The following is a 144179-nucleotide window of genomic DNA, read 5'->3' on the forward strand; positions in this document are numbered from 1 at the left end:
TTTTTATTTGATTATAGTTGACGCACAATGTTGCATTAGCTTCAGGTGTACAACTTAATGACTTGACAAGTTTATGTATTATGCTGTGTTCAACACAGGTATAGCTACCATCTGTCTCATTACACTATTACAATATAATTGACCCTGTTCCTTATGCTTTGCTTTTTTTTTTTAATTTTTTTTAACATTTATTTATTTTTGAGACAGAGAGAGACAGCATGAACGGGGGGAGGGCCAGAGAGAGAGGGAGACACAGAATCTGAAACAGGCTCCAGGCTCTGAGCGGTCAGCACAGAGCCTGATGCGGGGCTCGAACTCACGGACCGTGAGATCGTGACCTGAGCGAAGTCGGACGCTCAACCGACTGAGCCACCCAGGCGCTCCTATGCTTTGCTTTTTATTCCTGTCACTTACTCATTCCATAACTGGAGGTCTGTGTCTCCCTCTCGCCTTCACCCTTGCCCTGCATCCATACCCTTACCCTTGGGCAACCATCCATTTTCTGTCTATATTTATAGTTCTGATTCAGTTTTTTGTTCATTTTTTTAGCTTCCATTTATGAATGGAATCCTATGGTATTTGACTTTCTCAGTCTGACTTCTTTCACTTAGCATTATACCCTCTAGGTCCATCCTTGTTGTCTCAACTGGCATGATCTCCTTCTTTTTTTGTAGTTGTGTAATATCACATAGTATGTGTATGTGTGTGTATACGTATATACATACATGTATGGATACACACACATATACAGACACACCGTTTTCCTTATCTATTTGTCTATTAGTGGACACTTAGTTTGCTTCTATGTCTTGGCTATGGTAAATAACAGAAGTGCATATATCTTTCCACGTTAGCATTTTTGTTTTCCCTGGGTATATTCCCAATAATGGAATTATTGGATCATATGATATTTCTATTTTTAATTTTTTTTTGAGGAAACTTGATACTGTATTCCACAGTAGCTGTACCAATTTACATTCCCACCAACAGTGCACAAGAGGTCCTTTTTCTCTATATCCCCCACCAACACTTGTTGTTTCCTGTATTTTTTATTCTAGCCATTCTAATAGGTGTGAGGCGATATCTCATTGGGGTTTTGATTTGCATTTCTCTGATACTGATGTTGAGCATCTTTTCATGTATCTATTGGCCATCTGTATATATCTACTTTGGAAAAATGTCTATTCAGGTCCTCTGCCCAATATTTAATCAGATTGCTCTGTGTGTGTGTGTGTGTGTGTGTGTGTGTGTGTGTGTGTATTGAGTTGTATAAGTTCTTTATATATTTTCTATACTAACCCCTTAGCAGAAATGTCATTTGCAAATGTCTTCTCTCATTCAGTAGGTTGTCTCTTTGTTTTGTTGAGGGTTTCCTTTACCGTGCAAAAACTTTTTATTTTGATGTGGTCCAGTAGTTTAGTTTTGCTTTCGTTTCCCTTGTCTCAGGAGACCTATCTAGAAAAATGTTGCTGTGGCTAATGTCAGGGAAATTACTACCTGTGTTTGCTTCTAGAATTTTTATGGTTTCAGATCTTTTACTATGCAAAAAATTTTATCTTGATGTGGTCCCAATAGTTTAGTTTTGCTTTTGTTTCTCTTGTCTTGGGAGACCTATCTAGAAAAATGTTGCTGTAGCTGAAGTCAGGGAAATTACTACCTGTGTTTGCTTCTAGAATTTTTATGGTTTCAGATGTTATGTTAAGGTCTTTAATCCATTTTGAGTTTATTTTTGTGTACAGTGTTAGAAAGTAGTCCGGTTTCATTTTTGTACATCCAGTTTTCACAGCACCGTTTAGTATATTCTTGCCTCTTTTGTCATAGATTAATTGACCATATGAATATGGATTTATTTCTGGGCCCTCTATTCTGTTCTGTTGATCTATGTGTCTATTTTTGTTCCATTTGTTTTGATTACTACAACTTTGTAGTATATCTTGAAATCTGGAATTTGTAGTATATCTTGAAATCTGCAATCTCCAGCTTGGCTCTTGTTTCTCAGGATTGCTTTGGTCTATTCAGGGTCTACTGTGGTTGCATACACATTGTAGTATTATTCTAGTTTTGTGAAAAACTGCTGTTGGTATTTTGATAGGGATTGCACTGAATCTGTAGATTGATTTGGGTAATATGGACATTTTGACAATATTAATTTTTCTAATTTGTGAGCATGGAATATCTTTCCATTTGTGTCATCTTCAATTTCCTTCATCAGTGTCTTATATTTTTCAGAGTACAGGTCTTTCACCTCTTTGGTTAAGTTTATTCCTAGGTATTTTATTCTTTTTGGTGCAATTATAAATGTGTTTTTTAAAATTTCTTTTTCTGCAACTTTGTTGTTAAGATATAAAAATGCTGCAAATTTCTGGGTATTAATTTTGTATCCTGCCATTCTACTGAGTTTGTTTATTACTCTAGTAGTTTTTTGGTAGAATATTTAGAATTTTCTATGTATACTATCCTGTTTTCTGCAAATAGTAACAGTTTAACTTCTTTACCAATATGGGTGCTTCTTATTTCTTTTTCTTTTCGGATTGCTGTGGCTATCACTTCTTCTATGTTGAATAAAAATGGTGAGAGTGGGCATACTTGCCTTATTCCTTACCTTAGAGGGAAAGCTGTCAGTTTTTCACCATTAAGGATGATGTTAGTTGTGGTTTTTCATATATGGCCTTCATTATTTTCAGGTATATTCCCTCTAATTCCATTTCATTGACAGTTTTTATCCTGAATGGATATTGAATCTTCTAAAATGCTTCTTCTGCATCTTTTGAGATATCATATAATGTTTATACTTTGTTTTGTGGTTGTGGTTTATCACCTGATTGATATATGAATAGGGAACCATCCTGGCATCCCAGGAGTAAATACCGCCTGATGGTGGTGAATTATCTTTTTAAGGTATTGTTGTATGCAGTTTGCTAATATTTTGTTAAGGATTTTTGCATCTGTGTTCACCAGGGATATTGGCCTGTAGTTTTCTTTTTTTGTGGTGTCTTTGTCTGGTTCTGGTATCAGGATAATGCTGGCCTCATAGAATGTATTTGGAAATTTTCCTTCCACTTCTACTTTCTGGAATAGTTTGAAGATAATAGGTTTTAATTCTTCTTTAAATGTCTGATAGATTTCACTTGTGAACCCATCTGGTCCTGGACTTTTATTTTTTGGTAGGTCTTTGATTACCATTTAAATTTTGTTACTTGCAATCATTCTGTTCAGATTTTATATTTCTTTCTGATTCAGTTTTGGAATATTGTATGCTTCTAGGAATTAATCCAAACTTCTAGGTTGTCCAGTTTGTTGGCATACACTTTTTCATAGTATTATAATCCTTTGCATTTCTGTGGTATCAGTTTTTACTTCTCTGTCATTTCAGATTTTACTTATTTGTATCCTTTCTCTTTTTTTTTTGATTAGTCTGGCTAAAGGCTTGTCAATTTTATCTTATCAAAGAACCAGCTCTTGGTTTCACTGATTTTTTTTTCTATTGTGTTTTTAGTGTCTATGTCATTTATTTCTGCTTTGATCTTCATTATTTCATTTCTTCTACTCACCTTGGGCTTTGTTCTTCTTTTCCTAGTTCTTTTAGAAGATTAGATTGAATTTTTCTGATTTCTTGAGGTAGGCCTGCATTGCTACTGTGTCCCAGAGATCTTGAATCACTGAGTTTTCATTCTCATTTGTCCCTATGTGTTTTAAAAATTTCTTCTTTGATTGTTTCCTTGACCCATTGGTTGTTTAGTATCATGTTGTTTAGTCTCTGCATGTTTGTGTTTTTTCTAGTTATTTTTTTTCTCATGATTTGTTTCTAGTTTCATACCGTCATGGTCAGAAAAGATGCATGGTATGATCTCAATCTTCTAAATTTATTGGGGTATTTTTTATGGCATCATATGTGATCTATTCTGGAAAACATTTCATGTGCACTTGAAAAGAATGTGCATTCTGTTGGTTTTGGATAGAATGTTCTGTATATATCTGTTATGTCCATCTGGTCCATTGTATCAATCAAAGACATTGTTTCCTTCTTGATTTTCTGTCTGGATGATGTATCCATTGATGTAAGAGGAGTGGTAAAGTCCCCTACTGATATTGTATTACCATCAGTTTCTCTCTTCATGTCTGTTAATATTTGCTTTAAGTGCTTTGTATTTAGGTGCTTCAGTGTTGGGTGCATAGATATTTACAATTGTTTTATCCTATTGTTGGATTTACCCCTGTATCATGATGTAATGCCTTTCTTTGATTCTTATTACAGTGTTTTAAAGTCTATTTTGTTTAATATAAGTATTGCTACCCTGGATTTTTTCTCACATACCTTTGCATGATGAATGTTTTTCTGTTCATTCACTTTCAGTCTGTATATTCATCTTTAGGTCTGAGGTGAGTCTCTTGTAGGCAACATATATATGGGTCTTGTTTTCTTATCCATTCTGCTACTCTGTCTTTTGATTGGATCATTTAGGCAATTTAAATTTAAAGTAATTATTGATAGGTATATACTTATTGGCATTAAAAATTTTTTTTCTGATTGTTTTTATAATTCTTTGTTCCTTTCTTCTTGCTGTCTTTCTCTGTGATAGATGAGTATCTAGTGTTTTGTTTGGGTTTCTTTATTCTTTGTGCATCTATCATGGGTTTTGGGTTTGTGTTTACCATGAGGTTTATAAATGGCATCCTAAGTAAATAATAGTCCATATTAATTTGATGGTCATTTAAATTCAAACACATTCAAAAAAGAAAAAAAAAAGAATGGTTATTCTAGTTCTCTTCCCTTTCTACTCCCTTCACATTTTATGTGTATGTTATCATTTTACATCCTTTTTTCATATTTTTCTTCTGTGTCATGATCATTTTTTAATGTTTTTTTAATTTATTTTTGAGAGAGAGACAGGGTGTGAGTGGGGGAGGGGCAGAGAGAGAGGGAGACACAGAAGACCTCCTTGGGTTCGTCTTACTTGGAACTCTGAGATTCTTGGGTTTGGAGGTCTATTTCCTTCCCTAGGTTAGGGAAGTTTTCAGTTATGGTTTCTTCAAATAAGTTTTCTACACCTTTCTCTCTCTCTTCTTTTTCTAGGACCCCTGTGATGTATTCACTTGATGTTGTCTAAGAGATCTCTTAATCTGCCTTCATTTTTTAACATTCCTCTTTTTTTCTCTTCTTGTTGCCACTCAGCTTGTGTGCTTTCCAATTCCCTGTCTTCCAGATCACTGATACATTCTTCTGCATCCTCTAATCTGTTGGTTCTTTCTAGTGTGTTTTTTAATTTCAGTTACTGCATTCAATTCTGATTCTTTTAAATATTTTCTATCTTTTTATTGAAGGTTTCACTGAGTTCTCCCATTCTTTTCTCTAGTGCAGTATCTTTACAGTTATTAAATTGTTTATCAGGCATATTGGTTATCTCTGTTTCATTTAGTTCTTTTTCTGAGCTTTTTTTTTCTTGTTCTTTCTGTTGAAATATATATCTCTTCCTCCCCATTTTGCTTGTCTTTCTGTGTTTGGTTCTATGGATTAGACAAAATGGCTTCTCCACCTAAAGTTGAAGGACTGGTCTTGTGGATGATGTCCCTCCTGCAGACTGTGTGCTTTGTGACTGCTGGCTGGCTGGAGCTGTGGCTGTGTGTACTAGTTACTCTTTTAAACTGTGACTTTTTACAGGGAGAATTAAAAAATAAAAGAAAAGAAAAACAGAACAAGAAAGAACAACCCCTCCCCCCCCAAAAAAAAACCCAAAATAAAAAAAAAACTTTTTAAAAGTAAAATAAAGTAAAAATGTAAACCCCCCACAAGATCACCACTTGTTTTTGTGCCCTCGCACTACAGGGTGGCTGGTGTGGGCTTGTCTGAGGTTGCAAGCTCACAGCTCACCCTGTGCTGGACCCTGCTCTGGTCTGGCCCTTTAAGGCGCAAGAGGCGAGAACAGTCCCGGGGTTCTTCGCCCCTTTTAAACTGTGGCTTCCCACCTCCGCGGTTCTCCAGCGCTGGCGCACGCGCGACTGGGGCTGGTGTAGGCTTGAGGGCCCTGTTCTTGCCGAGGTGGCAAGCTCCCTGTGAGGGTTAAAAAGTGCAGGTTAGAAGGGTTAGAAAGCCCCATGGCAGCCAGACCCGGCTCCAGTTGGGACTTTTAAGGGGGAGGGGGAGAGAGCGTTGTAGCAATTCCTTGGCCCTTTGAAACCTTGGCCTTTTCCGGTGTCCCAGTACAACCTGGGCTGGTGTGGGCCTGCAATGCCTGGGCTTGCGGAGGTTTGCAAGCTTTTTGTGAGATCTGACCCATCAGTTACGGTGTTGAGACCCCCTCCTTATTGCATCAGTTTGGGCTTTTAAAGCGACAGGGGAGAGAGTGTTCCTACAGCTCCCGAGCTCTTTTAACCCCACCACCTGCTTTTTCTGTGCCCTATTGTAGAGGTGGGCTGATGTGGGGTTATGGACCCTGGGCTTGCTACGGTTGCAAGCTCACCGAGAGGACCGGACCCACCCCTTGGGGGGTCCCCACCGTGCTCTGGTCTAGGCTTGTAAGGTAAGGGGGGACCATGAAGGGTGTACCTGGAGAGCTTTCCCATCACTCCCCTACCGCTTGGCCGAGTTCTAGCACTCTTTTCTGTGCTAGTTCCTCTTTTAAACCCCACTTTTTTCCTGTGCCCAGAAGGACCTGTTTCTGACCCCTCCCTTACTTTCCTTCCTTCCCCACTGCCCTTCGCAGTGTCAGGGGGCGGGGCTGAGGTGGGGCTTCCGGTAAGGTAAGTTACTTACCACGTCTCTGTGTCTCCTGCTGTTCTTTCCCTGGTTGTTCGGCAGCTGTGCAGTCAGTGCTCGGTTTGCTTCCGGACCAGTCATTCTGTTAATAGGTGTGATTCGGTGTGTTCCGTGGAGGGGAGTTCAGAGTCTTCCCAGCCACCATCTTGAACTGGAACCTAGAAGTAGATTCCTGCTTACTAGATTTTTTTTTTTTAATATTTATTTATTTTTGAGAGAGCCCACATGTGAGTCGGCAAGGGGAGGGGATGGAGATAGAGGGAGACAGAGGACCTGAAGAAAGGTCAGGGCAGAGCCTAGTGCGGGACTTGAACTCAGGAACTCAGAGATCATGACCTGAAGTCAGTTTCTTAAGGGCCCAGGCACCCCCCTGCACTGAGAGATTTTAAAAGGTGCAAAGCAGCAAGCCGTCCAGTGACTCATCACCAGAAAATGAAAACTGCTGGGGGTAGTTATGGACAATATGGGGCAGCTGGTCTTAATTCCATTCCTGGCATAGACCTGAGCACCCACGTTCGTTTTGTGAGTTGTTACACGGGAGAACTCCTGTGCTCTCCAAACACTTTAAGCTGGAAAAAAAAAAAAAAAATGAGATTCTTTCGTCAGATTGATTTTGTTAAATGTTTTAAAAATTTGGTAAGCTTATTTTTAACTTGACGATTTGGTTGGCTTTCGGAAAGTTAGGTATTTCTTTCAGGAAGAAGCCCTGCATTGGAATCGTTTTCTTTTTAAACAGTCCACTGTTTAACGGTGGAGCTTACAAAGGATCATAGATAATTTCTTTTTTTCCCCTCACAGAAATACATGCTCAAAAGTGAGGGTTTTAAAGGCAAATGAAGGGGCGCCTGGGTGGCGCAGTCGGTTAAGCGTCCGACTTCAGCCAGGTCACGATCTCGCGGTCCGTGAGTTCGAGCCCCGCGTCAGGCTCTGGGCTGATGGCTGAGAGCCTGGAGCCTGTTTCCGATTCTGTGTCTCCCTCTCTCTCTGCCCCTCCCCCGTTCATGCTCTGTCTCTCTCAGTCCCAAAAATAAATTGAAAAAAAAATTTAAAAAAAAAAGGCAAATGAAGGCAAATCGAGGAACCTTTTCAGTACATGTATTGCCATGTCATTGTGCCATCTTCTGGAGCAGAGGCTACAGGGAGACTGGTGCCGCTGCAACTCACATGTCCCAGCAAGCTGCTGCTTACGACTCCTTTGCTTCGCCTCCCAGAGCTGCGTGCATGCACTCAGGACCTCTCTTGTGCCCAAAGAACTCTGTTGCAGCCAAGCTGTAGGAATTGTCCAGTCATCAGAGGGAAGACGTCTCCGTTTCTACATAAATGCTATGTGAGTGATCCCCACTGTATTATGAACTGGTTAGACCTTTTAATTACTACGAGTTAGAAACCATAATGGTGCCGAAATAGAACGGAAATTGTGCCTCCGTATTGGGGCCGCAGAAACAGATGAGAGAGGAATATTTGAAAGGGAACGTTGTGAATTAGGAAAGATCAGAGATCAAAATTTAAATACAGTATTTATATTCCGGTCTGTTTTGAATATGGGATGTGGAGACACAAAGATAAGTGGTAATTTCTGTCGTCAGGATACAGTTTCTTCCTCATGGTATCGTGGAAGTGATGGGAATCTTGTGAGGAAGTAGTTGTGGCATTTTAGGATTTCTGCTAGCCAAACAGAAAGCTTGGAATGCTAACACAAGTACTCAACACTTAGAGAAGGCAGATTTCAATGAATTCAAGACAAGATGGTTATCATTCTATTACTGAAGGGGGAATTCAAAGGGATAAGTAAGCTTTCAAAATTATAGTCTGTCTTTGCAATTACACGTTATCCATGCTGAAGACCAAAAGTGAGGGCATCTAGAGCCAACATGGAAGCACTCTCTCTGAGAAACTCAGATTTAAAAAGGGCACGTGCCAAAAAGTGGAAAGACCTGTCACCAAAAATTATGTGAAAGAGAGGCAATGGCCAGTAACAGGGAACAGAAGGACCAAAGGCCAGAGTGTGCTGAGGCTTTTGAGAAAGAAAAAAAAAAAGTTAAGGGCAGGATAATGGAGGACTTACAACTTCAGAGCGAGAACAAAAAGGAAGAGGCAGGCCGTGTTGCTTGCGGCCAATGGTGTGATGTTGATGGATAACGTGAAGAAAGCAGAACTTGTTTCCTGCTGTTTTTCCTGTCTTCTCTGTCAAGGAGAGCTGTCTTTGGACTAAACAGGGTAGAATGAATGTTGTTAAGAGTTGGAAGCCCAAGATGGGTGAAGAGATTCTGTGCGAGCCATGCGTTGTTTGTAAATGAGCCCAAGGTGCTGGCTCTGAATGAATTTCAGTGCAGGGCTCTGAGAAAATGTGCCGGTGAGTTTACCCACCCACGCAGGGAGAGCTTTGAGGGTGGAGGAAGGGAGAAAAGCAGGCTGGCTGAAGACAGGTAAATTCCACCACCTGGGAACTGTGGAATCCAGACTTGGAAAGGACCTTAGATACCCAGTTCATTCCCTATCTGATACATTATTACATGTACGAGTAGGTGTTCTATGGATATTCAAGGGCTCATTTGATAGGCCCAGCTTATCTGTCTAGTATTTGATCCCTTTCCTTAGCAGCACAAAAAGCCCTTAATGTGGACATTGTTTCCCAGTTGTCAAATAATCCATTCCTTTCTCCCTTTCTTTACGTTCTCTTTCCATAAACATTTGTCGACTGTATGTTGTATTGTCTAGGAAGATAAATAGGACATAGTTCTTGCCCTATAGTTCTTTAAAAATATATGAATTTACTTATTTGTTTATCCAACAAAGATTGACTGCCCCAATGTGTGCTGAGCACTCTTCCAGGTACTGGAAATAGGATTTTAAATAAAACCACAGACCTGCCCTCATGAAGCTTATATTAGAGGACAGATAGAGGACTAGCAATAAACATAATATCTAAATTCTATAGTCTACTTGAAGGTGTATATGCCATAAGAGACGTGTCAACAGATGAGTCTGGTGACGGCTCTTTGGGGACAGCAGGTGCACAGAGGAAAGAATAGTAAATTCTTCTGAGATGCTTGAGGACCTGATCAGTGAACTGAATCTTGAAAGATGAATAGTTTTGAAAATAGCTGGTTGCTTTAGGGGAGGAGCGGAGCTGAGATTCCAGGAAGTAGGAGATATTTGATCAAAGAAGAGTGAATGGAAACAGTAGAATGTGTTAGAAGACGTCTGAGTAATCAGCATCATATCATTTGATATCGACAAATAGAGGTAGAGATTTTTTTTCTCCTTTTCCTCTTTCTCCTCCCTCTTTCATCCTCCTGCTCTCTCTTCTTCTTCTTGTAATGATTAATACTGTTGACTCCTTTTGAGTTTACCATCAGCTAAAATCCTGAATGTTTCCACTCACATTATGCCTGAGCCATATCACCCTAGTCTTTCTGTGTGGGAATACTTTGTATTCTCAATAATCTTTTATGAGTTTATGTTGTGTGTATTTTACATTTTGAAAAAGAGCTGAAGTAACTAAAGTAACTAGACCAGAGAAGAGAAAACTCCAGAAACGGATAAAAGTCGTCTCCTCACAGTTGAAGATCCATCATGGGGAAGAGAGCTCTATTTTCTCTTTTTGTGGCTGATCTTACTAGGGGTTGGACTTCAGGGATGTAGAGTTCAACTCCATGCCAAGAAAAGCCTCTGGAAGTTGATTTGAGAAAAGGCCAGCTGCATTTTTCAAAGCTGCATTTGGATCTCCAGGAATCTGTTGGAGAGATGGGGAAGTCTTGGGCAAAATACAGACTCCAGGGCCCCATCATGGACTTTGTGAGTAGGGGCAGGCATCTGTATTATAATAGGCTCCCAAAGAAATCCTATGCATACTGAGAATTTTAGGGAAAAGAGTTAATCATCTCTTCTTTGAGAGTCCTTTGCATCTTGGGAGCCTTTGTCCCTAGAAGTGGGAGTCAGAGAACATTCATTTTCTTTAAAGTGTGAGGAACCTGATGACTGTGGGTGTCATCATAGGGTGATCATAGTATTTACCACTCAAATCAGAACACTTTTGAGAAGGAAGAAAGTGCTGAAAGTAACCATGTGTTTTTTGAAATATTTATTTAATGACTGATAGTTTCATTATGTTGATGAACCCATAAAAGTTATATTCAAGAATTGTTTAAAAATAGTTTTTCCCAAAACGTGTAATAACATAACTGCGCACAGTAAACTTTAATACGACTTTATATTGAAAAGTAAACGTTAAAAAATATCAGAATCCTTATTCACCTCTTTAATCAGTTCCTTAAAACACATATATCTTGCATACCACGGTACTGTATTTGTTCTGAAGCAAGTGGGATTTTTTTTATTATATGATCTTGTTATGTTGAACCAAAAGTTACCTGAATTTTTCTTCAAAATTACATTTTATGGCTAATAAATTTGAGATGAACCTTCAATTAACCTTTCTGTAGACCATATTGTGTTGGACACTGTACTTTCTCTAGCATACTAATAGGATCGGAACACATTCTAAGTGGATGATATTCTCAATTCTAATGCAGTTTCAAGGGTATTCTTGCTTCCATTCCTTTCCTCAAAAAGTATTTTTACAAGGCAAAGCTTGTCAAATTAGTTGTCTCTATTGTGCCATGTTTATATTTTGCAAAAACTTGTTCCTCAGCTTTACCCTAGTCTGGTACAATGGAAGATAGGAAGGAACTCTATAAAAAAAATTCTCTCTGCAAACGGAGATATTCCAAAATGTAGTTCTAGAACTGCATATTTAAATCTTACACATCATTTGAGCTGCCATTATTTAATTTGTTCAGTTCTTCCCTTGCCCTTGTGGGTACAAATTTTAGCGTCTTGCTGTTTTTAAACCTCCTTACCAATAATCCCAATTTGCTGAAATTCTAGAAAACTGAAGTTTGATCATCTGCTCACTGAAAATGTTGATAACAACTTCTCCAAAACGGATTTAGAAGGATATGGCCCAAATCTAGAAGGCTTATTTATAAAGAGTTCAGCCCCATCATAGGACACTTAGATTGATTTACAAATTATTTTCTCAAAGGCTCATATTTTTCTAAAATCCTACTTATGGCAGCCAGGAAAAAGAGAAACCACGCATTGCTTGGTATTCAAAATCAGACTTTTCACAAAAAGTGTGTGGTTCAGTTATTCCAAGTACTATATACGTTATGCTATTTATAAACTCCTCAGCCATTGCTTATTTTGACAACTTGAGTACCATGTTGCACCACACTTAATTCCAAGCACATTTCTACTCCATCAGTGTTTTTCGCAAAAATGGGGTTTTACCATGGTACTGTGCTCCATCAAAATTTGTACTTATATCAGTATGCAAGGATAACTTTTATCTGTCGTTTGAACTCTCTGGGAACTGAATTTACAGCAGCAGTGACTCATTTAATGGAGTTTATCATGGCATCTCACCCTGGTAATGTCAGGTGTTTACCTTCAACAGAATGAAATCCCAAATGCTTTACTGGTACCATGAATTAAAAAAAAAAAAGAATTGGGGTGCCTGGGTCGGTTGAGCAAGTGACTTCGGCTCAGGTCATGATCTCACGGTTTGTGAGTTCGAGCCCCCGCGTCGGGCTCTGTGCTGACAGCTCAGGGCCTGGAGCCTGCTTCCGATTCTGTGTCTCCCTCTCTCTGCCCCTCTCCCACTCATGCTCTGTCTGTCTCTATGTCAGAAATAAATAAACTTTAAAAAAAAAAAGGAATCATTATGGAAAACGACTGTTTTCCAGTTTGTAGCTTCTGATTACATTTCTGTAAAAGTGACGTCATTTAATTAACTTGAAACGCTCTTCTACCGGGGAGCCAGCACATGAACAGCTGTCTTCACTTTTTCTATGTGCCCAAGAACAATAGAATGAAATTGATACAGTAAGTTGATTAATAAATAGAATACAGAGACATTAATAAATTAATAATAAATAATTACTAGAATAAAACTGTAGAGCAACGTTTAATTGATCTAGATGAAAGTCTTGCTTTCCTGCATATTTTCCACAGCTGAGCGTGTCAGGTCATTGTGTTCCGGCACAGTCTTTGGGAGCTGACACCGACACTTGAGCAGATGTGCGTCTTCTGGTTTTTGTGGGATCAGCGATAGCATGTGACTCCTCTAGTAGAGGGTAAGTGTCGATCAACCTTTTGGAATTTATAGGTTTGTCACGGACTTTCTCATGAATAGAGTATTTGGTTTTCCATCAAACAGTCCTTTTCCTCTTTTTAACCCATTAATGCCCAAACGTTCGTTGCCAGTTTTTAAAGTGCCACTGTGTAACCACACAATTTAATAGTTGTAGATTCATCCTGCATGCCGTTAATGTTAAAACCACTGTAGGAAGAGTATTTGGATTTGTTTCCATATGCTATGTGATGGGACTGCTCAGTGCCCATTACCCATGTTTCATATACACCTAGACTGAGATTCCCCTGGTTTTCCACTGCACCCAATGGTGACCTGCTGACTTCGGGTAGCTCTCAAGTTAAGACGGCAGAGGCAGCTGCACCAAATCTCCTCTCATCATTATCCCAGATGGATGAGAGCTCTTCCCAGCTGCTGGTGTTCTGTCACTTTCTTTGGTAAGTGAGCACCCCACAAGCCGTCCCGGAAGGGGAGGTGTTACATTGGGTTGCGGGTTGAATTATTCAGAAGAAGATGCCGAGAGGAAGTTTGGGGTCTATTTTGGGGATCAAGAGGGAAGGGGAAGAGCGGGATTGGGTAGAGGAAGATGTCCAGATGTCATACAGGCTTGACAAAGCCTAGGCTAAACTAGCTGGGAACTCTGGAGTAAGGGTAACCCCTCGGAGGTGTTCGCGTTCGGCCAGAGAGCTGGACTTACACACACCCGCTTCTTGGTCACCAGGTGTGTGGGCTGTCCTGGAAGGTGTGTGAACTTCGATGGGGCCACTCTCTGAAGCTGAGGCTGACCCTGAAGAGGCTGACAGAGGCTGTCTGTTCACTGTGCTGCCCACACCTGGCCAGCAAGTTCCACCTTGAAGAAGCATCTCGACATCAGATAGCCTGCCATACGTCGTGTCTAGACAAGATTGGAAAAAATGAGATCGGTTACCTCCGGGCATCCTCTGATCTCACCAGAGTAAGAACTCCGTTCACTACATAAGTGTCTCATGTGCGACCAGACGTGTAGAAAGCCGAAAGCACCAAGTGGCACCGGTCATTGCCGTGAGCTGCTTGGAAAGTCAACTCTGAGATGGAGATGAGCATCCAGGAGTTTGTTGGGGCGTGTTCTTGGGACCACCCACTCTGGGAGGGGAGCGAGGGAGGTGGCCTGGGCAGAAGGAGAAGCTGGCCTGTGAGGAGGGCCTCAACACAAGCCAACCCAAGCTCCCGTGGGGAGCCTCGAAGCCGGGCCAGGTCTTTCTACCTCTCCGTAAACAAGTCATTGAACCTGGGCACCCTGGGAAGAGGACGTGGCCATGTTGAGATGCCACTTTTCATCTGAAGCAAGTCTGAGGAGGGCTGATGGCTGGGGCTTTCTCCGGAAGCCCTCCTGGAAGCTTCAGGAATAATCCTGATGGGTCTCTGAGGCGTACCTCACAGCATCCCCACTGGAAGCGGACTGAGCCTGTCCCGGCTAACTTAGGCCACTGGTACCGTTGCCGCTGCTGCTGCCACCCCTGCTGTTACTTAAAGAATCCTGAACAAATGCTGAAAAGAGGTCACGCCTGAGACAGCAGCTATACACGCGGCTGTCCCTGAGCAAATCAGGAGGCAGCCACCTTGTCTGTAGCAGAGTTCAAGGCATGATTTCCAGGAGAAAGGACAACTTACGTTTACCAGCCTTGAAAGGTAAGGTGCCGGTTCAGAAATCTTGAATTTGCACTTGTGTTTCACTTAAATGCAAAAGGATTTAAGTCGATTATTTCATGTTTGTCTAGAGCGTGACGGTGCTTTTTTTATTTTGCAGTATTTGCTTCCATTTTCAGCAGCCCCCTTTCTGATCCTTGTGTCTGCTGCCCTGTCCTGATCACTCAGTAGAACCCGCCACTGGCCAGGGCTGTGTGGCTGCAGGTTCCAGCATGCCCAGTGCCTGCACTGTTGGCCCCCGCTCTGCCCGTGGCCTTGCTCTCCCTTAGGCTGTGAGCAGAGCATTTTTTCACAGCGGCCATACGATGTAGACGCTCATCCCCACTGATCCTTTCAAAGAGCCCAGGGACCCCAGGCCGCTCCAAGTGAGATGCTTCTGCCAAAAGAATGCAGGGAGAGTGGCTCTGGCTACCAGAGGGAGGCTGGAGCATTTCCTTTCGTGATGAGCGCAAAGCAGGGTCGAGAGGAGGTTAAAGTACCTTTTGTTAGCTCTCAGTCATTGTCATGGCTGCCACACAGTGTTGTGGAATCATGAGGGAGGAAGACAGAGCAGAAGGAGTTTGGGACTCAGATGTCAGCAGGCGTGGGTCCCAGCCCCTCTCAGCCCCTGATACTCTGGTTCTCCCTGGACGGTTAAGGTCTTATTCACCCTACACGCGTTGCCTAGGAAAGTGTCAGGTTCACGGTGGGCGCTCTTAAGCGTGTGCCTTTGTTTTCAGGGTTTTCCACCCCCGGACACAGCTCGTGTAAAGAAAGAGTAGGTGCGGGAAAAAAAGCTAAGGAGTTCTGGATTTCCATTCATGATGCACATTCTCTACCCCCACCCAAAGCACAATACCTTCCCTTGACATTGCATCTTGCAGCCCGCTGAAAAGATGTCTCCCAACCTCATACATCTGCCCGAGGGAAATGCTTATTTGGAATTGCTGGACACGCATGTGTTCCCCCTCAGAGCACACTTTATGTCCGGGAGAATAGAGTTCTGTGATTATTCAGACCGAAATACTGCTTCTTCACCGTTCTCTCTTCTTGTTATCCTACTAGATACATGCCTACTAGATACATGCCCAGCCTTTCTTTCTGTTCTACATGTATTTGTGCTGCATTTTGTGTAATTTCTTCAAATATATTTGGAGTTTACTAATTTTCTCTCGAGCTGGTTCTCATCTACTATAACATATTCATTGAGGTTTTTTTTTAAATTTTTTTTTAATGTTTATTTATTTTTGACACAGAGAGAGAGCATGAACGGGGGAGGGTCAGAGAGAGAGGGAGACACAGAATCGGAAGCAGGCTCCAGGCTCTGAGCTGTCAGCACAGAGCCCGACGTGTGGCTCGAACTCCCGGACCGCGAGATCATGACCTGAGCCGAAGTTGGACACTTAACCGACTAAGTCACCCAGGCGCCCCTTCATTGAGTTTTTAAATTGTAATGAACACTTTTCTGAAATACAACAGCTTATTAAAATAGACTTGTCCCTAATACCTTTTATTGTGGTTAAAAAACACATGCCATGAATTCTATACTCTTAGCAAATTTTTAAGTGCATAGCACTATGTTGTCAGCTGTATGCACAGTGTTGTACAGAAAATATCCAAGAACTTTTTCGTCTTGCGTGATTGAGACTCTATAGCCATTGAACAGCAGTTCCTCATTTCTCCCTCTTCCAACCACTGGCAGCCATCATTCTACTCTGCTTGCATGAGTTTGACTACTCTTGATACTTCCGGTAAATGGAATCATGTGGTATTTGTCCTTCTTTGCCAGGCTTATCTCACATTATGAGATAATTATGTCCTCAAAGTTGATCCATGCTGTAGCATATGACAGGATTTCTTTCTTTTTAAAAGCTGAATAATACTCCATTGTTTGTATATACCACATTTTCTTTATCCATTCATCTGTTTATGGACACCAAGGTTGTTTCCATTTCTGGTGAGTAATGCTTTATGAACATGGAAGTGCGTGTATCTCTTTGAGATCCTCATTTCAATTCTTTTGGATAAATATCCTGAACTGGGATTGCTAGGTCATACAGTAGTTCTATATTTAGTATTTTGCGGACCCTCCATACTGTTTTCTGTAGCAGCTGCACTATTTTATATTCCCTCTAACAGCACGTAGGGGTTCCAATTTCTCCACATCCTCACCAGGGCTTGTTATTTTTTGTTGTTTTGTTTTTTGAGAATCGCCATCTTAATAGGCGTGAGGTGCTCGCTCATTGTGGTTTTGACTTGTGCTTCCCTGATGAATCGTGATGTTGAGAATCTTTTCATATATATGTTGACCCTCTGTATGTCTTTTGTAGAAAAAAGCCTATTCAGATACTTTGCCCATTTTTATAATTGGGTTATTGTCTTTTTTGCTAGAGTTGTAGGAGTTCCTTATGTATTTTGGATATTAACCCCTTATCGTATATATGGTTTGTAAATATTTTCTTCCATTCCACGGGTTGCCTTTTTACTCTGTTGGCAGTTTCCTTTGCTTGTTTGTGTAGTTTCACTTGTCTGTTTTTCCCTTTGTTGCCTTATCTAAGAAATCATTGCGGATCCCATGTTACAAAGCTTTCCTCTATGTTTTCACCCAGGAGTTTTATAGTTTCAGGTCTTACAGTTCAGTCTAATCCATTTTGAGTTGATTTTTGTGTATGGTGTGGGGTAGGAATCCAACTTTGCTCTTTTGTATATGGATATCCAGTTTTCCCAGCACCATTGGTTGAAGAGACTCTCCTTCCCCATCATATAGTAGCGACACCCTGTCAAAGATCATTTGGCCATATATGTGTGGGTTTATTTCTGGGCTCTTCTGCCCCCTTCGTCTCTATGTCTGTCTGGATGCCAGTACCACTCTGTTTCGATTTCCATAGCTTTGTAATATGTTTTGAAGTCAGGAAGTATGAGGCCTCTAGCTCTGTTTTGTAGATTGTTCTGGAATAACTATTTTTTTTAAGGTTTAAAGATAATATGTGTTTTTGTCTTTAACTTGTCTCCTTTTTTCCTAGTTCTTGGCTCTTCCGTTTTAGTTTTAGTTCTTATTATATAATCTTTTTCATATTGTCTTGTCAACTACCCTAGAACATGTGGTGTTAAATCCAATGGTCGTGTCTGCTATTCTCTTTCCAGTAATTTCATTTCTTGTGTGTTTTGTAATTTTTTATTGCAAATTCCTTTTAAAGTGGGGTTGTTTTTCCCATGTAAGGGACATACTCCCTTGTGGCTCAATTTTGCATTTACTTTTCTTGGACTTCAGGGGGTCCCTTGTACTAGAGTAGGTTTTGTAACATTCTCTTGGTTTGCATTTATTATATTCTTTGGGAATTATAATTTCTGATACCATGTCTGGTGTGGGGTTTTAATTTCATGGAAGATTTTATTTGTTTTCTACTTAGATTCCCAGCAATTTGTAAGGTTTTTTCTTTCCCTTTCCTGAGCTGATGGGTAGGGTTTTTCTAAGCCTCTTTCTGAAGAGAAGGAAGTCCTTTCCAGAACTTTACTCTGTGCAGGATTCTTATTTTTTCAGCTTCTTGCCTCACACTGCCCCCGGGGCATTATCTCCTTTTCTCAGTGCAAGGTAAAGCCTCTGCCTGTAGCTTCCTGGTGGACTGTGGAGACCCGTGCTCCTGTGGGCTCTTCTTTCATCAGTTGTCAGAATTACCAGTCTGGTTTCGGGTTCTTTTTCCTGGGTTTCCCTCTCCTCCTTGCTCTCTCCTTTCCTGTTCTCCCCACTTCCCTTCTTCATCTGAGTTGATAATGTATTCTATACAATTGCTCAATGCTTTTACGTAGCATTGCTGTGTTTTCTTTTTTTTTTTTTTTTTCAACGTTTATTTATTTTTGGGACAGAGAGAGACAGAGCATGAACGGGGGAGGGGCAGAGAGAGAGGGAGACACAGAATCGGAAACAGGCTCCAGGCTCTGAGCCATCAGCCCAGAGCCCGACGCGGGGCTCCAACTCCCGGACCGCGAGATCGTGACCTGGCTGAAGTCGGACGCTTAACCGACTGCGCCACCCAGGCGCCCCCATTGCTGTGTTTTCAACAGCATCAGTAGTATCTGTTTGTGGTGGTAATGACGATGGAAGGATGCAAATGACTTCAGTTTATGTTGCCCAAGGATCTTGGGTGATGTTTTGAAAATGAAATAAATCTTGTCTCTCTCCAGATTAAAGTCTGCTGATGACTTGCTATTGCATTTAGATAAATAAACTCCAAACTCCTGATTTTGGCTGAAAATATCCCATAGGAATCGATTCCTATTTTTCTTTTGCAACCAGAGCTCATGGTACATTCCTGCCTCCGCCCCCAAACCCCGACTCCCCTTAATCAAAGCAGCCTTCCTTCTTGCCTTAGTGTCATTGTTCCTTCTACCTGGAATGGCTGGTCCCTAGGTCTTTGGATGGACATCTCCATCTCGACATCCAGATGGAAGAATTGCCACCTTCCTAAAAAGGTTTTCCTTGTTGCCTGTCAAAAGTAGGCTCTCACTCCCTCCTCTCATGTCCACTTATTTCATAGTCTTAATGACAGTTATCACTTTGTTAATCCGTATCAGTTTATGTTTTTTGCTTAGTTACTGTTTATTTTGGAGGCCGGCTGTCAGGGATTGCTGATGGAGGAGGAAAGAAATAATCGAGGATGAATCCTGGATCTGGGGCTTGAGCAAGTGAGCAGACTTCTGTAAGAGAAATAGTGTGAAATGGAAATCAAGAGTTCTCTTTTCATGTTTGTGATTCCTTATATTTGTGATTCCTAGTCTTCATCCCTAATGGACAAATCATGTGGGAAGTTAGATATAAAAGTCTGGAACTCAAGCAGAAGTCATAGATGAAGGTAAGCATTTGGGCATCATCAGGATATAGATAATATTTAAAGCCATATGGCTAAATGGTAGTACCCAGGGTAGGAGTGAAGTGTCCTCAGAAAAGAGAAGGTGGTCCGGTCAAAGCTTCAAGGTTATACCATTGAACCAATAAATGCAAACAAGGGAGGGTCTTTTGATAAAGAAAGTAAACAGCATGGTCAAAACTTTGTCTAATTAGCTTAACTCAGAAGTTTGATGCATGGAACCACCAATGATGGCCACTATAGATTTTCAGAGGAGGAGAAATAAACTTCATGGAGTCCCCGTCCAATGTGACTTAACCTCCTCAAACAAGTGTGCATAAGGATTTCACGAATATGTTCTTTCACCCTTTTTCATAAGGATTGGTGTGGGGGGGGGGGGAGTCTGACAGAGATGACACGTGGATATTGTCCAAAACAAAGTCGTGTTAGAAATCTCTGGGCAGCTTCATCTTCGCAGTATCCCCAAAGGCTACTGAGAATGGACCAGAAGAGCATTTTCTTCCCTCATTTTGGGGAGACTAAGTTACGCATTTGAGCAACTTATTTGTACTTTAGAGGAACAGGATGATATTGCTGAATTCCTTCAGACAATTTGGTCCAAGGTGGGAATAATGCTCTGATGCTTTGAGATGTGTGATAAGGTTGAAGAATTGTCAACCATAGTCCTGGTAATAGAATGAACAGTCTCTCTGTCTGTTCCGACTTCCTTGAGCTACAGATCACCGTCTCGCTTTTAAATCTAAGTTACTTACTGCTCTTATTGTCTTCTGGACTTATTTAGGCTATAAAAGGTTTGCCTAGAGATATGGATGGTTTATGCAGATGGTGTGGTTACCGCTGTGCCATATATCCATGCCTTTGCTTTACGATTTCAGTCAAAACAAAATTAAAGGCTCATAATCACCCTTGTTCAGGAAGCACTGAGGAATATTTTAAAGTTCACATTTTCATTGATCTTTCATCAAGAATAGGAATAAAGTTCCAAATGAGATGCATTTTCTATAATGCATGTGGCGCCCTGTCCTGAAATAGCTATTGTTTTTGTCATTGTGATTTGCTGGCCAGACAGTTGGATATTAAACAATAAAAAATAAGTTTTTGTACGTGACATTTCACTTTTGGGTAACTAGCAACCTCAACTCCCAGGCATTAAGATTAGTATATTCATCTCCACAGGTGTCCAGAAATGAAATGAAAGGTCACCTAAAGCAGTAGACACACTTCATTGCTATTACACCCCAAACTTCCTCCAGTAAAATATTTTATTAAAATTAAATGAAAAACCAAAACCTGCACAGTGGTTGTTCAGACAGCTTTAATGGGCTTCAGGAGGGAGTGCACTCCCAACCATTCTGTGGTGGATATTTTATTATGTGCAAGAATATTATACTGTTCTTTCCTCATCTTTTTGGCTGTGTGTTGAATCAATTAAATTGCAGCTTATAAATTTCGGCTTAAAATCTCTGAGAAAATAGCTTTTGTTTCTATTTATAGATGCAGTATGTACTTCCTGAAGATGGTTTCTCTCGCGCTGAATCATTCTGTCCTTTCTCCTCATTTGGTTGTTCATTTAGCAAATATTCACTTATGTGCTGAGTTACTGTGTGTGTTCTGAAGGTGACAGTTGTGAGCAAGGTAATCAAAGTCCCTAGGCCCTTAGGGAGTTTATAATTTAGCCAAGTAGACAGGTGTAACACCAAAAACAATGGTAACAGCTATAACTTGTTCTGCTTATTAAATGTTTACTATTTGCCAGATCCTGTTCTAGGTGAGTTCATGTATTACCTCACTTAGTTATGACAATACAATGTGGGAAGACCTATGAGCTAGGTTCCATTATTATGCCCATTGTATGGAAGAGGAAGCAGAGACACGGGGAAGTGTTAAGTAACTTGCCCAAGGCCGCACAGCTCAAAGTGGCACTGACAATACAAGGTGACCAGTGTTGTGATGGGGGTACGTTCAGAATATTGTGAAAGCCTGGATTAGAGGCTCCTGACCTGATGTCTTAGACTTCTTCTTGGGCTGCCATAACTAAAGTACCATAGACTAGGTGGCTTAAACAACAGACCTCTATTTTCTCATAGTTCTGGAGTCTGGCAAGTCCAAGATCAGAGTTAGTCTGGGTTCCATTTCCAGCGAGGGCTTTCTTTCTGGCTTGCAGACGGCTGCTTTCTTATTGTGTCCTCACATAGCAGAGAGGAAAGAGGTCAGCTCCCTGGCGTCTCATAAAGACACTGGTCCTATAATGAGGGCCCCCTCCTCATGACCTCATCTAAACCCAGTTACCTCCCAAAGGCTCTATCTCCAAATACAATCACATTGAAGTTTAAGGCTTCAACAGTAGAATTTTGAGGGTGGACATAATTTAGTCGACAGCAGCTGGTTTTAGAAGTTTTTCAGGTCAAGGATTATAGATTCCTTTCCAGATCAGAAATAATATTTAATAGCTATTAATGAGACAACTTAATATATATATCTGCTAGATCCCAGTGGCATCATAATGGGTTACTATATGACCTTTAGCTTTTTAACGCCATTAAGCCTTGGTTTTCCCATCTGAAAGTTGGGAGGAGAGTTATGTTGCTGTCACACTTATGTATATACAGCACTTATGTATATATGGTGTGCATTTCTGTATGGCGTTGTTTATGTGAACGGTGAGGTGTGCACGTATGTGTGTGGCTGGGGCCAAGCGATCTTTTTTTTTGGCACTTTCAAATGTACAGCACTTTTAAAAATAAAGTAGGTGTATATTATCTCATGAGATCATCACAGGTGAGCTGTTACTTTTATTCTCATTTTTCCATGTGTAGAAAGTGAGGCCAAGAGGTCCAGTTTCTTTTCCAAGGTCATGCAGTGTGTATGAACCAAGGTAAGGTGTCAACAATAGACCTCCGATGCCTGGGTCAGTGCTACCCCTCTGCCTCACGGCTTCCTGGTGCTGATGCACGTTCTGACTGCCACTTGCTTTGAAACAGATGTTCGTTCTCTCCTGTATGCTCAGCGGACATTTCCTTTTGGTTCCTTGCCATCCATGACTGTGTCACAGTGGTGAGTGTTTCAGTGGATTTTTGAAGCATTGATTTCCAGCCAGCCCCCATCCCAAACACCTGACCACACACCCACTTCTGTTTGCTTCACTTCAGTTCACTGCGAGCTGCTACGGGAGCTCCTTGTTTGTTCTCGCCCAGTTTACATGCAGCTTTCAGAGTTTTATGGTGGCCATGAGGCCCCAGTGCGAGGACAACAGCTTCAGAAACGTGAGCAGGTCGTGCTGTTTCATTTATATCATTTCATATAAATCTATGCATTGGATCATAGCATCATGCCTTTTTTTAAGCGAAATATTTTTCTTTATCTGCCCTTTCCTACTCTTTCCCAACCCATATCAGCCTCTACACCCAGCTAGTCCATGTTTATAATCTAGCTTGTGCTCAAATAATTCTCAGTGCTCATCTTATGAAGTCACATGTAAACGTACATCTATGTGTGTTTATATATACACACATATGTTTATATACATGTATGTGTTTACATATGTGTTTGTTTATATATGTTTGTATTTATATAACATATATATGTATATATATATTACAGAACAGGTCATCGTTTTGTAAATAACCCCAAAATGGGTTCTTTATTATGATTGTTATGTGTACTTTACTTCATCTCGCTCTTTTCACTCAACAAGAAAGCATGAAAATTGCTCCAGGTCAACTGTCAGAGTTCTAATCTGTTCTTTTGTTCTTTATTTTAAAGATGGATTCTTTATTGTAAAGAATAAAAGATGGAGAAAATAACATGATGAATCCCCACTGCCCATCACCTGGCTTCAACAATTATTGGTGCTTTATTTTATTTCATATATTCCACCTAACTTTAAAATATTTTCATTTTTTCCTGGAATATTTTTAAGCAAACCTAGGCTTTATGTTATTTTTATCAGATAAATACTTTAATATGAATCACTAATGGAGGTGTTTAAAAAAACATAACCATAATAACCATTATCACTTAAAGCCAAATTTATAATAGTTCTTTATGGTTAAATCCCCCTGATTTCCTCAAAAATGTCTTTTTTTTTTTTTTATGGTCAGTTTGAGGATTCAGAGCCAGACATTGTGTTTTCATGATATGGCTTATAAATCTCTTTTAAATTTACAACTTTCCCTTCCTCTCTCCCTTTAATGCCTGTATTATTGAGGAAACCAGGTTAATTCCCTTGTAGAATTTCCCATCTTCTAGATTTGGCTTCCTGTACCCTTATAATGTGATTTAACACCTTTTTCTACCCTGTGTTTCCTTTAGGTGCTTGAATATAAAGCATTGACTAGATTCACGTTTTCCATTTTTTTGGCAAGAACACGGAATAGCAGATGTTGCATACTGCCTGCTGCATCACATTAGGAAAAACAGAAAGTGGGTGGGCCTAGTTTAAGTGAGGCTGAAATTGATCAGCTGTTTCAGGTGTGGTCAGCTTTATTTCTCCCATACAAACTTCCCGAGAACCCAATTTTGTGAGGACTAAAGGAAAATGACACTTCTTCAGGTGGATAGACATTTTCTCCTCTGCTTCCTGGAGCTGATTTTTAACCAGCTGCGAGGCTGATACCCTTCCCTCCTGGCCTCTCGTGGTTGGAGAAGAGGCCGATCATCAGACAGTGGGCAATGGAGGAAACAAAATTTATTGAGAGCTCTCGGCTCTGTGACTAGCAATAACCATTCCTGGCTGGTTACAAAGTTCCCCAGATACGCTGTGCTATATAACCCTGATTTTCTAGTTCATTGTAAATTCACAACACTACCCTAACTCTGCCAACTGGCCCTCTTTTCAGTATCTACATAAAAAAAGAAAGCTCCTGGTAACACTCTTAATGCTTTTGATAATACTTATTGACTTTACAGAAAAACTTTTATTATAGCATAATATACATTACAGAAAAGTACATATAAGTGTACAGCTTGATGAATTTCTACACACCGAACACACTCATATAACCAGCATTTGGATCAATAAATAGTACATCATAGGCACCCCAGAAGCCTCTTTATGCTCCTTGGAGTATCTCCCCTTTTACCTGCAAGGATAACTATTATCCTGCTCCCTAAAAGCATAGATTAATTTTGCCTGGCTTTGCACTTACATAAATGGAATTGTAGAGTGTATATACTTTTGCATCTGGCTTATTTCTGTCAACATTTGTGGCATTCAGCCGTTTGAATATATGCAATTGTAGATTGTTCATTCTCATTGTCATATGGGATTCTGTTGTGTGTTTCTACCTACCAGAGAGATTTTTGGTCATGGTGTATGCGGTATGTTCTTTATTAGATAACGCCAAGTAGTTGTCCAAAGCAGTGGTACCAAATCACACACCCACCGGCAGATCGGCCACATTTGATATTTTCTATCTTTTTTCATTTATAAGGACATAATTTTCAGTTGAAAGAAGATTCCCAGAGTAGAAAAGACTTTCTAATACCAGCCTCCAGGTTCTGTTTGAGTGTAGCGATACAAATGGGGCAGGTTAGACTGGGCCTCTAACAACATCCGCCTTTATTTCACTGATGATAGAGGATGAATGGGTCAGATGGATACACGTAGCCTTGCTTATCAGCAAGGAGAAGAAGCTTATGGGCTTAGTGATTTAAGAGCAGCCAACTTTATTATCATATAAGTTTTATGACAAAAATAAAGACAGTAAAAAAAATTCAACATTATGGAACTATAACACAGTAATATTTTTTGAGTTCCCTCATCCACAAACATATATGAATTTTATATGGTTACAGTCATAATCTAGATATAATTTTATATTATGCTTTTTTGAAAAGATACTATATTTGAATCACATTCTCCTGTTGTTTCAGTGTTTATTCATTATATGTTTAGACCATTTCTGAAGTTTTGCTATTCTCTACAGATCTGAAGAACATACCTTTATGAGCTTACCTCTTCTTTTTTTTTTAATCAATTATTTTTTTAACTTTATTTATTTTGAGAGAGAGAGAGAGAATATCTTAAGCAGGCTCTGTGCTGTCAGTGTGGAACCTGATACAGGGCTAGAACTCAGAAACTATGAGATCATGACCTGAGCCAAAATCAAGAATTGGATGCTTAACCTGCTAAGCCACTCAGGCACCCATAGGCTAAGTTCTTAAGAGTAGGATTACTAAGTATAAAATTGTGTTTTTTTTGACTCTTGATTTATCATGCATTTTTCTTTACAAGGCTTTCCACCGTCTATACCAGTGGAATCCAGCCTTCTTGGAAACCACAAAAGCTTAGTTTTATTTATAAGCAACAAAAACTTTGTTAGTTTCATAAATGAATAAAATATATAGCATATTGTAAAAAGGAAATTACTTGTATTTTGAAGATTTAAAACTCTTTTTATTTATGCCAAATGAATAAGCAACCCAACTTTCTACTATTAGGCCAATAGATAAACAAATGTGGTACATCCATATAATGGAATACTATTTAACAATTAAAAGGAAGGAATCACCGATACGTGTGGCAGGATGGATGAATCACAAATAATTATGCTGAGTGAGAGAAGCCATACAAAAAAAGAGTACATACTTCATGAGTCTGTTATATAGAACTCTATAAAATGCAAACTAATGATAGTGACAAAAAGCGGATCAGTGGTTGCCTGGGGACGTGAGGTAGGGGTGGAGAAGGGCAAGAAGAAAAGGTTACAGAGGAGTACATGGGAACTTTTGAGGGTGATGGGGTATGTATATTATCTTGATTGTGGTTATAGTTTCATGGGAATATACATAAGTCAAAACTTATTAAATTTGTACACTGTAAATATGTGTGGTTTATCACATATCAATTATACCTCAGTTAAACTGTTTCTTGCCCAAATTTCTTGCCCAACATTTCCAGCTGTTTGAAGCTCAAAAGCTTGATTTATCCACGTTGCCATGAGGAGCATCAGTTGCAGTTAATTCGTTATTATTATGCAGTAGTGTGGGTTTAAGGGACACAAACCCATTACACTACATGATGATGATAATTAATAGCGATTCATGCCCCTGATTTTGGGTCCCCCCCCCCACAAAAGATATGTTCAGTCCTAACCCCCAGTACTTATGAATGTGATGTTATTTGGAAACAGGAACTTTGCTGATGTGGCTGAGTTTAGATGAGGTCCTACTGGACGAGGGTGAGCCCTAAATCTAATGATTGGTATTTTTATCAGAGGAGAGGTTACACAAACAGATACACAGAATACGATGTGTAGATGGAAACGGACAGAGATTAGAGTGCTATAGCTCTGAGCCAAGCCCCCCTTGTTTCTGTCTGCTCTGTCCCGAAGGCAATTATGCTGCTGTCGTGTCTTTATATTAACATATGCACTCAGTGGACATCAGAGTATTGTCCATGGGTGCTTGGTTAATCCCGAGTCTCTTCCGTGGGGTCTGGGAGGTCAAACCGACCTTCAGTTTTGCTTCTTCCGCTGTGCTGACATTCGCAGTGATAGTACAAAAGCACGGGTAGGTGAAACTGCTGACGTCTTAGCACGGATCAAGGCCGTGCTGCACCAGGAGACGCTGTGTTCTTCATCCACTTGCACTGGCAGAAAACAACAACAAAAGAGTTTCATTTAAGAATGACCTTGGTGAAGCAGCCAAATTATTTATTTTGTTAAATCTTAATTCTTCACTACATGTCTTTTCCCTGCATTGTTCGTGATGACATGGGAGCACAAAAAAGTCCTCCTGTTACATACAAAAGTACAAAAAACAAACCAACAACAAAACCAAAAAGCACTTTGCGTAGTTGAGTTGTGAGCCGAACCAGCAGCTTTTCCCAAGAACATCATTTTTATTTGATAGACGCTGGTTATTCAGAATGTCCAGATTGGATTTTTGGCAGAAATGCCCTTCCATGCTCAGAGATTCTTCCATCAGAGACAACAGTCTTAGAGATAATGCTTTCTTTACTGAGAATGACATTTCCTGTAAAAGCCTAAGCACAGGTAAGGCCCAGGAAATGCTATGGATTTGCTTAAGGACACGTAGCAAAAAGTAGCAGCGGGCTTAGAAACCAGCCTCCCTGACTTCCAGCCCACTTCCCTCCCCATTCCACTAAACGAGACAGGTGGCTTTCCATATTTCATGCACCCTCACCTTGAGACAGAGTTAACGCTGCAAAAGAAAGAAATGCCAGGTGGAAAAACTGACAAGTCAGATATTACACAGCCACTTAATTTTTATTTTGTAATCTTCACAATCGGAGCAACCAAGTAGAATACATAAAGAAGACACTAAAACGTGGCATAATAAAATTCATTTGACCAGGAATATGGGCTTCCATGTTTTTGTCTCCACCTCATTTTTTTTTCCTCATTTTTAATGTCCGCTGTGTTTTGGGTCCAGTGCTCACTTTGGCAAAGGCTACATTTAGCTGCAAATTGAGACATGGTGTGTAGCTGCTATGATTAAGGAATTCAGAATCTTTATCCAATATTAGGCCTTGAGGGTAGAGAGAAATGCTGAGGAAAAAAAAAAAGATTTCAACCTTGCCATGAACAGATGAATGCCTGAAATAAATATTAACTGTTATTTCTGCAAACTTTCCCACTGTTTTATATACTTCATTTCCCCCCATTTGTGAGTCTACAACGTATTCTGGCAACATTATGGGTTTCTACTCATGATGAGTCTTCTCAGCATGGGCTGGGTCAGTGTTTGTAGCTCAGCTGGCCGGTGCCAGAGTGGAGAGCTTGTCTGATTTGATTCCACCCCAGGCACTGAAGGATTTTCAAGATTTTCCTCTTAATATTTGGCTTTACTTGATAATCCTAGGGCATGCTGGGAAGTCTCAGCAAGAGGAAAAAATTAGTAACCACAGGGAGGCCTGTTTGGAGGGTTGTGGGTAAGTATGAAAGCCTATGAGTGTGACTACTAATGACTCTTGAATGTTCTGCTTTTCACAAGATTTTCCTTCAACAAAAAGCTTGTAGGCTTGTGAGGACAGAGGGCTTTTAGAAAACTCAGCCATCCCCAGAACGACAAATGTATGATTGAGTCATTTCCCAAGAGAGAAGCCACTAGTCGGTAAGGTATGTGGAGCCATATGGTTTAGCATGCAATTTAGAATTTCAAAAGCAGGAGTTGGCAAAAGGTTGCACGAGATGTTAGCCTCACGTTTTTATCATTATTTTTCTTTCTTTTTTGTTGAGTGCTGACATTGCCGTTGGCATATGCAGGATAGAAGGCATGCTATCTGCCTCTGATCAACATTGGAGAAAGTGCCCAGTTCAGAAACAGGCTTTGCAGCTGAGAACGTGATCCCAAAGTCTTAAAGGTTGTATGGGGGGTGGGGGGGGGTGGGAGTGGGGGTGCACAAACCAGTTTCTCATGTGTTTTCTTTAGTTTCTGTTTTTTCCTGTTTTTTTTGTTTGTTTGTTTTGTATTGTTTTTGTTTTTATACAGCCACTAAGAATTTCTGTCTTGGAAATGCTTGATAGGCTAGAATCTCCTTTTGTCTGGACGCTCCAGATGTCAGGTGGCCCTATGGAGGAAGTGTGGTAGGGCTGACGGTTTTGCACTGTGCAGTGGAGGAGGGAATATTACTGACTGGATGACAAGGCTCTGAGGGAGTCTGTATTTAGAACTAGATTTTTCTGATCAGACAGCAGTTGTGCGAGGCATCTGACAGTGGCTGATCTTGACACGGAGGGGACCCAATCAGAGGTGGTCTGTGCACAGCATGTCCCCTAGAAATACAAGCAGCCTTTCCCCATGACCTTGTACACACAGAGATAACATAGCACGCCAGCCAGGATGACTCGGTGGCGCTCTATCTGCTGAAAATAACTTCACCTTAATTTAATCGAGTTCGGTTCACTTTATAAGGTTCCTACTAAAACACATGCACGAGGCTTGGACGTAATTAATTCTTGTGACTTAGATATAATTAGCCTCATTTTAAGTTGTAGGAAACTGAGGATTAGAGAGGATAAGTGTCTTATCCAAGTTCATACAACTGGTTCTCACCACATATCTTCATTTTGATAAGACACACGGCTTTCCTTTCTGTGACAAAAATTCAGTCTCATGCCCTGATTAGTGAGTCTATGACTTCTTTTTTTTAAAGACTTAATTTTTTCAGAGCACTTCTAAGTGCACAGCAAAATTGAGAAGAAAGTATAGAGATTTCCCATATATACCCTTCCTCCTATGCATGGTCTCCCCCATTGTCAACACCCCCATCCAGAGTGGCACATTTGTTACCATCAGTGAAAGTATACGGATACATCATAATCACTTCAAGTCCATAGTTCACATTGGAGTTCACTCTTGGTGTTGTGCATTCTGTGGGTTTGGACAAGTATATAATGATAAGTATCCATCATTATAGTATCATATAGAGTATATTTCATATAGAGTATTGCCCTAAAAATCCTCTGTACTCTGCCCATTCATCTCTGTCTACTCCTACCTCTGGCAACCACTGATCATTTTACTGTCTCCATAGTAAGACTTTCCCAGAATGTCATATAGTTGAAATCACACAGTATGTAGCCTTTTCAGATTGGCTACATTTGATTAGTAATCTGCATTTGAGACCCCTCCACATCTTTTTTATGTCAATGAACAAATATGTCTATAATTAAATATTAATACAATAATTTCATAGAGTCTTACATTGCATGAATGTTTCAAGGGTGAGTATCCCCAAATGGAGAGTCTGTTAGAAGCTGTATTGCTTTTTCTTTTTTTAAAGTTTGTGTTTAAATTCCAGTTAGTTAATATACAGTGTAATATTAGTTTCATGTGTGGAATGTAGTGATTCAACACTTCCATGTAACACGTGGTGCATATCACAACAAGTTTACTTCTTTTTTTCTTTTTAAAAATAATTTATTTTTTAATTTACATCCTTCATTGTATGTATGTGTGTATATGTATGTGTATACATACATACATACATATACATATACACACACACACCATATCTTCCTTATCCATTCATCCATTGATGGACATTTGGGCTCTTTCCATACTTTAGCTGTTGTTGATAGTGCTGCTATAAACATTGGGGTACATGTGCCCCAGGTACATGTACCCCAGGATACAGTATACCTGTATCCCTTAGATAAATACTTAGTAGTGCAATTTCTGGGTCATAGGGTAGTTTTATTTTTAATTTTTTGAGGAACCTCCATACTGTTTTCCAGAGTGGCTTCACCAGTTTGCATTCCCACCCAAAGTGCCAAAGAGAACCTCTTTTTCTGCATCGTCGCCAACATCTGTCATTGCCTGAGAATGCTAGCCATTCTTACAGGTGTGAGGTGGTATCTCGTTATGGTTTTGATTTGTATTTCCCTGATGATGAGTGATGTTGAGCATTTTCTCATGTGTTGGTTGGCCATCTGGATGACTTCTTTGGAGAAGTGTCTGTTCATGTCTTTTGCCCATTTCTTCCCTGGATTATTTGTTTTTTTGGTGTTGAGTTTGATAAGTTATTTATAGATTTTGGATACTAACCCTTTATCTCATACGTTGTTGGCAAATATCTTCTCCCATTCCATCAGTTGCCTTTTAGTTTTGCTGATTGTTTCCTTCACTGTGCAGAGCTTTATTTTTTTGATGAGGTCCCAGTAGTTGATTTTTGCTTTTGTTTCCCTTGCCTCTGGAGACGTGTTGAGTACGAAGTTGCTGAGGGCAAGATCAAAGAGGTTTTTGCCTGCTTTCTCCTCGACGATTTTGATGGCTTCCTGTCTTACATTTAGGTCTTTCATCCATTTTGAGTTTATTTTTGTGTATGGTGTAAGAAAGTGGCCCAGGTTCATTTTTCTGCATGTTGCTGTCCAGTTTTCCCAGCACCACTTGCTGAAGAGACTGTCTTTATTCCATTGGATATTCTTTCCTGCTTTGTCAAAGATGAGTTGGCCATACGTTTGTGGGTCCATTTCTGGGTTCTCTATTCTGTTCCATTGATCTGAGTGTCTGTTTTTGTGCCAGTACAATACTGTCTTGGTGATTACAGCTTTGTAATACAGTTTGAAGTCCGGGATTGTGACACCTCCAGCTTTGGTTTTCTTTTTCAAGATCTCTTTGGCTATTCAGGGTCTTTTCTGGTTCCATACAAATTTTAGGATTGTTTGTACTAGCTCTGTGAAGAATGCTGCTGTTATTTTGATAGGGATTGCATTGAATATGTAGATTGCTTTGGGTAGTATTGACATTTTAACAATATTTGTTCTTCCTATCCAGGAGCATGGAATATTTTTCCATTTTTTTGTCTTCTTCAATTTCTTTCATAAGCTTTCTACGGTTTTCAGTGTATAGATTTTTCACCTCTTTGATTAGATTTATTCCTAGGTATTTTGTGACTTTTGCTGCAATTGTAAATGAGATTTATTCCTTGATTTCTTTTTCTATTGCTTCATTATTGGTGTGTAGGAATACAACCAATTTCTGTGCATTGATTTTATATCCTGCAACTTTGCTGAATTCATGGATCAGTTCTAGCAGTTTTTTTGTGAAATCTTTTGGGTTTTCCATATTAAGTATCATGTCATCTGCGAAGAGTGCAAGTTTGACCTCCTTCTGGCTGATTTGGATACCTTTTATTTCTTTATGTTGTCTGATTGCTGAGGCTAAGGCTTCCAATACTGTGTTGAATAACAGTGGCGAGAGTGGGCATCCCTGTCTTGTTCCTGACCTTAGGGGGAAAGCTCTCAGTTTTTCCCCATTGAGGATGGTATTAGCAGTGGGTCTTCCATGTTTGGCTTTTATGATCTTGAGGTATGATCCTTCTATCCCTACTTTCTTGAGGATTTGTATCAAGAAAGGATGCTGTATTTTGTCAAATGCTTTTTCTGCATCTATTGAGAGGATCATGTGGTTCTTGTCCTTTCTTTCATTGATGTGATGTATCACATTGATTGTTTTGCAGATATTTAACCTCCCTGCATCTCAGGTATAAATTCCACTTGGTCATGGTGAATAACTTTTTTAATGTATTGTTGGATCCGGTTGGCTAGTATCTTGTTGAGGAGTTTTGCATCTGTGTTCATCAGGAAAATTGGTCTATAGTTCTCTTTTTTAGTGGGGTCTTTGTCTGGTTTTGGAATCAAGATAATGCTTCATAGAAAGAGTTTGGAAGTTTTTCTTCCATTTCTATTTTTTGGAACAGCTTCAAGAGAATAGGCATTAACTCTTCTTTAAATGGTTGGTAAAATTCCTGTGGAAAGACATCTGTCCCTGAACTCTTGTTTTTTGAGAGATTTTTGATTACTAATTCGATTTCCTTACTGGTTATAGGTCTGTTCAAATTTTCTATTTCTTCCTGTTTTAGTTTTGGTAGTGTATATGTTTCTAGGAATTTGTCCATTTCTTCCATATTGCCCATTTTATTGGTGTATAATTGCTTGTAATATTCTCTTGTTATTGTTGTATTTCTGCTGTGTTGGTTGTGATCTCTCCTCTTTAAATCTTGCTTTTTATTTATTAGGGTCCTTTCCTTTTCTTTTTGATCAAATTGGCTAGGGGTTTATCAATTTTGTTCATTCTCTCAAAGAACCAGCTTCTGATTTCTTGATTTCTTCTACTGTTTTTTTGTTTTGTTTTGTTTTGTTTTGGTTTGGTTTCGATACATTGATTTCTGCTTTAATCTTTATTATTTCCTGTCTTCTGCTGGTTTTGGGTTTGTTTGCTGTTCTTTTTCCAGCTCTTTAAGGTATAAGGTTAGGTTGTGTATCTGAGACCTTTCTTCCTTCTTTAGGAAGGCCCAGATTGCTATATACTTCCCTCTTATGACCACCTTTACTGCGTCCCAGAGGTTTTGGGCTATGGTCTTACCATTTTCATTGGCTTCCATGTGCTTTTTAATTTCATTTTTAACTTCTTGGTTAGACCACTCATTCTTTAGTAGGATGGTCTTTAGTCTTGTGGTTGATTTCGAATTTCATAGCATTGTGGTCTGGAAATGTGCATGGTATGATCTTGATCTTTTTGTACTCGCTGAGGGCTGCTTTGTGTCCCAGTATGTGATCTATTCTGGAGAATGTTCTAAAGGCACTGGAGAAGAATGTGTATTCTGCTGCTTTAGTTGAAATGTTCTGAATATATCTGTTAAGTCCATCCTGTCCAGTGTGTCATTCAAAGCCACTGTTTCTGTTTAGGTGATCTGTTCATTGCTGTAAGTGGGGTGTCGAAGTCCCCTACTATGATGGTATTATTAATGAGAAGTCCCCTACTATGATGGTATTATTAATGAGTTTCTTTATGTTTGTGATTAATTAATTAATTTGGGACTGCCACATTTGGAGCATAAATGTTTACAATTGTTAGGTCTTCTTGGTGGATAGACCCCTTAATTATGATATAATGCCCTTCTTTATCTCTTGTTACAGTCTTTACTTGAAAGTCTAGATTGTCTGATACAAGTATGGCTACTCCAGCTTCCTTTTGGTGACCATTAGCGTGATAGATGGTTCTCCATCCCTTTACTTTCAATCTGAAGGTGTCTTTAGGTCTAAAGTGGGTCTCAACAGCATATAGATGGATCTTGTTTTCTTATCCAGTCTGTTTCCATACGTTTTTTGATTGGATCCTTTAGTTCATTGATGTTTAGGGAGAGTACTTAAAGATATGAATTTATTGCCATTATGTTTCCTGTCGAGTTCGGAGTTTCTGGTGGTATTCTCTGGTCCTTTCTAGTCTTTGTAGGTTTTGGTCTTTTTTGTGTGTGTGTGTGTGTGTGTTTTCTCCCCTCAGAGAGTCCCCCTTAAAATTTTTTGCAGGGCTAGTGGTTTAGTGGTCACGAACTCCTTTAATTTTTGTTTGGGAAACTTTAAATCTCTCCTTCTATTTTGAATGACAGCCTTGCTGGGTAAAGAATTCTTGGCTGCATATTTTTCTGATTCAGCACATTGAATATATCCTGCCACTCCTTTCTGGCCTGCCAGGCTTCTGTGGCTAGGCCTGCTCTGAACCTTATCTGTCTTCCCTTGTAGGTTAAGGACTGTTTTTCCCTTGCTGCTTTCATGATTCTTTCCTTGACTGAGTATTTTGTGAATTTGCCAATGATATGCCTTGTTGATGTTTGGCTTTTATTGAATCTAATGGGAGTCCCTGTGCTTCCTGGATTTTGATGTCCGTGTCTTTCCCCAGGTTAGGAAAGTTTTCCTCTATGATTTTTCCTCATAACCCTTTTACCCCTTTTTCTCTCTCTTCATATCCTGGGGCCCTTTTGATTCTGATGTTGTTCCTTTTTAACGTCACTGATTTCTCTAATTCTTAAATCATGCTGTTTTGCCTTAGTCTCCCTCTTTTTTTCTGCTTTATTGTTCTCCATGAGTTTGTCCTCTATATCACTGATTCGCTGCTCTGCCCTATCCATCCTTGCCACTGCAGCATCCATGGAGATTGCAGCTCAGTTATAGCATGTTTTATTTCATCTTGATTAGCTTTTACTTCTTTTATCTCCACAGAAAGGGATTCTAATCTGTTTTCAACCCCAGCTAGTATTCTTATTATTGTGATTCCAAATTCTGGTTCAGACATCTTGCTTGTATTTGTCTTAAGTCCCTGGCTGTCATTTCTTCCTGTTCTTTCTTTTGGGGTCAATTCCTTCATTTCATATTTTTGAAGGAAGAAAAGGGATTAATAAGGTAAAAAAAATTAAAATTAAAAAATTAAAAACAACAAAAAAATCAAATAAATGATGCTAGATCCTAGGTGCATTTTAGTTTGGTGGTTGAAAGGAGCTTGATAGATTGGAGAAAAAAGGGAAAGATATGAGAAGAAAAAAAATGAGAAAAAGAAACAAAAGAGAAAAAGGAAAATGTTTGAAAATTTGAAAAAATGTATACAATAAAATAGAATAAAATGAAATGATGAAAGTAAAATAGAAGTAAAAAAATTACAAAAGTGTGAAGATATAGTAGAAAATTATTAAAAATCTTTTTAATAAAAATGGGAAATAAAAATAATTTTTTCTCTTTCTATATTTAAGAATAAGAAAAGAAAAAGAAAAAAAATTGAATAGATGAACTAGCGAACAGACTGAAATACGATTGAAATTACATCAATTTCCCCCAGACGTCTGTGAAGCATTTTATAGTCTGTAAACTAAGCAGGCAGAGAGACGTGTGGTGTTCCTGTAGAGCGAGGTTGCCCCAGATGGGTGGGGCTTAGTGTAACAGCTCCCTTCTGCACTAGGTGGCCCTGCTTAGCTTACTGAGGTGGATTGTTGTGGTGCGTGTAGGTGTGGATGTGCATGCATGGGAGGGATGAAAATGGTGTCACCCAGCTACCCAGTCTCTAGTTTGGGAACTCTGTTCTCCCCAACCAGCAATCGCACACCCCTCCTTTGTCTCTGGCTTCCATTCACTTCCCGCTTTTACATTGTCTGTGACCAAGCCATCAGGTTGCAAGATGGCACCTCCCTCCTGAATTTTATCTCAGATGTGGCTGGGATTTTTTTCCTAGTCACTCACTTCTGAGGGACTGAGGCTTTGACCCACTCAGACCCTCTGGGGAGAGTCTCACTGAGCGATGGTCAGGTGCCGGCCGAACCCAGGAACATTCGTAGGACTGTGCTACTGACGATGCTCAGAGACTGTGGCTGGGTGCCAGCCTGCCCCAGAAAAATTTCCGCTCTCATGTAGCAGCATCGTTTCAGGGATTATGGTAAATCACAACATACATCTGACACCAGGCTTCCTGCTTAATGTCCTTTTTCCAGTACCAGCGAATGTGGTTGTTCTCCAGGGTCTGCTGGGACCTTTGCCTGTGGGGTGGCTGCACAGCCTCTACCAAATATCCTCCCAGCAAGGGAACTGCCTCTCCCCCTGTAGCCTGAGGACCCCTTGGTCCTCACTCTCTGCTCCTGGGGATTTGCCATTCCCACCAGAGCTCTGCCCAGTATCAAGCTGCAGAGTTTCAGACTCTGTGATCCCCCTGTTTATAGAGTCTTTTTTTAAAAAATTTTTTTGATGTTTATTTTTGAGAGAGAGTGACAGAGTGTGAGTAGGGAAGGAACAGAGACAGAGGCAGACACAGAATTCAAAGCAGGCTCCAGGCTCTGAGCTGTCAGCACAGATCCCCACGCGGGGCTCGAACCCACGAACCGTGAGATCATGACCTGGGCTCAAGTTGGACGCCCAACCAACTGAGCCACCCAGGCGCCCCTGTTTATAGAGTCTTAATGGAATTTAAACCCTCTGCTTTCTCCTTTCTCCCTTTTAGGTTCAGTCCCTTGTATATTCTTTCTTTTCTCTCCAGCTTTCAGGCAGGGGGGAAGCTTTCCTGTACTCTCCCCCCATCTCCATCCTCTCTCTGCAAGCAAAAACAGCTCCCTCTCTCTGCTGCTTCTCTTTCCCCCAGTTCACTTCTCCACACTGAGTACCTGCTGAGTTCTCTGGTTCAGGTTGTGCCGATTGTTGTGTTAATCCTCAAATCAGTTATTTAGGTGTGCAGGATGGTTTAGTGTTGATCTGGCTGTATTTCATGGATGAGAGATGCAAAAAAAAACCTTCCATTCTGTTCCACCACCTTGGCTCCCACTCAACAAGTACACTTCTTAGTCCTCATCACCTATTTAACCCATCCCCTCACCCACTTCCCTTCTGGTAACCACCAGTTTGTTCTCTATAGTTAAGAGTCTGTTTCTTGGTTTGCCTCTCTCTCTCTTTTATTTTACCCTTTGCTCATTTGTTTTGTTTTTTAAATCCACATATAAGTAAAATCATATGTATTTGTCTTTCTCTGACTGGTTTCCCTCTGCATTATACTCTCTAGCTCCATCCATGTCATTGCAAATGGCAAAATTTCATTCTCTTTTATGTATTAGTAGTATTCCACTGTATACATATATCACATCTTCTTATCCATTCATCAATTGATGGACTCTTGGGCTGTTTCCATAATGTGGCTATTATAGATAATGCTGCTACAAACATTGAGGTGCAGCATGGAGGTTTCTCAAAAGGTTAAAAATAGAACTACCCCATGATCCATCCATTGTACTACTAGGTGTTTACCCAAAGAATGCAGAAATCCTCCATGTCTTTTAATGGCTTGATAACTCGTTTCTTTCTAGCACTGAATAGTATTCCATTGCCTGGATGAACCACAGTTTACTTATCCATTCACCTACTGAAGAACATCTTGGTTGATTCCAAGTTTGGGCAACTATGAATAAAGCTGCTATAAATATCTGTGTGCAGGTTTTTGTATGGGCGTAAGTTTTCAACTTCTTTGGGGAAATACCAAGGAATGCAATTGCTGTGTTTTATGGTAAGAGTATGTTTAGTTTAGCAAGAAACTGCAAACTGTCTTCTAAGGTGGCTGTACCATTTTGTATTCCTATATACACATATGTGTGTGTGTGTATATATATGTATATACATACATGTAGGTATGTATATGTGTGTGTACACACATACATGTAATATGTATATATATTCATATAATATATATGACATAATATACATTTATAGACATTTATATGTGTTATACAGAATATATATATATACATATACATATATATATATATATATACAATATATATACACACACACACACACACACACACACACACATAAAGGTATGTATATCTTTTTTTGGTAGAAATTGGCTCATGTGATTGTCAGAGGCTGGCAAATCCAAAACTTGTAGGGCAGGCCAGCAGGCTGGAATCTCAGAAGCTAATATTGTACTCTTGGGTATGAAGTCTTTAGGGCAGTCTTGGCATGCTGGAAACTTAGGCAGGATACACCTGTTACAGTGTTGAGGCACACTTCTCTGGAAAACCTCAGTTTCTGCTCTGAAGGCCTTCAACTGATTGAGTGAGTCTCACCCATATTATTGAGGGTAATCTCCTTTACTTAAAGTTAGCAGATTATAGATGTTAATCGTGTATACAAAACAACTTCACAGCAATATCTCAACCACTGTTTGACCAGTCAACTGGTCACCAGACCCTAGCCAAGTTGACACATAAAACTTAACCATCACGCCTGTGTGTGTGTGTGTGTGTGTGTGTGTGTGTGTGTGTGTGTGTGTTTAATTGTAACAGAGATAACCATTAACTTGGTGGACCACATGTGCAAGATTTCTCTAGAAGTCTCTTGGAGTCTCAGCCTAAAACCAGTTCGACACTCCTTCTAACAAATTTGTAAGGACCTAATCCTTTTTCTGCTTAAAAGAATTAGAGTGGTTTCTGTTATTTGCAACGGAACCTCACTGCTATTCTAGCAAAGTCTTGATGAGAGTATGAGAAAGAAACTCTATAGGCTAAGTATATTCATGAGGATAGATGCAAAAGTAGCATCTAAAATGTTAGCACTTGAGGGGCACCTGGGTGGCTCAGTCAGTAAAGCATCCGACTACAGCTCAGGTCATGATCTCACGGTCCTTGAGTTTGAGCCCCACTTTGGGCTTTGTACTGACAGCTCAGAGCCTGGAGCCTACTTCGGATTCTGTGTCTCCCTCTCTCTGTCTCTTCCCCGCTTATGCTCTCTTTTTCTCTCTCAAAAATAAATAAACATTAAGAAAAAAAATTAAAATGTTAGCAGTTGAATTCAGGAATCCATCAAAAAGCTAATGTATGATCAAGCTGGGTTTACAGCAGAAAAGCAAAGTTCAGCATTAGAGAAATAGTTTATTTTACTAAATTAACAGATGTAGTATTAAAGATATAAAATCACTTGATAAAATGCTATTAAGGGATCTAGAGATAGACATGAATTTCTTTAACCTGATAAAGTATATCTGAAATACCAAACATCAGACATGAAACAACAGTAAATTCAATGCTAAGCACAAAACCTTTCCTTTAAAAAGAGTAGCAGGACAAGGATACCCACTATGACCGTGTAGGTGCAATGTTGTAGTAAACATTTCAGAAATAGTACTCATAAGGAAGAAGAAATAATAATTGTAAAGATTGTGAAGGCAGGAACAAAATTTTGTTATTTGTGGTTGAAATTATCATAGAAAACTCAATAAAATATAGAGACAAATATCAGAATTAGTAAGAGTTCAACAGGTTGCTGGATGAAGTTCAGTATATAAAAGTCTATTTCTTTAGTAGCACCAGCAACAGACCTTAACATTTAAAAAATACACAACATAATGTGTAGGGTTAAGGAAAAAAAATAAAGACCATTAAGGAGAAATTTACAACAATTTTATTGAAAAAGCCTAAAGATTGTGATAAATGAAGCTGTATACCATATTTTAGCATAAGAAGGTTCAATATTATAAAGGTATTAGTTCTCACCAAGTTGATCTACATTTTTTTTTATTTAAAAAAAAATTTTTTTTTAACATTTATTTTTGAGACAGAGAGAGACAGAGCATGAACGGGGGAGGGTCAGAGAGAGAGAGAGACACAGAATCTGAAACAGGCTCCGGGCTCTGAGCTGTCAGCACAGAGCCTGACGCGGGGCTCGAACTCACAGACCGCGAGATCATGACCTGAGCTGAAGTCGGCTGCTTAACCGACTGAGCCACCCAGGCGCTCCTGGTCTACATTTTTAAAAGAAATTCCAGTCAAAATCCCAACAAGACTTTTTATGGAACTTTTGAAGTGTATTTTAAAATTTATACGAACGGAGGTAAAAATAGCCCAGATGCTCAGATGTTCCTGAAGAAGGAGGTGGTGGGTGGTGTGGGGGGTGAAGTGGGGTGAGGAAGGAGGCCAGACAACTTGCAAACATTAAAAACTGTGGTAATTATATCAGCGGATATTAGTATATATTGATAAATAGATACAGAATCAATGAAGCAACAGCTCAGAAACAGACATATATTGAAATCTGATACATGGCAGAAAGCACAGTGGATATGGAAAAATAGAAAATTGATTCCTACATCACAGGATATACAAAATCAATTCTAAATATAATAAATATGTACATATGATAGACAAAACTTCCAAATATTTTCTAAGGAAATACAGAACAGGCTTATACCTTCAGCTGAAAAATATTTGTTGAACAAAACATAAAAGGAAGAAACTGATTTAGGAATTAGTTGCTTATTAAATATTTGGTAGAACTTGCATATAAAACTGTCTGTCCTTGGAGTTTCCTTTATGAAAAAAGTTCAGATGGACCCATGCCTTTATTGGTTATGGGTATATTCAAGTTTTTTATTTTTTTTTCTTGAGTAAGTTTTGACGACTTAACTGTCTCAGGGAATTTGTTGATTTTTCCTATATTTTCGAATTTATTGACAAAAAAACTATAATCTTAAAGAAATCTTGTTAGTCTCTGCTGAATTTGTAATTATGACTTAATTTTATTCCTCATCATGTACCTTTTCTATTTTTTCTTGATCAATATTGCTAAAATTGGTCAAATTTACTACTCAGTTAAAAGAATTCTTTTGTTCAGTTAATCCTCTCTATTAATATCTTCATTTCCTATTTTATTCCTGTTTCATCTTATCTTTACTATTTTTCCTTTTTTCTTTGTTTTTAGTATTTTTAAAAAATACTAAAAATTTTTTTTTAATTCCTTAGGTTGGACTCTTTATTTATATTCACCCTTTTTCTCTAATAAAAGCATTCATGGCTGTGTTACTTCGATTTTTTTTTTTTTAATTCCTGGGGCGCCTGGGTGGCGCAGTCGGTTAAGCGTCCGACTTCAGCCAGGTCACGATCTTGCGGTCCGTGGGTTCGAGCCCCGCGTCAGGCTCTGGGCGGATGGCTCAGAGCCTGGAGCCTGTTTCCGATTCTGTGTCTCCCTCTCTCTCTGCCCCTCCCCCGTTCATGCTCTGTCTCTTTCTGTCCCAAAAATAAATAAACGTTGAAAAAAAAATTTAAAAATTCTGTATGTTGGACTCTTTATTTATATTCACCCTTTCTTTTTCTCTAATAAAAGCATTTATGGCTGTGTTACTTTGATTACCTTTTTTTCATTTTGTTCTTGGTTTTGTTTGTTTATTGTACTTCAGGTATAGTTAACATACAGTCTTGTATCAATTTTAGGTGTTCAATGCAGTAATTCAATAATTCTATACATTACGCAGTGCTCATCACGATAAGTGTGCTCTTAATCCCCTTCACCTATTTCACCCATTCCCCCACCCATCTCTTCTCTGGCAACCACCAGTTCATTTTCTATAGTTAGGATTTTGTCCTTTGGTTTGTCTCTTTTTTTCTTTGTTTGCTTGTTTTGTTTCTTAAAGTCCATATATGAGTGAAATCTTACAGCATTTGTCTTTCTCTGACTGACTTATTTCGCTTAGCATTATATTCTCTAGCTCCATCCATCCATGTCATCGCAAATGGCACGATTTCGTTTTTTTTTAGGGCTAAGTAATGTTCCATTGTATGTGTGTGTGTGTGTGTGTGTGTGTGCATGTGTGTGTGTACTTATGTGTATATATATATACATATACGTATATATATATATGTATATACATGTATACATATATGTATATATATATAGGTACACACACACGTGCACACAAATATATATTGTTTGTTACAATAAAAGTGGTTAAACCCAGGGTCATTTTTTATATTAGTCATGGTATTGAACTTATGATAAAATGAAAGTTTTTACAAAACCACAATTTGGAACAGAAATATATATATACATATACATACACACGTACACACACACTCACATACCACATCTTCTTTATCCATTCATCTATCAGTGGACACTTGGGCTGCTTCCATAATTGGGCTATTGTAAATAATACTGATATAAACATAGGGGTGCATATATCTTTTCAAATTAGTGTTTCTGTATTCTTTGGGCAAATACCCATTAGTGGAATTACTGGATCATAAAGTAATTCTATTTTTAATTTTTGGAGGAACCTCCGTACTGTTTTCCACAGTGGCTGTACCAATTTGCATTCCCGCCAAAAGTGCATGAGAGTTCCTTTACAGCCACATCTTTGCCAACACTTGTTTCCTGTGTTGTTGGTTTTAGCCACTCCGACAGGTGTGAGGTGATGTCACATTGTGGTTTTGATTTGCATTTCCCTGATGATGAGTGATATTGAGAATCTTTTCATGTGTTTGTTAGCCATCTGTATGTCTTTGGAGAAATGTGTGTTCATATCTTCTGCCCATTTTAAATTTGTTCACTTGTTTTTTTGTGTGCTGAATTGTATAAGCTTTTTATATATTTTTGATACTAAGCCTTTACTGAATATGTCGTTTGCAAGTATCTTCTCCCATTTAGTAGGTTGACTTTTTGTTTTGTTGACGGTTTCCTTTGCTCTGCAAAAGCTTTTTTTTAATTTTAATTTTTTTTACTTTTTTTTTATTTTGGTGTAGTCCCAGTAGTTTATTTTTGTTTTTATTTCCCTTGCCTTAAGAGATCTATCTAGAAAAAATGTTACTATGGCTGATGTCAGAGGAATTATTGCCTGTGTCTCTCTTCTAGGATTTTTAAGGTTTTAGTTCTCACATTTAGGTCCTTAATCCATTTTTTTTTGTTTATTTTGTGTATGGTGTAAGCCAGGGTCCAGTTTCATCTTTTGCATGTAGCTGTCCAGTTTTCCCAACAGCGTGTATTGAAGACACTGTCTTTTTCCCATTGCATATCCTCGCCTCCTTTGTTGAAGATTAATTGGCCATATAATTGTGGGTTTATTTCTGGGCTCTCTATTCTGTTCTCTTGTTCTATGTGTCTGTTTTTGTGCCAGCACCCTACTGTTTTGATTACTGCAGCTTTGTAGTATATCTTGAAATCTGGGGTTGCAATACTGATGGTGTTAGTCTTTTTCAAGATTCCTTGGCTATTCGAGGTCTTTTATGGTTCCATACAAATTTTAGGATTATTTGTTTTAACTTCAATTACCTTTTTAAATGCATTCCTCAAATTTTGCGATGTAGTGTTTCTGTTATTTTTCCAAATGTTTTGTGTGATTTCTCCATTGAGCCATGAATTATTTAGTAGTGTATTTTTAACTTTCTAGGGGTGCCAGGGTGGCTTAGTTGGTTAAGCATCCAATTTTGCCTCAGGTCATGATCTTGCTGTTTGTGAGTTTGAGCCCCACATCGGGCTCTGTGCTGACAGCTCAAAACCTGGAGCCTGCTTTGGATTCTGTGTCTCCATTTCTCTCTGCCCCTTCTTCACTCATGCTCTGTCTCTCTCTCTCTCTCTCTCTCTCTCTTTCAAAAATGAATAAATATTAAAAACATTTTTCTAAAGTAGCATATTTTTAACTTTCTAAATATATGGGCCTGAAAAAATCCTCCTCCCACTGATTTGTAATTTAGTATTATTGAGATCAGAGAATGCAGATTACTATAGGATTCTCTGAAATTTATTGAGACTCCTTATGAGGGTCAGTTTTTATAGACAGTCCATGTATACTTGAATAGAATGTTTATTCTCTAATTATATTCTATGTACATTAATGTTAATGTATGGAATATTAATTGTGTTCTTCAAATATTCTATTTTATGATTCTTTGTTTACTTGGTCTTTAAATTACTGAGAGAAGTGTGTTAAAACCTTTCACTATGATGATGGTTGCTTTATCAATTTTTCCTTTTCATTCTATAGCTTTTTGTTGTATATATCTGAAGGTATTTTATTGTGGTTTATAGAATTTTAGTATTTTTACATGTTTCTACATTTTTTAAATATGTAGAAGCCCTCTCCACTAGTGCAATAATCTTTTCCTCTTAAAGATGATCTTTTGTCTGATATTATTGTAACTATACCAGAATTCTTTGGGTTGTGTTAACCAGTACGTGCTTAATACATAATTTTTCTACATTTTTAATTTTTCTGTGGTTTGTGTTTAGATGTTCCTTTTGCAGATTTCATTTTAGATGTGACTATTTAAAAAATATATAGTTCAACATTCTTTGTCTTTTAGTTGGGCAGTTGAGTCCATTTACATACATGTGGATCCATCTCTTCTAACTTCTTTTGTGAGTTTTGTTGGTCAGACTTCTTTCGTGCAGTAAGAAGTTTGAGCTTTCCCCCTTATGTAATTGGAAATTGTCAAGTGTTTATTGAGCGCAGTTTAATACACATACACAGACACACACCCCGTAGGAAGCAGGTTACTTTTACCTTCATTTTACACCCGAGCCAGATGAGTTAATTATGTGGCTTTAGGTTACAAAACTATTAGGAGATTAAATTTGAACCACGATCTGAAATTGGACCCCAAATCCACTATCCTTTCATGCTTCCATCTTGTCTCCAGGATAGAGAGGTTCTGTCATCTACAGTGGAGCTACAGATGGCAGAAAAGATCAAAGGACGATGAGGACTCTCAGGAGAAGCTGATAAGGTATGTTGAGCTCAGAACTTTTATTGTCCCTAATTTTTAAAAGGAGGTTGAATAGAATTTGGAAAGTGAATGACATTTTGCTTTGTTCTTGTTTCTTTGATGAGATTTACTCATCAGAAAGTGATGATGTTTGCTACAATAAAAGTGATATTTAAACTCAGTGTCATTTTTTTTAATTAGTCATGGTATTTCACTTACAAAATGAAAGTTTTATAAGATTATAATTTGTAACAGAAGTACATGGTGATTTTGTCCATTTTCTTGATAAGTGGAGAGAATGAAGATTATTATTGAACAAGTCTGACAATGAGAAGACCTAACCCCAAGTCCATTTCAATGATTCAAAAAGAGATCAAAAGGAATTTCTCTCTTTTAAATTATTGTTTTACTGTTGAATAATTTACTTGGAAAAAATTTCTTGAGAAGTTTCTTAGGGTCACTGAAGCTAGTTTTGATAATAAATTTAGGATTTGAGAGGAAGCAATGGCCTGGGAAAATAAAACTTTGGTCAGTAATTGTCTAAAATCATAGAGATTGGGGGCGCCTGGGTGGCTCAGTCGGTTAAGCGGCCGACTTCGGCTCAGGTCATGATCTCGCGGTCCGTGAGTTCAAGCTCCGCATCGGGCTCTGTGCTGACCCCTCGGAGCCTGGAGCCTGTTTCGGATTCTTTGTCTCCCTCTCTCTGACCCTCCCCCGTTCGTGCTTTGTCTCTCTGTCTCAAAAATAAATAAAACGTTAAAAAAAAATTAAAATCATAGAGATTGTATGATTAGGGTGTTAGGAAGAAATTGGAGCTATTTTGGGGGAATTAAAGAATCTATAAAATGCAAACAGCCTGATTTTCTTTATAGATTCTATGAAATTTCAAGGTAATTATTTTTTCTATATTAGGTCATAGCACAGCTTTCTAGACCCAGTTCCAGGTCCCCTTGTCCAAATTGTAACCCCCCTCCCCCCACAGTGGTGTGGAGTTGTGATAAGAGCTCTAAGTAGCTTGAAAATACTGTGGGAATCACATTGAAGCTGGCTTCAGGATCCTAGTTTTGCAGGACTAGGTCACTAATAAGCTGCAAAATCCATTTTCAAACGAAATATACTTATTCTAAAAGAAAAGGCCTTTCAAATGAGCAAAATGCAATTCTAGGTCTTAAATTGGGGCATTAACAAAGGCTGAACTTCACTTTGATTTACTTAAAAAACAAGTCACCAAAACAGGGTGCTGGCTGGTTTTACCCCTTTTCCTCTGTGGTAGGATCACTTCTACTTTGTTTTAGTATGGGACATGCGGGTGGTCTATGAGATGTACCGATAGTTAAAAGATAATTCTTTAGGCTTTTCACTGGTTTCCTCACTTCTGTTCTTGTCCTATACAATTTATGCACAAATTGCTATTGAAATACTTTTTTACAGCCAGTTGAAATTTATGGATGAAGTACTACCTTTACAGCTTGGGTTAAAAGCCATTCCTTGTCTAATCCCAACCCGCCATTCTGATCTCACCTTCAATCCTTTATCACCACCTCTAGATGTGTGCACATGCCCGTGCACGCACGCTCTCACGCGCGTGCGCGCGTGCACACACACACACACACACACACACACACACACAGTTTTAACCACAACGTGGTACTTGCCCTTTTCTTTGCACATGCTGTTCACACTGCCTGAAATACTCATGACCCTCCTGCCATTGTAATCCCAGATTAAATATCACTTCCTCTTTGAAGCTATACTGAACATAGTCGCTCCCTACTCCGAGCTCCCAAAGCATACTATAAACTCATCATTTTATGGAATTCGCCAATCATAGTCTAGTAATCCATAAGCTACAAGACATTGCCCACAAACAATAGCTGCATAGGGATTGGCTTTGCTCTTCCAGTTTGGTACCATTGCTCTTGTAACTTCTTACCTTGCTCCTCTTATATGCTCTGGGTTGAATAAAGAATAGACTTGCTGGCAGTACCTCTTGGACTTAAGTAAATAACGGAAAATGTAGAAGAGGCTGGTACTAAGAAATGACAGCAAGGAAGCAGGGGGATTTCTGTCACCCCAGGGTGGTCTATCCAGACCGACTATGCTCAAGTGGCCATCCCTATCTGGAGGATGCATGCAAAATAGGCATAAGCCAATCAAAGATTACCAGTAGAAGGAACACATTCTGCTTAAATCTAAGAAAAACTAGGATTAGATTAAGGATGTGGAAAAAATAATAACCCTCCCCAAGTGTTGAAATTTCTGTAAAACTCAACATTAGTCATATATTCTGTTTTAATATAATGATTAGAAATATAAATACATGTTTATGCTGAGGTATTAACAAACACTAGTTCAGCTTTTACTTATAATCTGGGAAAGTGTAATAAGCTGCTAACCACAGTGTTAGAAAGATGGGCTTATTCAAAGCTATAGACTAGGTTGGTTATACTAGTTACGAGTTGCCATTTATTCATTGCCTGTTAAATCTCAAGCCCCATGAGGGAGGCGTCATGACTATATTTTACTTTGACATATTTTATTTGACTTAATCCACACAAGATACTTGTAGGCTAGGTACAATCATCCCAACTTTATAGAGTAGACAACCGATGTCCCAAGAGGTCGAATAATTTGCTCAATGTCACCCACTTTGTGAGTGGAGTCCGAATTTGAATTCCAGTCTTTCTGCCTCCAAAGCACATGCTCTTTCTGTCATACAAGGCTGCCTCACAAGTAAGTTTCGAAGAAAGAAACGTCTACGAAGAAAGACGGAGCTTCTCAAAAACTGTACCTGCAAACTCACATCTGTACTCAATAGCAAACAATTCCATTAGTTAAGAGAAATGTATTTCGGAAAGCAGTTTGGCATATGAAAAACGTGCCTACCATACACAATGACTACAAAAATACTTGAAATAAATGATCAGATGTAGTTATCTCTTGAGGCTTTTCCATCACTGTCCAGCCCAACCTCGTGAGATCAAGCTGAGGACACCATGTAAAAGTTGTGACCCATGGCCCTGTTGGTCCGTGGCCCTGGCTCCCACTCATTCTTCTCTCTGCTTCTCTAGACTTCCTGTTTTCCGACCCTGCATCTGGTCACAGCATTCCATGCTGTCTTCCTCACTTTATTCTCTGTCTTACACAGGGTTCTATCTCTTCTGGGCACAGCCGCGGTGATTCCCTTGGCAAAGCTCTGGTTCTGGTTTGGTAGTGCAGACCCAGATGGATACTTTGTCAGATGCCCCTATGGTGGTGTTTATCCAGGAGTGGTTTGAAGATCACTTCTATACAGATTACATTGCAGGAGGCTTGGAGAATATCCGAGTTGACTGAATCAGGACCTCTGGGGAGTAGGTCCTACAATCTGCACTTTAATAGGCTTTCTCGTTGATTCTCTTTTTTTAATGCTTTATATTGAGACAGAGGGCACACCACGTGGGGTAGGGGCAGAGAGAGAGAGAGACAGAGACAGAGAGACAGAGAAAGAAAATCCCAAGCAGGCTCCTCACTGTTGCACTGTTGGTGCAGAGCCTGATGCAGGGCTCGAACTTATGGCCATGCATTCATGACCTGAGCCGAAATCAAGAGTCGGACGCTTAACCAACGGAGCCACCCAGGCGCCCCTCATTCATTCCTTTGTGACCAATATTTTACAAGTACTGCACTCCATTTCATGTGATCCCTGGGCATCCCTACCCTTTCTGTCATCTTTTGCAGGGACTCCCACATGTGAGAGTTCACCGGTCTGACCTGAATATACTATTGTTTTGTTCCATTAGTGTGTTTAACTGAGGGTGATCTATATTGCTTGGGCCTTTTAGAAAATCACATACTGGGAGTGACTGTCTGCCCTTTGCAATCACAAATGTAATTTTCTCTCTACTTCACATATAACCTGACTTTCCCCAAAGCCTCATCTGTTTGTGGGTACAAATAAAGCCACTTAATGGTTATAACCCAAATTTCACTGATAATACAAAACCGCAGTTCCCTGCATAATTCTCCTCTGGTATTTCTGGGAGGTCTTGGAAGGTGCCTCGCAGGTGCTCTCAGTCCTGCTTCTCTGCACTGTGCTGCTGGTTGATGTGTGTTGCTTTTGGAGTCATTTAGACTGTGCCTCCCCATGGCTCCAAGGCTGGTGGCCTCCCTGAAGATGCTGATGTGCATGACCAGGACCAGGTGCGCTCTCTCTCTCTCTCTCTCTCTCTCTCTCTCTCCCTCCCTCCCCCCCCCCCCTGTTCTCTTATAGCCACAAGCCCTCAGGTTGCTGAGAGCCGTGCTGTGTTCCCAGGCCTCCTGATGGGGATGAACCCATTCTGTGCTGGACACAGAAGTGAGGAGGATACTGTTTGCTCTGATTCTGTGTTTTTTTTCCCCCAACACTATTACTTTTCTGGATCCCCAGGGTCCCTTATGGAACTATTTCATTTAATTTGTGCGTGCAGCTTCCCCTCGCCGCCCCCCCTCCAACATCCCAGATAAACACTAGCATGTATATCCATCCACTTGTCCTGGATGCCCACAAGAAAACCACATACCCCCAACAAAACCTCTGTGAAAAATCTACTCCTTACAGACACTTCCACCAGTTGATCACATGCGCTCCGCCATGTCTGGATCTCGGAAGCTCCTTTCAACTTAGGTTGGGACTCGTCCTCTCCTGACCCATGGCCACATGTGACACGTTCCTGAATCCAGTGAACCTGGCTTGAGAGCTACTAAAGGGCCTCCCTGGGGAAGATGTTTTAAAATTTCGAATGTAGGAGAGGCTGTCAGAGTGAGAGAGCCCAGACAGTACTGATCCTGAAAGTGTACTTATTTTTCCTTTAAAAGAGGACATCTGATCTCTAATTGAAGAAGATGAAAGCAAAAAGAGAAGCAGAGAATTGAACCACATGCAGGATTCAGCATTCTAAATGGTACACATTCTCCCCTACCTTCCTCCTCCTTTACCATAGAGTGCCAGCTGTCACCAGAAGCTGTTTCCAAACCAATTACCATTCCTTTATCAGAAAGGAGGATAAAATCTTCACAAAGGAACAGATGACTGGATGCCATTGGTTCTTCTGACTCTGGAACTGCTTTAGAAAGGAAGTTGCATCTTTGCAGAATTATTATTATCAATCAGCCTTTATTGCTTCAGCTTTCTTTATTGCATTCTAACACACAAAGTAATGAAAACATATAATAAAGAGAATAAAACACGTAATGCATCACTGTGCAGATATTGCAATCATAGCAAATCCAATGTAAATGCCCTACAGGGAATACTTGAGCCTTCCAATACATTGCTAACAGTTTGCATGATACTACATCACATTATTTATCTACTAAACCTGTCATGCTCTGCTAAATATTGTGCCAGCATCAACCCCAAATAGTACTACTCCTTCCCATCCTCCAAACGGAAGGCATATTTCTTTGCTGTCACTGGTTTTAATGTTTGCAAAGAGTAGCTCCAGCTCCTGAATAATTAATGCATAACGATTACTAAGCCACGGGTAGTTTACTATTCTAGCCCCTCTGGTCTTTGCAATGTTGCTTGCTTTAATATGCACTTCGAATTGGAACCAAGAGGTAGTAAAAGTCATTAAGACGGCATGAAGCTAAGTCAATAATGATTTACAGAGTTTGGATGCATTCCTGGGTTTTTCATTCTTGGCTCTCAAGCCCCATCTGCTGCTCATGTTCTGACTTGGTCTCCCTTTTGCAAATGCTTCTCTGATGACAGGGTTTCCGCTCTGTTTATACTTACTTAAAAGAGTCAGCTCTCAAGAGTTCAGGTCAAGTACACACTTCCTTTGTGGTAGTTTCAACTTTGGAAGAATAGTAGCGGTGACTAAATACATTTGGAATACTTCTGCCAGATAGATGCATGTCAAGAAACGTCATGATCTCAAATGGTATGGGCGCCTAGTAAATGATGATAATACTTGCAAGGGTGATTCACTCTAAAGAAGGGTGTTAAAAGCTAAGTAGGAGGACTTTAAAAAGGAGGACGAACTTTTTCATGGTGTGATGGCAGAGTACTAATGTGAAGATTAAGTCTTCTATGTGCTGCTTGTGGTTTCTACTCAAAAGATGTTGCTATATATCAACTGAGACTTTAATAATTCCTGTGTGGAGTAAGCTGTTTCCTCCCACAGGGCAAAGATTGGTCGCTTTAGTGGACTTGCCTTTGAGCAGGAAGGATCCAGTGCTTCAGGAGTATCTAATGAGAAGATGTGACTATGGCAGGGTAAATGCCTCTTGGGTAGACATTGGAAAGAGAACTTGTTGCTTCTAGAAGGCCAGTGACTCAAAGCTTGTTCTCCTTCATGCTCGGTCTGTGGCTAAACATATATACTATAGAAATTTGGACAAAATATTTGTGAGATAGTGGTGAAGAAAAGAATGTTGTAAACACTGCCATATTAACCAAATGGAGGGCCGCTTACAGCTTGTTTGCTCAGTGTTTTCCTTTTATAGCATATTAATGCCATTTCTTTTTCTTTTAGAGTTCCTCAAATCTCCCCAGCAAATGAAAAATGTTTAGAAATAAATATATACATGCTTTGAGTCTGGTTCTGTAGATTACAAAAAATCTCTGAATTCTGTTATGATAGGATGTATTGTTAATTCTTTGAGGTGGTTTGGAAAATGTCTTTGACTTTTAAATGGACCCTGGTGATCTACATGTTAGCTTAAGTCTGAAAGGTCAAGCTTGCTATTTCCTCCTCACCCAGCCGACCAAGCCTTCTGTACTATAATTGGTGCTTTGCCCTTTCGAGTTCTTAAATTGTTGCTAGGTCTAGCACTAGGTTAAATGGATGGGACCCTTATTATTGGTAGAGCAAAGAGAAGTGAGGCTAAGTGTATAAATTGCTCCATGAATGCAACTGGTTTGCCAACAAACCACTTGTCAGAGAAGAATGAGGTAGAAGAGAGAGATCTGCAGGATGACCTAAAAGACCCCACAGTAGGGTGTATGAATAAATAACAGATTGAATACCAAAATCTCTCAGTACTTTGGAGAAATAGAAGACACTACTACAAATTAGCATCGCTTTCCGTAACAGATTCCCAGCAGAAGAACGCCATTGAGTCAGGTTTCTCCACCCCTGATAATGTGCAATAGGACCATTGAATGCATTCGTGGTCTAATTGGTTGGTTGCTGATTGCCTTAGTGAAAGGGGTGGGAGTGACAGGACTCAGGGAATCCCAGGGGAGACTGGAAAATGCTTTGATTTGGTCCTAGGGACTCTCCTTACCCCATCGCCCTATCCTTCCAGATGTCAGGGCCCCATCTTCCTTTCCATGTGTTTGTGGTTACTTGTGTGAGTGACCCAAGCCATCGAAATTGGGGGGCGGTGACTGTCCCTATCAGGTGGGTTGAATGGAAGTGTACAAAGGTCAAATGAACATCAGTCTCGCTTATCATTTGGTGGGGAACACCCAGACTGTTGGGGTCTGAACCCTGGCTGTGCTGCCATGAAGCTCTTGGACGGCAGATCGGAGTAGCTTCTCAGTGGTCCTCTATTCCTGTCCATGAGATCTCTCCTCCTGCCATCTCACCAGCCATGAAATTATTTTCTGCACTGAATGACATGGGGGTACCAAAGGTCCTATTGTTCCAAATTTGTACCATCTTTTACCTGCACTTCAGTTTGTCAAACATAAGTAATATATTTGACTCCATTGTTCTCTCTCCTCTGCTTTCCTATTCCTAAGGTCGTGAGTAATTCATAATGTATCACTGGAGTTGGGGTAAACACCTTGTGGAACATATGAAGGAATTCCAAAGAGGGAGAAGGTTGGGAGGAGGAGGTTGAATCTGATTAAAAGTTACAAAAATATTATCCTGCCATATTTATGCTTAGATATGCAAATCATTTAAAGTGTATGGGATCTCAAGTAAGTAATTTAACCTCTGTGTGCCTCCATTTTTCCATTTTTCACAGATATAACGATTGCATGTAATTCCTAATGTTGAGAATATTGGAAGATATAATGCATATAAAGTACTTTATGTAAGTACTGGGCATGTCACATAAAGATATGTCCAATGTGAAGGAGTAAGCCATCTTTACCACTCTGGAAAGTTGAAAAGCTAATATAGCTTCCTAAAGCTCCTCGCCATAGCCAGGGATTGGGTCGTGTTCTCAGCATCCCTGGCCATGTGAAATAGGGAAATGGATTTGGGATTTAACATCAGAGGACCTGAGAATAAACTGAGGGTTGATGGGGGGTGGGAGGGAGGGGAAAGTGGGTGATGGGTATTGAGGAGGGCACCTGTTGGGACGAACACTGGGTGTTGTATGGAAACCAATTTGACAATAAATTTCATATAAAAAAAAATAAAATCACAGGACCTGGATTTGAATGCTGGGTGAACCTCTTACTGTTTGACTTTAGGCCTGTTCCTCAATGCAGTAGTTTCCTGTGCAAAACAAATCGCCACACACCCTGTGACTTAAGATAACAGAACTTTAGTCTTCTGTAGTTCTGGAAGCTAGAAATCCAAAATCAGTTCAACTGGCCCCAGATCAGGGTGTCCGCCGGGCTGTACTCCTCTGAAGGCTCCGGGGGACAGTCCATTCCTTGTCTCTTCTAGCTTCCGGGGGCTGCTAGTACTTCTCAGTTTGTGGCTGCGTCACACCAATCTCTGCCTCCGTGGTCATGTTGCTTCCTCATGTGTGTTTGTGAAATCTCCCTCTGCTTCCATTTTATAAGGACCCTTTGATTGCGTTTAGGGCTCACTTGATAATCCAGGATAATCTCTCCATCTCAGAATCTTTAGTGTAATCCCATCTGCGAAGATCCTTTCTCCTTATAAGGTAGCTTTTATAGGTGCCAGCAATTAGGGCATGATATTCTTGAAAGGTCATTATTCTGCCTGTTACCCCTGACTTCTCTTAGTCTTAGGTTTTTTGTTTTTTGTTTTTTTGTTTTTTTCACCTCTAAAATGGGAATAATAGTACCAAACTCACAGGTCATTGTGAGGATTAATCCAGTAACCCATGAAAATGCCTTATTAATGCTAAAGCCTTAGACAATAGTTGCTGAGAGATCTTCAAATATCCATTTGAACTTTCCCAGCTGCAATATGCATCCTGCATTCCTATGGCAAGATACAGCATGCAGCCTGTGTTTTCTGAAATGGTGTTAGGATTGTACGAAGTGGAAAACCATAGGAAGTTGCCAGTTTTTGCTCAGTTCAAACATTATAGGCCTGCTCTTTGCTGGACGCTCTTCTGAAGATGAGAATGACAGGGATGAAAAGCCATGATCTTGAAGAATTCTGTTCCTGATCTATTCCATTTGGGGTGCACAGACACACAAATTTGGGGGCACAATGGTGGGTGGCCTGGCAGCATGATGTTGGAGTGCTGGGGTATGGGTGGGCATGGAGGCGGGGGGCTGCTCATCTTCATGGGGGTGTAGCACTGGAAGAAGCTCCCCTGGTCTGCAGGTCCGACCTGCCTCAGTGGCTTTGTAGTTGCAAGTAGAACAGATCGTCCCTATACGCTTTGGCTCCTGAATTTGGGGATGAAATAAACAACAATATTGTAGAATGAGATAAAAACACAGACTTTGCTGTTTGTTCTCCAAAACTCGAAAGTCATGAAGACCTGTATCGGGGGGATGCTATCGATTTAGCACAAAGAGCCCAGGAAGGCTCTTAGTCCTTTTCTCCCGCTTCCCAATTTAAACATGCCTGAATCTTTAATAATCAAACCAAATAAATTATGAAATACCCAGTGACAGCTGGTTGGTTTGATGGAGCTGGCCCTGGAAATAGATTTGTAATTCTGTCGTGTTGATGGGAGAGAAGATGTTGATCAGCATGTTCCTAATTCATTACCATACTAGCGAGGCCTGCTGCCTCGAGATTTCCTATCAGTTTCCTTGTTGAGCCTGCAGTGGAGGTGGATGTGGGAATGTGTCATTCATACCTATTGGGAGTAAATGTTGTTTTCTCTTCTAAATGTATTGTTTTAGCACTCTAAGTAATTATTATATGAGAGGTAACAATTGTACTTCCAGTTTCAGAGGACTGATAATTTATGGGGATCCTTTTTGGAGAGACAGGGCATATTTATCAAAAGATAACAATTCCCGGTGGCATATTCCAAAGTAACAAATGAATGGCTCAGACAAGGAGTTTTAAAGACATTTGGAAGAGCGTGGTGTTTGGGCAAGACTCCACTGAAGAGGTGGGCCCAGAGCTGAGCTTTCGAGTGTTGGCAGTTATGAAGGAGGCATTTAGGAAAGGAGTCTGGAGACATAGGAAGGGTGGCACCAGAAAGAGACATAGGCAGGAATGTGCTGATGTGCTCTGGGGAACATAATTTATATCCTTGTTGATGAAGTAGTATGATTAGAGCCATATAAATATAAAATAAATTTGAATAGAGAATTCAGTCCACATTCATTTGTTGATTTATTCATTCATTCGTTGATTTATTCATTCATCGGTATATTGAGAGTACACCATGTGCTGGCCTTGACCCTGAGGTAAAGAAACTTGTATTTTATCATGTTGGCAAAGAGAAACTAAGAAGACTTTTTTTTTTTTTTTTTTTTTTTGAGCGTTGGAGGAAAGGAAAATCATGTAAGATCATGAAGTAAACTACAAATCATGATTTGAGAAAGTTCATTTGGCTGCCTTGCGTAGAGTGAATTGGACTGGAGAGATCTTGAGAATGGAGAGATAAGCTAGGGAACCATTGCAGCCAAGGGACTTGGATAAGAGAGGTAGCAGAAGGAATGGATGCAGGAGATACTATTGGAGGAAAAGTGGCTGTTCTTCTGTTTCCGTAACACTTTGTAGGATGTGTTGTTTGCTTACCTGTCCGGTTCCCCACCAGACTGTGAGCACTTCAAAGACAAAGACCACACCCAATGTCTTGTGTCTCCACAGCCCCAGGCTCTGGGCCCCGCACCCTGTAAGTCCTCACCAGGGGTCTGTTGACTTTCTAGTTATCAAAAATGGATTGGATGTGAGAGGTGAGGAGAAAGAAGAGTCAGAGAAGGCTCAAGATCTCAAACCCGGGAACAGGGGAGGGTTGGTTACTCATTATCAACAGGATAAGAGATGGTCACCGCAAAATTGCTACTTAGACATGTTCTGCTGCTCTCACTGGTCAGGCATTTGTGACACTGAAGTGACAGACACTAGGACTGGCTTCAGTTTCTAGGTTACATTTTTATTTTTATCTTATTTTATTTTATCTTAGTTTATCTTATTTTTTAAGTTTAATTATTTTTGAGACAGAGAGACAGAGAGAGAATGAGTGGGAGAGGGCCAGGGAGAGGAAGACACAGAATCCAAAGCAGACTCCAGCTCTGAACTGTCAGCACAGAGCCCGATGAGGGGCTGGAACTCCTGAAACCATGAGATCATGACCTGAGCTAAAGTTGGACACTTAACCAACTTAGCCACCCAAGTGCCCCTCTAGGTTGCATTTTAGAAGAGAAACAAAGGGGCAAGGTTCTAAGAGTTATTTTGAAATCTTAGGTAGGAGGGGGACAGGGAGGAAGTACAGTTTGTAAAAGCACATTCTTTCCTTTCTGATTTTCTACTCGGGGACAATATAAGATATAGAAAGGGTCTTAAATATTTGCTTATAAATGGAGAAATGAATTTCTAGTGATTCATATGCTTTGATAAGAAGTCCAGTCAGACTCTTTTCCTAACACCCTTAAAATCATACCTCACAGATCTGGACCATCCTCTTGGAAAGTGGCTTGGCAGACAGGCATAGGAGCAATCTTTTACCCCAGTTTTAAGTTTTTACACACACAAAAAATGAATAGCTTGGTGCCCATTGTGAATAATTCAGTCAAGTAATTCAAACAACAAAGACATATATGGAACAGAAAGTTAAAGTCTCCTTCACAGCCCTCCATCTAATCTTTTCATTAGAACTAGCTATTGATAAAAGTCTGGTTTGGTTTTTTTCTCACATGTTTTAATCGTCCACACAGGCCTGGAGAGATTTTATAATACATAAGTGAGGTCAGACTATACATATTTGTTTTAGGATATCTTTTTTCTTTTAACATCTATGATCTCTGATATCCATGCATGTAAATCAGCCTTGTGCCTTTAACAGTTGTATAGTATCCCATTGTGAAAATGACAGTTGACATTATTTAGGCATTTGTTGTAAGTCAGCATCTGTGCTAAGCATTTAATATGATAATCCCATTTATCATTATGCCAGTCCTAAAGGGTAGATATTTTTATTATCTTCATTTTGGAGATGAGGAAAATAAGAGATTGGGTAGGTTTCCCAAGACCACAGAGTTAGCGAGTATCAGAGATAAAACTTTATTTCAGGTAATCTGATTTCAGCATTTTTATTCTATCCTGCCCTTTTATGGATCTACCATAATTTATTTAAATAATCACCATTAATGGGCACTTACTATGTTTCCATTTTTTTCAATTCATTCATTTATTCATTGAACAAATATTTTTTGAGTGCCCACGACCTACCACACATTAGTTTAGGCACTAGGGATTCAATAGTGAACAAACTAAACAAAAATTCCTGCCCTTGTGGAGTCTACTGGAGAAGATAGACAAGCTAAGTAGGTAAATATATATAATATAATGAAGAAAGAAAACAATATAGCAGTGAGGAGAGATATGAACTGTTGTGGGTAGAGAGTTGGAATTTTAGAGAGTGTTCAGTTAAGGCCTTTTTGAGAAGATAATATTTGAGCAAAGACCTAAAGGAAGCAGGAGCTCCAGTCTTGTCTCTGTCTGGGGGAAGAACATTCAAGGCAGAGGGAACAGGAACAGGAACAGGATGAACAAAGGCTCTGAGAAACAGCAAGGAAGCCAGTGTGGCTGGAGTGGAGTGAACAAGGGGAATAGCGGTAGAAGACAATGTTAAGGAGGAAAAGGTGGCAGATTACCTAGTTCTTCTAGGTCTTCTGGTACAGAGTTTGGCTTTAACACTGGGTGAGTTGGAAAGGTATTGAAATTTTGAGCAGAGAAGGGACAGAATTTCACATTTTAACATCCTCAAACTATTGAGTATAGACTGAGGGAGATAAAGGCAGACACAGGGGTTCTTGCCGTTATCTAGGCAAGAGAAAATGGTGGCTTGGATGATGCTGGCAGGGATGAAGTGGTTGAATTCTGGGAGCATTTTGAAAGTAGAGCCAATGGGATCAGATGTAGCATGTGAGCATAAAAGAATCAAGGATGACTCCATCGTTCTGTTCTTGAGCAATGGATATATTAAATGTGAAAAATCTGTTAAAAGTCCACGAGGAGATAGTAAGTAGAGAGTTGCATATGGGGTTCTGGAATTCATAGGAGAAGTCCAGACTGGGTTATAAATTTAGAGGTTGTCAACATTTACAGATGATGTTTAAGGATAGGTGCCCAAGTCAAATCACTTAGGGAGTAAGAGAAGATAGAGATGTGGGGCAAGAATGAAATCCTGGGTCATGCCAACCTTCTAAAAAGGCTGAAATCAACATTCTTATATGTATTCTTTGCATCTACGTGACGTTATTTCTTCCAAGATTTTTCTGTTGATGGATCAAAGGACATTTTTTTCTTTTTTAAATTTGGTGGTTGCGCATAAACTGGCCTCTGTATCAATCTGTATTCTCAGTTGGAAGCAACAGAAGACCAGACAGCCTTCAGCAAATAGTTTTCTAATACATTTCCTTCCACTAAGGAAGTGTTGGGGTCAGTACTGACTAGAGGCTGGCATAGTGGGCTTCAAAAATGAATGAAAACCAAAGAAATTCTATGGGCTGGGCAGCAAGAGAGATTTCATCAAGATGGTGCCAGAGCCTCTGTCGACCCTGCAGACAGATGTGCCGAAGGTGGCTTTGACCGTCGCACCATTGGCACTGCTGCTGCCATCACTGAATGAAATTGAACCTGGCCACTGTAAATCGGAAGTCAGCAACTCCGGTCCCTTGGTCAAATCCAGCTGTCTGCGTGTTTTCATAAGTAAGGTTTTACTGTAATAAACACCGTCTACTTATTTACATATTGCTTATGGCTGCTTTCATCTTACAGTGGCAGAGTTGAGTCATAGCAATTGAAAATCTGTGGAACACTAAGCCAAAATTACTTACTATCTGGCCCTTGGCAGAAGGTTGCTGACCTGTGCGGTAAATGAAGTTCATCAGTCTGTATTAGTTTGCTGTGGCTGCCATAACAAGGTATCACAGACTCGGTGGCTTAGCAAATTTATTTTCTCACAGTTCTGGGGGTTAGAAGTCCAAGATCTAGGTGTCAACAAGAGTGTGTTTTTCTGAGGCTTCTCTCTTTGACTTGTAGATGGCTGCCGTCTCACTATGTACTCACATGATCCTTCCTCTACGTATGTCTGCGTCCTAATTTTCTTTTCTTAGAAGGACACTATTTTTTTTTTCAACGTTTATTTTTTTGGGACAGAGAGAGACAGAGCATGAATGGGGGAGGGGCAGAGATAGAGGGAGACACAGAATCCGAAGCAGGCTCCAGGCTCTGAGCCATCAGCCCAGAGCCTGACGCGGGTCTCGAACTCACGGACCGCGAGATCATGACCTGGCTGAAGTCGGACGCTTAACCGACTGTGCCACCCAGGCGCCCCAGAAGGACACTATTTATATTCGATTATGAACCACTTCCAATGACCTCTTTTTAACTTAACTACCTCTTTAAGGACCCTACCTCCCAATGTAGTTACATTCTGAGGTACTATTGTGGCAAGCACTTTGTTTCAAAACTTTTTGGCTACTTCTTGATTCCCCACTCAAATGAATATTCGGGCATTCATATTAAATTCTGTTTGTAATACTGTCTGAGGTTTTTATTAGGATTGCATTGAATATACAGAATAATTTGGGAGGAATAGGTGCCGTCATCATGTTGAATTGTCTCTGTGAGGAGCACTGTATGTCTCTTAATCAAGAATTCTTTTATATCTTTTAGTAAGGTTTTATCTTTTTTAATATGGGTTTATATACTTTTTGTATATGTTCATTTCTGAGTATTTTACAGTACCTGTGGCTATTATGTGTGTGGTATTTCCATTTCATTTTCTAATTAGTTGTTGCTTCTATACGGGAAAACTACTGATTTTTGTAGGTTTATCTTTCATTTGGATACTCTGCTGACTTTCTGACTTCTAATTAAGCTGTCGGTTTTCTAGTTGAAAATAATATTAACTGCAAATAAGACAGTTTAGTCTCTTCATTACACACACATACTCACGTACTTATATATTACATGTACGTAAATATGAAGATGAGAGGTACAAAAGGAAAGAAAGAACTTATTTCTTTTTATCTTTTTGCATTGACTTGGGCTGTGTAATACTAATTTTTTCCATTGTGGAAAAATACATGTTGTCTCCAAATAGTCTTGTATCTTTCTTCCCTTTCATACTTCAGAGAAATAAAGACAGGGAGGAACAAATATAAGAACATGAAATGCCTACCTTTGAGCATGTTGCTATTTGCAGTTCTGGAAAGCAATAAAAATTGACACAGAAAACCAGGCAACGAATGCCCCATCTAGATGTGTGATAGGTTAGTGTTTATTATGGTCTAGATCAGGACTGTCTAGTAGGCATTTAAGATACATTCACATAAAATAGTCCATCCTTTGCTAGAACACACAAAATGAGTGGATACACTTCAAATGAATTGTTGCTGATTGAAGGAGGAAGCGCAATGGGAATGAGGAATGAGCATTCAGGGGGAATAAATAAATAAGAAAAATTTTGAAAGACTGCAAAAAAGAAAGAATAGGAGTAGTCTCCCAACAGCTGTGCCAACTCCTGCAGATGTTTAGTTAACATAATCCTTCACAAGCTTGGGATGTACAAATGCAAAGCTAAGTTTCCCGAATACCTGTCAAAACTGAATTGTTCCTTAGTTAATTGAAGTCATCAGGGAATTATTGCTTTGTGTTTTCGGTAACTTCTTCGGGGCGGGGGGTGGGTAGCTGAATTATAAATATCAGAGAGCAATAGAATAAGGAGTCAAGGGATGTCTTCACTCCCAAGATAATGCGGCTGATACCTCTTTGCCCATATGTTCTCTCCACCAGCCATTTCTTTCTGACATCCGTGAGCCACAATGGCTCTCTGTTTTGAGAAAGATGATATACTATTGGCAAAATCTTTCCTAGAGTATCTTCTAGGTCGGGTTTACAATTTAAATGGAAGTGGAGGAAAGAGCTCTGTGTTGCGTGTTCGCCATGAGGAAGCCAAGAGGTTTTTTGTTGTTTTTTTCATTGTTGTATTCCTTTCAACAACCTGCACTGTTTTTAATCATTCCTCATAGTGTTCTAGGCAGGTGTAACTGTCAGATAGCAAAAGATGAACTCAACAGGGTACAATCATAAAATAACTTTATGTTTCCTCCCATGGCCCTTTCAAACCAATTCAGTGTGCTTATTTAAGTCCCAGAGATTTTCTGGGAATTCTTAGATTATAACAAGTCCCCAGTCGCTTCAAGTCACAAGAATAGTCTCAGTTCAGCAATTTAAGGATGCAGCCCAGTTTAATAATAAAAATCTGAACTTCAATTGAAGTTTGATATTCTCCTGTCCCCCAGCTTTATACTGCTTCTTTGAGCTGGGAATCTAAGACTAGGAGAGGTGAACAATATCAATTTCTATCCATTCCAGTTATATGTGCCTTATCTTCATGCACACCCTTCACTCTACCCCACTTAGCTGACTGCCTCCACCACGGTTGAAGTTGGGGGCAGGAGAAAGAAGTGAAGGAAAGAAAAGTTCTTCCTTCATTGAAAAAGATGTTACCTGGTATGGCAGATAATTTCTCTGCAATTTCTCCTTTTACAGATCATAGGGAAATAAATTCTTCCAGAGATTTTTTTTTATGAAGTGAACATAACATTGTCTCCAAATACTGAAAAAGTTTACCAAAAAATAAAGTTACAAATTTTCCTTTCAATAGTAAGACAATTATCCTAAATAAAAAAAAAAAAATGAAGCAGCATTCAATAGCTTTAGAAGATACTACAGCATGACCACGTGAAATGTATTTGAGTGATATGCAGCTGGTTTGGCATAAGAACATGCATCATAATGTATCAAAGTACATAGATGTACGTTGGTGAAATACTATAATAATATAGATAACCAAACAGGCAGTTGATAAAATTTGGCTGGCTGGCTTGCTTGCTTGCTTGCTTGCTTTCTTTCTTTCTATCTATCTATCTATCTATCTATCTGTATTCAAATTAGTTAACATACAGTGTCGTCTTGGCTTCAGGAGTAGAACCCAGTGATTCATCTCTTACATATGACACCCAGTGTTCCTCCCCAAAAGTGCCCTCCTTAATGCCTATCACCATTTAACCCATCCCCACCCACCCACCTCCCCTCTGGCAATCCTCTGTTTGTTCTCTGTATTTAAGAGTCTCTTATGGTTTGCTTCCCTCTCTGTTTTTATCGTATTTTTTCTTCCCTTCCCCTATGTTCATCTGTTGTGTTTCTCGAATTACACATACGAGTAAAGTTATATGGTATCTTGATTTAAAAATTCAATTAAGAATATGTAGATCCCTCTTTAGGGATTGTAAAAAATGATTGTAAAAAATACCCATCTCCATCAACAAAATAGCTTCATACCTAGTGGAAAAACTCTAGAAACATTTCCACTGAAGTCATAAATAAGAAAAGAATGTCAATTAACACCGCTCTTATTTAACATTGTTTAGACTGAGGTACTAGATGTTGTAAACAGGCAAGAGAAATGCACATTTGAAGTGAAGAAGTAAAATCTTTGCATATGATGTGAGTTATAAACCTCTGAAACCAAAAATCAAATGAAAAACTAAACAATAAAGTTAAATTGAGGGAGATGACCACTACAAAATATAAATAAACAACTTCTGTATGATCAACCACCAATTAGATAATAATGGAAGACCCCATCTCAAATCACAGTACCACACGGTGCAGAGCCAGACCCCAAAGCCAAGGAGCACATGCTCAGTGTTTCATCACATCTGTGAATTGCAACAAACACGTGGCATGCCTTAAAGTGTAAAATAAATAAATAAAACAAAATTGCAATAAAAATATGCATTTCCTAGAATGAATGCAAGAAGAAATGTACAATGTCTATGCAAAGAAAACTTCTTAAGACCCTGAAGAGCCATGAAAATGATCACTTTAACAAATGAAAAGGTATACAATATCCTTGGAGAGGAAAATGCTATCTCATAAACATAATTTGTCAAGTGAAATGATGCATGTAGTGCAATTCCAATGAAATTCTGTTAGGGAATCATTGATGGACAAGCTTATGTTTCTCTACATGAATGTTATTCTTTAATATTTAATTTTAATGTTTAATCTCTCATGTTAGACATTTCTTTGGTATTTTACATGGTTAATGATTGTTTAAATTCAGTCGTGTGCTTAGGAATTTTTTTGCCAATATTTCTTTGGTATAATAAAATTTTCATCTAGGATCATGTTCTTTCTTCCTAAGTATAATCTTCAGAATTTCCTTTATTGAGAGTTTGTTGGTAGAAAATTCCCTCCCTGTCTCTTTCTCTCTCTCCCTTTCTCTTTCTTTCAATTTTGGGGTCCTGGAAATGATCTATTTTGGTTCTTTTAATGTTTGCTTAGCTAGGTACAGTATTTGGCTACTGGATTTTTTTCTTGGTTCTTTGATGGTATTACCTGATTGTCTTCTGATTTCCATTTTGCTGTTGAGAATTCACTGGTCAGACTAATTGTTGCTCTTATATAGATGATTTGTATTTTCTGTGATTACTTTTTCAAATGTTCCCTTTGTCTTTAACAATCTGTACTTTTACTCTGATAAGTCTAACTATAGATATCTTTTTTCCTGTCTTGTGTAGGACTAGTTATCTTTCCTGAATTTAAGGATCCATATCTTTCATTAGTTCTAGAAAGTTCCCATCCATCATTTCTTCAACTATTGCCTCTTTCAAAGTCTTTTTGCTTCTTTTCAAATGTCAATTATATCTTTTGTAGACATTTTTTCAATCTTCCATGTCGCTAATGTTTTTTCTCTTCCCTATTTCTCTCTTTTTCTCAATGTGCTACACTCTAAAAAATTTTTCAATTCTATATCAAGGACCTTATTTACCTCTAATAAGCTGTGTCTGCTCTACTCTTTGGGCTGCTATTGGCTTTTTAAATTTCAGTGATTATAATTCTGGGTGGAGATATATTTGGCTATTTTTCAAATCTTTCTTTTCAATAACATGTAATTATTAGCTCATGTTTTTATTTAGTTTAAATCTCCTTAAATATTTTAAACACATGTATTATATATTCTTTATACATTCTTCATTATTCTATTATATGAAACAGGCAGAGGTCTAACAGAACTATTATTTATGCTTACCCTTATTTGTGGTGGCTTATTTCCTCATATTTAGTAGATCTTAGTCTGTGAAAATCCAAAGAGGTCCAGTTTGAGGGAACTTCGGCATTGCCTACCTGTGACCATTTAAAATTGTCTCCATGCTTCTTTCTTCCTTCTCCCCATTCAGTTATCCTCCAATTTGCTAATTCTTTCTCAGAATGTGTAATCTTCAGTTAAACCTATGCTGAGTTAATTTCAGCTGTTACATTTTTTGGATTCTAGAATTCTCATTTTTAAAAATATTTCAGTTCTTTGCTGAAATTCTCAATCTTATTTTTATTTTCTTGAACACATTAGGTACAATTATTTTAAAGTATCTGTCTGGTAACTATTTTATTATTCCCTATAGATCTGTTTATATTACATATTATTTCCCTTTAACTTTGTTCACATTATCTTTGTGTGTGACTGATAATTTTTGATGGAGTCCTAATCTTACTTACGAAAAAATATAGAAATAATGTGAGGCCCAGAATAATTTTATCTTCCTCCAGAGAGGATCCACATTAGTTTCTGATAAGAGACCAAGGGCTCTAGCCATCCACACTACCTTGATTCAATTTCAGGGATTGAGGTGGCTCAACATTGGGCATCAGTCCCTGTAAGGTCCAGTGTATTCATAAGTCACCTTTACTCTTAGGGTACATTCCTTTTGTGACCATACAAGTCCTTCGTCTTTGTTAATCCCTGGACTCTAATGATTGTCTCTTTACTCCATGAGGCTGTTGGAAACTGGTTATCTTCTCAGCTACATCTTTCAATAGTAACAGATACCCCCAGAAGGAAAGCAACTTCAGAGGTGTGTCTCACTTAGTGGGTTTTTCTGTTTTCCACAGATCTGGTCCTCTAATTCCTCATGGCTTTGTTTGTTCTCTGAATACTTCAAGTATATATTTGTTATATGTTTCCAACTTTTCTAGTTGTCCTCAGTGGAAGGGTTGATTCTAATGACATACTCTACCATACTCAGAAGGAGACGGTTTTTATTTTTCTTCTGGTAAAAAAAATCTTTTCCAGATTTTGCACCAGTTCTCCATCAATATTAGTGGCCATCTGATATTGCTAGTCTATTTTGTCTGCTTATGTCTGGCTACTGTTTCCCTTAGGTGCATAGTTTTCGATGTATAATATATATTACTATTCCCTCAGCAGTTGAGTCATATTGTGAGCCTCTTTGTAGAGCTTACAACCAGTAAAAAGGTAGTGGAAGGCCCAGCAGTGCTACTCTCATCAGTTAATGAATCAACAGTAAACAAACTGGAGAAAATCTTTAACCCTCTGCTGAAGCTTGGAGAGAAAGCTGGTTACCGCCAGATCCCTGATCACAGTCATAAAGATGGAGAACTATTTTTGAAAGATTCCCATCTAGTTCCAGTGGGATTAGAAAGATAGAACTCCCTGGGCAAATAGGTAGTGACTTTCCCCAAAAGGATTCACAGGCCTCCAGCAGCTAAGCTACCTCAGAGAACCATGAAATCTCAGACTTAGATCCTGGTGTGAAAGAGAAGTAAGTCCTTGACTCCATGGTTATCTCGTTAGCTCTTGGCAGGCCCCTAAAGAGGTGGAGTTTATCACCACCTTTTTGCCCTGACTCCCTGGGAGAATCTTCGGCCTCAGTGGACAAGTCTTCTGAAGTCCTTTCTTCTCAGAGTCCTCCTCTCCTTGTGAGTCTACTTTTATGAAGAACACTGGTCTGTGTTCTTTGAGAAGAATATGGCTGTGGTGGTGGTGGTGGTGAGGAGGAGGAGGACGACAATAGCTGGAACCATTTATTGAGCACTTTTTTAAAGTTTATTTTTGAGAGAGAGAGAGCGAGAGGAGAGTGAGTGAGCGCATGCGTGCAGGGAAGGAGCAGAGAGAGGACCCCAAGAAGGCTCCACACTGCCAGCACAGAGCCTGATGCAGGGCTAGATCTCATGAACTGTGAGATGATGACCTGAGCCGAAATGAAGAGTCAGACCCTTAACTGAATGAGCCACCCAGACGTCCTATTGAGCACTTCTTAAATGATAGCCACATCACCATATGCTTTGGGTGTGCTGATTTCTTTAACCTCCTTTTAGAAAATCATATGCAAATGTTTCGTTTCCCTTTACAACTGCAAATTGAAGCTTAGAAAGATGAGCCACTTGCCTATGGCTCATGTAGTTACTAAGAAACAATGCTAGTATTTTAACATGCAAAAGACTCCTCTTTTTAGAACTCTGATACATTTTCTAAATGAAAATTACCTACATGTGCTGTGATAAATAATTCTTGGGGGGGGGGGACATTTTTTTAAAATATAATTTATTATTAAATAATTCTTAACATATACTTATTTTTGTAAAGTCTTGTAAGGACATTTGTAAAATGTATTACAAATAAACACATTTAGTATTATATATTATATTTAGCCACTTCAAGAGTCAAAGTCTAAAATGCAAGATAATGTTAAAAATTTGGCATCTGTTATTGCAGAGCTTTTGATTTCTTCTCTCCTACTACCTAGCTGTAGAAACATGGGAAAATTGCATTATATTTCTATTGGTCTGTTTCTCAACTGTATAATGAAAGGGCTATCTTAACTTATCTCTGACTCCTTGAGATCAAAGACTTTTTACCTTCTTAAAAATATCAAATGATTTTTAGAAACAATTTAAGAAAGTTATTTTGTAAACTCTTTAGTCAAATAGAACTTCCCCCTTTATTTTTCAATCAGATGGTCATATTTTGCAGGTATATGTTTTGCTTTAAACAATTTATAAATTTTCTTTTTTTTTTTAATTTTTTTTAACGTTTATTTATTTTTGAGACAGAGACAGAGAATGAACGCAGGAGGGTCAGAGAGGGAGACACAGATCTGAAATAGGCTCCAGGCTCTGAGCTGTCAGCACAGAGCCCGAGGCGGGGCTCCAACTCACGGACCGTGAGATCATGACCTGAGCCGAAGTCAGACGCTCAACCGACTGAGCCACCCGGGCGCCCCTATAAATTTTCTTAAATAGATAAAGGTAGATTTTAGATGTTGGAAAAATGTGTGTGGCAGACACTATTAGCAGCTGTTTCTTCTATCCATTCTATCTCATTAATAGAAGCCAATTTATGTAATTTATAATTGAAATATAATTGACATAAAACACTGTAAGTTTAAGATGTATATAGTGTGTTGATCTGATACATTTGTATGTCACAATATGATTACTACCATAGTGATAGCTAATAGCTCCATCATATCATATAATTATCCTTTGTGTGCTTTGTGTGTGTGTGTGTGTGTGTGTGTGTGTGTGTGTGTGTGTGTGTGGTGAGAATATTTAAGATCTAGTCTGCTAGTAACTTCCAAGCATATAATACAGCATTGTTAACTATAACCACAATGCTGTGCGTTAGATCCCCAGAATTTAATCATCTTCTAACTGCAAGTTTCTACAATTTGGCCACCATTTCCCCCATTCCTCTATCCACCAGCCCCTAGTAACCACCATTTTACTCTCTGCTAATAGAAACTAATTTAGTTCAGCATGGCAACATGCCCAGCTGTAAATTCTAGCTTCATCGTCACACATGGAAAGGATGAACATGTGGCACAGTACTACTGGCCAATGAAATATAAAGTATAACATTGTAATAACTTTATATGGTGACAGATGGTAACTAGACTTACCACTGGGGTCATTTTGAACCGCATAAAAATACAAGATCACTTTGATGAGTACCTGAAACTAACAGAATAGTATATGTCAATTATACTTCAATCAAAAAACTAATAAAAACTAAAGTTGCCCATCTCCAGTCAATGCATACATACGTACATACATAAAGTGACAGTTTCTGGAAAGTGTTTGCTTTCCTGATTTAGACACCTCCTCTTCTTCATTGCCCTTTCTTCTTTCCTCCTACCTCCACCACTAACAAAAGGCTTCTAGAAGCAGCAGCCGTCTTGCAACCGACTATAGACGAAAGCCACGTGCTAAGGATGAGGGGGTAGAAAGAATCTTGGTCCTTGATGGCCCTGGTGACAGTCTGAACGGTCTACCTCCAAAATTTTCTGTTACATGAGTGAATAAAGCACCATATTTTAAATCACCAACAGTATGGTTTTGCTGCCAAATGAGTTCATAGCCGGTAGAGCAGGTATTGATTCTAGTCTACACTAAAATAGTAGAATGAGATATAAGGCACACATTCCCTTTTGTTCTCAATCAGATTTAATCTGTTGTGAGTGTCCACCTACTTGGTTGGTGGGAAATTCATCCTCAGTCATTTTTGTGATTCCTGTCCTGTCTTCTCAAGAACGCCAGACTTATGAGGTACTTACACACACACACACACACACACACACACACACACACACACACAAAACCAGGGAAAATGCCACATCTTCAGTCCACAGTGGCTGTATTCACGGAACATTTATTTACCTATTGTCCAGGAAACGTATGAAGAAAGAGAATACACAATGAAAATGCCTGTAGCTATGAATGTGCTGTTTGGCCCTCAGCTCCAAGCAGACGGGGACATGTACCATGTCCAAGATTTGCCTATGAGATTTTTAGCCCCTGGTCTCCTGACCAAGATACAGAGTCCTGGGTTCAGGTGTCCTTCAGTCTACCATCAAGGCACTACCTGATCTCCCCTACTGGGGGAAATGTGTGAAGCCCTATCCCTATATTTGATCTTAGGACTCTAAACCTTCTTAGGGTCCAAAAGCTTCTGCTCTGTCCAATTTGAACACTCCCCTCTGCAGAAGGGACCTAACTTAATTTTCACGATAATAGCAAACACTTTTGTGCTCTCCTGGTCATACAGATGAGGAAACTGAGGCGCCAAGGCTAAAGTCACCCAGCTAATAAGTAGCAGAGGCAGAATTTGGATGCAGAGAGCCTCATTTTCATCCCTGCCCCTAACGATGTATTGTGCTACTCTCTGCTTATCACACAAAGGCTTCTCACTTCTGATTACGCTTACCTCACTTCTCTTCTGGGTAAACATGTCCCAACTGTTAGAAACACAATGCTGATCTTCTTTTCCTGGGTGTGATGAGGGAAGAGGTATTAACTCTCAATACTTTTCTTAATAACTCACTCTGTAATATAGCCAATGAAAAACAATATGTTGCTTTAAAACTGCATTAGTTGAAGCTCCTTGTGTCTTAGTGTTTTCATAAGTTGGAGATAGTCATTCAACTACAACTTTGCTTCTATATTTTACCTCATTACAATTCAGTGATAAGGTAAAGAAGGATTGTCCAAGAAGGTGTTGGAAATCTTCAAGAAAAAAAATGATATTATAACTAGAAAATTGATACAACAGCAGGTACCATACTGGTAAAATGAATTTTTGCTTTGGTATCCCTAGATGCTCCCTATTCAATTCTTACTAAAATGTATTTCAGTCTAGAAGAAAATAGGGACCCTGACAACTGTTATTAATGCTCGTTGCCTTTTAATTGAAGCACACTCTTGGAAAATGTCGTATGTATCCGGGGAAATTTAATGCATTCAGCGTAAGAATAAATCTCTTTTTTGAGTGAGTTACATCCAGGGATTTTTTTTTTTCACTTTTCAGTCATTCCACAATCTCTCTGGTTTATCAACTCCTTTTTCTTTGCTAAGCGGTGATGGTAATGCATACATTTGCCTTTTCCAGTAAATCATCCTTTTATAATTTGGCTTTCTTTCAATCTCAGATTCCCATCAGAAGGGTTTTACCTCGAGGCATATTGCAACCAATTTCCCTCGTAATTAATGCCATATCTGCCTCAGAGTCCATTTCAACTCCCAAATGAAAATTGATGAGGCAGCCAACCACGATAATCAGATCACATACCACTGATTAAACTATCAGTCTAGTTTCCAGACTATCACCTTATAGTGCTGCATCATAGCCAGAGGGGGAGTTTTCTGGTCTTTTGCAATGTATATTGCTCATAGTAAGTGTCCATAAATTGCCATTAGCAGACGAAGAGAGGGATTTTATATGACCCCTATCAAATTCTACCAGAAAGACTAATGATCAAAGAGGTTTGTGTTACAGGGACTGAGACGCCACAGCATATGAAAAAAAAAAAGCTGTCTAGACTTGATAAAACGAGCCACAGACTGTGACAAAAATCTCCTGGAAAAGAAAAACTACTTGCGTAGGTGTTTTCTCTCATCCAGGTGGAATGTGGATGGTTGAGCTGCGTTATTGCCCAGGGAACATGGTGACAAAATCTTCCATCCACCAGCCTTCAACTCCAGACCTCAGGGTGGGAGTGGGATTAGAGGTTGGTGTTTGAGATGACTCTTCACCAAATGGTCAGAGCAAGATTAACTCATTCTCTCGTTCATTCGATTCATATATTCACTTGCTCACTCAGTGTTTTTCAGGCATCAGGAGAAGCACGGGGTCATGTAATGAAAAAGATACTGGGTCTGTTCTGGTGGAGCTGATACACTACGGGTGGGTGAAGGGGGACAAGTAAGTAGCCAGACCGTTCAATGCAGAAGGGTTAAATGCTAAAGGGGAAGTAAGCATGAAGTACTAGTCAAGTATACAGCTATGTGTGTGTGAGAAGTTCCTGGAAGGGAGCCCTAGAGCCCTCCGTAGATGGGGATAGTTAGGGATTGTTAGCCGGGTAAAGAATTGGGGCAGGGCAGGGCATTCAAGGTAGTGGAAACAATTAGAGTCAAGTGTGGGATGGACGGAGAGTATGACTTGTTTGGTAGCTTTGAAAAGCTAACCACAGCTGGAACAAAGGTATGAGAAGGGCTTTGTGGAGAAAAGAAGACTAGAGGAAGGCTGGCAGATGTTCTGCCCTGAAAAATTCCATTGACTGTCACAGGGAGCAGGGTGGATATTGGAGCAGTTATGAAAACAGATATGTATGTGAATATACATGCATAAATTTACCTATAAATGCATTACTTATTTAATCAGTAGAGTATGGTTTTTGTTTGGGTACCACTTTGAAATGTTTTTAAGCAAGCCATTTTAAAAAAATTCAGGACCACTGTAGATAGGAACCCTACCCCTAAGAGACTCTTTGACACTCTCAAGCAGATACTTTATGTCCCAATTTGAATGACCTGACTCTGGTTTATCTCACTAATGTCCATAGCTACTCCCCAAGTAATGGCCAGTGTCTTCTGAGATAAGAAATTCCAGAGCTTTTTCCTATTATACAACAACCTGCATCGGTGGGGACCTAAATCACATTGACTTACTGAATTAAAAAGGTTGACCTGTCCACTTTTCAAAGGCTCAGCTACCCTGTGCAATTTTCTGGCTGCCTGTGACCACTGAGTAGCACAGTGTATAGAAGGCTGTCATGGCAGTCAAGGGGAGGGAACCATGTGGCCTGCTTGGCAGGTATGTCCTACAGCATCAGAGGACACTCAAATAAGGACCCAGGTTCAAAAAAATAAGTTGACAACAAAAATACACAATGAACAAATGGCTTAGTCCTATTGGTTATGCTTGCACTTTAAAAAAAAAAAAGCTGATTTGTTCTTATAATTTATTTTAGGCAACAGACATCTTGTCTCAAAAATGATAAGCTAATTTGATAGCTGTTGTAATTCTGAAAACAAACTGATGATGATGTTGATGACGATGATGGTAGGAGTTATTCGTACAGTAACATGCCCAAGACAAATCCCAGGGGAGCAACAGAAACAAAATCAAATGGAGAGATTTGTCTTTGCCCAAGTTCCTCTGAACTGGAAATTTCTAAAGGTGTTTTGTGTGGCACACTGCACTGTTTGCAATTTTTAGCTTTTAAACTTCAGGCACATCAAAGTGTTGGGAGAGATTCAAAGAAAGATAATAAAATTCTTCTGAGGCTGCCTTACAGAACTGGGCTAACTGCCTGAGAGAACAGTGCTGTTGAATCAGCCCTTGCTGAGGAAGCTGCCACACTGGGCCGCTGAGACCCCTCCATCTCATCCAAAGGACAAGGGCTTAGACCATTATTCATTGCCTGGCCAGCCTTGGGGTGGCTTGCACACCTTAGAAGAACAAGGGCAGCAGGCGTTCAGAGCATGGGGCCATGCTGTGTGGTTTCCTCAGAGAGGGTTAACCGTATGTTTGCCGTGGAGTTCTCCGCTTCCTTCCTTCCTATTTGGCCCTCAAGCAGTAATAAGGGGGAAGTCTTAGGATCTAGTTCCTGATCCGAGAATAGATACATGAATGCCGTGGTTGCTTCAGAGCAATGTGCACCTGCCCAGACACACTGGATTCCAGACCACCTGCCATTAGTTTTACATTGTAATGAAGTTTCCTTAGTTCCGTTCTTGAGAGCAAGTCTCAGTACAGGATGGGGGTAAAGGCCCTGACACTAGGTTTGGCCCTTCATACAGATAAAGTGAAAGTGAAGGAGAGGCAGATGTGAAGGGAACCTACGTTCACCCAGTTTCCACTATGTGCCAGGCACTGAGCTAAAAGTCCTGTGCATATTCTTTAATTCAGTCCTCAATGGTGTCCCATGCCTTGCCCTTTAGTAACCTTTTGCTGTCTCATACCATGAAGGTGATATGCTTAAGGCCACCCAGAGAATAAATGGTGGGGCTTAGGTCACACCTGAATCTATCTGGCTCCTAAGCCCGTGCTGTTTGCATTATGTCACATTTCTTTCCAAGGACATAGACTATAGGGGTGAGGACTCTTATGGGAACAAACAAAAAAGACATATCTGTGCTCAATATCCAAAAAAGAAGTACTAAACCTTCTCCGATGGCCCCTGATTTACTTGCTTATTTTTAAACAGAGAATAATGACCAGAAAAATGAGCAAACAGAAACTTCTATGTTTTCTACTTCATGCCTATTTTTCTTAAATAATCTCAGTTACTAGGAAAGGATCTATTTAAAAACCTTATTCTAGCTAGTTTGTGACCCAGGACAGATTGTGAAGAAGTTTCTGGATTTCCATGTTTCTACATTTTGTTCATTAGATCATATAGATATTTTATGATTTTGTGATTGTCAACTCTTAATAAAAATGAACTTGTCATCTAAAGGAGCCCTTTAATGTACCCCAAAATAGATTTCAGGGACCAACTGTCAGTCTCAGTAAATCCCTGCCTTCTTTCATTTTTAACAGGGAACCAAAGGAACTTACAGTGAATTTGTTCAAACATGAGTAAGATCCGTAGACTCAATATTCCCATCAGGAATCACAGATACTTCAGTTGCCCATGTTAGTTTCCTACATCTCTTCATACTGCACCACCTAAAAAATTTAGGATTGGAGCACATAGAGATAGAGGCAAAGGACAGAGGATGTCAAGTCCCTCAGGTACTTGAGGTTAGGATTCTTTCTTAACCCCTTCCTATGATTCCCTATGCAGAGAAATGCCATAGTAGAGATAAACTGGGGAGTTTCTCCATGGATTACACAGCCACAGTTACATACATATCAGCGTCTCTGAACCAACCAGAACAATGGCAAACTAGGAAGTAAAAGGAGGTAAGAGATAACGACACAAAGACTGAATAATAAAGTGGATGAGTCAGTTAGCCACGCAGAAGAAAAGAGTACAGTCGTAGGCTGGCAAAGGTTATAATTATCAAGCTCTGTGAATGTCAAGTACTGGGAGAGCAGAGCTAGGGGAGAGAATGGCAGAGGGCAAGGTTAAGGTGGGAGTGACATGGACAAGGGAAAGGGAAATGAGGCCAACTAATTAGGGATGAATCACAAGAAGCAGAATCTGACAACAGAGAGCAGAGATCAGGAGGAGCAAGACTGCAGCAAAATAAGAAAAAGAATGAATTGTATGTGAACATTGAGTTCAGGCGAAAAGCAGACTTATAAATCCCCATGGCTCCTGAGTTGGCATCACTGGATTATGGCAAGGAGTCTATGTAACTGATGCTTAGAATGATCAGGCTGGGCCATCGAGAACATTTTAAAATAGGAGTGTCTTATGGACGACTGCAGAGACGTATAATACATTTTGGAGGGATTTTAATGTAGTTGGATTTCAGTTTTATCAGTAAATGCGTAAACATTTAGCTATTTGGAAGTATAACCAGTTCCCAACCATCCTGGGTAAACTAAAGCCTAGCCAAAGAGATCACTTGCCACATTTCCGAAGGCACAGAAATGGAAAGGAAATGGGGTCCTGTTGCTAGATCCTCGGGTGCCTGGGGGAAGAGTGGAGGCGGTGTGGAATTGCAAGGCTTGGGAAACCTCTTAGGGAGCGTGCCAGGCTGCTTTAGCAATAGCGTAGCAGCAGGGCGCTACAGGAACTTGCACTGGGAGGAGGCTTGGCAGTGGAGTAAGGCAACTTAGGCACTTATCTCTGATGCAGAATCCGAGGCGGCACCAAAAACCTCTGGTAATCAAGATAATATTCTGATGGATTGTTTTTACAGATCGAAATTAGTGCAAAAACAATCCATGACGAACAAACCGTCAAACTTTGAAACAAAGACAGAATCAGCAGGGACACTGAAAACATCCGGGAGAGGCTGGATGAACTGGAGAGATGCTTAGGAGGAAGGACAGGTGGTTGATGCAGTGTGCTGAAAGAGCGAGACAGGTGAGTCAGGGACAGAGCCCAGCTTTATGACTCATGTGGCATGTCAGTCCCTGACTTAGGGGATTCAGAGGAGGGCATTTGGGGGAGGATGATGGTAAGTTCCGCTAGGGCTTTGTCACATGTGAGGTGACATGAGCTATCAAATGGAGGAAGTTCAGCCAATTCCTGGAAATATAGCTGGTACTTGGCAGAGAAATCTGAGCTGGCTATAGAGAGAGAGGCTCACATGTAGATGCTACTAGAAGCCAGTGTATAGGTGAGCCTGCCCAGGGAGCAGGTATACAGACAGAAGAAACAGATGAATGCGCTGAATGTAATAATAAAAAGCAATAGTAAGTAACATTTATTGAGCTTTACTACATGCTTACCACTCTGCTGAGTTGTTTACAAGCAATATCTAATCAAATCCTCACAAGGACTCTAAAAGATCTATGCTATTATTCTTCACATTTTACTGATGAGGAAATGGATGTTTAGAGAGGTTAAGTAAGCCAGGATTTGAGCTCGGCAAGCAAATGGCCAAGCCAAGATTTAAACTCAGGAGGTCTGAAGGAAAGAGCGGGGGGCAAGCTGAAGAGAAGAGCAAGGGCCAGGATTTGAATGCTGGCTTTGTGGTTTACAGGCTGTGTGATCCCGGCCAGCGCTCATCCTCCTGCCATCTCTGTTTCTTCGTCTGTAAAATGGGGATAGCAAAGGCTACCTCCTAGGGTTAATAGGAAGATGAGAGAGGGCATATTAAGTGTCTGGGTGTGCAGCACGAGCTAGCTAACTAGGGCAATCATGAGGAACACACGAGGGTCATGGCAAACATTTAAGGGGCCTTAGAGAAGAGGAGATAGAGGAAAATATAATGGAGAGGGAGAAGCAGAGCCGGGAGAGAAGCAGTCCAAGGGAGGGAGCATACCGGTGTTTGGTTGGTTTGCCAGCCATTGATGCCCTTAGCAGAAGCGGTAAGTTGAGTGAGGTGGTTGGGGGCGGGGGGGGGGTGCTCATTAAGTGATGCTGAGGAAGGAGAGCTAATGAATGTGGACAAGCCTTCCTGAAAGTGTGGCCCTGAAGGGAAGGGAAAGGCGAGATGTTGCTTGAGGAAGACACAGTGGTCAGGAAGAGTACTCTCCCACCCCCTATACATCTGAGGATGGGGGAGAAATTGGACCTTTTTCCTTCCTGAGAGGAGAAGTCATGGAAAGTGAGAGAAAACATCAGGCCTAAAAATAGTGATGACTTTCTACTTAAACTTGAACAGTAGTTGAACGTATTCAAAAGTGCTTTTATAGCCAATGTGATATGGAGTCTTTAGAGCAATCCTGTGGAGTAGATAAGGTGGTTAGATTCCCCGATTTATAGATGTTGAAATGAAGACTCAAAAGATAAGAGATAAAGGGTTGTCAATGTGAGAAGATTAAGAGACTCCCTCCTCATCCCAGCTGGTGTGCAGAATGGAGGTAAGGGGCTGATTCTCTAGCATAGCCATGAGAGGGGCCATGTTCCAACAGAGGGCTACTAGCAGGAGGGGTATGCTCCCCGGAGGCAAAAATGCACGGGAGGAAGTGAGTGAGACACAAGAGACCCATGGCTAGCCCCCACACAAAGTCTAAACCATGAGAGAGAGATCTGAAAAAGACTGTAAAGTTTAACTTTGCATTAAGAATATACTAAGATCCTTTTGGAATTGTCTTAAGACATTGAGAAAAGATTGGAATTGTTTGCAGTGGATTTTTTCTCTGGAGCCCTGGGCACATGGGGCATGGCAATATTTTCTTTTGTGCAAAAGAAGAAAGAACAAAGGTAGAAAGAAGAGGAAGTAAGTGGAAAGATAAGGGTTTTAGGAAAGGTTGAGGTTTCAGAGAAAGACAGAATTTAGAGAAAGTGGTTGAAAATGAATAAAGCTGGGCCGAGGTCATATTCTGGGAAAGAAAATCTACACTGCATATGAAAGAAAAACAATACCTGGAGAGAAGCTGGGGGCAATGGGATATTGGTCTGGGTGCTAGTGACCAACTAAAAGTGATATGACACAGGTGTGCTGTTTCAAAGGGACACATGCACCCCCATGTTTATAGCAGCACTATCAACAATAGCCGAAGTTTGGAAAGAGCCCAAATGTCCATCGAGGGATGAATGGATAAAGAAGATGTGGTATATATATACAATGGAGTATTACTCGGTAATCAAAAAGAATGAAATCTTGCCATTTGCAGCAACGTGGATGGAACTTGCCATTTGCAGCTAAGTGAAATTAGTCAGAGAAAGACAAAAACCCTATGACTTCATTCATATGAGGACGTTAAGAAACGAAACAGATGAACACAAGGGAAGGGAAGCAAAAATAATATAAAGACAGGGAGGGGGACAAAACAGAAGAGACTCATAAATATGGAGAACAAACTGAGGGTTATGGGAAGGGGTGTGGGAGGGGGGATGGGCTAAATGGGTAAGGGGTATTAAGGAATCTACTCCTGAAATCATTGTTGCACTCTATGCTAACTAATTTGAAGGCAGTCTGGGAGGCTAGAGGTGCTCTATGAGTTTGAAAAGGGGGCCCAGGTTCCTTATGTCTTGTTGCTTCCACAGGTGCTGTCCTTATCTGTATGGCCAAAGTTGGCCCTCTACATCCATATTTCAACCCAGTGGAGGGGGGAAAGGGGAAGCGAGAGCTCTGAGTTTTCTTTGAAGAACAAAAGCTCTGAATTGTGCACACCACTCTATTTACATTCCATTCATCAGAGCGTTGTCAGATGGCCGTATGTAGCCGCACGGGAGGTTGGGCAATGTGGTCTCTAGGTGGGCAGTCCTGTGCCCAGCCAGAACTCAGGGGAGCGTGTTACCGAAGGAAAGAAGAGAGGACTGTAAACTGAGAACAATTAGTCTCTGCGCTCACAGTCAGACACCGTAGTTAGATAATTGGAAGATTCCAGTAAGTAAGCTTGAGTAGGCTATGCAGAGTGTGAGTGCTAATCTGAGTTCAGATTGCGGGAGTGAGGTGTGTCGGTTTTGGGGAGAAGTAAGACAGTAGTAAAGTGTGGAGGGATGATGTGTGTTTTGGGCGTGACTGAGATTGTACTAAGCGGGACACACTCCTAGGTCTTGTTTATAAATATGCCTCTAGTTTAGAAGTCGGCAAACGTTTTCTGTAAAGGGACCAAGTAGTCAATATTTTAGCCTTTGTGGGCCATACGGTCTTTGTCAAATCTATTCAGCTCGGCTGTTGGAGCATGAAAGCAGCCTAAACAATATAAGCAAACAGGTTGTTTCCCAGTAAAGTGTTATTTATAAAAACAGGCTGTGGGCCAGATTTGACCTGTGGCCATAGTTTGCCGACCTCTAGTCTATTGCTCTGAAAGTACAGTCCTCTGAACCTACAGTATAATCCTATCAAGAATAACAATTTCATCTACATTCACTAATATATTTATTTAACTGGGTGTGTTCCATGCTAGGCTCTGGGATATGAAATAATGAGACACAGTGCCTGAACACATAGGCAAATTATTGTCTAAAGAAATATACACGGAAATAATTGCAAAACACCATGGTAACTTCTTTCTTCCTTCCTTCCTTTTGTTTTTCTTTTTAACTGAAGTATAATTAACATAGAGTGTTCATTAGTTTCAGGTATATAGTATAATGATTCAACAACTCTATACATTATCCAGTGCTCATCAAGAGGAACGATCCCCTTTATTTCACTCCTCTGCACACCCACTTCTCCCCTGGCAACTACCAATTTGTTCTCTGTCTTTTTTAGAGTCTGTTTTTATTTGTCTGTTTTTTCTTTGTACATTTGTTTTGCTTCTTAAATTCCACGTATGAGTGAAATCACACACCGGTAATTTCTATAATAGATGCGTGGGTCAGAATCAGTAGGAACATGAGGGAAGGCATGCCAAAGTTTGCCTGGAGGTCAGAAAAGCCTTCTCAAAGGCAAGGCCCAAGCTGGAGCTGGAGGGGGAAGGGAAGAATCCCCGCCTCACCCAACAGAGAAGGGAATTTCAGAGCGCGTGCGTTGTGTGTGCGAGCGCGCATATGCGTGGGGGTGGGGGGTGGACAGTATGTGGACAAAAATGGAAAATGAGAGAGTCTGGCATGTTTGCAGCACTCCCAACATTTGAGGAACAGAGAGATAAATGCTTAGAAGTCAGGTTATAAAAGGCCATTTATAAGTTGTTCCAAGGAATTTCATTTTATGTTGTAGGTCATGGGGAGCCATCGAGACTGCAAATGAGCTGGGCAGTGACAGTTGCAGATCTGTTAGAGAGCTCCCTCCTGCAGGAGCATGTGCCACCGAGGGGCGGGGGCAAGACAAGAGCAAGGAAAACCAGTAACTGTTATCAATGATCGTATGTTTGGGGGAGGGGAAGGAGGGCCTGAAATGAGTTGCCAGGGGTGGGAAGAGAAGGAAATAATGGACTCAAGAGACTTCTGATATGAATTATTGGCTTACTGGAAGCAAATTGTGTAGGGAGAAGGAAGAATTCGGTATGACACCCAAGATTCTGACTTGGGTAACCAAGTACATGGTAACACTTATCAAGACAGTAGGGATTACAGAAGGACTGGGTTTGGGGGGGATTTGATATGCTTCTGGTATGGATTTGACATGGCTGGGAAAATCCAGGTGGAGTCTACTGTGCAAATGGGTGTTTATGTCTGTTCCTTGGGAGAGCATCTGGACCAGAACTACAGATGTAATCAATTAGGATGCCTCAGTTTTAGGGGGTAATTACACTCCGTTACCTTCTGGAAAACACCATTGCAAGTCCAAAATGGACAAATGTAGAAGTCAGGGGGAATTCAAAATGTGGGTACAAGATATAAAATCAAACCAGAATCTGCCTGTACTCACAGTAGACTTCAGACTCTGCACTGAAATTCCCTATGACCAATACAAAGAATGAGGCCATTGCTTAAGTCACGATATCTATAGGACAGTCAATTGTTTAGTGGGAGCCAGTTGGTCTTGGTACTGAAATTTAAGTTTCCCAGGTGATATGGTGAGCAACTTCTTTTTTTTTTTTTTAATTTTTTTTTTCAACGTTTATTTATTTTTGGGACAGAGAGACAGAGCATGAACGGGGGAGGGGCAGAGAGAGAGGGAGACACAGAATCGGAAACAGGCTCCAGGCTCTGAGCCATCAGCCCAGAGCCCGACGCGGGGCTCGAACTCACAGACCGCGAGATCGTGACCTGGCTGAAGTTGGACGCTTAACCGACTGCGCCACCCAGGCGCCCCATGAGCAACTTCTTCAACAGCATCTTTTTATTTATATAAAAAATAAAATCACTTCACTGGGTTCTTTCTTCTCTGGCTCTCAAAGGGTTACATTAAAGCAAAGTTGTACAAGAAAGTTGTTGTTCTCAACTCACCTGTCATCTTCATAAAGTCCCTAGATCAGGAACTCTCTGAGGGTTGTGCTGGAGAGAGTTCTGAACCAGGAGGAACCTATATGACGTTCTCGTTGCTAGGGTGGGCAACACCAAGTAAATGAGGGCCTTACAGCCTGTTGTCTTAAAAAAGACAGAGTTCTTCTCTTATTTCAGTGGATTTTGTTTAATTATCCTTTTATATACATTTAAGAGATTTCTCCAAAGGAGGTCAACATTTTAGTGCAGGTATTTTTAAGGTCACTAGGTTTAGGCCAAAAAAGCTTTCTTCTGTTCAGGATGTTACAAATAGGTCAGCAGAATGCTGTCACCATGAGCCATTAGGGGAACATGGGAACGACTTGTACTGGACTGTTATTATCCAGGAGTCTTTTGCGCCTCGAAAAAAGGTCAGCTGAGTAAACGTGGAGTCTGAAATAGAAGAGGAGCAGATTATCTAAATTAGGACATATGTTTGTCAGTTTTCTTCTCAAAAGAGCGTCTTTCAGCAGCATGCTTCATCATCTTGACTATCCAGGTTTTAGTCTTTACATTTAAGAATCAGATCCCTGGGGCGCCTGGGTGGCTCAGTCGGTTGAGCAGCCGACTTTGGCTCAGGTCATGATCTCACAGTATGTGAGTTCGAGCCCCGCATCAGACTCTGTGCTGACTGCTCAGAGCCTGGAGCCTGTTTCAGATTCTGTATCTCCCTCTCTGTCTGACCCTCCCCCGTTCATGCTCTGTCTCTCTCTGTCTCAAAAATAAATAAACGTTAAAAAAAAAATTTAAAAGAATCAGATCCCTTACGTACACTGTGAGAACATCCTTAGCGCACTGCGGTGATCTACATTTATTTATAATTATCCTTCAAACTTTTATGACTGGGAGATGCTGGGAATTGAGTTGGTGGAAGGAACAAAGGAGTTAGAGGGATATGTGCAGAAAATGATGCCGAGAGAGAGAGGCACATAGACATAACAGAGATTTATTCCACTCACTCCTGGCTTAGCTTCCCAGGATCTTTCCTCATAAACTTTTTGTTTCAACTTATGTAAAAAATTCTAAACATAAATGAATAGGTAGTATTACAAGTTGTTATGAGCAAACACTTAAATAACCACCACGTAGACCAAGTAATAAGAAGATATTGACAGAATTCCAGAAGCATCCCCTATTACCCACATGGCCCTGTCTGTCACCAAGTCTTCCATCCCATAGTAGTCATGCCCATCAATGTTATGGTAGTCACTATGCATCCCTAAAATACTAGCTTTTGATATAAATAGAATCATAACACATATGTATTTTTGCCTGGCTTCTTTCACTCAATGTTATATTTTTATAATTCACCCATGGTGGTGTGTGTTATAATTCACTCATTTCCTTTCTTTTTTTTTTTTTTAATTTTTAGTGTTTATTTATTATTGACAGAGAGAGAGAGAGAGAGAGAGAGAGAGAGAAAGAGAGAATGAGTGGGGGAGGGGCAGAGAGAGAAGGAGATACAGAATCAGAAGCAGGCTCCAGGCTCTGAGCTGTCAGCACAGAGCCCGACACGGGGCTCGAACTCGCAGACAGTGAGATCATGACCTGAGCCGAAGTCGGATGCTCAACTGACTGAGCCACCCAGCCGCCCCATATAATTGACTCATTTTCATTGCTGTGGAATAGTCTACTGTTCGAATTAACCCCAATTGCTTATCTATTTTATTATTGATGGAATTGGGATTTTTTCCAGTTTGGAGCTCTCCCCACCCCTCCACTCCCAATTTATCCAATCACTCTTACTGCTCTTCTCTTGTCATATATATTCCAAAATATACCAGGATTGGAAATTGGAGATGATGAGACTTTACCTGCTGATAGCCATTATAATCTTTGTCTGGAAAATTATCTTCAAAGACCCATTTGACCACACTTACCCTTTGATTAAGTGAGCTATTTAAAGGTGCCCAGTAAATGATAAAACACTAAAAATACTGAGTATTGGTTGTTCTGTTACCACAATTATTATATTTCTAAAACCAATTTAGTTAGCTAACATTAATATACACGCCGTCAGGCATTGTGTGTTAATCCTCCCAAACCTCTTCAGAATAGGAACTGTTGTTATTGCCATTTTACAGATGGTGAGACTGAGACACAGAGGAGCAGCCCCTTACGTGCTTCCACACATCTGTTATGTGAGGTATCCAGAATTCAACCTTGATGACCAAACTCCATAACCGTGCTCTCAACGATTGCACTAAGTACTTTAAAGGCAAACATGGGGAGCAGAACGTATACTTCTGCCCAGGTTCTGTTTCAAGATCATGTGGCACTTAGTTCTGATGACAAATAATCCTGCCAATGCAGCCACAATAACCTGTGTTAAGGCAGAAGAAAGATTTGTAGGTGAGCTCCCCTGCAGCTCGTGGGGACTCTTCATTTTGTTCTCGCACTGGAGTGGGTCCTGCAGAGGTAGAGGGGCTCTGGCAGTGGCCTCACTGAGCACTCCCACAGGAGCCGACCCTGCAGTCCACAGCCACACTTCCCTGGCACCTGTGGAGAAGGTCGCCTTGGGCTTGGTCACAGCCCAGTTAGGTAGTCAGGGTCACAAGGCTGCGAGGTGAGCAGCAAAGACAGCCTAGGCAGAGGCGTTTCATTCCATACGGAATCTTCAGGGTCCGCCACAGGACCTGTCTCCTCACCAGCAGTCAAGAAATGTCTGGTGAAGGAGCTAGAAGGAAAAGCTATGAAGCTGGTTTGACTGGCTTTATGAAACTGCATCCCTCTGCTGTTAGAATGATTCGAATGCCATGCGTAACAAAGCTCTGATTCCCATGCTTTCCTCCTCTTTGGAACCGTTTTAGTCTTCAGAACCTGCTGTAAGCACGCTCGTCAACACAACTGCACATGCATGGGGCTCCTGCCAAAGCGTGTGTTTGTGGTGACACAGATTCAGTTGTGACTGTGTGGCATTAACTTCCTGCATCCGAAAGCAGGGGCAGTCAATTAAAACCCTGATTTATTTACACATCCCCTCTCTTTCTTTCAATTGAATATCTTGTTCAGAAGAATTCTATTAATATGATTTATCACAATAAACAGCATGGTTCCTGCTTTAATTGATTCATCTTTTTCTCCATCTAAAATGTTTCCTATATCTCTATTCTGCATCAACTTTTAGTGTCCTTTTCACAACCCCCCTGCTCCATATCTTCACTGACTTTGATCATTTCTACAGAGTCTAGATTTTTTATATAGTCTACATCTTAAATCACTCATTTTCTCATTTTTAAAGTGCTGATTATAATCATCCCTTAAATTTACTGAAATTAGCATGAGTTTTTAAACCATTAGTCAAAAAAGAAGAGGCTTTTTTAAAAGAAACTCCCTGCTGTTCTTTGTGGATGAAACAGTTGACATTTTGTTAAGAGATTTTTATCTGACTTTAATTCTGTAGCTTTAATGTATTCTTCACAGTTATAAATGGAACGGTTTGTCCTAAATGGAAGTGTATCTATATAAGCATAGTTATATCCAGTCTTTAAAATGGATCATTTCATTTCACACATGCTATAGAATCTTGAATTTCACCTTTACTCGTCTCAATTTCTTTACTAAAAACGACTCTGTTGCTCCAAATTCCTATATCAATGGATTGGATATATCAAATTGTAGTAGTAATTGTTCGTAAGTACATATTTTATAACATGTACTAATGGAATAATAAAATATATTGCAATAACAATATGCTCTGCCTGATAGAATTTCATCATGGGACTCCATTAACGCATTCGGCTGGTATCAGCTTTTGAAAACGCCTTCCGTTGTGGTGCAAGGAAAATGCTCTGTATAATAGTGAATGGTGAAAATGGGATTCAAATAGGAATTTCTAGGAAGGCTGAGCAGAATGAAAGAATACAGAAACATGAATGGATGCTGACCACGCAGTTTTGATATTGCTTGAAACTGGATTGATCCTGGGGATCCCTGTGCTCTCATCACACCCCAGCCTTTCACCCCTTACAGGTCAGGGGCTACCCTCATGCCTGAATGACACTGCTTTGCTCAGGTCACCAAAGGTTTCCTAATTGGCATCCCCAGTGGCCACATGTTAGCCTTCATCTTCGTCAGGCAGCCATTAGCCCTTCCTTTTTCTAATTTCCCTCTTCCCTGGACTTGGCTCTCCTACCTCCCTGAAAAATCCCTTTCAAGCACACTGGTCTGTAGGGCTCCATGCCTCACAGCCTTTCTGGTCCCTGGGTTCCATCTCTGCTCTTCTCCCCTGGGGATCTCCCCTCCTCTTGCCTCTGCACCACCCCCAGGGCTGACTTTTCACCCTCTGCCAATACCTGCAGAATGCAGAGACCTGAAGTTCAACTTGTCCAAAACCAGACAATAATTCACTGTCCCTCAGATCAGCTCTCCTGGGGCTGTTGGCCCTGTGCTTCTCCCCCAGGTCTCCCAGTGGTCCTTTTGGTCTGTTCTGTCACACCCAGCCTGAGTCCCCGGTTCTTCTGCCACCAGATCGTTTGGTTTTTCTCCCTGTATTTCATTCCTGGGTTTGGTCCTCCTTATTTTCTGCTACTGGAAAATGAGGACAGATGCCGGAGTCGTTTCCCTGATTCTTTCCTCATCTTCTCGGATTCATCCTGCTCAGTATTGGAAATCAGTTCTCAGGCCAAGCGCCTACTAAAAACACCACCAGTGATTCCCTACTGTTTACCAATTAAAGTTTATTAAAGTGTCTCCATGACCAAGCTGTAATTTCTTCCCAGAGTTATTTTCCAGCACAAAATATATATTCTCTCTGCACTGCCGCCAAATTTAATTGCTTGTAAACGTTACAGTTAATAAATATTATTTCCAGTAGCTCTCAGGTACTGTAAATGAATAAACGACATAAGAAGGATGACTTAATATTGCCCTCTCACCATGAGACAGTTAATCATAAAATTATAACTTTGAAATAATATGTAAAGTCTAAAAACTTTTTTTTTACTTGTTTCAATCATGTAGATTGCCTTCAGAATTGCACTAAAGACGAAAATCATTTTCTTTTTTTGTGTATGCGCTTCTCCTGTTTCATAGGAAGGAACCTGATACCTTGAGTTTTAACACCTGACTTTTTCTTACCAAAATTAAAGCTCGTTTAACTTACATAGATTATACATAGACTTTTTCGGTCTTAATTAACTCTTGGTCTGGATTCATGTGTTTCTTGACCACCATTTCCATGATCTTGGTCACAATCCATTTGACGTATCTCTCAGCAAAAAGCTGGCCCTTCAGTTAGGAAATGGAGGCACATTTTGCACCTTCTCCCAGCCTTTAGCATACCATCTGACCTCTCGGCAGCTGTCCCTCCCTCTCTCCACAACCCCTTCCTTTCCAACCTTGTGCCTCAGAGAGAACCCTGGACTTATGGGACTTTGCCTTCTGCTCTTCCTTATTTACATAAATATACAATGCAGCACATACTGTAATCACTTATAGAATTTAAATAGGTAATATATTTACAGTGGTATTTATTTATTTTTTCTCCTTCAACAAAGCCGGGCTTCTGAAACGCCACTGGCTTTCTATGATACTTTGTCAAGCCATCTTGAACATGTTTCTGGGCTCATTACATTATTTTCAAGGTGGAAGGTGCCTTTCTCTAGAACCCTCTGTTTGTAAACAGGTACTCATTTCCCCTCAGAGAACCACGCCCCATGGGCCTGGAGGATGCTGGAACTCACACCATATAGCTGAATGTTTGGCTTAGTTACAATTGGGTAAAGCCTCTGACCCTGCTCCTAAGCTGTGATTTCCAATAGCTACAGGGATTTCCTCTACTTCTGACCTGACTGGACCCGTTGTGTAACTGGTACAGTATGGTAGCCCTAATGTGGAGAAAAATGAGCGACAGTTCTCTGGAGGCAGACAAGGGATTGATTTCGAACATAGGGATTGATTACATTTCGGGCAACAGGACTGTAATTTAAGGGGTAAGGGAGAGTCAATGAGGCCAATATAATGGTTTCCTCTACAAGCACTGATGCAATTAGCAACTCATTTTAATTGAAAAGGTGCAGGAACTCTTGGCCCTGTTCCTATGGCCTTCGTCACAATAGGAAATGGGAGGGAAAACCAAGTCAGGATTCGCTTTGGTGGAATGGTAATGCATATTTCGTAATACCACATCTAGGAACCATAAATCATTTTAGTAGAAAGTACTGTTATAATATGCCATTGGTCTGGCTTTGAATGAGAATAATTGGCATTTTATTTATGTGATTTATTGAAGGTCAGTATGGAGAATCTTTCTCTATCCCAAAAGCCACTCTTATCATGCAGTCCTTGGTCCTAAATCTTTGCCAGACTTGCCAAACAGAAATTCAGTTTATTAAGGCTAAAGCCTTCTGGCTATTGAAGTCCCTTCTTACATGCTATCATACTTTAGTAAACATAAGTAGCACCTAGAATGCTACCTCTCTGATTCTGATTCACTGGGTCGAAGATGGGAGCCAGTTCGAAGATGGGAACTTACATTTTCCTTAAGCATCCTAAGTGAGTCTGGTATATGAATTGTATTTTGATAAATACTGCTCTACATCTAGAGATAACATTTAAGTAGGTAATTATTAAATGTCTCAGGCTTATCTGAAATCAATTTTTCCTTAACAGCATGTTGGAATATTGGAACACAAATCAGCTAAGTTTCAAGAGAGGGTCATGGCAAGAAAAAAGTATGCAGCACAGGGCAGTAGTTTGAGAAAACATGCTCAGACTGGATGTCTAGGCAGGGAGCCCTGTCAGAAGCTAGCATAAGGGTACTGAGTGCATGGGGAAGGCAGCAGGGTGAAGACTAAAGTTGGATTGGTCTCTGGGGGGCAATTGTCTGGGATTCACTCTTGGGGTCATGTAAGATTAAGTGTTTCTGGAGTGCCTGGGTGGTTCCGTCAGTTAAACGGCCACCTCTTGATTTTGGCTCAGGTCAGGATCTCAAGGTTTGTGAGATCGAGCCGTGCGTCCGGCTTCCTGCTCGCAGCGGGGAGGAGATTCCTTGGGATTCTCTGTCTCTCTGTCTCTCTCTGCCCCTCCAACCCCTCAAAATGAATAAATAAACTTTTTATTTATTTTTATTTTTTTTTATTAAAGAGTGTTTCCTTCTATTTTGCACCCTAGGTACCTCACTCACCTCACCCTAGTGCTGGCTTTGGTAGATAGCTTCTGAAATGGCTGCCAGTGGTCCCACCTTGTGGTATTCATGCCCTTGTGTAATCTGCTGCTCTTGTGTGTGGACTGAACCTAGTGACTTGTTTCTAATGCGTACAATATAGCAAAGGTGATGGGATGTCACTTCCAAGAGTAGGTTATAAAAGACTGTGACTTCCATCTTCTACCCCCTCTCATGCTCTTTTGTTTTTTAACTCTGATGAAACAAGTTGCCATTTGTGATTTATTGTGGCCTATTGCCATTTCTGCCTTATTGAGAGACCTATGTGGCAGGGAACTGAGGGGAGCCTCTAGACCATAGCCAGTTGATCCTTCCCTGGTTGAATCTTGACATAAGACCACAACCTCAGCTGACACCTTGACTGTAATCTTTGGGAGACCCTGAACCAGAAGCCCCAACTAAGTCTTGCCCAGATTCCTGACCACAGAAACTGAGAGGGTAAATCTTGTTGAAGTCACTGTGTTTTAGTATGATTTTTTTATTCAGTAGTAACTAATACAGTGCATAAATATCGTGGTGGTGGTGGAGTGATGGTTGCTGAACCTGAAGAGCAACATAAACAAGGAAAAGAGAGAAGGTACTGAGGACACACTGAACCCAGTATCGTGTGTTTAAGCAGTTTGAACCAGGGATAGTTCTTCCTACAGGGGTTGCTTCCTTTTCTTCTTCCTCACCTCCTCCAAGTCTTTGCTGCCCTAAAAAATAGCTGGACAGTTGCTTAATCAACGTTGACTGCTAAACGTTGAAATTTCTTCTATTGAGTCTCCAAGATTATTGCCGTCACCACCTCCTTGTCTATCGTGAACTCCTTCCCTGAAATTTGCTATGGTTCCTAATAAGGAGGTCTGTACTTAACAGTGATAGATAATATCTTCATCCAGCAGCCATAGCCACTAGAATATAAAAAAAAGTAAAATGTCTGACATTGCAAGGATGTGGAGCAACGTGAACTTTTATAATTGCTAGTGGGAATGCAAAATGGGATGATCACTTGGGAAAATACTCTGACAGTAGTGTATAGAGTTAAATCTAAATCTAGCATACGACCTAGTAATCATACTTCTGGATATCTATCCAAGAGAAATAAAAACTTATGTGTACACAAAAGCTCATATTAATTTTTTTTTTGAGAGAGAGAGAGAGAGAAAGAAAGAGTACAAGCAGGGGAGGGGCAGAGAGAGAGGGAGACAGAATCCGAAGCAGGTTTCCAGGCTCTGAGCTGTCAGCACAGAGCCCGATGTGGGACTTGAACCCACCAACCATGGGATCATGACCTGAGCCGAAGTCAGATGCTTAACTGACTGAGCCACCCAGGCGCCCCTATATTAAAATATTTATAGCAGTTTTATTTGTAATAGTCCAAAGCTAGAAACAATCCAAGTGTTCATCAACTAGTGAATAGATAAGCAGACTGTGGTGTTACAGATTATCCTCTGTTCCCCTTTGTCTGTCTTTCTCAGGATTCTCTCAATGAGTGCCTTTCATCTAGCACCATAATCGGTCATATTCCTCATAGGCCTTTGGGGTGGGGCTCAACTGGGAGGGCATTATTTTCTCAGAAGGGAGAGCCAGTAAGTGCGGCCTTCTGCACTGACTTAGATTTGTCCTTTTTTTATGGGCCTGGGACATTCACTTACCAATTAGCTCTTAGAAGCCTCTATTGGAAACAAGGTGCTTCTGAGATTTTTGACGCAAGGGATGCTGCTCAGAATCCTAAGTAGCCTCCTTAATATTCTGCATCACTAGCAAAGGCTTACACAGCAAATATTCATGCCCATCAAAAAAAAAAAAGTCTAAGATAAAAGTGCATGCATAACGTAACACTTAGAGTTGTTGAATCACTATGTTGTACACCTGAAACTAATGTAACGTGCGTCAACCATACTTCAATTTTAAAAAGTGCATGCAAGAAGTTCATCGGGATAAAAGGCCCATTTTGGAAGCAGTGGGAAAGCTAGTATAGGTCAAGTTAAATCTGTCACGTGCTTCAGTCCCTTAAAGAGGGCTACCCTATAGCTCACTATAGTTTCATTTATTTTTCTTCTTTTAAGCCTATCTAATGATTCTTAGAACTGGAAAGCTACATAGAGTACATTGAGTCAGGGCCAGGATTTGCAGAGGTCAAGAAACTTCTTTATTCTTTATGAATGGTTGCAGAGAGAACATCATCATCATCATCATCATCGATGAGATTATTTTTTTCTTCCTTCTAATGGTACAGCATCTTCCTTCCAGATCACTGTCAGCATATCCCTCGTCAAACAAGTCTATAATTCCATCTCAAGCAACTCCTTTTACAGGCATGACAAAGTCATTGGCTGATTTAAATGAGGGAGGGGGGTTGAACATTTAGCATAAAGATGAAGTAAAGGCATTTTTAAATGTTTTACTTTATGTGAGCACTGGTGTCTAACTTTCCACACAGAAAAAAAAAATCACTAGTGATGAAAATAACAATTAAATGTAACTCATATAACACTGTACCACTGTATGTTGTTTTGATTCATTGTTATCTCCTTTTTGTTTTTGTTTTGTTTTGCTTATTTGTCTGGTCTTGGGTGCTCGCTGAAAACCAGTGAGGCCACGGAAAGGTTAGACTTGAGACCAGTTCTTTGGGGGCTCTTTCTCGTTCTGCTGAGAGTGTTTCTTCAGCTGCCAGGAAAAGATGCGTGCACGAATTCTTTTGCCTGTGTCATGATCAACTCCAGCTCCGTAGATGAACCCAGCTGTGGCAAGTTGATAAGTCCAAGTTTCAAGATGACACAAAGGGATTGAGTCAGGCAAGACCCAGAAGATTTGGGGCCAAATTAAATGTTACTGCTCGATGGGAAAGAAGAGAGGAAGGAGGATATGGAAATACACAGCCCAGTTTCTGCTGAGATGATAGGCTCTGGAAACCCACCCTGCATGCTCACTGTTAACTCAGTACTGGTTTGTGTATTTTCCAAATCTGCAGTGGGTGGCTTCAGCAGTCACCCGGGGACCGGGCACCCGGCACCCTGTGATGACTTTTCCCTTTCACGGTTCTTGGGATTTCTCTGGAAGGTTCTAATTCAAAGGCAGCTTTTATCTGGAAAGCTTCAGAAGTCATTTCACTCTGCACATTATATGAGGAGTAAAAGGCTTGTTTACGTTTAGCTCCACTGCTCTTAAACCCTTCTACTTGTTCTTGCTGGTAAAATGTATGTGAGTGGGAGAGAGATTATTCCTAGGTATGGGGTTTTTGTTAGAAGTTACTTTTTTTTTTTCCATTCTCATTCACCAAATAGGTACTGAGCACCCACTAGATGTCGGGGTACATGGGCAAAGCACCTGTTTCAGAGCTTGTGCAAAACCTCAGTTTCTGACGTAGCCAAGCCCTGCACTTTTAGCCCTGCGTTGAACCACAGGTAGTGCTGACAGCCCTGTTCTTGTCATGGCTGAAGGCTTCTGGGAGATGGATCTTTGGGGAGCTACCTTAGCTGAGGCTCTCTTGGTTGAATCTCTAAGCACAGCAGCACAAGCCAGAGCTTCCTGTTGAGTAATGTGGCCTAAGGGGAGAGAAATGAGAGAAAGTTCAAAGTCAACAATCTTACAAAACAAATAAGCAAACAACCTTGCAAATGTTTATGAACCCATAAAATTTCCTCTACTCTGCAGGGTAGAAACCATTGTGTTTAACACACCCAGGTTGTAGGATCTTTGAAGACAGGCAGTGTACTTCTCTTCTTTTGCATTGCTCATTCAGTTAAGTTAAAAAATACATGGTCATTGATCAACATGACAAATCAGTTGGGGAGGGACTTGGGCCATGAGTCATCTGAGCCTGACCTGCATATCTTCATTTTCAAAATTTTCCTCAAGCCAGAAACTGATATATTGAATCTCTGTCAGTGTTTTTAGAGTGTAGGCTGCAGACCAGCCACGACACAATCATCAGGCTGAGGCCACATTTAATAACGCTTTTTGAAAATTCAGATTTCTGGCTCTATGCCAAAGACTTTCCTAATCAGAAACTCAGAGAGTTAGGTCTGGAAATCTGCATTTTGATATCTCACGCAGGTGGATCTTATGCGCACTAAACACTGAATGTCTCTGCTCGGGTTTCCTTGGCCTCTATGCAATTTTACTCTACGAACAAAGCTAGTAGATGATGCTTCTGCAAGACTTCAGGCAATCCTGAGCAGGCTGCATCGAGCTCTGCCACTTACCGGTCACATGATCCTGGCCAAGTGATTTAACTTATTCACCTCTCAATTTTCCTTTCTGCAAAATGTGGGTTATAAAAGCACCTACCTTTTGGATGGAGGTGACTGAGTTTCAAGTAAGACAACATTTGCAAAGTGCTCAGAACTGTCCCTGGCAGATAGGAAGGCCTGATAACAGATACCTATTGTTACTGTTCTTGTTATTCAACCATTTGCAAAAACCGTGTCTTTTATGCAAACGCAGGAACAACAATATAAGGTTGATGTGCTAATGTTAAGTGAGCTGCTTAGAAAAAGAAAGCTCTTCCAGTGACAGAGGCCAGCTAGAGACTGAAGTCATTTGCTAGAAGAAAAGAGACTCAATGCCAGTCACATCTTTCACAAGGTTGTTGCTTAAAGTCTGTGAAGATCTTTTGCAACCATCATTTCATTTGTGCTTCATAAAATCCCATGAGGTTGCTAGAAGAAGAGAGATGTCAGAGCATGGGCGTGAAAATGCATGATCTGTGCAGGCGACGGCCCTGATATTCACTCTACGACTTGAGCAAGTTGTATAACGTGTCTGAGCTGCAGTTCCCCACTGCTGTGAACTGGGGAGAAAATGTATAATATATAATATTACATATTATATGTGTAGAGCTCCTAGCACAAGGTCTCTAGCGTGGGAAATGCTCACGAAACGTAACTGTTATTGTTGTGAGTAAACCAAGCCTCTGAATTCGCACATCCAGCAAGCGGCTGACCTGTGGTTTGAGCCTAGACCATCTGCCTAAGCCCATTGTCATCTCTACTAGATCAAGTGCCTGTAAATCTCAGACAGTTGTTGACATTTTATGGCAATCCATACTCTGATTTCTTGAAGCCTTCTTAATTTACCCATAAAGCCTTGCTTAGGATTGTCAGGGATAATCATTTTTAAACATGGCCTGCCAGCCATGTTATAAAATAGCACACTGGCAGAGGAGGCCATTCTACTTGAATTATTTATCTGGAAACTTGACTTCCGGCTGCAGCACACGAGTCCCTCCCTAAGGTGCCTGGTTTGGGTCAGGTAGTTAAAACTCACCAAGCAGCTGCTGGTGCCGAAGGCTGTGAATATAGCGGTTCTGCAGGGCCTCCCACAGGGGCCTGGAATTGTAAATCCTCATGATGCTGTAAAAGTAGCGCTGCTGCCCTTGGGTTAGGTCCTGTCAGAGCACAGCAGGTGATTTTGATGAGTTGGTGGAATTCTCTAGGACTACGAGTGTGATGTATTCAAAGCTGACTTCTTTTGGAAATAAGATATATATATGTATACATACATATGTATGTATAACAATTTTATGTATATATGTGTGTGTGTGTATATATATATATACAAATTGTGTGTGTGTATATATACATGTATACACACACACGTATACACACACACACACACACACATACATGTAACAATTGGAAAACAACCATTGGGTAGTTTCTTCCCCTAGTTTATTTAAACAACTTCCACTGGCCTGTGTGATAGTAAAAATGGATAAGCAAACATTCTAGGTTAAGTAAGTAGGTCAAGGTATTGGGCTGAGAGAGATCTAAGGATTTCCAACATCTTATAATTTTATTTATCTATTTTGATCCTTGTTGGAGAAGGTAGGCCATGAGAATCTACACAGGGCCTGACGTAGATCCGGCTTCTGAATGGGGTCAAGAGAACTTCCCACCAAGAGTTGTCAGTAAGCAGGGGAGATAGCTGGATGAGTGGATGGGTAATGTGATAAAGGTTCAGCATTATTAGTTAAAAGGTGCTATGAACACAGAGGAGGAAAATAAGCTCTGTGCAAGGCTTTCTAAATGAGTTGACCAAAACATCGGAGTCTTAGGGTGAGGAGAAATTCCCCCAAAGAACCAGAATACTGCTTCTCAAAGGGCATTGACATCACCTGGGAACTTGTTAGAAATGCAAATTCTCAGGCTCCACCCTAGATCTACAGAAGCCTAAACTCTGGGGAGTGGGACCCAGAACTCTGGGTTTTAACAAGCCCTCTGGGTGATTCTGACACAAGCACACTAAAATTTGAGAACCACTGTGCTGGAAGAAAAAGAAAGGCTAATTAGTGGGAGAAAGTGGTACAGATTTCCAATGGGGCACAAAATATCTGGATATATTGGGAAGCAGACTTTTTTTTTTTTTTTTCAAGCAGAATATAGAGTCTGAGCTGGGAAAGGCTTAGAGGTAGGCAGGGGAAGTTCATAAAAGCCTTATAGATGTAATGTTCCGACTCAAATCTTAAAAGTAATACTTAAAAAAAGTTTAAAGATTATCTTTTATATGAGGAGCCATTGAAGGTCTTTATTTAAGTCCGTGATTCTCAAAGGGAGTGATTTTGACCATTGAGGACATTTGACAATGTGTAAAGACATTTTTGGTTGTCATGAATGGTGAAAGGGAGGATGTATGGTACTGGCAGTCAGTAGGTAGGAGCCAGGAGTGCTGCTGAACATCCCACAGTGCACGAGACAGCCTCCCGGTCCCTCGTAACAAAGAATTATCCAACCCCAAATGTCATCCTTTCATGTGACCAGATTTTGCAGCTGGCCCTGCTGTGGAGGATGAGCTTCTGGGATGACAGACCATTGGTAGGGAGAGCATTTAGAAGGCTGACCTCTAGGGCAAGCAAGGAGCAAGAAGGGCTGGGACTACAGTTTCTGTTATATACCTCATCTATCATCAATGCTTATCGTATGTAGAGGGGGAGACTGAGATAGTGGCATCAGCATTCTAGAAAAATCAAAGAACAAGAAGTTCACCGTAGGCTAAAAAATTCAAAACAATGACAGAATTTTCAAAGCAAGTTGTTAACCATTGTAATGAAAACTAAATTTAAGTGAATCAAATGTAAAAGTAAAGTGACTTTCATCTGTTAGAAATCTGGTGTGGAGGCGTGCCTGGGTAGCTCAGTGGGTTAAGAGTCTGACTCTTGATTTCAGCTGAGGTCACGATGTCACCCTTCATGAGTTCGAGCCCTGCATTGAGCTCTGTGCCAACAGTGCTGAATTCTCTCTCTCCCTCTCTCTGCCCCTCCCCTGCTCTCTCTCTCTCTCTCTCTCTCTCTCTCTCACTCAAAAATAAGTAAATAAACTTAAAAAAAATGGTATGGAGTTGAAGCCTGTGTGTCAAATTTATTTTCTGGTGTCTAGAGACCTTAAGCTTGATATTGAAAATGTGTCCAGAGTGAAGGTAGCAAAGCCAAGTATTTCTCAATTTGAGACATCATTTCAACTTTACAGTTTGTGAATTAGATGTTTTAAAAGATAATATCTTTGAAGAAGATAATCGATTCTTAATTAAGCTTTTTCAAATGACAGACAACAATATAATATGAAAATAGCAAGCCAGTTTCAAAAGCAAAGCTCCAAAGGGCAATGGGAATAATCATTGTAGAAGATAAAATCTTAGCAGTTATTGTTTTATTTCATGGTGGGGGGGGGGGATGCTATGTCCTTTCCTTAGCAGGGATCTGAGCTTCCTAAATAACAGTCCTAATATTCTTACCCTATTGCTTATCCTTCCTTGAGGCGATGGAAGAGAACTTAACTTTTGCAAAAAGTATTTATGAGAATGGCTTTAAATAACTTTGACTGAAAGGCACTAACATCGTTCTCTAGCAAGGAGCCATAACATGGTTGCTTCCCGCCACCGATCAGTGCTTTTGCAATGAAGACAAGACTGTCCACAGAGCTCCTAAAATGCGCTGGGTATAGGATCGGATCATCCAAGGGCTCATTTGTTCACCACACAGGCTGTCAACATGCACTGAGGGCCTTTGTCAGGCACGATGTTACCAAATACTGGGTAAACAAAGACATGAAAAAAAGTTCTCAAGCTTTGAAGGAGAGACCTACAAATTTTCTCCATTAGGGAATGATATGCTATACCTTCAGTAAAGAAGTCTCCAAGGCAGAGGAAGGGACGTGAATGCAAGGAATCCGTGGAACATTCCCAAGTTTTTGCTGTCTTTTCCGTTTTTCTCCCATTCTTTATCCTGTGCCTCCAGGGAACAACAAACATAGCATGAAATTGCATTTTGTTCAGCCTATTTTGGGACCTAAGTAAATAAGTAAGCAAGTAAGTAAATAAAGAAACAAATAAATAGATGTTATTTATGTCAAGGGATAAGAAGTTTTCTCACATGTTTCCAAGTAATTGGATCTCACCAGACTGCTCAGTTCTGTACTTTTCCCTATTCCCACCTGCTATTTATGGAAGGACTTTTCTTTCTGCTTCATCTTGTGTGTGCAACATGTAGACTGGGGAACCACTCCCTGTCACAAGTTATTTCTTATAGTTATAAATAATAGTTATTACTTTATCTGACTTTAAAAGCAGTATATGTCATTTTTGAAAATTTATCCATGATCTAACTGTCCATAACTATTGGTGGCATTTGATTGATTTCCTTTTATTCTTTCTTTTCTGTGTACATTTTGTACGGTTTTAGAAAAGGGAGATGATACTCTATATGTTGTGCACTTTCCCAGCTCATTGAATATCCCTTAAAAAAGCCTATAATTTTTAGTGGCAGTATAGTATTCCTTTACATTTTTCTCCGTTTCTTGCACATTTTGCAGTTTTCCGGCACTGCACTGTCCAAGAAACTATTAAACTTAGCTGTATTTCTTGCCAATTGCCTGACAAAATGAAGGAGCCGCAAAAAAGACTATGAGTAAGTCTTTTTTTTCCTTTCCATATTGTTTTAGGTTTGGAATCTGAGATGTGTACAATAATAAAAAAATTAATAATCAAGGAGTAATAGACATATTGGAATAGGGTCACCAAGGCATGGAGTGAGAACTCTAAGTGTTGTCTCCTCTGCTCATACCTTTGCCCTTGCCAACACCTACCCCCATCGGGTTGTTTGATTCACTGAGATCATGGCTATAGAAAGCTCTCCTTCATGCCACTTCCTTCTCTCTCTCCTCTCCTTTATTATATGCTCATGCACATGCATATATAAAAGCACCCACATGTACATATGCTGAAGAAGTATTTCAACATGTGATAAATCTCTGCTTCTGAATTCATGAAGCTAAGGCTCCGATCTTCCTGAAGAGAAATTTATTAGGAAAACATCAGCCAACATCTCTGTGTGTCTTGTTTCCACGATATAAACTTATAAATTAAACTATAAATATTGTACTTAATATTGCCTTCCCTCAATGTGCACTTCAGAAACCACACTAACCAAGATAACTCTTTTAATATTCTCTGTGATAAAAGTTGACACTCTATCCTGTACTTAGATCTTCTCAGTATCCCTCCTCCCATTTTCCAGATCTGCAGAGCAGAGCATAAATATTCTTCAAAGCTAGAAAGATTTCTTCTTTCCTCAACTAGCATAAGGAAATGACTGACGATCTTTCTTGTGGCAACAATTCATGGGTGTTTTCTTGGGCTATTGCTAAGGAAATCCATCTTACCTAGTCAAGTGGACTATACCTGATAAAGTTTGATTAGAATGCTTGGAAAATTCAAGGAGGGAAAATCTACCAAATAACTTCTGTCTGAAACAAAAAGATTTGCTTCAAAGACTTACCCTGTATTATAAACTTCCCTCTTTTAAAAGCTGCTACTCCTATTCAGTGTAGTCTGCTTGCAAGGTCTCTTTCTTCATGGGATGGTGGCGGTCGAAATTCAGTCTGTTGATAAGCTGATATCTAGGCAACGTCATGTGATGAAACAAGGAGCTGGGGCGGGGGGTGGGGGATGGATTTGGCTGCATGCCTTTCCCTGCTTCTGGGCAACATTCGACTGCACAATTTATCCTTTTCCTTTGAAATTTTGTGTCTAATCAAGTGTCAGCTTCTAAATCTACTACATCTGCATTATATGCAGACATGAGAAAAGAAAGTACATGGAGACAGAGAGGCTGAATATTAAAGGTCAAGAAATCCACCAGGGCAATGGGCCATTATATATTTCCCAGATTTGGAGTCAGTCCCCTCACCCACATTGTTCAGAATGAGGAAGAAACAGTTCCTAGATATAGACCTATGGGCGTGAATTTTACCTATGCAATTGTTCAAGACAGTACTCCTTTCTTAATTTTTGGAGGAGTAAGATATTCTCATTTTGGATCTTGGTTAAAGGCTGCGTATGATGATAATGAACCTGTGGCACAAGGATCTTGCCCACACTGATGTCATCAGCATAAGCCTCGCATTTTAATCTGACTCATGACAGCAATCTTACCCCTCCCTCTGGAGTAGCATTATTACTACAGACTTCCTTTTTTCCTTCTGAATCCTCCGTCTGAATGCCAGATTATCTGTAAAAATGAATAATTCCTAGGGAAAATGGAAGAAGAAATACCAAAAGAAAACCACAAATTCAAAATTCTTAAGTATCTAAAGGGAGTATCTCATCAAGATGAGAGTGATGTATTGTGTAGCTTACAGAAGAAAGAAAGAACTCACCAGACACAGAAAGTCTGCATTTTCTTCAATAATTTAAGTTATTGAAGACTGGGGAATAAACATGGCAGACACAGGAGTCTATAAAAGCCTGTGGATACCACAAACCTCTCATTGGATCTGAGAGTTTGGTGATTCTCTACTGAGAGATAAAGAACAATTGAATGCAGAGTTGACATCGTCAATTGAATCTTCCTTGAATGTTTTCCCAGCGTATGATGAAATGCCTTCCAGGGTATACCACATCTGCTGACTGTTACACACACGGGCTGATTCATAGCAGTATGCATCAGTCCCTGCACCACCAGGAAAACAGAAACAGATCTAGGTGTTTGACAAAGAACTTAATGTAAGGAATCTGTTTCAAAAGTACTGGAGGGGCGCCTGGGTGGCTCAGTTGGTTAAGCATCTGACTTTGGCTCAGGTCATGATCAGGTTCGTGGGTTTGAGCCCCGTGCCCGGCTCTGTGCTGACAGCTCAGAGCCTGGGGCCTGCTTCGGATTCTGTGTCTCCCTCTCTCTCTGCCCCTCCCCTATTCACACTCTGTCTCTCTCAAAAATAAATTAACATTAAAAAAAAAAAAGTATTGGAGTGGGTTAGAGGAGCAAAATAAGAAAGGCCTGCTCATGCAATGATAGGCAATTCCACTCAACCACTAACACACCTAGAGCTGGAGGACAAAAGGGAAAATGATTTTCCCCAGAGTCCATACTGTGCCATCCAGGCTGGTTCCGTTGGAACACGGCCTGAGTAGTACCTCAGTACCTGGCACTCAACCAGTGCCCTTGCTTCCCTGCTCTGTCCCAAATGCTGATGTTGCAGTGGCTGTCACCCCCACCACTGCCCCTGCTGCTACTGTCCCTGCCATGGTTGCTGATGCTTCCACTGCCACAGACGTAAGCAGAAACCATGAAAGCAGTTTCTCCTTTCCTCTCACCTTCCATTTTCTGTCCCCCATTGGATGCCAGCTGGTAAGGGACTCTGCAAAATGCATTTTGCAGTCTTCCCACTGCCATGATAAAGAGAAGGGTATAGAACGGTAAGTGCAAAGCTGGGAGATGTTGACACTAGCCAACCAACACATGGGGATACCATCAGCGAAAATCTAAGAGGTACCTCTTGTTTCTGTGATGTCAGGTGGGAGGCTCAAGAACTTAGATGTACAGTCAATGTTTGCCTATTACCACTAAGGTTTGTAATTTTTAAAGAAAAAAAAATACCTAGCTCTGTACATAGTGTCAAGGAATGAAACAGGAGGTTTTGGTCAGTAATCTAACATTTAAGAATGATGAAACCATGCATATCATCAATTTTGATCAAAGAAATTATTTTTCCAAAGACTAGACTTTTCAAAAAGAATTAAAGTTGACTACAAAAAAAAAAAAGAATAAAAACATTTAAAATCTAATTACTATAAGGAATACAGTGTTGACTATTGGTAGAAAATATGCATGCTCTCTCAGAGCTGAAACATTGGTAAAACAATGGAGTAAGACAGTGGTATATCTATATAACCGTCCTTAGAACATGTGTTTTCATAGAATAATAGAATAATAAAGTGTTTTCATAGAATAGTAGGGTAAATATGATCTCGTGGTCATTACCAAGTGAGGAAGGAAGAGGGACCCATGATTAAAATCCAAGATGAGGTTAAACCCTAATTCAAAGAATCTAATCTTCTAGAACAAGAGGCAAAGCTTAACTCTATTTCATTGAGATAGGTATTTCCCTGGAAAACCATGAACCCAAGGGGAAATTATCTGCTCATATCTTTCTGCTTTTGCTCCTTTCCATCATTTCCAGGATCCTCTTAGCTGCAGAGCTCTCCAGGGAAATAGTTATGCTAGGCACAGATATCCTCCTTGTGCTACCCCAAGCCCTCAGAGGGCCTCAGTGCACCATCATGAAATGAAGGGACTGTCCCTGTCCCCATTCAGAGCTGCTGTATATCACCTGGACTTTTGGATGTCTCTACACAAGAGTCTTACACAGACTTTGTTAGACTCTCTTTCTCGTAGGACTACATAGCCCGTTGGGTGTAATCTTGCTTGGTGGGGGTTGGAATGGGTGTCAATTATTCCTCTACTATCTTGTTTTTCTTCCCTCTGATCTCTTCGCAGAAAATTCCCATTTCTCCAAAACTCCAAACCAAAGCTCTCACACATACCAACACCTTAGGGGACACTGGTCTCAAAAACTAGAAACCTTAAAAGTCCCAGTTTGGTCTATAAAAGCCACTTTCAATGACTAATAACTACTTTGAACACTTAAATGCAGTGATTATCAGGAAATGAAAAGCTGGATATGGTCATATATGTGCTAAGGACTTTGGGAAAACAGATTAAAAAAGTACTGAAAAAATCTAAAATAGAATATAACTCAAGAACAAAATGGTGTGTGGATTTAATTTTGACTCTATAATCCCAAATAAATGCTATGGAACGAAGAGGTATGATGTCAAAAGAAACTAGAACAGGTGTCCTGGGAGCTTGTAGATAATTCTGGATTCCAGACCTTGATTTTTTTTGTTTTTAATTGTAAGAATTTGCAAGAAACTCTTTTTCATTAGGGACTAGCAAGGGTCCTCTAAAAATAGACCTTATGACATAGTTATTAAGCAGGAGAACCAGGATTCAAACCCATGGTTACCTGCGGTCTATGGTTTCTCCCCTTGGCCTTTGGAAATAAAAGGGAATTTGAGCAACACACACATTGCTATAATAGGAAACTCTCTCTCCTTGGGTGTGTTCTGTTCCCATCTGCAATATTGCTTTGTTGAATAAGGGGAGGCTTCAGATTCACAAAGTCTTATGGTCATAATTCTGGAGCAGGTTATTAGTCTTAGGATACCAAGTCATCCATCTTCTAATCTAGTCTCCTGGGAAGGTTTCACACAAGCAGGCCATTCCCATCAGTTCTCAAACCTGCCTAGGCGTTTCTGCATTCACAGCACTTAGGGGTTTAAAGCTTAGGTCCTTGTCCGTGAAAACACTTTCCAGATGTATTCTAATTTTCTAAAAAGTGAACTGAATAAAAATACCATCTACTGCTCGGCAACAGATTGGCAAAACAACTTTATAAACATTTAAAAGATCAGTACTGACAGCTATGTTTTCAAGCAATGTCATTTCCTTTTGTTGTTGTTCTTGTTAACAGGGAGACGGTTCTGGGACTCTTAGATGTTGTAGACCTGGTATTTCTGCTGTTGACAAGGTGCCTTGTGCAACCCTCATGGACAGGTAAGTACAATTTGAAACTTGTTAAAAATTTTATACTCAAGTGTGCTAATTAATGAGTTCATGACAATCTGGATGGGTTTTTGGTGGCACACTCTGATCTGTTCCACAGTTTCACCAGCTTATTAAGTTCTCAGATGACGAAGATCTAGTTTCCAGATGATAGAGATCTAGGTGGGATGGAAAACATGGCAGATGGCAGATGACGAAAAGATCTCGACAAGTTAAAGTGATGGACTGCATCTAATAGGACAAAATGCAGTAGTAATAAAAACAATATTCTGCATCAGAGTTTCATTTCTAATTGGACAAATACAGAAAGAAAATGTGATGCTTAGTAGCAGTTCAGGCACAGGGAAAGGCAATGCATCATGAGTTAATGAGGCCGCCAGAGGGATTCATGAGTGTGTATCAACAGAAGTATAGTATCTAAAACAAGGCAGAGACTGGGACTGCCCTGATGTGCTTTTTGTGCTTCAGTGTGTGCAGACAAGGGACATAGGCAAACTGGGCCGTGTGGCTAAACTAGAGGTGCTTCGTCATAGGATAAGCTGACACATGCATTAAGAGCTATCGAATCTGGAAAAGGCCTATGGCAGAAGGGGGCGGGGTGGGCAACCATGCGTCACAAAGTATTCGAAGAGATCACGCGTTTGAGATTAGACTTACTTTGTATATCCCCCAAAAAGAAAAAAATTAAGATGCGTAACTAGAAGCCTGCCAGGATATAAATTTCTGGTGTAAGAAACCACCTCAGGAGAGAATGAGCTCCCCATTCCAGATGTCTTAAAAATAAACTCCCTTGATGAAAACGCTGTAAAGGGTATTTACACATTATACTGGGTCGCTGACACTATAATTCTATAATTGCAAAGGCCATATATGAGCCAGAACATCCCAGCTCCCCCATTGCCTGCCTGGCCCTTCCTGATACAGTCCATCCTTCTTTCCATAAGCTTCAACGTTCTGTGCTTTGAGTGAAGCCACAAATTTGGCCAGTTCTTATGTAACTGTGGCTCACTGTGTACCATTCCAGGCACCTTTGTAACATTAACCCATGTAAGCCTCATAACATACTGTGAGGCATTCACGATGACTAGCTCCATTTGGCTTCTGAGGAAATGGAGCGGAAGAGAGGTTACCTAACCTGCCCATGCTCCCACGGCCAGGAAGTGGCAGGACTGGCACCTGAGCTCAGGCATGTATCTCTCCTTCTTAGAGACCTGGGCTACCCACAGCGAATCTCCTCTGGCCAGAAGCGCCCTGAGAGGTAATCTTTGGCTTGGAATTGACACACTCTAGTTCTGAGACGTTCCAAGTCCAAAGTCAATGGGGCAGGAAGGGATACTCTTCTCTAGGAGGTCATGGGAAGGAGCGAATGTTTACTTAAAGGTAATTTGATCTTCCATGAAAGGACTGGATTTAGGCCAACTCCTAACCCGGGGGCAGGGCTGACTTTCCCAGAAGCTAAAGGATATTTATCCAATGTCAGCTGTGGAAGGCTGTTATCCAGGAAGAAAGAGTAAATGGCTTTTAAATGGGTAAGAAACAGTGTCAACAGTGTCTGCCTTGATCTGAAAGGAATTTTTGTAGTTCTATCCACATCTTAAACTATTAGGCAAAAGATGTAGTGTGTCTAAGTAGATAATTATCTTTTTCTGTTTCATACCTCCAGGGACAGGGACAAAGATGAGGAAAGGAACTACCATTTATTATATGTCTAATAAATGCCACAAACTGTGCTAGGAACGTAATAATAATAATAACATGATTATTATAATTTTATAGTTGTATGGATAATAATAAAGATAATTGTTACTATTATTATTTTATAGTTGTATGGAGGAAAAAATTGAGGCTTTGGTAAGTTACTTGACAATTTATATTATCATACAAGGGGGACCCAAGATTTACACCCAGGTTTGCCTGGCACTAGGGCTTTATTCTTTCTATTATACTATGTTGCCTTTACCACATTTTGTTCTATTTATTTAAGAGCTATTTCTAGAACATTCTATGTGGAGTCTCCTAGAAGAAAATCATCCTCAAACAGGATAGTTCTTTATATGTATGAAATCAATCATTGTCTAAGTCATTGCCTCTCCAGGTTAAAAATAGTTTCTTTAACAATTCCTCTTATTATATGTGTAAGCTTCTGGTAGTTCCATTTTTCAGAAGGTCCCCAGGTAGTCCGATGTGGAAGAAGAACTCTTAACCAAAACAATCAGGACTAATAGCTGGCTCATTACTCTTGTCATAAGCCTATGTAATATTTAATTAAAGCATGCCATTCCAATAACAAGAGCAATAACATAAACAGGTTTGGGAACGTACCCATATCGGTAAGTACACAGTACAACTGGGAGTGCCATTAGAAAATCAGGGGATGCTACAAAAATATGATCAGAGATCTTCCACAAAAATGTGTTTCTTGGAATCTCTGTTAATGACTGTGGAAAATTCCTTGCAGCCCAGATCGCAAGTGTAGTAGACTGAAATCCATTTTGTGGAGAATTCCCCATCAGGCTTGTTACTGTTTCCCTTCTTTCCCACTTTTGCTGGGTCTTCTGCCTTTGTATCTTTTGTTTTGGTCCTTTAACCCTTTATCAGTTATGCGATATGCAGTATGAACCCCAGAGAAGAGAAGCTGCATGCAACACAGCCTTCCCCCCGCCACCCCGCAGGTAATAAGAGAGGGCTTTCCATCCTGTCTTCTTTTTCTTGTGTACCGCCTTCAAATCTAGTGATCCAGTTCTAAACACCTCACCTGGTGAAGCCGATGTCTCATCTTATAGCTGTTGCTCCTCCTTCTTTCCAGCACCCCTCCTCAATCGTGGACACAGCTCTCAAAACTCTAGCCCGCCTCTCCTGGTGTTGGAGATTGGACTTTGTGGCCATCATCTGCAGCCCTTTCGAAACCCCACGGCTAATATTGTCATCTGCGGTGTGGCGGCTTGTTCACGGTTGTGAGCTGTGCTCCCTGATTATTTTGAGCTCAAATTAGGGACAGTAAAACCCTGAGGTTAAAATCTCAGATGCTTTTAGCAGAAAAATCTGAGTTTTGCAGGATGATTCTATAATATTCTGCCTGTGTAACTTTGGACAGGTTTCTCAACCTCTCAAAACTTTGGCTTCCTCATCTGGAGGAAGGCTATTTGAGCAGTTCCTGTATACTTAAGGGTTGCTCTGAGCATGAAATGAGCCAATAATGCTTGAGATGCAGCAAGCGCTCGATCCACGGGAAACTTGCGTGTTGCCTCTGTGTCATGCGTGAGTCTAAGAAGTTTACATATATTATCTTGTTTAATCCTCACATAAACCCCACAAGCTAAGTACTATTAAGTCCTATTTGATAGTCGAGAAATCTGAGGCACAAAGAGTCTTAACAGCTCAGTCGTTTATACAAGCTATTAAGTGGAAGTGCCAGGATCTAAACTCAGGGGGGCTGGTTCCAGACTGTGCCCGGCTGACCACTATGCCATGCTGCCTCTGCACTGGTGGCTCTTACTGTCTACATTACTGCTTATACCTGCATCACCTCGACAGAGGGAGGAATGGGAAAAGACTGACCCTTCCTTTTTTGCATGAGGTCATCCTTCCTGCTTTCTTCTACCACCAACGTACGCTCCCCTTTTATGCTTCCTGTACAGAAAATCCATTTGTAGCCTCTTCCCTCTGCCTTGCCACTTGGGCCCAGCACCCTTCTTCATCTTCACCACACTAGGACACCTGATAAGGCAGAAATTCACAAATTTCTAGGTCATAGCTAGTTAGAGCCAGTCTCCATGTGCTTTCCTTAAAAATATATGTATATTATTTATATTAAATATAATTATTTATTTATATATAAATATATATTTATTTATATATAAATATTATTTATATTAAATATAATATATAATTATTATATATTATTAATATATATTAAATATATATTTATATATAAATATTATTTATAAAAATATAATATTTAAATATATATTAATATATAAATATATATAATATATAAATATATTTAAATATATATAAATATATAAATACATTTATATATTATATATTATATTATTATATTACATTATATATATTATATATATCACATATATTATATATATATATTTATTTAGATTCAAGTTAGTTAACAGACAGTGTAGTATTGGTTTCAGGAGCAGAGCCCAGTGATTCATCACTCACATATAACACCCAGTGCTCCTCTCAGCAGTGTCCTCCTTAATGCCCGTCACACATTTAGCCCATCTTGTCACCCAACACCCCTCCAGCAAGCCTCAGTTTGTTCTCTATATTTAAGAGACTCTTATGGTTGCCTCCCTCTCTGTCTTTATCTTATTTTTCCTTCCCTTCCCCTGTGTTCATCTGTTGTGTTTCTTAAATTCCACATGAGTGAAATCATATGATATCTGTCTTTCTCTGACTGACTTATTTCACTTAGCATAAAACCCTCCAGTTCCATCCACGTTGCTGCAAATGGCCAGATTTCATTCTTTCTCATTGCCAAGTAGTATTCCATTGTATATATAAACCACATCTTCTTTATCCATTCATCAGTTGATGGCCATTTAGGCTCTTTCCATCATTTGGTTCTTGTTGAAAGTGCTGCTATAAACATTGGGGTACATGTGCCCCTATGCATCAGCACTCCTGTATCCCTTGGGTAAATTCCTAGCAGTGCTATTGCTGGGTCGTAGGGTAGCTCTATTTTTAATTTTTTGAGGAACCTCCACACTGTTTTCCAGAGTGGCTGCTCCCGTTTGCATTCCCACCAACAGTGCAAAAGTGTTCCCCTTTCTCTGCATCCCCACCAACATCTGTTATTTCCTGAGTTGTTAATTTTAGCTATTCTGACAGGTGTGAGGTGGTATCTCATTGTGATTTTGATTTGTATTTCCCTGATTGACGAGTGGTGCTTTAAACCTCCCCTATAACTCTAACTGGGCTCTTATGGACTACCTTGGTTTGTCAATGGCCTTTCAAAACATTTCTCTTGAACCAGACACCATGTAAGTGACCAGAGCCAACCCTGATGAGCCTACTTACTTCCAATGATCTAGATGTTGTACTCCTCTTTAAACTTCCCTAGAGAGTGTTGATACCCTTAGAAGCCACATCTGGGTTAGCATGTGGCATCATATTAAATTTATAATCAACTATCAAAGATAACTTTCCAAGGATGGTCATCCTCTTCCTATAATAATAAAATTGATAGTTTGTTATTTTTAACCCTAATAAATCTTAGTAATTTTACACTTGCATTCAATCCTGTCAAAGTAATTTTGACTTTGCATTAGGTTGTCTTTTATAGTAGTTACTGCCAAATGTTTGCATAATCTGAAAATCATGTGTCCGTGATGTTGGTTCTTAGCAAAATCTAGACTTTAATAGCAAACACCTAATTTATGAGCATTTACAAAATAAGACAGTGGTCACTCAGAGCCAGTGAGTGATCACCAGGACCAGGTCATGTTGTGCTAACCTCATTTCCTTTTGGTTAGGGTCATTACTTAATTAGAGCAAAGCCATACACAAATTGTGTTGTGACTTCCACAAAGTCCTTGACAAAATCTCGGATTATGTTGCTGTGAATAAGAAAGTGAGCTGTGATCTTTAGGTTGGTACATGCTAGGGGAATTCATAGTTCAATGAACTACTGAGTCCAAGAATCCAAAAAATACTTATGAATGACTTTAGGTCAGCCCAGATGATTTCTCTATAGTAGCATGTAACAACTTAGTGCTGGGCCTTGTTTTATTCAACTTAGGTATGGAAAATGTGCACCATACTATGCATGTATGATGTGTAGTCCATTCTTATTCCCATTTGAAAATTAGGATACTTCTAAAATTTCTCCTACACTTTCTGTTGTCCAAGAGTGCCTGTAGTGTTTCTGAAGTTGATCAAAAGTGTCTTTAGTGCCTGGAACACCAGACAGCTGGGTCTGGCGTTGTGAGCACATACAAAGTGCATGTTCTGAATTGTAATTCCCTCTTTATATCATTGGCTCAGTCCTACCGGTCAAGTTTTAATTTTCTTTTTCTTATTGGGCAAGACAGAAGCAAAATTGGAGTGGAGTAATTTTGCTGTCATCTGTTGAATTGTACTCAACATTCCCTAACCCTCTGTGTGCTCATCTTGTTCTTATTCTTGCCTCTTATTGTTTCTTTAAAAAAAATTTTTTTTTTTTTTAGAGAGTACGCAAGCAGGGGAGAGGAGCAAAGGGAGAGGGAGGGAAGTAGGTGGGGGAGAGAGAGAGAGAAAGAATGAATCCCAAGCAGGCTCCACTCTCAATGTAGAGCCTTATGTGGGGCTTGATCCCACAACCCTAGCATCATGACCTGAACCAAAATCAAGAGTAGGACACTCAACCAACCGAGCCACACCGGTGCCCTGCCTCTTATTGTTTAAAAATCACTTTCTGGGGCGCCTGGGTGGCGCAGTCGGTTAAGCGTCCGACTTTAGCCAGGTCACGATCTCGTGGTCCGTGAGTTCGAGCCCCGCGTCAGGCTCTGGGCTGATGGCTCAGAGCCTGGAGCCTGTTTCCGACTCTGTGTCTTCCTCTCTCTCTGCCCCTCCCCCGTTCATGCTCTGTCTCTCTGTCCCAAAAATAAATAAAAAACGTTGAAAAAAAATTTAAAAAAAATCACTTTCTGTTGTTCTGACACTTTTTTCAAGTTTTAGCTCATCCTAGAATTTTGCCTGTCTGGCACCATTTTTACAGGTCTGGGATATTTATTTAACAAATTTATAAAGCAAACATCTAATGGAGCAAGAAAGACAATAAGCTTCATAAACAGGTGAATTATGTCATGGGTTATAAGATGAGCATAGTGGAAAATGCAAAGGAAAGCAGAGATGCGGAATTCTGGGTTGGGGGATGAGTTGCAATTTTAAACAAATTGGCCAAGGTCGCTCAGTGAACCGACATCCTTTAAGCAAAGACTTGAAGGAGGTGAGCAGTCATTTAACCTTTGTGATGGAAATTAATTAAATGCTTCTTTCTCCCTTGCTTACACAAAGGCTCCTATGTTCTGAATCAGTTGTAGAAAAGGAGCATTACGTTTATTGCCCCTCCAATTTTCCATGAACGCTTCCCCCCACCTCTCTCACCTTCTTTCAGTCAGGGACTAAGATCGACAGACTAATGCTACGTCCAATTCTTCATTTCAGCTGTCAACGAATGCTTTCTTGACACATAGTAAACACTTAGCAAATATTTATTAAGTGAATGAATAGAGTAAAAGCCACTCGCTAATTATAAAAGGTGGCAACTAAGAGCTAATTTTGAAGCCTCTAGGAATATATTCCCTTGAATGGGATCCTCTGAAGATGCAAGGTAGGTGGTGGATTTGTAGTTTGGGGCTGGAGGCCTTTCTATGCAGTTCCTTGAGGAATGCCTTTAGTGACGTGGGCGTAGAAGCTCGCTCCACGAGCTTCCCGTGAACTTGGGAACTGTACACTCAGACATTGATCCTGTGAGAATAGGAAGTGGGAAAATCACCCACGAGGTATTTTTCCATTTAGTTTTTAATCTTCTGAGTGAGCTTTGCTGCGACTCACCACAAGACAAACATCCAGCAGTGGTTTTCCCAGGGTCCCACATCTTGGGCGGGCTGAATGCAAAAGGCACTTGCCAGAAGTCCCCGCACTGAGTGTGCTGTTTGTAAGGAAAGAAAACAGGAATTCACAAACCAAGGAGTTCTGAAACACTGTGTAGGAAAACGGTCTGGGATAGAACTTTTTCTTTGGTTTGAAATATGCAAACTATGGAAATCTAATGCATCCCGTATTCTACGAACATAGATAATGAGTGAAAGAAACTTAAAAGATGGGTAACCGTCTAACTTATTGTCCCAACTGGGACACTTTGGGGAGTGAAAGGGTCTCTGTTAATCGCTACACTTGGAAAACAGGCATAAGCCAAGGTTTGACTTTCTCAGGCAAACCAGAATATGTGGTAATGCTACGTAGAAGAAAAGTGCTGTGATAAAGAATGTACAGAGAAGTGTAGGTAAAATGTGATACTTCTCCCCCTGCTGCTCATTTTACCTTTGACATTGCCATCCCTATCATAGAGTCACCAAATCATAGGATTTGGGGGCACAAATTGTGCTTACAGATCATACACCCTTCTATTCAAAAGATGGTCCATGGCTAGCAGCACTGGCATCATCTGGAAGAAATACAGATGTCAGGCCCCACTCCAGACCTATTGAATCAGAATCTGTGTTCTCATACGATCCTCAGGTGATTTGTGTGAGTGTTAAAATTTGAGAAGCACTGACTTAAGCCATTTAACAAATGAAGAAGCTGAGGCTCAGAGAGGAACAAGGGTTCATCTAAGTTCACTAGTTATATCCAGGATATCATCTCCTGTCTCCTAAGGCTAGCTTTCCTTCCATGTGCAGTGGTTCTCTTCTATCAGACCTAAAAATTCCTGAGGCTAGCAAAAGTGGAGCTGAATTCTCGACCTGGAGTCACCTCAGGGTCAGCAAAGTCACTGCATGCAGTCTCTTCATTGGTAAAATGAGAAAAATTGACGATTTTGCCCACTAGGTTTCCCTTCAAGTTCTAAAGTTCCATAATTTTATGAATTGTGGGGCATCTCGGAAACCTGAAGCTAAATGAGAAGAGTCCCCCAAAACATGGCGAAGGACAAGTGTCTTGATTAATGCTTTTCATGAGGAAGACATGTTGTTTTTAATGAGAAACAGGAAGGACCTTCCAGGACCTGGAATGGCAGATGCAACTGTTGATCCTAGGAAAAAGTTTTGGGGGACAGTGGATAAAACGGTATGGGATGTTTAAGAAAGGGAAAAAAAATATCAGGCAGCTTTAAGCATGTCCCTAGTAAATTTAGACCATGGCATACAAAATAGCCTGTAAGTTAACAAAACTTTTCCTTAATTGGAGGTCATATATTCACTGCTTCTGAGACTTTCCCTTGCAACCTTGGGCATCTATGTCTACGGGCAATGAGATAGTTAATTTCAAGTGTCAACTTGGCTGGGGTTTGGTGCCCAGTAATTTAGTCAAATACTAGTGTAGCTATTGCTATGAAGGTATTTCTTAGAAGTGATTAACATTTACAGTCAGTAGACTTTAAGCAAAGCAGATTATCCTCCGTGATGTTGGTGGCCTCTTCCAATCAGCTGAAAGCCTTACAAAGGCTGAGGTTTCCTGAAGAAGGAATTTTGCCTCAAGACTGCAGTATAGAAACCTTGCCTGAGTTTTCAGACCCTGTGGGTTTGGGACTCAAGAATGCAACATCAACTGTTAGCCGAATTTCCAGCCTGTCAGCCTGCCCTACCAATTTCAGACCTGCCAGCACCCATAATTGCTTGAACCTGTTCCTTAAAATCTGTCTGTCTTTCTCTCTCTCTCTCTGTACACACACACTCAGTTCTGTTCCTCTGGAGAACCCTGTCTAATGTAGGCAGGGTTCACAGATCAATTCTTATTTAAAGAGAAGTTAAGTGACAGACAGACTTTGGGTGATCTATTGATAAACGTGAAAAGTAGAAAAGTCTTTGTTCTGAAGTTCTGCCTGAAGAAGGCAGGGTTCATTTCTGGCTCACTGATTTATCCTTAATATCTATCTCTGTGCCTGGCACAGAGACAGCAGAGGCTCTCAATAAATGTTTGTGAGGGAACTCACATGAGACTAATACTCGTCTGGGAATTTTGAAGGCTTGGGAGAGGGAAATGGAATACCTTGGTATCCATATGCCATAATGGTTAAGAACATAGAGTTCATTGCAAGGTCTAATCCCAGCTCTGCCGCTGGTAGCCGTATGACCTTGGGAAAGCTACTTAAACTCTCTTAATCTCAGTTTATCTATACAAAAAAAAATGGGTGTAATAATGTGCCTGCCACAAAGGGTTTATGTGGGGCTTCTGTGATTTAATTCAAATAAAATACTCAAAACAGTGCCTGGTATCCAGTTAGCACAACAGAAGTGTTAGCTGTTATTACTATTATCTTCTCACATTCAACAAAGAACACTCATTGTCTGCAACTGTACTAACTGCTGGATTAAAAAAAGAAAAAAAAAAAACAAGACAAAATGACAGCCTTGGAGGAAATCAATCAGACAAAATGACTAAATGCAATGTGATGAATGTGCAAAAGTCTTATGTAAAGTGTTTGGGAACACAGACAGCAGCTGATTATCTAAACCACGTAGCCGATGAGGCCTTTATGAAGGAGGGAAAAATTTAAGCTAAATCTTGAAAAATGAATAAGAGTTCACAAGACAAAGAAGTTGGGAAGGACATTTCTCATGGAAGAGACAGCACATAGAAAAGCATAAAGGCGTGGTTTGGGAAGTGATGAGTTCTGTGTTGAGGAGAAACGTCCAGAAAGAAATATTCAGTAGGAAAATGGCAAGAGGGTCTAGAGCTCAGAAGGAGGTAGAGGCTGAAGGAATGAATCTGGAAGTTACGGTGTCAGCAAATTTGTTCCAGCAGTTGTGAGCCGTGTGCAAGAATGAGCATGTGGGTGAGAAAATTCAGAGATCTCCAAGGATCATGGTGTTTAAGGAGCAGTGGGGATGTGATTTACTTGAAACAGAATTAGAGAGGTAGCAAGGAGACCCAGAAGAGAAGAGTACCACGGAAGCTGAGAAAGAACATTCCAAGAATGAAGGAATGCTGATCTTCTCTCTGTCACTATGGATTTGCCTTCCATATAAGTGGAATAATACGTAGTCTTGTGTCTGGCTTCCTTCGCTTAGCATAATGTTCTCAAGTTTCATCTATGTTGTAGCAGTATTTTATTCCTTTTTTTGTGGCTGAATAATTTCCCAAAGCCACATTTTGTTTATCCATTCACCAGTTAATGGTCATTACTGTTGTTTCCACTTTGTCTATTATGAATAACGCTGCTATGAATATTCATGTACAAATTTTTGTGTGAACATATGTTCTTAATTCTCTTGGGTCCAGCAATTGGAGATTAGCTAAATAATATAATAAATTACTATGTAACCATCAAAAAGAAGGATTTAGAGTTGTATATGTTCATATGGACAGAATCATTAAATGAAAATACAAGGTACAATGTGTATTGAATAAACCCTTTTTTATAATTATAGACAAACAAATGAATAAATGTGCAAAAAAAGAATGAGGAGATGCTGGAAGGAAAGTGATTGTTTCAAGTCGTATCTTGTCCCTAATACAGACTTTGCCAACATGCAGATGTTTTTAGAACATTCAGAAAGAGATGCACCAATGTGCTTATGTTAAGAAGAAAACAACAGACAAAAAACCCTCACTAATTACATAGCTTCAAGGTAATCTTATTTCACCTCTTTGGTAAGGTTTCCATGAATGTGCAATTAAGATAATTGCCAGTAACTGTGTGAATTTAGTCAAAGCAGGAAGTATGCTGTTCTAGAACTTGTGTGGGTGCAATTAAAAAATAAAAAAGGAAAACATCTGTTAATGCTCTTGAAGAACTTCCAGTGCTTTCAGTCCTAAGTTATCACCCCCCAAATTGCCACTAATCCTGGCTTTGTCCCCACACAGCCATCTATTCCCATTTACCTACTTTCCTTTTGTTTTGCGGAAATCTTTCCCAAACAAATGCTTCTCTAATCTGTTATATTGGTGGCCTCCAATGAAGCTTGCTTCCAGGGTTCACACCTTGCGGGGGTCCTCTCCCCTGGAATCTGGATTGGCCTGTGACTCACAATACCAATAAAATGTGACCAATAAAATGTGGCCACTGTGAAAGTGACAATGAGCCAATTCTGTGCCTAACCCTTAAGAATGTCTGACAGCTTCTACTTTTGGGCTCTCCAGAGCCCTAAGCCACCATGTAAGAAGTCTGGGAGCTCTGCTGGAGAGACCACCTGGAGAAGCCACGGAGAGAGGTCATGCGAAGAGAGAGACGTCCTGAGATCCCAGCTATCCAGCATCCTTCTAGACCTAGTGACTCAGTGTAGCCAAGCAGCCACTGAAAGGACCAACAGGGGAGCTGCCCAGCTGAACCCTGCCCAGTTACTGAATCCTGGGCAAAAAAAAAACCTTAAGCCAGAAGTTTCGGGATGATTTTCTATGCAGCAGTAGGTGACCAACAGGAATAACTGGTCTTTTTTTGGGAGAGGTGTAAGGAATTTTGAAGGGATGTAAATAACCTTACCCCGAAGGGTTAAGGACCAACTTCTTCATGTTGCAAGTGGGTCCTTCCCTAATCAGCCCTTTCATATCACTGGGAGAGAGATGGAGATGGTTAAAAGTCAGGTGAAGCAAGAGCTTGAAGGGAATTCAACTCCTTCCGCCCACACTTTTTTCATCAAAGCAGCATCCCTTTTTCCATTAAAGCTGTAGATCTCAAGTTTTTCTCGCCATCTGCTGTTTTCGTGTGTGTGCCTGCTGAGGATACTCAAGTACATGTTCATTCCCTGGAAAATCCCCTTACCTACCTTTCCAGCTTGACTATTCCCCTGGAACCTACTGTCCTACGGGTGTTCCCTCTCGTCTTCTTTTTACCTTCTCCATCCTGTGGACCGTCACAGTCCCTGTGTCTCTTGGACGCTGGTTCTCGAAGCATGCACGATGGGCCGGCAGCACCAGCAGCTCCTGGGAATTTATTAGAAATGCAGTTTTAGATTCTACCTCAGACCTACTGAAGCACAAACTCTGGAGACAGGGCTTGTGATGTTTTAACAAGCCCTCTCAGTGATTTCTAATGTACACCAGCGTTTGAAAGCTACAGGCCTAGAGCACAGGTCAGCAAACTTTTTCTGTAAAGTGCCAGAGAGGAAATAATTCAGACTTGGTGAGTCTTATGGTCTCTGTTGCGGCCATTCAACTCTGCTATTATAACATGAAAGCAGCCACAGACAATACGTAAACGAATGAGCACAACTGTGTTCTAATAAAATCTTACTTATGGGTGCTGATATTGGAGTTTCATACAGTTTTCATGTCTCACAAAATATTGTTATTCTTTTAATGTTTTTCAAAACTGTTTAAAAAAGTGAAAATTATTCCTAGCTCAAAAAAGCAGGCAGTAGACTGAGTATGGCCCGCAAGCCTGAGTTTGCGAACACTTGCCTTAGAACATCTCTGGTTTGCTCTTACTCAGGATGCCTTTGGCTGAGGCATCCACCTTTAGTTCAGCAATCTTTTCTTTCTGAGGCCCTCCGGGGTGATTACTTCCACACTCTAGGCCGTTGATCTTCTCTGAAGCCATGTCTTAAGGAAATGGCTCCAACTGGGCCTTGGGATCGAAGAAGAGGTCTGTGTATGGCCCTCAGCCAGGGCCTTCCTTCTCCATGAGAACTTACTCAACCTCAGGTCAGCCTTAATGGGGGTGGATTCGGGCCACTCTGCTCCCAACAGACTGACGGTATAGTCCATGCTGAGCTGGGCCCCCCACCGACCCCAGTAAACCAGAAATAGGGAGTAGAGATGACCTCTCCAGAGCCATTCTAGGCAGGGATGATCTTGGACCAGGCCACATCCCTCTAGGTACCCCCCTCTAGAGCTGTGCTCCCAGGACTGAGTGCTCCCAGGACTGAGTGCTGGAATCACAGTTGTTTGTTTAGGTCCACTCCAAATCACATCTTCCGAGTGGGCTAGGGAACGAGAAAAATGTGTATCTTGGCACGGTTGACAGAAAGCACACAGGGAACTGTGGGCTGGGAAGGGAGTAAGCGTTACAGTCTTCTAATTTAAAATTTTTTTTAATGTTTATTTTTGAGAGAGACAGACAGACAGACAGACAGACAGACACAGACAGGGTGTGAGCTGGGGAGGGGCAGAGAGAGGAGGAGACACAGAATCCGAAGCAGGCTCCAGGCTCTGAGCTTCCAGCACAGAGCCCGATGCGGGGCTCGAACTCGCAAACCGTGAGATCATGACCCGAGCCGAAGTCACTCAACCGACTGAGCCACCCAGGCGCCCCAGCAGTCTTCTAACTTTAAAAACAAAAATAATAACACTGAGTCCTGCGGCTCCCTGGAATACGACGTCATTCGTCTCCCCTTCTCTTGCCCCCCCCCCCCACCAGGGAAAGCACAGATACCGTAACAGCAACCGGTGTTTATCTTCCCATGCTGCACCCAGTCACACACGCTTGCAGCCACTACACAGCTTCCTCCGTCTCTGCCACTGCTCTGGGATTTGTAGTGCTTCCAGACTCCGGTGCTAAATGGCAAGCAGATGGAAATTTTTTGTTTGTTTGTTTTGTACCATTAACAGAGGCAAACCATTTCAGGGCTCCTCGTTTCTGGCAAAGCTGTTGTTGTTGTTGTTGTTGTTATGGACGTAAAGCAGAAAGGTGATGACTTGGTGAACTTCTTTTCCTGCTTCAGAATCAGAACAGAATCCCTCTCCTGAAAAAGATCAGGAACACAGTGCGTGTATCATTGTATACAAGGTTTTCCAGATGGAGCTCAGTGGGAGCCCTTCACTGGGGTCCAGGGCTGCAGCCTGAGCAAAAGAGTGGCTTCCTACCCAGAGACCGCATCACGCTGCATGGGAGAGAAGTAGGGATGGGGGGCTGGAATGACGGGGACCGTGTCCTCCTTAGCACTGACCATGAATGGGGCACTCCGCACAAGAGATGATGAAATAGAGGCACGGAGAGATCAGGTAGCTCATCAAGGTCACCCAGTGAAGTGGCTAGAACCGATGGCAGGTCCAGGTGTATTTGGTTCCATGTTCCTTCAACCACTCCACGGCTCCCCCCCCCCCCACCCCAGCACCCACTAGTCCTAATTAGCCCGTGTCCTAATACTAGTACTTCAGGGTGCCACACGCCACATGTTGTTTTAAGCACCCCACATAATTAACTCGTTTAGTCCTCATCATGGTATAGTAGACACCATTATTATCCAAATTGACCTGAGAGGCGGCTGAAGTGCAAAGTTAGCAAGTAGCTCAGGCACCACCTGAACCCAAGCCCACTGGCTTTAGACGCTTGCTCTCAACCACTGCACTATGAGGCTCAGGAATGAGACAGAAGGCTAGAATCCTTGGTTAGCTGTGTGATCTTGGGCAAGCTATGTAATATCTCTAACCCCAGCTCTTTTATTTGTAACATGGGCTCAACAGGGTGTTAGCAGCAACAAGTAAGTGAACTGTCCCCTAATAGCCTACTTGCCAGGCAGGTAGCAGATGCTTTGATAAGTGGATGCTGTTATTTATTATTACAGAATCTATCCAGGCTAAAGAGAGAGAACCACGGACTTATAAATCTTTTTTAGTGATGTTTTTCTACGGAAGAAATACGTGTACACTATAGAGAATGCAGACGAGAATGAAGAAGGCAGCAGCCTCCAAATTCCAGCAGTATAAGATTAACTATATGCTTTTAATATATATCCTTCTGATGTTCTTCGATGCATATATATGCAGTTATTCTTAGAAGGTTGAGATTATACTCTACATTATGCGGTACACTAAATTGTGTATTATGACCGTATTTCTACATCATTAGATCTTCTTCTACAGTGTCATTTTGAAAAAAAAAAAAGATACAGTTTGCACTGAAGGGTGACACTATAATTTTTCCACTCAGTTCTTTATTGTTGGGTATTCGGGTGGCTTGCAGTTTCCCCCTATTTTTTATAATAAGTAAGGCTTTATAATAAGTAAGGCTTTTATAATAAGTAAGGCTTTGATGAAAATTCTTAAGTGTAAGAACACAGCCTTTCACAGCATTTGGTACTTAAGGGTCCCATTTGAGACCTGCATTTGAGTCCCTTTCTGGCTACGTATTTGCCACGTAACCTTAACAAGTTATTTGCCCTTTTTGAGGTTCAGTTTTTCCACTGGTGATCGAAGACAGCATTGCTTACAATGTCTTAGTAACCACCTCACAAAATGACTGTAAGGATTAAATTGAGAGACTCGGCATAGACCCCCAGTGTGTACCTGTCAGGTCAAATGATATGCGTATTTTTGAGACGCAGGATAAAATTGCTCTATTACTTTCCAGAAAGGTTGAGCTATTTTTATCCCTGCCAGGAGTATAAGACAGTACCCGTTTCCTTAGAAACTTGATAACGTTGAATATTAACATAAAAAAAAAAAACTCTGCTAATTTGATTGGCAAAGAACATTTCAGTGCTGTTTTAATTTACATTTCTGATCATGTGGATTTTTTTAAAATGTTAATTTTTTGAATGTTTATTTATTTTTGAGAGAAAGAGACAGAGTGTGAGTGGGGGGAGGACCAGAGAGAGACAGAATCTGAGGCAGGCTCCAGGCTCTCAGCTGTCAGCACAGAGCCCAACATGGGGCTCGAACTCACGAACCGTGAGACCTTGACCTGAGCTGAAGTCAGACGCTCAACTGACTGAGCCACCCAGGCGCCCCTGATCATGTGCATTTTAAATAAATGTGTACCTATGTGAGTCCCGTGGTTCTACTGCCTGAGGAAAGAGAATGCCAAGAGTGACTAGAAATACTCAAAATGAAGGATGGCAAGGAGTTCTAAGATATGCAGCTGAAGGGGAGAGGCCAGTCTTGGAAGAATAACACTTCGTACACATATAAACTGTGCCTCCAGAGACCTGGCCTCCTATCGGTCTCTTTACATGGGGTTTTCTGGGAATTTGAGGCCCCCCAAATCCAACACCGGGGTTCTTGAGTCTTCTTTGGAGGACGGACGAGGGAAATGAACCTGTTCTTCCCAAATGATTTGCCACAAGCCTCCTAACCTGGCCCTGCTTCCTGTATGGCAGGGGCATCAGCTCTCACAGCCTCTGTTTCTGGTGCCCTTGCCTCCCATGGCCACAGGCATGGGGTGAAGAAGCAGCAGGACAGGTCTCTCATCTGGTTGATGATGCGATTCCTCTGGAAACTGTCGAGGAGAAAAGGCAAGCCAACTTTTGTCAATTAAGGAGCAGAAAAACTCTGGGAATGAGTCCTTGGCTCTTTTTCATGACTTTATTCCAGCTCAGAGGAAAATAAATAAGCAGGGTATGGAAACAGGGCTGAACCGAGCCTTTATGAATCTATGTCACCGGACTTCTAGGATGTCACCCACACCCACACACGAACGTCAGTGAAAGATACATTCAATTCTGCCAAGCTCATCTACTGATTTATTTATTGCCTGAGGTCTTTTGCAGTGCACTCCTTACTCTGACCCCGAACCAGAGCTACACTGATTCAGTCAGTCATGCCTGATGCCCACTTGCAAGATCACTCTCCCTACATTACCGGTGGACAGGCCCCAGTATCCTCTTAGTCTCCTGGGACATTCCGGCACTCTCAAAACACCACCTTTTTTTTTTTTTAATTTTTTTTTTCAACGTTTTTATTTATTTTTGGGACAGAGAGAGACAGAGCATGAGCGGGGGAGGGGCAGAGAGAGAGGGAGACACAGAATCGGAAACAGGCTCCAGGCTCCGAGCCATCAGCCCAGAGCCTGATGCGGGGCTTGAACTCACGGACTGCGAGATCGTGACCTGGCTGAAGTCGGACGCTTAACCGACTGCGCCACCCAGGCGCCCCTCAAAACACCACCTTTTGGCAGAGGAAGCCAATAAACTCCCTTTAAGTGACAGATTCCCCTTCCTTGCTTTTCTCCATTGGCCCCAAGGAAAAATCTCGTGCCACCTGTTGCCCCAAGGTTTCCTCTGACCAGTTTCTCAGGTCATTGACCTCATTCATCCCATTTGTTTGTCTTGCCACCTTCCTGTTCACCTCCAACAGCCTGTCTACCCTTAGGCCTTTCTGATTTTACCTCCCAAACATCAAGTCTCCTCATCTCTGATCATCAGCACTCTCACCTTCTGTCAGGCTGCCATCATTGCTCCCCAGGACTCGTGAAACTTTGGTTTCCACATTGTTAGTCTCCTCTTCAATTCGTTCTTCCCACCACGCTGGGAGATCTTAAAGTACTTCCCATTGGCTTCCCGTTGCTTTTAGGAAAGTTGTGAGGCTTCCACACTAGTCCCCGTGCTTTAGCTTCATCTCACAGCCCTTATTCCCTTGGCGTCTGCCACCCTGACCGTGGCCATCTTTCAGTTTCTTGGACCATCCCTGTGCCCTCCTGCCTCTGCATCCTTCAAATCTCTACCCAAAAGTCACTTCCTCTCAAATGTTCTTCCTCACCTCCGTGACCAAGTCAAACCCCACACGTGTTCTTAGCCCTCCATGTCATTTGTCTGGCATGGGTTTGTTCACAATTCATAAATTTACATTTTGTGTAATTATTTAACTTATGTCGTAGCCAATTAGACTCTAAAATAGGTGAAGGAAGAAGCACGGTGTTCTTACTACTATATTTCAAGCACACGTTTGGCATATAGTAAATAATCAGTAGATGTTTTAATTAAAATAATGAATGAAGAAATGATTTAACAAGGACCGGGTAGTTTTCTCAAGAAATGCTAAGATTTTTCCGCAGGAATAGAACACATTCATCTATGTATGTAGGAATCTTCTTGGTTTTGTCACATTTAGGTAACATGACCAAGGAGGCATTTATCTTTGGGGTTCAATGAATAGGGGGAAGCACCACAGTTTCTATTCTTGTGTGCCAATTTTGTACATTATTATAATGATTTAGTGTGGGCATGGTTTAGGATAATATAATAAATGTGTTTAATTAATTTACTTCTTCTCCAACACCTCCTACCCTTAACTCACCCAACCAGCCCTTGTCACAGATTTATGCGGGGACCATTTCAGCACTACAGAGACAGGCTGTATCTTGCTGCCCCCATCATTGATCACTAGAAAGGTGTTTCTGTCTTTGTCATTACTTTGGTGGTTCTCAAGAATATTGGTTAGGTAGTCCATAGAATGCCCCTCAATTTGTGTTTGTCTGATGTTTTCTTTATTTCTTTTTTTTTTAAAAATGTTTATTTTATTTGAGAGAGAGAGAGAGAGAGAGAGAGAGAGACTGAGAGAGAATCCCAAGCACATTTCATGAGGATCAAACCCACGAACCATGAGATCATGACCTGAGCTGAAATAAAGAGTTGGACACGCAACCAACTGAGCCACCCAGTAGCCCCTTCTTTCTTTCTTTCTTTTTTTAAATTGAAATATATTTGACATATAGTAATGTGGAAGTTTAAGATATACAATATATTGATTTGATATATATTGCAATATGATTGCCATTGCAGTTTTAGCTGGATAAAGGTTATACAGGAACCTCTCTAATATCTTTGCAACTTTCTAATAAATATAAAATCATATTAAAATACATTTTAGTTAAAACTAAAGATATTTTTTTCATTTGTAGTAATTCTTACCCATATACATAGGTAAGAATTGAGCATATGGATGTTTTAGAAACGTGTACTGTATTTCCTCCAAGCTTTCTGCTTGGAATATGATCCTTTCTCCATCCATGTATTCTAATCTTACTTAAATTTCTAGGTCCAGCTAAAGTTCTATAAGAATAATCATCCTCTTTCTAGAGTAAGTACCATGTGCCAAACAAAGTGCTGAGCATATTACATGTTATTTAATTTTATCCTTAGTACATGGTGGAGTGGGTATCATTTTCCCTGTTTTTAAAGTGAGTGAGAGAACCAAAGCTTAGAGACTCTGAATAACTCATTAGCATCATCTAGCGTGCTCCAAAATCATACATTTAATCTCACTGTGCCCTGCTGCCTCCATTTATCCCAGGAAGCAATTCTTGGTCAATTTTAGTCTTAGTGACCCTCTCTTCTGAATTGCTGAAGTTCCTTCTGGCTGTGACACTCAACTCCAGATTTTATTACATTATGTGCTAATTTGTTGGGGCTCCCTGTAGACTCCCCTTGCCTCCCCATTTCTCCTCGTGCAGTACAAGAGTGATGGCTAGCACCCTTGATAGTTTGCTTACCCCCCACCATGGATGGAGAAGTGGAAAAAATGGAGCAGGAGTTCATTGGGGGAACAATCTACATGAGAAGGATGGCTGAGGGCACATCCTATAACAAATGGGGTGCCCAGTGAGGCAGTCAAGCCTTTGGAAGTATTATGATAGTTTTGTTTACATTTGCACATGTCCCAAGCAAGCTGAATAATCACAAAAGGAAGTGTTGCATCCACGGAAAAGGCAAGCAATAGGCTCCTTTGAAAATAAACAACATGCATCTTATCGATGGGATGGCATTTGGCAAAATAGAAAAACATATGCTGTGGTGGTGAGTGTTAAAATAACAAACCACAGCCCAAACCAAGCATAACAAACCAAGCAGCTTGGTTTCTCTTAATTACAAGTTGTTACAGCTCTTTTCCTTTCTCGATTGTGAGCCTCTATCCTAATTGTCTCACAGACTTGTATGAGGAGGCTCTTCAGCCTGTATTTACATCATCACCCATGCACCATCACATTGTCTTGCTAACCAGTTTTCCTTGCACGTGCTTGCTGGGCTTGGTTTGTTTTGTGTTTTTAATTGTATGTCCCACTGCTTAACTAACTTTTTCTTCGGATTCAATCCAAATTCCTAGCTGTGCTTCTGGTCATGAAGCCGCCCTCTCTCAAATCCTTTAGGTTGCAATCATCAGGCTAACTTGCTTTCCCTCTCAGGCACTGTGAATGAGACTTACTCCTCTGAGTCCATTTTCGGAAAAGCAGGTCAAAGTCATCAAGAATAGACTTCCTGAGTGGTGACTTTCTGTCTCGCCATTCATCACTTCCTCGTGAACAATGGGAAAATAAATTTCATGTGACTCCAGGCAGGTATCAAGCAAGATCCTCTGTTGAGTCCTGGGAGGATATAGGCAATTTTATGGAACTGGAAAAAAAAGAAATTTTCCATTTTTCAACCCTGAGATTTCTCCTTTCATTTTAAAACCGCAATTGCTTCCACTTTTATCATTTCAGTAAATCCTAGGAAATGATTCTGAGGAGTTTATTTGTGTAGTTTGAAGGCAGAAGAGTGCTCCAGTGAGTAAGGGACAGAAAGGGGTGTTCCTAGTTCAACAGCAGGTGCAGTCTTTTCTCAGAAGTAACTCCTACCCTGTGAGTTGGATTTATTAAACCAGAGGTTATGGCATAGGAAAAAGTAATGAGCCATGTGGACCCGTTAGTTCTAAATTGCTTTCACCTAATTGTGACTCAGCTCCACAGGATGAAAAATCATCTGGCTACAGCCCATAATCAAGAGATATTCACACTACAAAAGAAAGTCTCTAAAGGGTGTCCCCGGACTTGACTTGTAATTATTTCCAAAAGGCGTTTGAAAGCTCTGGCAGAGATTTTGACTTAAAATTAGTTGAAGGGAAGGAAAAATTCTTCCTCTACCCTTCAAGGTCTTCCAGCTGGACTAAGAAATTTACATGAGACAGATGAACAGGAATAAAAACTCAAGTTTTTATTATGTGCACATGGAGCCCCAATAATGAAACTGAGACCTAAAGAAATTACCAAAGCAGACAGTTTTTATGCCTTTTGGACAAATAGACAACAGATCTGTGAGGAATTGATGAGACCAAAGTTAACATCGGGAGCTTTGATTGGTAAGGAATTCTAAACAGAATTTGGGCTGGGGTCGTAACTTAGAAAAAAGTAACAAGGGTTGTTTATATAGCATTCTTGGTTTTAAATTTCCTATCTCTGGTAATAAGGATGTCTCTTTACTTCCTGGTACAGGGAGGGTACCTTTCACGTGGGAGGTTTATTTCCTGCCTACTGGAGGACAGAGGAAGATCTGAGTGTCCTCCTTGCACAGGCTGTCTCTTAAGTAACTTGTGTTTAAAATACTCAGTGTGACAAGGGGGCCCACTTTGGGGCAGTCTGTCCTTGGCCCCTACACAGTCTAATATATTTTCTTGGTAGAATGGGCAACTGTCCTGCATCCTTGAGAAAGAGTGAACTGAGAACTAAGGTGGAATACACTGCCCTTGATTTGGCCTGTGGGGTTTCAAACAGGGCTGAGATTAACCTGCTGACATCCAGCTTCTACAGGGCAGCACAGCTATTTGCAGATGGAGATTGACAGCCTAACTGTGCCTATCTCCGTCAGAAGCCTGGCCCCTAGAACTGAGCCATCAGCAGGAGCACCGCAAGGTAGTCAGAACAGCTACTGAGCAAAGGAGCCTGTATGTGTTCCCTCTGTGGAGAGAGAGAGAGAGAGAGACGCTGGCTCACAACACGGCCTTCTCAGCTACCTCCTTCTAGACAGAAAACAGCATCATCCAGTTCTTCAAGAATAAGCATAAAGCATGGGGCTGCTAAGTACAGGGGTGGGGCACCATAGACAGAGTATGCCTGTTTTATTGTGCTTGAGAAGCCCATTCCAAGAAGAAATTCTGAATAGTTCAAATGTGACCCAGGCCAAAACCTAACGATAAGGGGGAAAAGGAGCTATGCTAATTATGTTTCCAAACTCTACTCTGAAAATGTTGCCTTACTTGTCATCTAAGCTCAGCTTCATTCATTCATTGATGCATTCACTCATTCATTCATTTGCTCATTCACGAGCCAGGGCCTGTGCAGGGCATGGGAGATAGAATGGTGAATGAGGCATGAGATACTCACAGGCTGAAGGGGGGGGGGGTGGGCAGGAGCAGCCTTGTTATCGAACCCACTGCCTCCTGAAGACTTCTTTTAAAATGACATCACAGCATTTGCTGTAGTTTTCTGGAAATAACTTGTTACCCAAATGAAGAAATGTTGCTGTTACTTTGGAGACTCAAGTTCAGTGGTGACACACCCTGAACAAGGGGCGTGCCAACAACTCACCCCAGTAGTTGAGGGGTACAGCCACTCAACTGGAGGCAACTGCTTTTGGGGAAGAATCTTGATAGAAATCTCTACAAGGTTAGTTCCTCGTATCGATGGCAGAGGGGGATGGTCTTCTGACCGAGTTTATTTCCAAAGGAATCCTAGGGGAATTCACCACAGCCCTTTGTGACTGGTGGGTGGATAAAAAAAAAGTAGAAAACCAGTCGGCAAGGCTACAGATGCTCTTTCAAACCAAACAACAGGGTAGTTTGCACGTCTTGAAGTTTCTCTCGCTGTGTTACAGGATGCAAAGTACATCCACATTCCTGAAACAAGGGGCATGAGAAGGGTGTCTATTTGATGCGTGTGTCTATTTAATGTAGGTGGCTATGCTGGATGATGGAAGCCCAGAGGGGTGGAGAGAAGGAAGGGTAGATGTTTGTGATTATATCATAGTATCTTAAAATCAGTGTTTGATTAATGAGTTTTCTTGGTGAAAGCGACTTAACATGTTAGACCCATAAGAAGAGACCGCCAGCGATGTGATAAAGCTAAGAAAAATTATAGCGGATGACACTCCTGGGGCAAGCCCTCCTCAAAATGCCACACTCTGTGCTTTTAAAAAGTCCTCACCGAAGCACATGGCAAAAGACAAGCCTCCCGTCCACAGTTGCTCTGAGTGGGAATGTGGGGCTGGAAGAAAATGGACAATGTTATGGTTCTCTCAGTCATATTCTTCAGTTACAGTATTGACTTCAACAGGCACCACGGTTTGTTTTAGTGTGGTTGAAGAAGATGGCAAGGCACAGCCGTCTCCTCTTACAAAAGGTTTCTGGAAGGTTACTGGTAATGACCTACCAGCTTCAAAGGGAGTCTGGGGAAGTGTAATTGAAGGAACTGGGTGAACTCTATGAGGGAGCCCAACCTTCCTTTCTTACAGCCCCTCACCACATGACTGCTCTAGGAGCTATATAATCTTTCCCTCCCTTCCCTCTGAGAGGGAGATACGGGCAGCTTCTGTGAGGTAAACTCTGTGTTGTGAGGTTTGCTGTTGTGAAGTGTGCTCTGAAATGCGAAATGCCCTGGGCTTCATTTTTTGCTCATCTCACAGAAGTACTTAAAAAATTCAGGTGAGATTCCTCCTGCGTAGATGGTGACCTTTTGACCTCCTATCTCAGGGCTCACACCTTGACAGCGTCACCCAAAACCCCACCATGTACATGTCCTCATAGTCTCTGCTTTGATCACCTTCCCCAAGTACAGGCGCACACAGCACTCCATGAGCAGCCCAGCCCCGAATCCAGGAGCGACAGTCACCCAAACCCATGCTAATGGCAGTGGGCCTCCTGGACGGCTTGAGAGAGCTCTGGACATGTTTTACTTGGGAAACCCTGGACCCCTCCTTCCCAGCTATATGAGAAGAGAAACTTAAGAGGCTGAGAAAGTTAACTTCGTGCAGAGCTTCTCTGGCCTCTAGATCCTTTTTCTCTCCATGGTCTGAGTCTGTAGGTCCAGCAAAAGCCACAGAGAGCCATGAGCAGCCCCTGGGGAGCAAGTTGGATGGAGGAGATGAGAATATCATGAAGGACCTTTGCCCTGTCGAAAGATCTAAGATGTTCTTCAGTTTAGAGGCCACATCAGTTGCATTATCACCTTCCCCATGTCAGGCAAAATGGGGAGTGACAATAGGGTAGCCTGCCTCATCTTTCCTCCAGACCCAGGAGAGTGTTTGGTCTTTGCCACCGACAAAGGAAATTAAGACCATTGGATTAAGAGCTTTCAAAATTTAGGAGCCTTGGAAATTATTTAGTCTAGTGGTTTTCAAATGCTCTTTAGCTATGAAACCCTTTGTTTCAGGAAACCGTTCTGGAAGCACCTTACTAAAAACAGAGGAAGACAGACATGTTCTGACTGAAGCAGGAGCAGGGCAAATTCTGGACCCCGTCTCCTTAGACCCCAACTCGGACCCTTTAGAGTTGCATGGCCCAATATGGCAGCCACTCGCCACATGGAGCTATTTAAGTTTAAGTTAATTAAATAAAATTTAAAATTCAGTTTCTCAGTCACTCTAGCCACATGTCAAACACCCCACAGCCCCTAGGGATGAGTGACTACCAATTAGATAGCATGGATGTACAACATTTCCATCATAGCAGAAAGTTCTATTGAATAGAAGTTCAATTGAACAGCTATGCTCTAGAGTCTAGGAGATCCCTAAGGAGACTCTGGAACTTCCTGGACCCTGAGAAACACAGGTAGAAAACCACTGGTCCTATCTAACACCTGAGCAAGAAGAAAAATGCAAAGAGGTGGTGTGGTTTGCCAGCCAGAGTCTTACCTCATAACTCCTACTCCATTTCTGTCTGTTCCCAACGTCTTACCCCACTAGTCTCTGTTGCCTCTCAGGATTCACCAACGCCTCCCCCAAGCCTTTTTCAGACATCCCTACTATCGAAAGAGAGGGCATTCAGGTCCCAGGCATCTCTCAGGTTTAGAAATGGATTTTAAATTTTATACATGTTCAATCAGCTTTAGGCACTTAAATAGAGACATTTAAACTCACATCAGGCCCAAGCAGATGTGGAGGGAAATACTGTCAATTAGTGAGAGGCTAATTAATCTTTCTTTGCCACATGCACTCTGGCAAGATCTAGAAAGTGCTGTTTTGCTCAGAGCTGTGGGATCCTTTGCTATGGAAACAATGCATGATTATAATGTTGATTTCTTGACTTTGTTCAGAAGTTGGCAGAGGAGGGCAGATTGTGCCAGCAGTCACCCCTGCAGTTAGAAAGGAAAGGAATTAGAAAATAGAAAGATACTTTAATTAGTGAAGCTGGGTATTTTGGATTCTCTGCTTATCATAGGATAAGCATATTTTATTCTACGTAGCATCTTCCAATTCAGGTATTTCAAAGTGATTTCCTAATCACATTTTGTTATTTCTCAGTCTAAGTATTATTATTATTATTTCATGACACAGAGGCTTGGATGAGGAAATGAGGCTTTTCAAGGGCAGAGGCATCCTACACAACATGGTAACTGGCTGTGCTTTTTGCAAGGACTCAACAACTGGCCCGGTTTTTCTACATGTTTGATAACTTCTTTCTTCCTGTCCAAATCACCCTGTGGCTGCTACAGAAGAGTCCTGTGCTTACTTACAGGGAGATGCCCTCAAGAGGGCCAAGCCAGAAATCAGCCAGCCAGCCAGCGGTCTCGGTAGCCATCTAAGTGTCCCAAAGTTAGGCAAGGTAAGCTTAGTGTCAGGCACTAAATTTGTACCCAGCACAAAGGTGCATCTATGCAAGTGAAGAGAACAGTTTCCAGTAAGGGACACTGACTCCTGAACTCACATTTACAATATGGTGTGGTGTTTGTGTTAGAAGAATTTGCAGTGATGGGTGCTGTAAGATTTAGCCCTCGTCACTACAATGAAACTGTTTTCTCTCATGTCAGGGCGCTAATCTGTTTGTGTTACTTCCTTGGCTTCTTTACCTCTCTCAGTAATCTTCATTCATTCATCAAAGTTCAGTTGAGGTTGCTTTTATCTGTGAATCATCTCTGACCACACTACCTTCCCGAATGATAGGCAGAGTTGGGTGCGTTAGCTTCACTGTCCTTAGGGTAGCCCATACATTTCTCTGTTCAATACACACACAGTTTTGAAATTATTTGTGTAGTTTCTGTTACCCCTTTGGAATATGAGCTTACCCCCTCTGAGACCCAATTTCTTTATCTATAAAACGGATCAATTTTATACTTCTTCTATACTATACTTCTATACTTCTGAGAGTACAGAGGTTCTTAAATGAATGGTAACTAATATTATTATATGACTAGTTGGAAGGATGGATGAATGATATGGAGGATGTGACAGATGAGTTGTGTCATAAAAAATGGAAATTGTCAGGTAGAGATGATATCTTAATTCTAGTAACATCCTCCGTAAAGTTCGCAGCGTATCTAAAATTGGGCACTAGTTTGTTGAAAGTCCATTATTCGCTTCACTAGAGTGCCTTTATTTTGTTTATTCATTCACTTATTTAAAAAGTTGGAGAGGACGGAAACCCTCTTGCACTGTTTGTGGGAATACAAACTGGTGCAGCCACTGTGGAGAACGATATGGAGGTTCCTCAAAAAGTTAAAACTTACTCTCATAGAACTACCCTATGATCCAGTAATTGCACTCCTGGGTATTTATCCCACAAATACAAAAACACTAATTCAAAAGGATACATGCACCCCTATATTTGCAGCAGCATTATTTACAGTAGCCAAATTATGGAAGTAGGCCAAGTGTCCATCAATAGATGAATGAGTAATGAAGAGGTTTCATATATATAAAGGAATATTTTTCAGCTATAAAAAAGAATGCAATTCTGCCATTTGCAATGAAATGGATAGAACTAGAGACTATAATGCTAAGCAAAATAAGTCAGTCAGAGAAAGACAAATACCATATGATTTCACTCATGTGGAATTTAAGAAAAAAATGAGCAAAGAAAAAGAAAACAGACAAACGAAGAAACAGACTCTTAAAAAATTTTTTAAGTGTATTTACTTATTTTGAGAGAGAGAGAGAGAGAGAACACAAGCAGGGGAGGGGCAGAGAAAGAGAGAGAGAATTCCAGGCAGGCTCCACACCATCAGCAAAGAGCCTAATGTGGGGCTCCAACTCACGAACATGAGACCACGACCTGAGCCAAAACCAGGAGTTGGACGCTTAACTGACTGAGCCACCCAGGCACCCCCCTGCCGCCCAAGAAACAGACTCTTAACTACAGGGAACACCTGATGGTTACCAGACAGGAGGTGTAGGAGAGGGGTTAAATAAGTAATGGGGATTAAGCAGGGTACTTGTTGTGATGAGCACTGGGTGATGTATGGAAGTGTTGAATCACTATATTATACACCTGAAACTAATATTACACTATATGTTAACTATACTAGACTTAAAATAAAATTTTAAAAATAAAAATAAAATAAAATGTATCCTACATATACACATAGGATTTGGGGGAGTTTTTGACAAAGGAAGGACACACAACCCTCTCTGGAAGAGTTTGAAGTCAAAGATACAGGAAATAGTTAATCCTGTAGACATTTAACTCGTAAATGCAAAGATGAAAAATATATAAAGGATATATAAAGGACATATATGATGAATGCAGTGGGTGTTCAAAGGGTGCAGATTTCGTTCTGATGTTGATTGAGGAAATTTTCATGAAGGAGGTGTTTTGAATGGGCCTCTAAAGATAGGTACCATTTTGAAGGGGTAGTTGGGAAGGGCTGTCCAGAGTGGTAGACTAGGGGCATAGGCCCGGAAGAACCATGGACAGGGCCGACTCGGGAGGCAGAAATAACTCCACCACCTAAGGAGAGATCTTACACTGAGGAATTCTAAGAACTAAGATGCATCCATTTATTCAACAAACACTTACTGAATTCCTGTCACATGCCAGGCACTGTTCTAAGCATGGGAAGTATAATAATAAACAAGATAGATTCCCGATTACAAGGGAAGACTGTCAAAAATAATCCCCAAAAATGTCCACTGAATAAAAAGGAAGACTAGGTTGTTAGGCCAGATTTGACTTTTCTTATTGGACTATCAAGTGATTGCTGGACGATTGAAGGCAGGAAAGAGAATCATTATAATGGGCTATAAAGGTCAAGCCTTCTGAGCTTCCATGATGTAGCTACATGTCTCCATCTGGGAGAAGAAGTGGGTCTGAAAGGGGAAGCCTTCCTATATGTCACATGGTTATTTCCAGGGACTCAATGTAACAACTCATTTAACAGATATTTATTTAGTGTGTACGGTGTGCCAACAGTGATTCACGCAGAGTCCTACTCTCCTGAAGCTATAGTCTGGTGAGGAAAGCCATAAAATACATAAATAAGCAAATGGATTATTTCAGTGTGGTAAGTGCTAGAAGAAAATGAGCAACATCACACAAATGAATGTAACTGGGGTTTGGAGGAAATAGGGGAAGTGCTAGTTTGAATAAGATAATCAAGGAGGGTCTCTCTGAGAAGATGGCATGTGAGCTCACATCTGAAGGTGAGAAGGTGCAGCCACATGAAAATCCAGAAAGAGAGCATTCCAGAGGGGAAGGCAACAAGTGCATAGTGCTTAATGCTGGAACGAGTATTAGAAGCTAAGAGGGCAAGGGTCTAGCCAGCAAACTAGAGTATGTGGAATAAAATCTGTATTGTATTTTAACTGAGTGAGAAGATTTGAGAAGTTTTAGGAAAATGAAGTAAAGCACCCAGTCATGAAATTGTAGAGACCAGTAGTCCAAGAAAGAGGTGATAGATATTAGGCTGGGGTAGCAACAGTGGGGAGAGATGGAAGTGGGCAGATTTGAGATACATTTGAGAAGTGATGTCGAAATAGGGTTGAGGGAAGAATTCAGTTGAATCCTGGGTCTTGGGAGAGCCTTGGGAAGATGAAGCAATAAATGCATTTGTGGGCCGAATCCCAAATGGCTTAAGACATGTTGAGTTTGAAATGCTGTAAGACAGAGACGTAGTATGTTAAGCAGGCAGCTAGCTACACAGGACTGGGGCTCAGGGGAAAGGTCAAGGATGACAATTGGGATTTGGATTCCATGAGCATTCAAGGGCTGTTCAAATCTATGGAATGGGTGAGATAAGTTAGGGAGAGAGTATAGATGGAGAAAAGAAGGTGGCCTAGGGCCAGACCCTGTACTACGTCAAGAATGAGAGGCTGAATAAAGGAGAAAGAGCCAGCAAAGAATCTGGTGATGAGTCTCTAGAATAGTAAGCAAAAACTCCAGAGAAGAAAGCACTTCAAGACAAAGGGAGTAACAACCACATTCAATGTTGCAAAGAAGCGATGGGAAGTAAGGGCAGAAAAGGGGCTATTAGCTTTGGCAATTTGGGAGCCAGGGGTAAATCCCAGCAAGGGGAGTCTTGGGTGTGATGGTGGGGTACCATACCAGACACTTCCATGAAGTCTCAGCATTAGGAAAAGCCCTCCCACTGCAAAAGAGCTGGATATAGCTTAGCATTGCAAACCTTGCACAAAAAACAAGAGAGAGATTCAGAAGACAAAACACCCCAACAGGACACCAAAACAACAACTGACCTACTGACAAATCTAGAAAAGAAAACTAACACCTCTACAATTTGCAGAATAATGCAGACAGTTCGCTTGGCCTTGAGCCTGGACATGGGGAGAGGCGAAGCACAGACCATGTCATGAGACACACGTCTTCAGTGGATGTCTTAGGAAAAAGACTGGCTTGCTTTCAACAAGGGGAGCGACAGGATATGGCTCCAGGTGGAAAGTTGAAAGGAGAAAATCCATCATCGCCGCCATCATCATCATCATCATCTTTTTTTTAACCATAGCCTTGCCTTCAAGTGGGCCTAAGGTTCAGATTTACATTATCTGCATCATCAGGGAATGCACAAGTCAAGAGCATTAAATCAAACTAATTCCAGGTTAGTAGCAACCTCTACTCAGCAAGCTCAATTTCATAAATATGTTTAGAATTCTGCACATCAAAGTAAGAGAACTCGTATTGCTTTCAGGCACATCTGCAATAATTACAAAAATATAGCCCATACTAGACCTTAAAGGAAATCTCAAAATTTTTAAGATTGTAAAAGTGTAACTCAATCACAAAAGTAAATCAATTATATAAACAATTATGAAAATACATTTTGAATTTTAAAATGTATTTCTATATAACTCAGATGTAACAGAATAAGTCACTACCGAAATATTAAAATAATGAGAATTTAACTTAAATGAAAATTCTGCACTTCAAAACTTGTGAAGTGCAAGTAAAACAAAACTCTGAGGGAAAATTATAGTCTTGAATGCTAATATTAAAAAAAAATAAAGAAATGGCTGGGGCACCTGGGTGGCTCAGTTGTTTGAGCGTCCGACTTCGGATCAGGTCATGATCTCGCAGTTTGTGGGCCTGAGCTCAGCTCAGAGCCTGGATGGAGCCTGCTGCGAATTCTGTGACCCCCCTGACCCCTCACTCTCTCTGCCCCTCCCATTCTCAAGCTCTGTCTCTCTCTGTTTCTCAATAATAAATAAACATTAACAAAAAATTAAAAAAAGAAATGGCTGGAAATGTCCAAGTTATTATTTTTAAAAAGAAAAAGAAATACAAAAAATGCCAGAAGGAGTGAGATGATGAGAATAAAAGAAAAACTAATGAAATTGAAAAAAAAAAAAAAAAAACTAGGGGCGCCTGGGTGGCTCAGTCGGTTGAGCGTCGGACTTCAGCTCAGGTCGCGATCTCACGGTTCGTGAGTTCAAGCCCCGCGTCAGGCTCTGGGCTGATGGCTCAGAGCCTGGAGCCTGCTTTCGATTCTGTGTCTCCCTCTCTCTCTGCCCCTCCCCCATTCATGCTCTGTCTTTCTCTGTGTCAAAAATAAACAAACATTAAAAAAAAAATTAAAAAAAAAAAAAACTATAGAGAAGACAAAACCAAAAGGTGATCCTATGGAACAATTAATAAAATTGACAAATCTCTGGAAAATTAGTCAAAAGACTGTGCACATAATTAAAAAGTATTAAGAATGAAAAAGGGGACATGGCTAAAAATGCAGCAGAGATAAAAATATATTAAATACATACATTAAGAAAAACTATGAAGACACATGTTAACATTTGAAAACGTAGATAAAAAAATTTCTAGAAAAATATGGCTTACTCAAACTCACTCATGAAATATTAAAATTCTGAACAGCTATAGAATAACTACAAATTAAGTCAGTTAACAATATTTTATAAAGAAAGCTCTAGGCGTGGACAGTTTTATAAGAATTATACCAAACTTTCAGGGGTGCCTGGGTGGCTCAGTTGGTTAAGCATCTGACTCTTGATTTCAGCCCAAGTCATGATCTCGGCTCAGGTCCTGATTCCATGGTTCATGAGTTTGAGCCCTGTGTTAGGCTCTGCACTGACAGTGTGGAGCCCGCTCGTGATTCATTTTCTTTCTCCCTCTCTCTCTTTCTCTCTCTCCCCCTCTCCCCCTTCTCTCTCTGCCCCTCCCTATTTCTGCTCTCTCTATATATATCAAAATAAATAAATAAACTTAAAAAAAGGATTATACCAAACTTTCAAGCAATAATTTATTCCAATATCATATAAATTATTTCTGATAATCAAGAAAGAAAAAAAGAAAAAAAAAAGAAAAAGTCCTTAGCAAATATTTTGTCATGAATATAACCATGATATGAAAGCCCCCATAAAGACAATTAAAGGCAGGAAAACTATTTATTCATGAACACAGATACAAAAAACCTTTTAAAAACTCAGCAACATATGAAAAAAATATCATCAATTTCAGTTCATCCCAGGAATACACCGTTCATTTTACATGTGAAAATCCATTAGCTTAATTCATTAGATTAACAGATTAAATGGTCATTTGAATAGTACTAAATAAACTTCAACCATATGTGGTCCCCCACCTCTCCAAAAACCTTTCACTAAGATGAAGAATAGAAATTCTTCTTAATAAAAGAAGCAATGAATTGCTGTTCCCTAATACCTGTGTTGGAGAGCAGAGAGCAAGGGAGAGAGACAGAGGGACTGTGTATCTGTTCATATATATGCATCCTGTGGAGTGATAGAGTAGGTAACAATGATTGCAATTGAGGAAGGCAACTGGAAATTTGAGGAACAGGGTGGAAGGGAGATTTTTTTCTGTTTACCTCTTTGTGCACTTAAAATCTTGATTTACGTACATGGATTACGTACCGAAAATCAATGTTTAAAAAAACAAGGCTGAAGTTATAAAATATTACCAATCTGTCATCAGTGAAAAGCCAGTGTTATTTCAACAGCAGATAACTAGTGAGATACGAGTACTCCGAGGGTTCCTGTGGAACAAAGATACCAGGACATTTGGGAGATCATAAAACACTCCACATTAGCTTTCTGTGTGTCCTGACTGAAACATATATATTCCCTAGAGGAAGGTAACAAAACAGCTTGAGGACTTAGAAACCAAAATGAAACAAAACAAAACAAAACAAAAAAACATCCTTCTTCTTATGTATATAGTTTTCCTGAAAATACACTAGTGATCTAATTATCTAATAGAATACTTTGAGTACCCACCCACCATGTACTAAGAACTATGTTAGAGTGTGTGTGTGTGTGTGTGTGTGTGTGTGTGTGTGTGTGTGTGTGTGTTGGGGGAAGGGGATGAGTTACAAAGGTGAGTAAGACATAGTCCCTGCTCTTAATGAACTTATCATCTACTTAGGAAGACAAGTCCAGCATACAAGAAACACTGTTTTTCTATCTGTAAATAATTCAATTTATGTATGTGGATCTACGACCACTTCTTTTATTTTTTTAATTTTAATGAGCAAGTAATAAAAGACCATACAAGGTTTTTTTTTTAATTTATATTTTATTATTTATTTATGTTTCAAGTTCCTTTTTAAATTTTAGTTAATATATAGCGTAATATTAGTTTCAGGAGTAGAATTTAGTGATTCATCACTTACATACAACACCTGGTGCTCCTAACAAGTGCATTTCTTAATCCCCATCACCTATTTAGCCCACCTCCTCCCACCTCCTCTCTAGCGACCCTCAGTTTATTCTCTATAGTTAAGAATCTCTCTCTTTTTTTCCTTTCCCTTATGTTTATCTGTTTTGTTTCTTAAATTGAAATCATAAAGTGAAATCATAGTCTTTCTCTGACTTATTTTGCTTAGCATAATATAATCTAGCTCCATCCATGTTGTTGCAAATGGCAAGATTTCATTCTTTTTAAAAAATTTTGTTTAATCTTTATTTATTTTTGAGAGAGACAAGAGCATGAACAGGGGAGGAGCAGAGAGATAGGGAGATAGAATCAGAAGCAGGCTTCAGGCTCTGAGCTGTCAGCACAGAGCCTGACATAGAGCTCGAACTCAACAAACCGCGAGATCATGACCTGAACTGAAGTCAGACGCTTAACTGACTGAGCCATCTAGGCGCCCCAAGATTTCATTCTTTTCGATGGCTGAGTAATAGTCCATTGTACATATATACACCACACCTTTATCCATTCATCAGTCAGTGGACATTTGGGCTCTTTCCATAATTTGGCTATTGTTGATAATGCTGCTATAAACATTGGAATGCTTGTATCCCTTCAAATCAGTATTTTTGTATCCTTTGAATAAATACCTAGTAGTGCAATCCCTGGGTCATAGGGTAGCTCTATTTTTAACTTTTTGTGGAACCTCCATAGTGTTTTCCAAAGTGGCTGCACCAGTTTGCATTTGCACCAACAGTATAAGAGGGTTCCCCTTTCTCTGCATCCTTGCCAATGTCTGTTGTTTCTTATGTTGTTAATTTTGGCCATTCTGACAGGTGTGAGGTGGTAGCTCATCATGGTTTTGATTTGTATTTCCCTGATGATGAGTGATGTTGAGTATCTTTTCATGTTTCTATTAGCCATCTGGATGTCTTCTTTGGAAAAGTGTCTATTCAATGTCTTCTTCCCATTTCTCAACTGGATTATTTATTTTTTGGGTGTTGAGTTTGATAAGTTCTTCATAGAATTTGGATACTAACCCTTTATCAGATATGTTATTTGCAAATATCTTTTCCATTCTGAAGGTTGCCTTTAGTTTTGTTGATTGTTTCCTTGGCTGTGCACAAGCTTTTTATCTTCATGAGGTCCTAATAGTTCATTTTTGCTTTTGTTTCGCTTGCCTCCGAAGACATGTTCTAGTGAGAAGTTGCTATGACCTATGTCAAAGAGGTTGCTGCCTGTGTTCTCCTCTGGGATTTTGATAGTTTCCTGTCTCGCATTTAGATCTTTCATCCATTTTGAATTTATTTTTGTGTTTGGTGTAAGAAAGCCATCCAGTTTCATTCTTCTGCATGCTTCTGTCCAGTCTTTTTCAACACCATTTGTTGAAGAGACTTTCTTTTTTTTCCATTGGATGTTCTTTCCTGCTTTGTTGAAGATTAGTTGACCAAAGAAAATACAGTTTTAAGAGCACTGAAATAGGAGGTTTCGGTCTAGTAGAATTGAACCAAAGGGAATGATGGGAGAAATCCTGTTCCTGAAGGAAAGCTGTTTCTGGACAGAGGGCTGGGAATTGGCTTACCTGGTGGGCCATCTTACAACTGTAGCTTTTCTGCTCTTTGCATGGAAAGATGCCTCTCCTTCTCTGCGTTAGGCATGGCTGACATTCCAGCCTTCCACTGGTATGCTCAAACAATATTGTTCGAGAGTGGAGAGTAGGAGTCAGTGTTGGAGAGTACCAGTGTGTAAGTCAGAAGGGAGCGTTTATGGTCATTTTATATTTTATTTTGAGGTGCTGAGTAAAGAACTCTTGGATGGACCTCTTTTCATTCAATGAGTTGAAAAGGAAAAATCTAGGGCTGTCAAGTAGACAGGCCTAGATCCCCACTGACCATTTCCATCTCCTCTTAGCTATGGAACGTGGGCAACCCACTGAGCCTTCACTTGCTCACTAAGAAATGGGAAAACTGGGGAAGACATGTGTGGGGCAGGCAGTATATGGGAAACCTCCGTTCCTCTCAATTCTGTTGTAAATCTAAAACTGTTCATAAAAAGTCTTTTAAAATGGGGAAAATAACTACTTTGCATTATTATTGTTAAGATTTAGTGAGCTGCAGATAAAGGACCGATTAAATATCTAGCAAGTTAAAACCATTAATTTTTTTTTTTAATTTTTTTTTTCAACGTTTATTTATTTTTGGGACAGAGAGAGACAGAGCATGAACGGGGGAGGGGCAGAGAGAGAGGGAGACACAGAATGGGAAACAGGCTCCAGGCTCTGAGCCATCAGCCCAGAGCCTGACGCGGGGCTCGAACTCACGGACCGCGAGATCGTGACCTGGCTGAAGTCGGACGCTTAACCGACTGCGCCACCCAGGCGCCCCTAAAACCATTAATTTTAATTATTATTACAACTATAAACTACCATTTTCTCCCCCAGGGCATGTCTGGGTCTGGAGGAGGCATGCAAACCGTCCCCTCTGAGGGTCTCCTCATCCTCAGATCAGTACCAGACATCACACCTAGCTATAATCTTTTAAAGCTTAATCTGCATTTCCAGTTCACATTAATAATAATACTAACACCCACAACTGTTCTCTATTGGTCACCTGCATCTGCCAGGCCCTGTGTGCAAGTAGTCTGCATAAATTAACACTACCAATAACCCTGTAACATGGGGAAGATCCTTAAAACATTTAGTCACAATTATTTATGCTTTGTTTCATAGACAGCAAAACTTAAAACTTAAATGACTTGTTCTAAATCTTCTCATAATCAAAACACATATCCAACATTCTTTTACATATCCAGCCATGTGCTGGGCATTGTACAAAAGAAATTGATGAGACAGCATTCCAGTTGTATAATTTACTACTTGAAGAAGCAAATTAATAGCATATATTACTGAAGACAGGCCCATACTTAAGGTCTACAACAGCTTAAGTCAATCTTGCAGAGAGAAGGAAAGGAAGGAAGGAAGGAAGGAAGGAAGGAAGGAAGGAAGGAAGGAAGGAATGGGGAGGAAGGAAAGTTGGGAGGGAGGAGGGAAGGAAAGGAGGCAGGGAAGAAGAGAGAGAGGGAGAGGGGAAGAAAAGAAAAAAGAAAAGGAAAAAAAGAGGTGAAATTAACAGGAATCTAATTGTAACAGTCAAATAACAAGACATTTTTCCTTCCCGGCCTCCTCCCTCATTTTCTACTCTCTATTTTTACAACAAAGAAACAAATGAAACCTCCTATCAGAGATGTAGATGATATTGTTGATGTTGATTTGAATTCCAGGGATGTGCTGGTGGGTGGTTGTCTCAGGGGGATAGTGACTGACAGCAAGTTGCCAACAGACACAGGCAAAGAATACAAATTCTTTTCCTTAAATGGATACAAATGAGAATTTAGCTGCGGGAAGACTGCTGCACAGAGCAGGGGACCCACCATGAGCTCATGGTTGGAGATGCCGCTTCCCTAGCCCCTACATTTCCCGTATCAGGCCATCTAACCAGCGACACCACCTCAAGGGACTGATGATTTGGTAAGGCCCTGCCAGACTGTATGCTGGACCTCCCCGGGTTGGGAGTCAGGTGGGGGGGTGTCTTTATGCCTCTCGGGGGTTCTTGACGGTTGTGAGAGAGGAAAGTAGCAATGCTGTCCAGGCAAATTGCTCTTCAACTGTATCAATAACAAATTAGTATTCAATGTATCAGGGTAGGAATGCATTTTGCCCTAGGGATGCTGACATCCCCTTCTCATCAGTTTAGGAGCTAAAACAGTCCTGCACAGGGCTGGGTGAGGGACGCAGACTCCACCGAACTGGTCAATCCAGGACTCTCTGAGATCTGACCATCCCAAGTAGGATCACAATTTGATTCTGCTTGAAGTTCGGTCCTCACTGGTAGGCTCAGCGGTATCCAGGACTGAACGATACAGCAGTACAAGTTATGCACCGTACAACTCTACAAAGCCTTCACTTTTTATGATGGCCCTGGATTCTGCTCAGATTCCTGTCCTTCTGCCGCCCCAGTGATCACTGAACAGTGGTCACTGATGTTTAGGATAATAAATAACCAAAAGTACTGCAAGGTCTCAGTAATCAAAAAAGAAGAAGATCTGCTTTCTATTTTATTCAGGTAGAAAATGGATAAATACAATAAATGTCATGTTCTAAGATTTCAAAACAAGATATAAAAGAAAATCTCTACTTAATAAAAAAAATTGATTCCACAAATTCCATTTACTTAGGATTTTGCAATATACAACGTATGTATCCTATTGTAATCACAGCAAAGAAAAATAGACTCTTGCTTTATCACCCTTTCCACAATGGAAAATCATTTTGTGAAGTTTTCATTTCAGTAGGAGTTGACTTTTCAGTATCTAATATGTGAATCAACAACCCATCAGTAGAAAGTGCATAGTGGTTTGGGAGGTTAATTTATAATTCAAGCCTATTCCCAGGTAATTCAGGAAGATATCAGTAACGATTGTACAGGATACACAGAAAATTAATACATTTTAAGGAGAAATGTAGACAGGATTGAATTAAGAAGGATTCAGCTAGGCCTGTCTCCAGTTGGGGTAGAGTATAAACTCTCTCTCCAGATTGCCGTTAGATTAGCTGAAGCAGCAATGTCTTTGATTCCAAAATATAAGCGGCAATTAGCTCATACCCATTTATCTGAAAGCCTGCAGTGAAAACAGAGTTAAAGCCGCTTGCAGTTGGTGAAAGACTAGTGTTGAATTGGAATTACATTGTTTACTACAGCACTTTCCGATGAACAGCGAAATTTCCACTTTCAGATTTCTCAAGCTCAGATAACACAAATGATTTCATATCAGTAGCTCTCACCCATTCTTCCCGCACAGAGAGCACTCTGGCTAAGCCAACCCCTCGCCCAGATGAGGAAAAGAGTCAAGGACTGAACACCTTGAGTGGGAGGAAATGACAATTGAACCAATTAGCCACGTTACAACCTCCTGCTAGTTTGAAGACAGGTTTTGTTCTAGCTTCTTTATGCTCAGAAATTTTTTACAAATGGTAATCATTATTCTATAATTACATGAAATGCCAGCTTGTGTGATCTCTCCTGAACCCTGTAAAGCTGCAAAGCAATTCATCTAGGCCATGATGAACTTTCTAAATTAGACACAATATACTAATTTACTGTGGATGCAGCTAAAACCCGGTGGGGGCAGCTGATTACTTATGGTTATAAATATTAACAAATGAGCAAGGAAGTTTTTGAATTTCCTCTCTCATCCGCAGCTGCGCGTGCGCACACACACACGCACACACACACAGCCTCCTTTCATGAGCTAAATTGATGTTCAAGTATAATTTTCAAAATGATAAAATCATAACTCTTACAGAAATTTAACATGAGTCGATGATTTTATTTATCTCTTTATTTAAAGGAGAATCAATAAGATGTTTCTAGAGAATTTGAAGATTGGGCAATGGGGAATGAGGAAATGAATTTGCTCACAGATGCAGAGCAGGTTAATATCCTGTAAGGAGATAATGTTTGGGGTAGCCTTCTCCATAGGTCAACAATCCTTTGTCCACTTACCAGATAAAATGTATTTATATTGCTATGGATAAGAATCACGTACACTGCACTCAATTTCCTACAACTTCATTCTCCCACTACAGAGTTACAAAATACTCAGTGGAAACTGGCCAAAGGCAGAATTTCTACAGAAACCAGCAATCCCTGAAGGTCAGATAGACAATGCCCAGCACACCCAGGGTGCAAGACGCCCAGCAATCTCCTTTGCCATTTGAAAAATGTGGCCTTTTTTTCTGACAGTCAGCTAACGTGCACTGATCTTACTCCTATGTCAGAGGGAGAGAAAAGGTATCTGGAGAGAAATCAGGTAGATCATTCAAACCCACACAAAAGGGCTAAATGAGGCTAAGGCCAAGATTTCAGAAATTTAGAGCTAGAAGGGATTTTAGAGATCACCTAAGATGTTCATTTTGCAGGAAATAAGTCTGAGACTGCCTTCCTGGCAGTTGAAAGAAGATCTTAAACCACCTTGATCAGGTGCCTTGAGCTCTGTGGAGTTTGCCTCAGGAAACTCCTTTCTTCTTTGGTGTAAAGAATCTCCTTTTTCCTCCCTCATTCACACCCTGAACCACCCCGGAGAGGTTTCCTTTTTTATTCAGGAATAATCAGAGTTAAAAGACACAGAAAAAACATTTATCAGTGTAATATTGCTTTTCAATCATGTATGCATGCTCTAAGCTTTTTTTAGCTGTTACATTTTTTAATTGAAGTATAATTAATACACAGTGTTATATTAGTTTCAGGTGTACAATATAATGATTCAAGAATTCTATACATTGCTCAGTTCTCATCAAGATAAAAAAGTTTTAATGGAAGGATAGGACATTTAAAATGGGACTGAAAGTGAATGTTAGTTTAAATAACTGATATGGCATACTATGGAAAATAGTCAACCTACTTTTATGTCCAAAAGGTTGATAACCTCTCAACCCCACAGAACTAGAGGATGATGGGGACCCCACTCCCCACTCTGTGTCCTCACTCTTTGGAATATCTGCTTGGTTGGGCAAGCTAATATTCTTCTGTATCCTAAACAGAGCCACCACTCCCCCAAACTGTTATGCTCAGAAAGAACAAAGTATCCCCCCAAATAAAACATCCCAGTTTTAGGTCTGCTTTTTTTTTTTTTTAATTTCAAAGAGTATACTCATATAATTCATCTTTTCCTAGGGCTTTGTATGCATAGCTCATTCAGATCAGGGGTAGAATCTACATGATCAGACTCCCACACATTTAACATTGACCAAACACAAGATAGTGTTGCTCTGTGTCATTAGATATATGCTATCTAATTGGTAGATTAAAGATACTTATTAGTTAAAATTACATTGGTGCCGGTAGGAATAAATGGCTTCTCAAAATTTATAGTTCATAAAAAGTCAGATTCTGATTACTGTAATTATTTCTTTCAAAATGTAAAGCACATGAATTTTTCACATTAATGAGAGAAAAACAGAAAGGAAGCGGGACCAAAAAAAAATGAATCTTATTTTTCACCTTGTCTTTGTCTTCGAGTGTTAGGCTAAATTGCTATTATTTCATTTTTGTCAAATTCAGTGCATCTCTGTCAACATTTTCAAGGTGTGGATGGAATGAACAAAGCTGCATTGTCACCCCCAAATTCAATTTAGAAATTTCATAGTGAGAAATGTTTGCGTGAATGTAGAGTTCTGAAGGAGCTAACAATACCTGTCATTTGGTTTCTTGGGCGTTTTGCATGTTTTATTCCGAACACTTCCCATTTTATCTGCACTCTCCACCCCACCCCCTCCGTAGTAATTATTACAAGGAACAAAGAACTTGAGCCTGCCTCCTAGCTCTGAAAACAGCTTAGTTGTACCCCAAGCCTAAATGAGGCATGCAAAAAATGGAATCATTCCTAATGAAGAAGATATTCTGCCCCACTAGGGATAGATAAGCCATTTATTGCCCCAGAAGAAAGAATTTTGTTACAAATTTAGTTAATGATGCAAATAGATACACGTCACCTGTTAACGGGAACTCGTCTATTAGGAAGGGCGGTAAAACAAGGTTTTTTTGTGTTGTTTTTGTTTGTTTTGGTCTGTGAAGAAATGAGCCTTATTCAAAGATGACACAGATACAAAGTAGAGTATAAAATGTGAACCTGTGTTATTCCCGTGATAGAAATAGCAGATACCAGACACAGAAGAGAGGAAAGCTTGGCATATTGGGAAACCAACACCACTATTTCCTCTCCTCCATCACATCTGAGATAATAAGAAATGCTGATCATGAGCCATCAGACTGACAATCATGCATAAATTGCTCTTGACTACTCAGCAGGGGCAAAGTGATGAAATTTTACAACACAAGATGGAAAGATCTCCATCAGGACTCAGCGTGAGGTTGCTGGGGCAGCCTCCTGTTGCTTTTACTTCTCGTGGGGAAATCCTGTTTCCCTGAAACGTCCCTGGGCAAGCAACCTCAGTACCTTCTGAGCAGTCCAACCTCGAGAGTAGTCACTTGGGGCTCAAACCCAGGATCAACAGAGGCTTTCTGGCTCTCAGAACTGCCTTCTCCAGAGTATGTCCTTTGCCCACATGTGAAGAAGCATCAAAGCACATTGCCTGCCATCCGGAACTTATTGTTCAATGATTACATTTTGGTGCCAAAATTATGAATTCAAACTTAATTTTGCCTATTCTAACTTTTTTGGGGGGGGGGCGGGGTTCCCATCTTGAGGATATCCTGTGTGGGCTCTTTCTGAGGCAGAGAACAGAAACAGGCTCAGGGTACATTAGTTAATGAGATACATAGGGAAGTATAAAAACCTGGATGCTGTCTCAAAAGCATACAGCTAAGGGTCACAGAGGATTGGGACACACTTATCACATGTAGCATATGACCCCAGCTCTGATAGTTTGACAGTAGCTTGAGGGCCAGAATAGAAATTTTATTTTTCAACCAAGTTTATGTTTCAGTTCCTGCGTCTGCTTTTCCCTTCAACTGCTTCTTTTTGCTGCTTTGGTATCAACTTCTTTTGCTCTCCTTTTCTCTGTTTTGCACGCTCTCTACTTAGGTCGCTGCTCGTTCATGGCTTCTGCTCGCTGCCTTCATGCTCTACCTCTGTACGTCTGGATCACTCTGTATTCTACTGGCTATAAGCCCTCACTCAAACCCTCGCAAAGAGAACCTGCCCAAGGCCACTAGTCCTGGGGCTGCAGGAGGGTGAGGGAGACGCTGGTCCTTATCTCACGGAGTCCAAGAATGAAGTTGGCAGACAACAGAGTGAGCCAAACGATAGAGTTTATTAAGGGACAGTATAAAGCTCTCAAGAGTGATAGGGGTCCCAACTGGGGAGCCGCTGAAGATTTTTGTCCCTGACTTTTTATTGGGACCTTATCAGTAAGTTTGTGAGACTTCATGCATGGCACCTAGACTGGATAGGTCCAGAACATGTGTATCTTATCCACTTCTTCCCCAAACTCCGCTGCCATTGCTGCTTCCGCAGCCCCCCCACTTGCAGCTGTAGCCTGCCTCCCTGAAGGTCCCTTATCTCTCCCTGCCTGCTGTTGACCCTTTCCCTACTCACTTGTGCATATGGTGGGCACTTATTGGCCAGAGATCTTGTGCTAGGCACCCCGAGCACCCCTGCCAGCTCACAGATGACAGCCACCTATCTCTGGTCTGGTCTGCTGTGACCACAATGACAGGGACACACAAAAACATGATGACCTACAAGAAAGGAAACATGCAGAAGAGAGGATGGAGTGGGTCCTGCGTATGGACAATGAGAAGAGGCCAATGAGATCTGCAGCTATAGGAATTCATAGTTCCGAATCTATGACTTCGAGATTTTGAAGCAGACAGGAAGCCAAGCCAGTTTGATGTGATATTTTTGAATCTGACTCTTCACCTACAGATGAACTAGACACTGAAGGAGGAAAGAGCCTGAGGGCTATTGATTCCCTGCAGTAAGGAAATGGAAAAAAAGGCAAATAGAGTTTTTATTACTTTTCTCATGTGATGCAGGATAATATCAGTATTCAAGTGTTTGATTCAACCAGCATTAATCTGATTGCCAACAATCTGCAGTACTCCTTTAAAAAGATAGGATATAGCCACAGAGTAGGGCCATAACTCTTGAAAATGTACCAATAAGGCCAAGACATGAATTCATGTCAGATACATGCTTGTGATCATTCATTCATCCCTACACTCACATATACTAAGGTTATCAGACAGTTTCAATAAAAATCTATTAATAAAAATTGGTTGGCTAAAACTCTACATATATGCTATAGGACATTTATTAATCACTCTAATCAGATCTCATCTGTTACACTAAATTGTGCAGCTTTTGATCATTTTAAAAATTTCCCCCAAACTCATCTTTTACTTCTAAACAATGAAATGTGTATATCTTTTTAAAAGCTAGAAACTGAGAACAAACTGAGGG

The 144179-nt window shown here is 40.5% G+C and overlaps 1 protein-coding gene and 1 long non-coding RNA gene across 3 annotated transcripts; one reads left to right on the forward strand and one right to left on the reverse strand.

Annotated features, from left to right (window-relative positions):
• Positions 1-7792: 7792 nt before the first annotated feature.
• On the forward strand, positions 7793-101016 carry LOC124512575 (uncharacterized). 2 transcript variants are annotated; one of them, XR_006962154.1, is made up of 6 exons: positions 7793-8081; positions 12773-12894; positions 13187-13348; positions 13633-14579; positions 44619-44705; positions 100939-101016. It is a non-coding gene; the product is annotated as an uncharacterized LOC124512575 (long non-coding RNA). The 2 variants fall into 2 exon arrangements; XR_006962153.1 differs by lacking the exon at positions 100939-101016 and having other exon boundaries at positions 44619-44824.
• On the reverse strand, positions 90485-95346 carry FAM216B (family with sequence similarity 216 member B). Its single transcript, XM_047080212.1, has 3 exons — positions 95248-95346; positions 92402-92522; positions 90485-90678 (listed from the first exon to the last, which is right to left on the reverse strand). Exons 1-3 carry the CDS (start codon positions 95344-95346, stop codon positions 90485-90487), a joined length of 414 nt encoding a protein of 137 aa, XP_046936168.1.
• Positions 101017-144179: the final 43163 nt, after the last annotated feature.

This window comes from Lynx rufus, unplaced genomic scaffold (genome assembly GCF_022079265.1).
Source record: "Lynx rufus isolate CCGP_SWC_20201006 ecotype Redwood Valley unplaced genomic scaffold, mLynRuf1.p SCAF_1, whole genome shotgun sequence".
In the NCBI taxonomy this organism is placed as follows: Eukaryota; Metazoa; Chordata; class Mammalia; order Carnivora; family Felidae; genus Lynx; species Lynx rufus.

Coding starts and splice junctions, on each gene's coding strand:
- FAM216B (XM_047080212.1), bottom strand. CDS start 95,346: ATGGGAGAAAAACGGAAAAGACAGCAAAAACTTGGGAATGTTCCACGG. Junction 92,523..95,247: donor TGGAGACTTCTTTACTGAAG/GTATAGCATATC, acceptor GTGCTCTGACAG/GACCTAACCCAAGGGCAGCA. Junction 90,679..92,401: donor TCGGCACCAGCAGCTGCTTG/GTGAGTTTTAAC, acceptor CTCTCCCCTTAG/GCCACATTACTCAACAGGAA.